Here is a 139083-nt window from a genome sequence, read left to right on the forward strand (position 1 = left end):
CTGTAGGTGACATGCTGCCAGATTAATAACATTGAAAACAAAGGCTCTGATGAACAACATAGTCTCATACACTTTGCCATGAGAGTGGAGTTTCCTATCCAACCTAGTAAGGATAATTGTATTGCCTGTGGAACATGATACAGTGAATCTGTCTGTGTAAATTGGTGCAGACCAACTTGTCACATAAGAAAAGGTAATTTAGTTTAGCAGCATCCTTAGAAAAATTTTCCTAGCAAACCCTGTAGTACAGCTGGATTTGGCTGAACAGTTGGTCTCTAACCTTCTTCCAACCTCCTTGAGAAGTGAGGATCTGATTTTCATAGGGGTGTATGAATTCCTGAGAGGAGGAGATGGAGACTGGAGCCTACCTGCCTGGCAGACCACCAGTCAAGTGCACTCTGTGAGTGCGAGGAGAGAGACCTGACTATCGAGAGCAGGATGATGAGCCCTTTTAAATTAATTCACAGTGTTCCAGATAACATTAACAGAGGTGTTTCAGCCCCCAAACTTCTTGCTACTTAATGCCAAAAGGATCGAAAGGACCAGCAAACTTGAAGAGCACTCAGAGTCCAAAGAGTCACTCGTATTGAGATGGCATTAGCCCAAATATGAGACATAAGGACAGAGGAAGGGTGTAATGGAATAGCAGTGAGGTTCAAAAGAAATACATCAATTAAGATGTCTCCTTTCCTAATAGGACCAATGGGGGTGAATTTTCTTTTTCTTGAAGATGCAGCTTTCCAAAATCTGTGACACACTCTTAACAGTTGGACTGGATGCTCTTAGAGGTCCCTTCCAACTTAGACAATTCTAAGATTCTTAGGCTGTGACTTTTTAGGACTGTTTCTTTTTCCTTCCATCTGTCATGCAGGCATCAGATGAAAGTGTAGTTGCTGTGAGCTTGAAAGTGAAGATTCCTTTACCTTTAAAAGTACTATTTCTCACTCCCCTTGCCACTTTTTGAATCACTGCAACACACAAAACTGCTAACCTTAACTCTCCTCCTCCTAATTAGGCAACAGCATTAAAACTCTTTATTAATGCCACCCCTCCCAGGTGGCTGCAGATATATATACTTTCACAGAGTAATTGCTTTCTGGCCCTCATTTTAATTGGAGTCCGTGGGGGGCCTGCGGAATTCCGCTGCCTTCATCTCCCACTGGCTCATTGTGCCCATGACACAAATTTAGGCACAGGGAACTACTTTCCAGATCTACATCTGAAAGAAAATCTCCATGAGGGGAAAAATACCCAACACTATAGCTGAGATGTAAGAGGAATTAGACTGGAAGAAAACTAAGTCTTTCACTTTGGTTCCTTGTTTTACTGGGAGAAAAAAAGCAAAAACCAAATTAATGAAAAAGCTTTCCAACATTTCTGTTGTCTAACTTGTAACTAGGTTAACCAGACCCTGAAGGAACTTAAACATCATTTAAGGCTAGGCTTAAATAACACCTATTTTGCAGATATGACAGTTTTGTGGGTCCTTGGAGTCTCAGACAAAGAGTGCAACCCAAATATGAAAGGAACTGCATCTCCCAATTCAGATTTTGTCAACTTTAGCTTCAGAAAATTTAGTTTTATTGAAAGTTCATAATTAGTTGTAAAGAGACCCTTTTAAAGGAGCCAGAAGAGACCATTTGCCAGAAGAAAACATTTCAGTCAGAGGAACTCCAACGAACCAACTTGTTGAAAGAAGCATATCTGTTCAAGCTTGATTACACAGAATATAGTTAGGAGGGTTTTATGCTTAGAGAGAGTGCTTGGTTTTATGCTTAGAGTTTTTGAGATATGTGCTTTAGCTAGATATTTCAAATTAAATGAATAGTAGTAAAATGGTAATAGTATTGTTTTTATATGCCTTCAGAGTTAATATATGCTAAGGTGGATGAACTAATTCATATGCATCCAAGCTATTGTTTCAGGCAGTAACTGCAGACACTTCTGCTCTGTATAGTGTTCCAATTAACATTTTCTAAATTATAGTCATAATCATAAGGACTGGAAACTGTAATTTTTCAAAAAAGTGTGCAGATACAACAGCATGAAAAGAAATTCTGTCTCATTTTGACATTTTAAAGTAAGTTCTATTAAATTCTTTTTGTATTAAAACAGAAACAACTTCATAAAATTGCAGGTATATAATTGACTTTTTGGAGCTTTTTTCAACATCTCACAGTTTTGACAGTTTTCAGTTAATTCCTCCAAAACTGAATATCCATCCTTAATTTTTCTTATTCTTTTTTCTTGGTAAGTCTAGATACTGGAGCAGAGTTTCACCGCAACCTAAAAATTCCCCAGTGCCGTACAAACACAGATAGAAAAGGCTCTGCCCCTGAGTGTCAGTCCGTGGTAATTGTGGCACTAATGTTTTGCTTCTTGTGTCAGACAAAAGGCTGATTACTGTTGCCAGCTCTGAGCACAGTTGGGTGTTTGTAGAGAGGACAGTAGCTCCTCATCACATCTGTCTAATTAGGCTGATTGATTCACAGTGATGAGACTACTGGATTGAGAGGTGTGCCTGGCTCAGTGTCCTTATTTCTAACTGCTTTTGCTTTGTGTTAAATGAGCCTTCGCTGAGGCCGTTTGTGAGCCACTCTTCCAGACAGAAGCAAAGATGCATGACCAATGTAATACCAAAGAAGTAAAACCTGTCCTGCTGACATGCTGTGGATAAGCTATGCCACAAATATACTGAGGTCTTACTTTTACCTTGTGGCTGCACTGAGAGAAAGAAAAGGTCACGGAGTTCACAGATCAAGGATTTGGACAGACCTTCACATAATAGTGATCTAAACATGGAGATTAGTGCAGGTTGATTAAGCTCATTGTCCATGTAAATGTAGTTTGGACATCCCAGATTGCTTTAAATCTGTATCGTAGAAGGTATAAAAAAAAAAAGCAGAACTTGTTTCAGAGGCTGTGAGCCTACAGCAGATGTAGTTTTAGGCCCCAGTTCTTGCAGCCCTTTTGTAACTCAGTGATCCCATTCAATTCTCCTCCAGGGACTGAGACATTTTCTTAAGACCATTGACCTCAGAAATGCAGCATTCAGAGTTGCATGAAAAATAGATATTTGTAGTAGAAGCAGCATGAAAACATGAGGAGGGTGATGATGAGCTACACTGGAGCAGCAAGAAGGATGAGACAGCGTTGTGCCTGGAACGAGCTGTCTAGCTTCTGGGCTAAAAGATCAAGAGGAGAACAGGAGAGAGAAGGAGGTTGCATGGTGTGAACCAAAATTCAGATGTTGGTTGGTCTTTTACATCTGAAATTTAGAGATGCTTAGATTAATGAGATTTATTCACTCTACAGAGGTGGCCCAGGAGCTAATTCTCTGCTGGTTGTAATTTTTGTAATCAAAACAATTATTTCAGCACACCATGCCTAGAAAAACATTTGCACATTCATATATATACATGTTTGTGTGTGTGTGCATATTTGTATATATGTAAAATTGAATTTTGAACTCTCTGCTAAATGTGCAATTGCTCTACTCTCAAAGAAACCATAACTTTTACATTACAGCCTTCAAATTATGCATTGAATTTTACAGTGGCAGCAGTCACGGGAATGCTGCGATATTTAATATGGGCTGTGAATTTAATATGGGCAAATTTTTGGGTTTTTTTGACCCTTGTAAGGAAAGTGTCTCTAAGTGTCTGGAAACTTCAAACTATCAGGCGCACTACTGGGTTCAATTTCTGTTACAGTTAAATAACGGTTAATGTCAAGCGCATCAAAATTTGCAGAAATCGTGTTCCTCTAAAACAGATGAACCACCTGACAGATTTACATCAAAATCACAGACACTTTCTGCGGCTTCATTTGATTGCATGTGAGAGTGTTTCATAATCTGATGTTCTGCTGTGCAAATTTAGTTGCTGCCACTAGCTTTGAAAGCATTGTAGTAAATCCACCATCCGTGTATCTGACCCAGCAAAACTAACCCCCACATTCCTTGTCAAGATCTGAGTTCTTAATATTCTGGTTTTTTACCTTTCTTTGTTCATAAGGGATAAAAAAAAATCAAATTGTTTCATTTTGAAAGACAAGGAAGATGTTACAGCTGCAGCATTGTGCAACATTTGATCCATTTTCCATTTCAAATATGCACCGGTATGTACAGCTGACATTCAAGAAAAATTTTACATTCAGAATTAAAAGCTCATTTAAACACAGTATATTCAGTGCATTCCCTGTAGAAAGACCACTACTTATGAGTAGTCGTCTAGAAAAAGTCTTACTTCAGACACAATAGATAAGAAAGCAAAGCATTTCCACAAACACACTCCTTCCTCCTTTCATATATACTCATGACTGGATCAAGTCGTAATGACTCACAGGTTTGAAAGGCTTTGTCCCCATCACAAATGATAAACACTAGAGAGATTTGTCTGAAGAGATGAGATAGACTGTGCACAACCATTGCAGTCAAAGGCCAAGGTAGAGTGTGGGTGGGAAAGGATAGTTTGCACTGATCTAAGAGTGAAGGAGTTAGGAGAAACGTTTGGTGTTTCAATGAGTAATACAGGTATAAGCCTTCAGAGTGTATTACCTAATGTCTTCATGCCTACATGACTTAAGGCATTACAACTGAAAAGCTGGGCTTAGTAAAGGCTCAACAGTCTTTGATAGGATACTTTTCATTGTTGAATTAGAATTTCAGGGAGTAAAAAGCTACTTGTTTCTCTTCAGTTTGAATAACAGACCTTCAGGCCAAAACAGCCAATGAGTCTTTGGTGGATAGGTGTTCATTTCTAATAAACAGGAAGCAGTTTTTCCTCTCACCTCCATCAGCTATTCACTGGCCAAACCCCAGCTTTCTCCTAAACAGGTTCTGAAATCTGCTTGCAGTCTATTCCTGAGTCCCCATGATGTGAACACAGGCACACAGGTTTTGTGCAGACAAATCACCCTATAACTCTATGCACTTTCCTTCCCCACCTGGGGAACAACGGAAGATCCTCTGGCCATAGCTCAAAGGAGCATGTTCACATACATTCAGAACCTGTCTCCCAAGAAGCCTTACTGCTGATGACTCTCTTCCAGATCTGCAATGAGTCTTTAATAAAGGCCAAGGCACAAGCAGTGCTCTCGCTGAGCAGCAATTCACCTCCTCCACACTGGGAAAACTTATCCAGCTGGTTACAATACTACCTAAACTGGCAACCATGGTTATTTGTATCTGTCAATAAATTCCAATAGAGATTATAGTGTTGTAGTATAATCTGACTGAAAAAAATATTAGGTTAAATTTGTTGAAGAGTCCTGAAAAATCATTTGTTAGATAAGGTTCCCAATATCAAAGCTACTCTTATGGGGAACATATAAACCATTTACATGGGACTGATAGTGGAATAAGAGCTGATAACTAAGGTGACAAATTAAATCAGAAAATCCTTGTTCCCTGAATTAACATATAACATTTGAAGGAAATTAATAGGAATCCCTGAGGCTGAAATAGGGACATGGCTTTTAAACTGTGCTGAAATGCATTGGAATAGTTACAGTTCTTTATGAGACAGACTATACAGAAAAATACAGAAAATAGGAATGTGTGTGCTAAAAACAGGGACTGTCCTTTGTGCATCGGAATGTCTGACAGCTAAGACGAAAAGGTTCAGCTTTGTCGTTTAAAATAGTGACTGATATTTTGTCAAGTTGTTCCCTCATGGGTAGAGTCTTACAAAATGAGAGCGATGATTCCATTAATTTGTGTCTGCTCTGTGGTCCCAGGTGATGTGGTTAATATAGTTTCTGTAATGTCAAGTTAATACTTGTTCCTCCTTTTGGTGAATTCTCTATAAACTTGCCCTCAGCTCATATTATACCTTCTGGTAGCAGAGAAGTTGAAGGTTGGGAAAAGAGACTTTAGACTTGATCAAAAAAAAAGTTATAAGATCTACAAAATGAAACTTCCACATTTGTCTTCAGATGCAACTTGAGTTATGGCTCATTTGCTTTCCAATGGGGACCAACACAATATCTTGGTTCACAGAATTTTCCCTCTTCTTCCATTCACAGTTGTTTTCACCTTCTGTGTGGAGAGCACAGTCCCACAGCATCTCAACTCAAGAGGATGACAAGATATTTCAACTGGAAACAGTGGGACAAAGTTGTCAAATGCAAATGTGCTGTTGATTTGGACAGTGCTTCCCAAGAGGCCTGGTCCTCAGTCCAGGGAACCTCTAGGTGGAAGATGGAAAGAAACCTTTTAATATTGCTCATCAGAATTTTTTGAATTAGATGAAACAAGCTGGACATGTACGCAGAGAAAACATTTTCAGGAAGAAATTTCACTTAAAATTTAATTTCTGTTTTAAATATTAATCACAATTGATAAGCTTAACTAGTCAACAGAGCAGTTATTTATATTCTTCCATGCCTTATGGAATTTGTGAGTCATATTCTCAAAGTTAAAATGAATACTGGTGTAAAACTCTATTTCACAAAATAATTTTGTATGTTTCCAGGGGTGCTTCCCTCATAGTGACCAAAAGATAAAATAATCAGGGTAATTTGGTACAGTCAGATGGTGCAAAAAGTACTGGAAAAAGGTAAAGACTTGAAAGTAATAAATCCAAGGATTATTTTTTTCTATTTTTTTAATTCCACTTGGAAAAAATCCCAAAACAATGTTAAAACTATGTTAAAACATAGTAAGAATTGATGCTTATGTCTCCAGCTAACATTTCAATGAGTGAAAACTTCAGGGAAGTTTGGCTGTATTCCAGTTTTTTTCAGCTCTGTGCTCTTTTAGGAATTTTAATTTTTTCTTGGATAATTAGATCTCTGACATTAGATGCATATAATTAACAGGGAAAATGGCTTGCATGCTGACTATAATAGGACTGTCTGATCTGTTTGCCAGATAACTGTTACGACCTGGATTTTTGGAATCATTTTATTCCCACAGATAGCAGCCTAACTGGTTTGCAGGGATGAAATTCTGGGACTTTTCACTGATTTCAATGCTCCCAGGATTCTGCATGCATCCTCAAAATTTCCCTTTAAGATAGTCCTCTTTCAAAATATTTATTCTTTTGATAGTTGAATATGAATGATTCCACCTTGTCAATGGAATAACAGGACCAAAACTTCATGTGCAAAGCTATATTGTTCAGAGAAATGTTTCTTAGAATTGGCAGAGAAGCTTTTACTGTAATTTTAAAAATGTGCCTCTCTGGGTGGGAGGAAGATGTGTTCTCTTTAAACTAAAATACTAGCTTTATCTGTCTGTTGTCAACCAAAGTTCAACATTTGGGTGTCATTCATGTCTTTTGGAAAATTGTCCCCAAGTCTTTCTTGATAGCCTGTTTACCAGCTGCTAAGCAAACACCACCTAACAATAAAGGACCAGAAAAAATTGTTTGCAGCTGCTTGCTATCATGATTTTATGCTACTTACAACTTACTTTTTACATTTAGATCTCAGATAATATTTTGGTTCACTGAAAAACACTTTCAATCCTGATTTTTTAAAGAGTAAGAAATATGTACATGAGGTGACTGAAGCTAGTACCATATTACTTCTTATTTTTGTTTCTGAGCATGGGGTCCAGAAGTAATTTTTGGGTGCCTAATGATAATTAAAAAATAGCATCATAAAATAATAATAATAATAAAAAAAAGGAAAATAGAACTAAACTTTTTTGACCAAAGTTGTGTTAGGATTTTCAGCTAAGTGCTTGAGTATGGTCCAAGTTTTTGGTCCAGGTCAAAGAAAGGCAGCTTTCACATCTGTAGCAGAAGAGAAAGGTCCATTAAGCACTTCTGAAAAACCCCATGATTATCTTGGAACAGTGTATTACTGTTCATGGAGAAATGGCTTTTAAGACATATTGCAAGCATCCTTAAAATTTCACTGGGTGAAACGGATTAAAAAAATAGATCCCAAAGAAGTGAAAACCTTTACCAACTATCTGCAGTTAAAGCGTATCATCCACAGCTCTCCACATTCTTTGCTTTTCTGTGTGGAAGATAAAAATAGATTTCCTACACAAAGCTCACATTATAGGGTCACTCAAATACACAGCAGACATTTTTATCTAAATCGGAACATTCTCTACACTACTACTTTTGATGCATGGTGTCCTTCCTGCAGTGATTTTTCCCCTATCTTTTCTGAGTGTTACTCCCTATCATTGGCTATCATTCATCATGGCTATGATACATGAAGCCATTACTGTGCTAAATATGCAGCGTATGAACATGTGTGTATGTGCGTGTATACATAACTACTGTTTACATTCCACCTTTTTATTTCAGTGTCTTTGCTTAGGCTTTCAGTGTTGAAAGCCACCATGTGACCTTACCATTGTACCTTTTTTTTTAAAAAAAAAATGGTTTTATACTTCCTCCAGTTTCTACTAATCAGTGCATAACAGCATTCTGTTTATCATGACGGAACGATAGGAGTGGAGCAGCAAAGGGAAAATTTTCATGATGAAATTTTTGAACACAGTCAAATATTGCACACATTAGATTTACAGTGCCACTGGGATTGAGTAGACACATATTCACTGTTTAAAATGATGGTTTGTTTTACTGTAATACCTAAGACCAAACAGAATCCCAACCTATCGCTAAATCCTGTGCAAACTCAAAATAGAAAACCAATAACTAGCTCAAAGAGCTCACAATTCGCATACCAATTTTCTGTGTTTGCAGGAGTTCATATCAGAGGGTTGATCACAGTCCTTTGTGAAGACAACCTCCTCTGTATTCCAGCTTGATTACTAGTGGTTTCCTTTTCATATTTTCCTGTGAATCAAAGCCTTTTTCTGACCGAAGTTATCTTTTCCTAATGTCTCATCTCTTGAATATTGAATGATTGTGTGGATTGCAAAGTCTGCTGGATTTCCTTGTGTTTGGCCTTCCAGAGGGATGCCCTAGTTTGAAACAATCCCTTACATTAGGAGATGATGGCTATACCTTCTGCTATAAACTTCTGCTGTCTTTAATTTTTGGTCTGTTGAGTTTACATATGGCCAACTACCTGTGCTCAGTTCTGTTAGTTCTGGTTTTGGCTAAATTTTAACCATCGTGATGTTCATTGCTCAGTAGTCTTTTCTTTCCTCATGGTCCAGGTAAAGAGGTTAATAAGATACAGAACTATTATGGACTACAAAATGAAAACACAATTTTGAAACTACAGAGAGATATATTAGCTAAATCACCATTCATGTAACTTTGAGTATCTCGGTTATTTTATCAATATCAATGGATTTACATAAATCTACAGCATACTTCACTATTCTCCTTATTCAAAGTCTGAAATCATAGAGCTCAGTTATTAGGCATGTGAATTTGAGATAACCCTTTCCATGGAAACAGCAGGAGAGATCCAGCTCTTACTGGGTCTGGTGTGCAATCCCATTCTGCCTGAACACTTCAGACAGTCTGAGACATCAGAATGACAATTATTGAGTGGTATTACAGCAGGTGGTATGACTAACAAACATAAGGAAACCTTGAGTGATTTTTTTTCTTGATTCCAATGAAGAACATAAATAGTTATGGACGTGGAAGGTAAAGACACTCATACTTCAGACAATTCTCCCTCATTCTCCTTTTATTTCTCCCTTTTCTGACATTTGTACTTCTAAAATCTTGACTATCTTTGCTAGTGAAATCATTTGTTCTTGCAGCTGAACTTGACTCCTTTGAATAATAAGAGGATGTGATATGTAATTACCAAAAGAAGCAGTGACTCCAGGATGCTCTGTGTTGAGATTTCAAATGGATGTAAGTGCTTTAAGCAATGATATAAAACAACTGTATGTAATGGAGCACAATAAAAAGTAAGTGTTATTTCTCTGAAGAAATAGGTTTTCAAGGTTCTTAACTACAATGCTTAGTGGATTAAACACTGCTTGTAGAGTTAATAGTAAAACCTGATTTTTTTCTATGTAAATTGACCTGAATACTTTAAAAATGGTATATTTCATAGGCTCATGGGATAGTGATAATCTTGTCTTTACCAAGAAGGCAAATTTATCTTCCTATTATCATTTTGCACTGAACTCTAAGACTTTCTATTGCTTTAAATAAAACAACACAAGTCATTACAGATAACCTGTTGTAGTGTTTTTACAGTTTACTTTTTGCTCAATTAAAATTTTATTTCCACTTCTATTTTGAATTGGTAACTGTGTAGAGGCAGCTGTGTACAGACAGTAACAACTCAGATACCATCAGTATCTTTCAAATTTTGCCTTTTATCAATATTTCAGAAACAAACCCAATATATTTGGTCTGCAAGGTAGTCACTTTCTCATCAGATTTATAACAGGCTGAACATTTACTTTCTTTATTCTTGTTTGAGAGCTGTGATAGATCATTATACTAAGTTACATAATTGTGGGCAACCCTCATATATACACTTCTATTCCAGTTGACACATGCACTAATCTGATAGAGTGAAATCTTAATCTTGATAATAATAATTTCTGCTATTTCTACAAAGCCTTTCATCCTATAGTGTCCAAAGGCATTTAAAAGATTTGCTGTACATTATTGAATTCTACCAAAAGCCCCCTTTCCTGAACAAGGTCATTAGTACACTGAGAAATCCTTTTGTCTTCCAATGCAAAATATGTCACTATAACAGTTGCAGGTTTGCAGTAGACAGTGAGGTTCATTTTGCATTCAACATGCATGTTTGTACCCAAATATTACAGTGACAAGCATGCTGTAACCACCTAAGACAGGAAATACTGTGCATGCACAGCCTTTTAAAAATTGTTGCATACCCAAAGGATATCTGCAGCAACCCCCCCCATATATATATATATACAGACATATATATATATACATATATATGTATATGCACTTGTGTTCACCACCAGCTGTGGTGGGAATGTTTGCCAGATCTTATTTTGAATTCTATTTACAGTCTAAGCAAAACATTTCTCTCAATGCATTTTCCCTGACATTAGTTAAGAAATAGCTCATGATGACGGTATTCAATACCAGAGTAAATGGAAAAAACAGGAACCTGAAACAAATCCAATAAAGCTCTGCAAGCTGTAATACCCAACTCACGCCTGGACAGGCTATCAACCAGACAAAGGAATTTAATTGGCAATTCAGGTCAAGGAAGGTCTTGGGCAGAAAGAAGTGATTGAAGCCCCCTTCTACCAAAAACCTTTCAGAAAAAAACAAATAAGCCCAAGACCCAGATTATTTACCCTGTGGGGGATTCCTCCCACCACATCCTGGAAAATGCTGGGGATAGACCTGACTGAGATGGTGTGATTATATGAGACCCTTCTGAGTGGTACTAAAAGTGACAAGGAAGACTCTTAACAACTATGCAAGGAAACAGAAGTGAGCAAAGCAGAGTCTAGAAAGAGTAGAGGAGATTATGTTAATTATCGTAACTGTATTATTTCTTTAAATATTTGCTGATGGATATCCTGAAAGGATTTAGTACATGGCTAAGTCACCATGCCAGCAACCCACTGAACCAGTTCAGGTCATTCCTGTTACAGTCATATTGGACCAAATCAAAAAATGGCTATTAAAAGGCAGGAATTTCTAGGAGCATCTGTGAGTCGCAGGAAATGGTGCTTCTGGTTCTATGGGCCTCTTCTTTTTATATCTCATTCCTATAAAAAGTGAGAAGGAATCTTATTGCCAGTAGAGATGTAAAATCAGGTCAGGACTGTCACTGGTTATTTAAAGATATTGCAATGCTTTTTGTAAGACTGAACATATTACATGCTCTATCTTGGCTAAATTCCATCTTTTATAATTACATCCTCTTCTCCCCTTCTCAAACATTTCTTGCTGTCACAAGAGGATGTAGCATTCTTCTTTTTCCTAGTCTAGATATCTGTGTAACAGTATTTCAGTCTCATGATCTCTCTGAAAGACAGATTCAAGTTGCCCAAGATGCAGCGTGATCTCTGCATCATTCCCTGTGGCATTGTTGCGGATAGAGGGAAAGACGGTTTTGAAATTAATACTCAGGCAGAGGTTATGGTTTCTTCCCCACTTACAAGCACAAATCTGATGGTCTGGCTCCCTCCATGGTTACTCATTTGCTACGCTCCCTGAAGCAGTGGGAGGCTTAATACTTTAACTCTAAAAAGTACTTCAACATAATTTTAGTCAAAATGCAAAACACCAGTATTCCCTCAGTTCTGGGAATGCTTTCAGAGCATTGATCAGCTTGTGCTTCCAGTTTCATGCTTGATGAGCTGATGATTGTGGCCCTTAGATGGCATTTAGATAAGCAGAATCCACAGAGGTTTGTTAGTGTGTTAGCTGCTCAATGGACTGCCAAGACTGTACTGAAAGCAAACAAGGGATGTGTGACTATAAACAAAAAAACCCAGCCACCTGATACTATTTTAATATAATTTTCTCTGCGGGTACAATGTTTGCTGGAGAGAAGAGCCCACATGCCTGTCACTTGGAAACACAGAAGAATACTCTACTACAGCAATGGTCCTTATATCCTAGTAGCCAGCTGTGGGTGAAGCAGATATTTGAGAGAAAACCCCAGTGAAGACATCCACCACACCAAAAGTAAAAGTCCCATCACAGATGGCACTAAGTACATATCCTATTGCCAGTTTGCACAATGGCAAAATCTAGTCAACAAAGAAACACAAAACTAATTCTCACCTGGAACACTCACAAACTGGGCTGAGGGACTTGGGGTGAGGTTGATCAAGTTTTGCTGCAAGTGGCAGAACTGCAACCTTTTCTCTGTGTCTAACAGTTATCTATGGCTCTCAGTCTGCATCCTCTTAGTAGTTGGACTCTGTTGACTTAATCCCTCTTTCCTTCAAGATTCTGCTTTAGAGGTAACCAAGCTGCAGCAACCAGACTGATTCCTCACTGCTTTGTACGTTTCTAGAGAATAATACATAGTAATTTAAACCAGTGTCATCTCACAGCAGTGTCATCTCTATACGTACCCTTACACCCTCTTTGCTCAGGAGCATGCTCATATGAGCAGTGAATAATGATACCTATATCTTCCTTTTTCCTTTTGACTTTTTATTTTTGCTCTAGTAAATGTGTGGGAGTCTAAACAGGAATAACATATTTGATAAGTACTGATTTCATATGTTTCCTTTAGTGAAATTCTACCCTATGCATGTACATCTTTGGTGCAAAGGTGTTCAAATATTTCAGAGGAATGTCTGTACCAAAAAAAAAACAAAAACAAAACCAACAACAAAAACCACACACACACACAAAAAAAAACCCAACCAAACAAACAAACAAAAAACCCCAAAACAAACAAAAAAACCAACCAAACAACAACAAAAAAAACCACAAAAGGAAGTAAAAAACATGGCATGAGTCAGATCCCCCACATCAGCTTAATCTTGCCACTGTGGAGCTCTAGAGCAGGTAGGTCTGGGCAGTACAGCAAGTGTGTATTTGTGTATTTATATATTTCTATCGTCAGGAGCGTCTGGGATGCTCTTATGATGCTGGCTTCAGCCAGAGTTCAGGAAGAACTGCTGGAGTGCCAGCACAGAGGGCTGCTCTATACCACACCCCATTACCTTTGTGTGTGGGACCTGAGAGCGGGAGGGAAGGAGGGCAAACAAGGCATGGAACCTGTGCAGTCAGCATCAGACCACCCAGCAGTGTAATGCTTGGCACTGACTCCAACCAATATACAAGTGCCTTTACAGAGTGAAACAATTTCAGCTGGGGGCTGAGAATCAGCGCTCATGTTTTATTCATCCAAATTGCTTTTCCCCACTCCAGAAATCTACACTCATCTCTACACTACAGAAGCTGTTCAATTTCCTCTTGTTTAGCACTGTGCTGGAGTGCTCACATTTCCACCGAGTACCTTCACTTAGAGACTGATCAGCAGTAATCACAAGTCCAACTTCTCAGGAGTGAAGCGTGGGAGAGAGTTGTAGGCTCATCTAATTTGATCAGTCTGTTTTGTTATACTGAATCGTTGATCTTCAACAGCCAGCTCCCGTGGAAGGAAATAAAAATATGAGAAAGTCAGTTTCTTTTTCTTTTTGCTTTTTTGGTAAAATTTTAGGTTTGAGTCATCTTTCCCAGGCTAATTGTCAAGAAACTGACAGATCCGTTGTGGTTGACAAGTGAGTAATGGGGAGAAGAGAGGGAGTGCAGCAGGTGTCAGTACTAATTTGGTAAAACAACTAAAAAAAAATGAGTAAAGGGTGGCATGATAGTCACTTACATAGTCATGACGTTACAAGCTCTTTGTACACAATGTGTGCAGAATTTTACAACACTTAGAACATTAACTATTAACCAGCCATTCCACGTTCCATTTCAAAGGTAACCTACAAGTTCACCATAAGAAGATGTTTTTGAGCCTCTTAACAGGAAAGACAGGTTCACAGCATTGCTGGGGGACCAAACAGAATGTAGTTTCATGATTCTCATCTGTCAGATTGCTGGGAACACAGAACAGTCCTTGCAGGGGACAGACCCCATGTTCAGGCCATGGCTTGGCTCTTCCAGGCTGGACTGTCAGGGAAAGATACCCCTGCCAGACCTGGAGCATTTAATCGTTGTTGCCCTGCCAAGATCTCCATTGCCCACAGCTGCCCTAATTCTCCCAAACTGTGATTCTGATCAATCCCTGCTCATTGTTAAGGGGATGATTTTACAGCAAAGCCCAAATCTTACTTGCTGAGTGGAAGAAATGAGCTTTGCTCCAGGATAACTCCTCTGGCTCTGAAGAGAATACTCTAAGACTGCTGTATTTTAGAAAGCAAACCCTTGGAAATACATTCTTTTACTTACCTGCCAAATCTGCCCCTCTGAGCTCTGTATTTCCTTGCTTCAATCTCAGTTGTCACTGCCACTGCATCAATAAGCAAGTAGTGTTCTCGTTTTGATCCCTGTAATGGTGTTAGTGACTACAGGCCAAATAATAGGTACTGCTGGCAGACCCCTAGGACACTCTTTTGCTCTGAAGTAGCTGTACAAATAGCATTGCAGAATTTCATCTTTATTGTCTGCTAAAGAATTTGGTATCTTATATGCTCTGTTTCAAAAACATAAAGATTTTTCCACATCTAAGTATCAGTCCTGAATATTCACCGAGTATTCAAAGAAAAGCTGATTTTTTTTTCCTGGCTTCTGAATAGTTATTAAGAATACAGAGGCTGCAGGGCAATTTCTACTCTGGCTTTCATCTGTATAACCCCCACTATCTTGTAAACTTGCCTTCACTTTCACACACATTATTTGAGTTGGAGGGGTCTGCAAGGCAGCTCAAAGCAGTAGTTGTGTTTCTAGGGGGTGGGGCTGGAAGGGAGTCTGGTGTCCTCTCCCAGAGCTACAAGGTAATAAAGCTCATTTCTAACTCAGATCTCAGCAAATCAGCTCCCAACATCTGTACAGATTAACTAAGCAATTATTTTTTTCTTCTCACTTTCCAGGATGAAAGTATTGCTATTAGAAACATATTTGAGTTGGTTTTTTCTGTTTTCTTTAAATGAAGGAGTCATCTCCACCAGCCATATGGAATGGCTCCTGCTCAGCAAAGCATATCTGGTAGGAAGAAGATCCACTCAACCTTTCACAATACAGACCCCAATTCAGCAAGGAAGAGAGCTGACAGGCACCTTTGCAGCAGATTTAAATCAGAAGAAAAACCTCAAGCAACATAAGCAATCTGAGCCAGCCAGCAAAGTCATACTGACCTTCTGCTGGTAGTACCGCAGACCCAACCGTGACTTCAGGTGCTGCATCCTTGGGAATGACAGCGCTGTGGGAAGCCACAGGCTCTTCCCAATGGCTGCCTCTGCTCTGTTGCTGCCTGATGGAGTATTATCACTATGACAACCTACAGGTATAGGATGTGTGAGATAGTGGGAGCTCCAGATGACCCAGATTGCATGTGCATGGCTCAGAGCTGGGCTTCCCTGCCTGGGAGAGGAGCAAGGAACATGTGGATCCACAGGTAACTCTCCCCTGACTCTGTCCTGTCATTTTCTAGCAAGTTTGGAATGTAAGGCAAGGTGAGAGCTTTAGAGACACTGGATATCTAGAATTTTAAATAAACTTCACTGGGGCAAGGAAAGGGAAGATTCATTTTTCTCCTCTGTTTCTAGAGCCCTTCTTTTTCTTCAGGAAAAGACTTGTAAGAATATAACAGTGCCCTTCAACTCTATCTTCTCCAGCCTGTTAAAAGGTAAAATGCTTTAAAACCTCATATACATTGCCTGTTTGTGTGTGTGTGTGTGTGTGTGTGTGTGTATGTGCATGCCTGCATTACTTTCTTTCACTACTATGACAGCACATGCTCCTCCAAAGCTATTCACAGCATTAGAAATACAACTCCTCCCTCCAGTGCCCCGTGTGTGTGTGTGTGCGTGGCTTGGGCTTTCTGCTTCAAATCACTCCCTTCCGATTGTGGGGCTGACGGTCACGACTCTGCTCCACACCTCCAGGCTTCCTATGGAGGGGAGGAGTATCGGGGAAAAGCAGGCACTTAACTGACCTACAGAGCCATCGATAACTTACTCCCTCGCAGCAGAATTACATAGGAAAGGGGAGGGAGGAAGGAGGGGGAGGAGGAGGAGAAGGAAAAAAGAGAAAATCCAGAGAATTCTAGTCTTGCAAATATAGTGAAACCAAGCAGTTGGAGTTCATTTGCTCTAGAAAAGCAGAGAAGGAAGGGGACGTTAAATGAAAAACAGCAAGAACAGTCTGTAGCTTTTTTTCCTTATAGTGACAGTGTTTTAGAGGTAAAATGATTCCTCCGAGCAGCACGACTGAAGTCAGCATGGACAGTGTGGAGAAAGAGAATGAAGTGGAGAGCCCAGAGCAACCCCCCTCTCCAGCATCAACTACCAGCCAGGAATCAAAGGTACTCAGAATATGAGATTTTATTTTTTTTTCACTCTTTCTTTGTTTTGAAAAGAGATGTGTTGCTTTGATTTTTATTTGGAGCCTATGCCAGCCCTGCCCAGCAGTAGAGGTGCTATGAGCCACCTCTGAGTGCAGTGCCTGCTCTGACACTCCTACTTCTGAATTCTCCCTGTCACCTCAGGAATCTGAACTGGGAAAATAGCTGCCTTTTGACATGTTTGGGTTTGGGGACTTTTGCTTGTGTTTCCTCCTCCTTATTACAGTAAGGTCCTGGAGTAACGATGGGGCTCAGGGAGGTGATCACTGCCAATGGATGTTGTTAGCTGTTTTCACACCAAGCATCAGATCACTTAAAGGGTTTGGTTGGAAAAATTGATTTTCTCAAAGGTTCAGAGAAGAGATTTTTTTCTGAGGGCTTGGAGTATTTCACCTGACTTACCTTCTCTGGCAGACCCATCAATGAACTTTCACTGTTTAATGAGGCAGCAGTTGAAACAGTATGTAAGTGACAGTTTTATCACAATGAACCTTATGTACACTTCCCAGAAAAGGATTTTTTTTTTCACAGCCTTTTTTTGGTTTATGAATATCTTAATGTGGTTCAATTTACCTTATTGAAAACCAACTTTCAGCTCAAATGGCATGGCCTCTGAATTTTTAATCGACTTTTATATTAAAAGTTTTTCTGACTGCCAGTATGTTACTTGGAAGATGGAGAGGTAAAGGGTAAAGTAGTAACCTTACATAATGAAAGTTCTTTGCAGCTTACTTGGATGATATGCTTTTGTTGATCCTCTATTACTAACTTATGATTGATACCATGGTAGCACCTGACAGGTCTTTCTGTGAACCTCACAGTGATGCTGTGTGCTGTGTAAACATGTAAAAATAGGGAGGTCTTTGTAACTAACAGCTTACAGGTGGGTAGAGCTTTAGGAGGTACTGTGAGAGCAAAACAGCTGCTTCACAGGAAAGGTTTGTGCTGGCCAGAATATAAAAGCAGTGGCTGACTGCGTCTAACATAGAAAGATTGCTACATTATTCTGTAATTATAGCTAGATTTCTGGAGAGTGAATCAAAATTATCTGTCTGTGTGGGCAGAGTTCTGATATGGGCTTTGGACTTTTTTTTTTAATGTATTTATTTAGATGCTATACTTCAAGGAAAGAGCTGAGGCATTCCCTATGTAATACAACCTCTTTAAAAGAAAAGAGCTCTTCCAGTAGCAATAGCATACAATATTCACTATACACATTCAGCACTACTGAGACAATGCTGGAGTCTTCCTGGTTAATGGGAAATGAAAATTAAATGGGTAATTGGTTTAACCACAAGCTCCAAAAGGATATGGTTGATCTGTGCATAAATCCCACCCCCTGCGACCACTTCTCTGGAATTGCTGAATTGTTATTTGAGCAGTGGGAAGCTCAGCCCCCAGTGAGGTCCCAAAAGTAACTGCAGCCTTCACTGCACTGCCAGCACCAGCTCACCAAGTGTGCTGGGCTGTGCACAGGGCCTGGTGGGCTGTGTGCTCGATATGTTCCCAGCTATGGTCCTCTCTCAGTGCCGGAATGGTTAAGGAGCTCCATGTGCCACTTGATAACAGTGATGCTGGAGGGACTTTCCCACTGGATCACAGAATGCTGTTCCCAAAACAAACTGACCGGCATGGATCCAAACCTGAGAGAAAGTGAAGAGCTGCACTGAGGGTTTCTTCTTGCCATTTGTGCACCTATGTGTTTCCAAGGTTGACAACAGGATTAAGGCACATCTGGCCAGAGAACAAATAGGCTACAAAACAGCTTATAAACAAACATTATTATCATTAATTTTTTCAATCTTGTGAGCATTGGAAGTGGTACACTGGAAGAGGCAAAATCTATGACCATGCAGTTGATGCCATTACTTGTACACAGATATTTTTAGTAAACAAATAATCTGTGTATTCACATTTTAGAGCTGCAGATATGGTCAGATAACATGCTGTATTGTCATTTCAGTAGACGGAGTCAATAGAATCTTCTGATCACTGAGGTAATAAGATTTCTTTCTTTGGTCCTACTAAATAGCAGGATGGAAAAATTCTGTGATTTCATTTTTTATTTTTTTAAGAGAATTGATGTACTTCAAAAACTAGAGCTTGACAGAGGCATAAGTCAGTGCTTTTATTCTGTGGTGTCCCCTGCTGAGAGAGTTATCCTGTCATTCACAGAAAACTAAGCTTTTCTCAGGTACTCTCTGCTACCTAGGTTAACAAGTTCATGCCTGCTGCATTTATTGCAGAACAGTTTGTGCAGTATTTAATTACCTCACAATGACTTGTTTCTGTAGCACAACACTATTATGCCTCCAAATATGGGAACAGAAACAACATGGATAATAACAACCTTCAAAATGCATTTGAAAACACTTCAGCAGAAAAGCAATTTTGAAAAAATAATGTAGAACTAAGAGCAACAAGCTTGCTTCCAGTCCAATGTAATCACAGACAACTGTGGCAGATAGTCCCATGTAGTACCAAACTCCCGAAAAGAGTTTTATCTAGCACCCTCTAGACTGTACTAAGAAGATGACAGGAAGGAGATACAGCAAATTCTGACTAACGTGAGTTTGAGACACAGAATTTCTGACTGCTACCAAGTTGCTGAAATTTGGAAGGATGACTCTCATGTGTTAGTCACATACCTCTGTCACAGGAAAGCAGCTCACTCTTTAACATACACTAAAACCTCCCACCACCTTTTCCTATGGATTAAGAAATAATTGCAGGTGAGCACACCTGGCTGCTGAAAGCTGAAGGACTGTACTCTGCTGCATGTCCTCCTCCTCACGAGCACCATAACACCTGAATAACTGCTTAGAATGGGGAAATTCAAATATAGTTTCAATTCACCAAATTTCCTGGGTCATAAAAGCAAACCGATTTGCATATTCTAAGTATATGTTTACCTTATAGTATAGATATTGCTACATAACGTGATTGAGTCTTTTGGATTGTATGCCCTCAGGTACTTTACATATAATACCTCCAATGTACTGTCTCACTGTTCAAATAGGTGTCTGAAGAGTAGCAGACATGCTGTAACTGAGCCATCCTGTAGCAATATGTATACTGCTACTGTGCTAAAAACCCTTCAGCTTGAATAGTTAAGGATGTTGCAAAACTAATACTTAATTTATTAAATTAATTTATTGGCTCTTGAAAACATTTACTTCACACTTAAGTGTGACTTGAGTGGGTACTTAAAGTTTACTAAGAGAATAACTTTAGGGGGTACCATTCAAATACATATAATTGCTAATTTTATTACATTCGTATGTTTGTAGTTATGGCTCCCACCTGTTTGGGTCCTTTGCATCTTATTTCCAAGAAAGCAAATTACCAGTTTGCCAGAGATTTTTGTAGATTTACAGCTCAGCAAGGGAGGCAGTCATTAGTTAATAAATCCCAAGGGAAAATTTCTTCATGATGGTAGCAAAGACACACTGAACACTTGTTCAACCACTGAGTTAGCAATATAAGCAGAAATCTAGTGGCAGCAATCAGAGGTCATATTTCTGATGTCTCTTATGTAAATATACCTTGGAACTTGGTAAAAAAACCTAAAATTTTTGTCTAAAACTAAATTTGTGTCTAAAACTAAAATTTGTGTCTAAAACTAAAATATATGTCTAAAGAAGAGTCCTACGCATGACATTATTTCTTTATGTTTTGACAGAGTTGGCACATAACTCTGTTAACTTTACCCTTCTTTTATTTAATTGACATTTCTATGTGAAGAGGAAAAAGCCCATCTGTTGGTTTCTTTAGGTGTGAGTCAAGTCTTTATTGCTCCACTGTGAATAGTGGCTGGGGTTATTCATAGCCAATAGAGTATATCTGAAAATTCCCTTACCATTTTTAAGTTTTAGGGGAGGCTTGAGCATCTATTATGTTTGAACTAGGATCAGTAGAGTTTATTAGCACTGCTGATCTTCAAGGTATTAGTGCTCCATGTCAAGTATGTTAAACATTTTTCAGGCTTTCTCATACACCCCAAAAGGGCTGTCAAGTCCTGCCCCTGCCGTTGTAGGCAATCTGTCATGTTAAAAGTTACTTTTTTGTAGACAGTAGTGGATTTCTGTGAAAAGCAAATTTTTTTCCACAGCTCTGCCCATGTCCATCTATTTTATTTTATAAAATCTGACTATAATTGTGATGTACTGCAGTCATGCATCTTTGGAGTGATTCAGAATTTTCCCCTGAACCACAAATTGTTGATAAATTGTTTACAGTGAGGTGAGTTAGGTAAGTTGAATAGCTAAAAAATAAAGGAAAAAAGATAAATTGGATTTCCAAATAAATATGGCCTCTGGACTATGTATTTCACAAAATAAATGAGTCAGTCTCAGTCTGACACTTTTGTACACTGACTATCTAGTGGCTGATATTCAGGGAAATGCAGACCATTATCTTCAAATTCAGGTATGGCAATACAGGAGATGTAGCATGATTGTTCAAATATGAGCTAACCTGGTATGCAATACATAAAATGGAAGTTGCTAGAGTAGCAAACCAATAAAAGGATTAAGCATTGAAGTTCAAGATGTAGACTTCATTTATGAATATTCCTCTATCAGTCAAGGTTGAACTTATATTCCTGTCCTGCTAGACCAATAGACCAATACTGTTTCCATGAGGCTTCAAAACCAGGTGTTAATATTAGATATTGAACTAATAGTAACACCTTGAAACTCTTTGGATTTTAACAGGATTGTGTGGGATTTAAATCTTGTAGGATTTGTGCTATGCTGCTCAGCAGATATCTTCCCCATTTAAAGAGTTAATACTTTATGAGGCTCCATAGATGGTTACTAATCAATTAATATTTTAAAAGGGCAGGGACTATGGTGTACAGTTAGTGTTTCACCCTCCACACCAGTGATAAATATCCAGTACATAAACTACTGCTGTAGTCTTCAAAGGAATACCAAACAGCTTAAAAACATCCCATGAAAGAGGAAGAAAAAATCAGTTCTCCTTCTTAATCTTACCTCCATGCCCCTGTGTGAAATGGTGAGTACATGCCATGAAGGTAAGATAAAGGGAAAGAAATTAGACTAAGTATTTTTATGCGCTTTGATTAAGTGTTGTAGCAAAATATATAGAGGAAGATTTTATTAAAGCAGGAAAGTAATACTCTACCCTATCAATAATTTCTTTAGCAGACTCATTCTTATGCTTACATTTATTTTGACTTCTCTCCCTTTCTTACTCTTGTTCTGATTAAAACACTGGTATTGTTTTCACTTTGATATATATGTCAGATCAGTTCCCAGGCACATCAAAATATCTAAGGCAAAATAGAAATGTGATCACTTCATTCTCTTCTATCCACACTTTCAATAGCATCAAAATGAAGAAGACATCTATTACCTTTCAGCTACTAAAGATGACTTGACTGAACTCTGGTGTGGCAAAAAAATGAATTTACTAAAAAGTGCAAATTTTCACTGAAGCAAAACAAGTTGTTTTAACGGCTGGAAGAGAGGCCAGTTGTACTATCCCTGTCTCTTATGTTGTATTCTTTTTCGTAAAGTAATTCTGTTGAATTCAGGTTTTACCACTACTTTTAGAAACTCTTCCAACATCTGTATGCTCTAATGGTTAAGAGATGCTATCTACCCTTCACCCTCTTCTAATTCCAGTGGAAGTTTAATTTTTGCTAGCTTGTGTGGAATTGTAATTTCAAAAATGTTACTTTAGCTTAGACATCTCTTTTCCATTCTTGGTGCCTGTTTCCATCATGTAAGAATAGACTTTTATGTCTGTTACCAGCATTTTATTTTCTATACCAAATAATCCTGACTGACATAAGATAAACTCTCCGTTCTTCACCTCATTCTAGTAGTAGATCCATGAATCTGTTTCGGTATTGAATAATCCTTCTTGAAAAAGGATGACTGAATTTTTTGCATGGTATTCTATCTGAGATCTCGTACAGTATCACTATTGCTTTACTAACTTTCCTGGAAACCTTGGTGTTTGTGTCTCCTAGTTAGCCCTTCGTGAACCAGACGTCTCCATTCTATTATTCTGTAATTTCCTGTGGATCCAGGATGCATTTGTCTGTCCTCATCTAGAGTGCTTTGAATCAGGTCTCAGGTACACAAGCTTGCACTTCCACGGCTGAACTTCATCACATTTCCCTAAGTCCATCCCTCAAGGTCCAGGCCTCTTCATACGTGGCAATGCCTCCCACAGAATGTTGTTAAAGAAACTTTCTTACCTGACCATCCAGAAGCCACTCTGGTTGTCACTCTCGTACCACTCGAGCTGGGGCCGAGGCCCCTTCGCCACTGTACACACTCACATAGTCAGACCAGGTTTCCTTACCGGCTCAGCCTCAGGTTTCTCAAAGCAGAGTCTCAGGTGTCTTGATCCTTAAATCACTTTAATCATGGTACAATAACAAAATAACAGCTTGAGCTGGGTGCCTCCAAGGAGGAACCCCAAAGAAGGGAAACCCTGGGATTTTATACCCTCACAGTCTCAGGGTGCAAAAGTCTGAAGTCCTCGTCCTCACCTGGCTGGACCAGAGGACCCTGTGCCCTTTGTTGTGCAAAGCATCTGCAGTTCACAGCCTCTTGCCTGATGTCCCACCACCCAGAGCTCAATATGCAGCTGCACACCAAGCTGTCTGCACTAGATGTATGTCAAGAATGTCGGAGGGAAATGGTCTTATGACATGCACAGTCTTTGCATCCTATCCAGTAATAAAAGTAGAGAGCAATATTGACCCTAAGACTAGGTTGGTGTTGTTCTTTGATGAACTCCACCAACGATCAACCCTCAACTTCTCCTTTCAACAGTAACCATTTCCCATAGAACTTTCCATAAAACTTATTTACAACTTTCCCTCTTTTCTATCTTGGCTAGCAGATTCCCTTTCAGTAACATATTCAGTAATTTTAACAAAATCCAAATAGACACAATCTACCTTTGACCTAAAACATTTTCTGTGTCTAGAAAATTGTTCATGATTACAACTGGTCTAGGGGGATTTAACTTTTTTGGGGTTGTTTTGCTGTTTTTCAGATTCTCTTGAGGTCAGATCTACACATCTGTGTTTGCTGGGATCACATTTCCTGCTTCTTGACAGAGACCTCTATTTCACTTTGTATCATTTCTGTCTTGACAAAGCTTGTTAAGAAAACTTGCTTCTAGACTTCCAAAGTAAAATTTTATAATAGAATTTAAATGCTTTCTTTTCTCCCTTTCACCTCAACAGACACATTAATCTGCTTTTTTGATGTAATACCATAAATTTCTGCAACTTCTTTCCTATTATTCCTATTATTTTTCCCCAGGATCATGGTTCTGGGAAGAAAATAAGCTGAAGTATTTGCTGAAGTTCTGAGCCAGCCTTTTATCCCATCCTGACTGTACCACAGCCTTTTTCTTTCCCTACCTTGAATCAATCCATTGACATTCAATATTTTTTGGAAGGATTTATTCAGCTTTTCTTGCAATTAATATCCTTAGACCTAAGGATAGTGCTTGAAAGATCCAATTTTATTTGCATACAATTTTTTTCCTTTTTTTTCTTTCTCTTGTTCTCCTCCCCACCATTCTATGTGGACTCTGCTTATTCCAAATTTCTTTTTTGAAGTAACTGTTTTCATGCAGTTTTCCAGGTCTACAAAGGCCAAGGCTGTTGCATAACAAGTGGTCATCTGGGTTCACCAGCACTCAGTACTTGCCGAGAGCCAGCACTTTTTATCAGATGCAGTGGCCTGTTTACACAGCTCTGCTGCTTTCCAGACCACTGCTAAAACATCCATACCTTCATAGAGATACTAGTTCAGGTCCTTCTGCGTCACACTCCAAAGCGTGATGTGGTCTAAAATATATCCCTAGTTATCTGAGAGTGCCAAAGGCTTGGAATTTCTTCAAGAGAATGGAGCACGTTAAGGGCTATACTTTTGAAATCCAAAATATGTCTTGGAGGTTCTTTTTTCCCATGCCCCTTGTTTAATTTAAATGAAAGTAAAACATAATCACTTGATAGAAAACTATAATTCTTTGTATGACAAACATTTCTCCTATTGCCTACCCAAGCCACTGCTGGATACTCCCAATGGGTAGAAGATTGCATATTTGATAAATTTATTCTCATGTTTTCCAGGTAGAGGATTAGTCTTTCAGAGGTGAGCATGAGTTGTGTATTCTTAACACAGTACTCAGTCCTGCACAACTTCCAGTTGCATAGGCAAGTAGTCATTCAATGTTAAATGAGCACTGCCTTTCTCAGGCAAGTGCTGAAGCATAAGCAAATTTTGCATGTTCATTAACAAAGAGGACCATCTGTGAAAATGAGAGGTCTGTGTGTGAATGACTGAAATAATTTGATTTTGTTTTCCTTCAGCATATGCCTCTACTTGAGGAAACACCCTTGATTCAGTAGATCAAATGATAAAATAAATGCTTCTTGTCAGGGAATTAGACTCATGGACCCTGGAAAACGTATTTACAGTAGATATCTGAAAAGCAGACTTCTCATGTCTTTGACATCAGGAGTTAAATATGACATATGGCTTGCATATCTTCTTATTTATTAAAACAAAATTTAGTTTCATGTCTGTAGTCTCACATAAATGTGCTAGAGGCTCATGGAATTTTCTCGTTAACAGGTCAACATTTCTTAGCTGACTTGTTTTTTAGTGATGAGAGTAGTTTGCTAAGCACTGTCAAATGGAAGCCTTATGGTTTTAGGGGCTGCAGCAGTGTTAAAAATATCACGGCATGAATAATTGCAAGAGAGAGGTATTTCCCAGCCACAGGAGGCTGTAAGTTCAATATGAAATTGCAGTCCTCTGTGAGGAACAGTGAAAATTTCAATGCTTTTCTTTTCTGTAGACATAATATGCTCCAATTCTGAGTGCCATTTAAAAGCTTGATTAAAATGCCACACATGCAATGTTTTATTAATAAAGATCATTTTAACAGTCTAATGTTCTGAATAGAAAAGGAAAATACAGCTGATCTATAGTAACTGATGATTAGGCTTAATTAAGAAAGGAGCAAAATACTATAAACTGGTATTCACAGAGCTATTAAAATCTGCACTTAAAATATTTCTTTTTAGCTTATTCATCAGAGTAAGACAAAGAAATGTCTACTTTGGAGGCACACCTCAGGTGAAAGAATGAATTCAACCTGACAGGATGTTATAGCAAATACTGTTGAATATTATCTTAGAGACAGACTTACATCACCATCATCCTAGTATTTAACTTCTTTTTTTTTTTTTTTTACAAAAGTTGCTTATTCATAGTGAAGGGAGACATCAGCTTTTGTTGGCCAAGGGTCAGTTTCCTGGTATGATGCAAAAAAGTCACTTCCCAAAACACCACTAATATAGGTGTACCATTCATCTTTATTTACTGGTGTTTTCCCTGCCAGTTTAAATGCTGTGGTAGATTTTCAAAATCAAAATACCTTGAGATTGAAATGAGAGGCTAAAAGCCTTGACCCAGCCTCAATTGCCTTTGTGCATACCCAGGCTGAGAAATGGTCTTGGACTAGTCACCTCTATCCTCACAAGTAAACAAAACATGCTAGGTAAAATTCAACATGGTAAACTTGTCAGACTGTCCATGACTTTTGCACAGCTAAACTAAGAATCCAGTTGTTAAAATGTTTCGGGTTCATATGGGGTTTTAAAATGCACCTACTCTTAAGTTATCAACCAGTATGAGTCAACCCAAGGATCCAGCATATACAATTTTTGTTGTACATCTTAGTGTACTTACTTATATTATTTATAAGATTAGCTCATTTCTCATATCTGTTCACACATCCTCTTTTAATTTAAATCATCTAATTAAGGAGTTATTTACAAATAAAACGTAAGGTGACTTAAATGATCTGCCAGACATCTCTGATAATGAGCCTTCCAGTGAAATATGTGCTTGTTGAGTGCTTTGTTTTGCTTATTTTTCAGTGTCAAAACATTTGGTTATGAGGAATTGATTGTGTAAACTTTTGTCAGGGAGATTTCCTTGGTTGCAGGTGAAATTTACAATCAAAAGAGGAGAAAAAAATGCATCCTAGATACATATATAGCCCCATTTGTGTTTAGAGAGCAACTGTGAGCAGATAAGTTAGTTGTTCAGACCCCCTGTATTATAAAATGGAACACAGACCTAAGCTGTTTTGTCAAACATTTATTTAGAGGAAAAGCCTGCTTTATGTGGTCTAAATTAGCTTCTCTGAGGAGAAATCTCTTTCCACTGACCATAGTAGGCAGCTACAGCTGAGTTAAAAGTTCAAATTTAAGTAAGGTGAACACCACTTTGATTCTGTCAAAGTGAGGTCTTGAACCTTGCCTACAAAGACTGGTCAGCATCTGTTCCCCTGGCTGGCTAGTCTGTCTGATTTTCCACTTTTCTGCCCTCAGCTCTCTCAAGGACATTCTGAGAACCTGCAGCTCTTTTTTATGCCAACGTGGAACAAAATCATTCAAACTTTGAAAATTTTTGCTAAGTGGAACTGCTGTTTTCCAGCCGGTCCTATAATGGAAAGTTATGCACCTATGACAAAAAGGGAGTGAAATGTGAGACTATCCAGGCTTCAAAACGTGAAGTGCTGCTATTAAACTGCAGCCGCAAGATGAATCATGTACCTGTTTCATGAAGTATGGGCACATAGGAGTCTTTGGCAGGTTCACAGCAGTTAGATCTGTCTCCTGTAGTTAGTCATAATGACAAATGGACTGCATCCTCCTCACCGTTAAGGATCCAGGCAAACAGTTAACTTTTTTGCTAGCTTACCCACTCGCTCTCTGCCTTTCAGTGTTTTTCTCTTTCTTTCCTCTCTGTTCCTATTCTCACACAAATGCTTTAATCTACAACCAGGCTCTCTGATACAATGAGTCTTTGCAGGAAAAATTCCCAGGTTTCCAAGCTTAGCCAAGTTTAAAGATTCCTGTTAAGAAAATAGATGGTGGTTCTTCAGTTAGGGAGAGGGACCTTTTATAAACACTGTGTGGATGCTGGTGCACATGCCATAAGAACACTTGAAAAAAAGCAAACCCAACAGTTTGCACTTTCCCTTTCACCTATACCCAAGCCACACCTGCTTTATTAACAAATAAATTACTTAAGTTTCATTTAATTTCCTCATACTATCTGGTTACGTGGTCTGTTCCTTGTATGTGGATGCCTAATTATCTCTCGATGTAACCTTATGATGTCTTTATATGTATATGCAGAAAACTATATATAAATTTATAACCTAGGCAATGAAGTAATAGAAAACATTCTTTATGGAGAGGAAATGAGGCTGACTTCCTAGTCTTCCGATCTTGTCCCCTCCTTTCTGGGTAGGTAGCTGAAGGCCAATTCAACTCAGAAGATCAGTTTTCAACTGCACTTCCAGTGGAGGGCTTTTTAGCTCCTGCCTCCCCCCAGCAGCTTAGGCTTTCACAGACTTCCCCAGGCTGCAGTTCTGCGCTTCAACAGCACTGACTTTTTTAGCAGTTCCTGCCTGGCATCCAAGAAAAATGCTCTGGGCATCTTCCTTAGAGATTATCAAAGCTAAAATGAATGCCAACAGCTGTGATAGACCTATGTGAATCCTGCTAGAATGTAGACAAATTAAAAGCTTTTTACAAAGGTAAAAAAAAAAAAAAAGAGACAGTCAAACCTTACACCAAATATCTTAACAGAGTGATTTTCGTCTGAGGAGAATGTAGCTATGACTAGATGCTGGCCATAAGAACTAGCCACTCAGTCTGGTAAAAAAAATATCAGTCCTTTTTTAAACAGAAAGCTAGCCTACTTTTTTTCTGGCACTATAGGAAATACACTGTAATAAATACAATATTCCCACAGTAGCAATAGAGGTAATGTCATTTGGCCTTTACTACCATCTGCTGAATTCCAGAAAAGAACCTCTCCTTTCCTTAAGTTAACATCTCTCCAGTACAGTCACACTCACAGCCACTGCTTCATGTAAAAAAAAAAAAGAAAAACAAACTGATGGGAGAAAATTGATATATATCTCAGAAGTTAGCATTGTGTTTGCTCTTTAGTACAGCAGTAGACAGTAGCTGTTTCTGCTATAATATTTCACATGTCTTCTAGACCAGTGCTATTTGGCTGATATCACAACTTGCACCTTCTCTGACAGGAGAATAGACTAGACAAAGCGAAGCTCTTCATGGAAATCCCCCCTCTTACACAAGATTCATATTCATATTCTTTAAAGCTCTCTCTGTTCTAACTTGACTTTCCTTTCCTCTTCCTTCTATTTCTCTGCTTTCCTGTCTGCCTGAATCCCTCATGCAGCCCCATGCAATATGTTGTTCCTGTTGAAGTCACTGATAATATTTTTTCAGATGAGGCTTCGCAGTTTTACTGGTTCAAGATCCCTGACTTCCCTACCGAATCAGTAACACCTATTAAATCTGTTGGTAACTTATGTCAATGCCAACAGCTCTTTTCTCTCTCAACACCAAAATTATGAAGCTTCATTTATTAGGTGAGCACAACATCATGACAGCATTATAGGCTTTTTTTTTTTTCAAAATCATTATTACTATTATTAGATGTTCATGTGCAGGATTTCAATAGCAACAGTTTAGAGAATTCTGAGGAATTTAAAAAAAATTCTTAATATTCAGAAAAAAAATTTAGTTCTTCAGAAAGAGTTATAAATTCTCTACCATACTATTTGTGGCATTCTCTGTGAACTATCTTCTTACACAAAACCAGCTATCTCAGTATCAAACCATATTTTTGCAGTTCAAACAGTCATAATCTTGAAATTTGATAGAGGTAATTTGAGAAGGAAAGTTGTGCAGCTGGTGAGGATAAAAATAAAATGTTTTTGTTTTGCAGGGTTGATCTTGGAACAATAGCTGGCTAAAGATATGTTCAGCAGCTTGGAGGTTTAGGAAAAAACATAAATGAAATGGATTAGCCTGTGGCAAAAGATATATGATAGATATCATGCGTAACAGCTCTTGTTAGTTAATATCTCCAAATATATGTATTTACACTGTCAACTTCTTGAAGCAATGTTTAGGCCTTCAAGCATCCCAATAAAGTGCCAAGTAACTGTGTGCCATATATATGACAATATCATCATCAAATTAAACAGATTTTCTATGTGGAGAGTTGGCCTATCCTTTATGTAGGACATTGAATGACTTTTTGCTGGGCATGACTAACGAGTAATAACAAGAAGACTAAAGACAGACTGAGATAGAAACTTTCTGTACCAGTAACAGATTCCTTGGAAACTGTATTACAAGGATGATTTTTAAAAAAAAATTTGGAAATACTTTTTGAAAATTAGAAAGCTACTAGAGTAGATGTGTTGAAAAGGATAAATGCATGTCATAAGTTACACTTTGAGAAGAGCCTTAATGGAAAATGTACCAGATCTGGACTGCATCTGGAAATAAACAGACCTTTGTCATGGTAGACAGTAAGATAACTGGATGCACAACAAATAACAAGGGAGATGTTATCAAGGTAGGAAAAAATTTTAATCGGCACGGCATTTGTTATGTATGTGGTAGCTTCTATAGGACTTTAGAACTGAAAATACGACATGAAGGAAACTCTGTGGATACCCAGGTGAAGCCTTGAGAAGCCCAGAAGATTTAACTAGCCTTGCTCTACCTGTGCTGTCAGCTCTTCCTCCAGATCAAGGTTTTCACGCCAGAGTGGTGCCAGGGCAGCGATGTGCATCAGAACCATATGGGTCCTGTTAGACTTGTGGTGTTAGAACAGGGGTGGCTACATGCCCTGGCCTCCAGAGTAGCTGGCAAGAAGCAGTGTTCACATGACAGGACAGTGTTAGTTTTCAGGAGGGATAAGAGGAAGATGAAAGGCAGCAAATTTGCTACCAGATTGCAAAAATATGCACAAGAAGAGGAAGGGAACCATGAAAAAGGAAAAACTGGAAGGGAACCAACAAACACTGCTAGTATTCTGTAAGGCATAAGTTCGTATGCCATCTCCCACTGAGAATTATTTGAAATGGAAACATGGAAACGAGCTGTAAAATTTGGATCTGAATCTCTGTTTGTGGACAGGCAGCAAAAAAGGAAGTGCAGAAACCTGTGGAATCAAGTAAGCCAAAATATCTGTGTGGGGGCTTCTTTTAAGCCGATAGGCCATACAACACACAAATTGTGCCCTCATTTTCTCTTTGAAAAACGAAGTAATATCATCTCAAAGCATACTAGCTAAACAAGAATTGGACAGAATTAATTCACACAAAGTATGAGTTGAAACAAGTGTCTAGGAAAGACAAAAGAAGCAGGAGCATATGTGTCCACTGGATCTATCTATATTTGGTTGTGGAGGAGCAGAGATTGAAAAAGATGGTTTAAGAAAAAGAGAAGGGAATTAAAAAGTGGAATAAAATTGGCCATGTAACAGAATATCCAATGTGGCCAGGTGTTTTTTCAAGCTCTGCATTCAGAAAGCCTTTGTTTTTAATGCACAGTGTAAAACACTGAAAAAAATTTATTTTGAAAACATACAAACAAAAAACCTCAACGACCCAGGCAAACCCTGAGCTTCACTCTGGAAACATGCTCCCTGGAGTCAGCGGGAGTTAGAAGTAAGCAAAGACTTTAGGATTTGGCCCAATGACAACAACTTTGTTGTAGAGCTGAGCGCTTACATGTTTTCATTGCAAAGCATTTTAACAGTGTAAGTTTCGAACCCCAGAAGTAAGAGTGGAAACACTGACAGAATATTAACTATAACAACTCCTGGTAGATCTCAGTCTTCCTTTTTGTTTTAAGATGATACAAATGTGATAATACAGTATGTGGGTTGTGGCGTTCATGTTAATTTGCCCTGAGTTAGTATCAGCCTCCCTGCCAGATGTATTTCCATATTTGCTTCAAGAGACATACTACCATTTAAAGTATTATAAAAGAGCTAAGCTTAAAAAAAAAAAATAAAAGAAGGGGAAAAAAAGAAAAAAAAAAGGAAAGAACAACAAATTGGTAAAATAAATTAGTAGAAACTATTGCTATAGGTAACCCAGCATTTTTAAGCAGAACATTGTTGTGTTTGGTCTTTTTTAAAGGTCAAGTGTGTTATATTAAGCCATAAGATCAATAGTGGAGATGCACACTTCATAGATGGACAGATATGAGATACGGTCAAGGATGGTTAATCTTACATTCACAATCACCTTCGTTCCAGATTATTCATGAGAAGGAAAAGAAGCAAAACTCAGGTCCTACTATTATCACTTTTGAAGGCTCTCAGCAGGCATACGCCAGTGCAGCTTCTTTCACCTCAGCAGGGCCTCCTGGATTTACATCACTCTGAACCCTAGCCTTTTAACCTCCAAATTTCATCATGCCACTTCCACAACAGCAAAGATTAATAAATGACTGAATCGGGAGTTAGCAAAGGGAAATTGGTGTTCCATTCAGAAGCTGATATGGAAAAGAGCTGTTCAAAAAGAGCTGCAAAATGTGGGATTCCCAGAAGTGATCTCAGAGATAACACTCCAAATGCCTTCTACATCAAGAAGTAAGAGATAACAACATCGTGATGGGGACAAAGTATAGACATGATCGGCTGCCTAGCAACCAGGTGCCTGAGGTGAACCCCAAAGTACAAAACAAGATGTTGTAAACACCTACTTGTCTTGAAATTGAAAGTACAGGCTGATTTAAAAAAAAAATGGAAGGACTGTTCTTAAATATCTCTTGTTTCCTTCATGAGCTTTCCTTTTGATTTCAGGAGAAATGACTGGAGGCAGCTCAATTGTCAGATCATGAAAGGGAGACACGAGGCACACAGAGGTCTACACCAGACACATTTCATAACCTGAATTATAAAGGACCTCCTGCAGCTGGTGCCACCCATTTTGGAATAGTTATTTAGCAGCAGGGAGAATATAATCCTGGATATAGATAGAGGATTTGTGATCTTTCTCTCTGTTCCTGGCAAAAGCAGCTCTTTTTTTACTAGGTGAAGCAGGAGAGGAGATGAAAGGGATAAAACATTTCGCAACCCCGATATAAAACAAGCAGCAGGCTTTTGTTACGTCTGAACCGTTCCTTTGTTCAATTTGTAAAGTGTTTTTATTTATGCACATGTTGGCAAAGAAGGAAGAATTGATGATCTTTCAGCTCAACACAGTGAACCCAGTAGATCTTACTTTGGGACTGTTAATCTGATCTTCATTACTCAGATTATAAACTTTGGAAAGCTACAGTACAGCTTCTCTGAAAGATATTGTGAGTTGTTAGCTTGAAACACTGCAAAACTGAGAAAGATTCTCTGCAGAAGCAGGCTGAACATGAGCCATGGTTAAGTGATATTGCAAGCATTTTCCCCAAAATAAGCTTGAATCAAACCTGCTAGGAAGTTTGAAGAAATATTGATAGAGAACAGATCTCTCAGGAAGATGATGTAATACACACTCTTTTCTTTCTAGATTACCCTTTCTAATACAGTGTGATTAAAAGAAATCAAAGGAATACACCAAAATAGGGCTGTTCAAAAACAGAGCAGCAAAAATGCTGTTAGGTACAAAATTTGAGAGTTTATGTGTGGATTTTACTTAGATTTTTGATAAAAAAGCCTTACATTTTTCTGCATTTTCATTCATACAAGTATCATTGCATTTATTTTATGTTTCATCCTTTTTATAAGCTGTTTTAAACTGTTTAAATTACTGTGAGACTTTTGAAGTTACTATGAAAATATAATTTAACAGGGAAGTTAATGTGAGCTCTGCAAGTCACAGTTGCAGAATATCTACTAGAGTGTTTACTCTTTTTACGCCTTAGGACTAAGTAGAATGTTCTGAACACAACAGAGACAGAAAAGGAGTTCCCTGAGATTTGATGGTAATTGGTCTAGTTAATAAATTCTGTTTCCTCAAACCTATTACTCCCTGGACTGCATTAGTTTATCCTGTCACATCTTATGCTGAATTTGAAGGAATATATGAAGGAATTTGGAGCACAAAGGAGAATTTTTAATATTTTCAGGCCTTAAAACTTTCAGCACTTTATTTCACATTTCTCTCATATATTTGCTAATTCTGGTTTCTTGCAATATTAGAAGACTACTCACCCTAAAACGTAGGATAAATTCCAAACAACTGCAGGAGCAATTATTGAGAACTAGATGAATTTTTCAGCTTGGTTCAAACCAAACCAGGAAGCCATACAGAATGAACAGGTCTACTAAGCAAACACGCTGTTTGGCTACACGTGCAAGCTGACCTCTTGATAATTTAGAGTTCTGCTAATTAGAGATGCATACACACAGCTGGCAAGGATGTAGTACATCAGGAAAGGGCTGAGGATATGGGATTCACAGTGATACCTGAGCATCCCTTCAGACTTCATGCTTTCAAACCCAGAACCTCTTTCAAGGATTTTTGCTGCTATGGTCTGGCATGTCAATCAGAGAATTTCATTGTAGTTTAGGACTCCATGAGTGAAATAAAAGCATAGAAAGAGCCCTGTCTGAAAAGGATCATATCCTAAATCAGTTTGAGAATCAGTGAGTGGATTTAAAAAATAATGTAGGACAGGGAAGAGAAGCTGAGGATGATGATCAGAGCAGCAAGAACCAGCCAGAGTAGTTGTAGGTACTCAATGAATCACTAACAATATTATTGTTAGGTATTATGAAAAATGTCTCCTCTTTGACAGTTTCGATACAATATTAAAGCAGACAGTTTGATTTGTTTACTTTTTACAATGATAACAAATATATTTGTTCTAACTCCAGCTATGCAATCTGTTTGAGAAAACACACAAATATAGTACGTAGCAGACTATGCAATAATAAACACTCCGTCTTTGTCTATGGTGGATTAAAAGGATACAGATTCCAAGGAAGCTGGCTAGAGCAGACACAACTACATGGCAGGGCCAGATTCTCAGACTGTATAAATCAGCTACAATTGAAGTCAATTTAGCTAATTCAGATTGTCCTAGTAGGGTATTTGGACTATTTATTATTTAGAAAGAAGAATGTAGAAAAGGAATCAGCTTTGCTTACAAAATTTATCATGGGTGCTTTGGAAATAAACAATACCAACTCCTTAAGTATTAAAAATATCCTTTCATCTTGGTAATGCTATAAGACATGGTACTTCTCTCATCAGCAGGCAAATATATATATTTTTTATGAAATTGCATACTGCCTTTAGGTATGTTATAATCTTATTTTTGCCCATTAAAATGCCAAGGCAACGGATTTTCAGATCAAATCCGGTAAAAAAACACGCCCTTGTCTGTCCTCAAAAATCACTTACTTTTGTATCCTCAGTTTTAAGAAGAAAATCATTAGCCCGTGAATCAGCAGGGCTAGCAGAAGCTTAGCAATGCTGCCTGGCTAGCTTACACCCTGGTAACATCCAACCCTTCAACAAAGCTAGTAAACAACTGAAGTATATTCTGAGAGCTGCTAATACAAATTGAATGTTCCTTGACCCAGAAAATAGACTGTACTCAGTAGAGGAGATACCATTCATCAAGACTTTTGTTCTCTCCCTTATTTGAAAGGCTTTTGGTCTGCATCCATTTTGGTAATAGCCTGGGTACCTGACGTGCTCTCTAGCAAATCTACACAACATCATCTGAGCTTTCTGTGTTGAAGTCCTTCTTTTATAACAAAGTGAGAGTCAAATAATCTGCAAATTTGCTCTAAAAAACTGCAAGGAAGAAGTGGTTCCTTACAGAAGGGGGATGTTTATCTCAAAGCAGAGTGAAATCTGCTGACAGAGCATTTTTAGTCTGCATACTAAAAAAAATAGCTATGTTTTATAAGAACTGCAAGATTCAAACTGGCTTGATGGTTCATTCCAACTCTGTTAATACCCTGTATTACTTGTAATGGATCTAATGATATTGTTAACAGCAGTGTAAAGAAAGGGATAGAGAAGAGCAAGCAATATTTTTTGTTTATTGCTAGCGCAGTAACAATACAACAGACAACTGATGTCTGAAAATGAGGGCTTGGTTGTATGGTCAGTCAGTAAAGTTCAGTTGATGTGTGACTCATTTGTTCATTTCTCCTGGAAGATAGTTAACAGTGGAAATGTATAAAAATAATCTCCTCATTGGTCCATGCTTCACAGGAGCCTCTGCTGCTGGCAGGGATGTTAGCAGTTCTTGAGAAGGCAACAAGATCAAGCATGCTGGGAAATAAGCTGATGTGGGCAGATCCCACAAAGGTTGCCCTGAATGCCAAAGCTCATGGCCCAAGCAAACATAATAATATAAAGTAATGCAATATACACTTTGACCTCCTAGTAACCATCATTCACTGAGATCACTAGGGACAGAGTTTCAGGAAGGGGAACGAAGCATTTGTGCGTAGGATGTGGTGGGAGTGAGGCTTTCTCTGAGTTTTGAATGATGAGAAGGTGTGACGAAGAAGTTGCGTTGAGAAACGGTGAAGGCACAAGGGACACCCATCGTATCATTTTAGTTTGATTTGGGAGTGTGTTTTCAAAGTAAATCTCCCAGTGCTGAGATTGTTGCTACTCACCTCACTGTGGTTCTTGTGCTCTATGCACAGGCTGCATCACTTGGAGGTTTGCTTGTGCTCCAGGTGTGCACAGAATGCATGCCAGTACTGATGGGCTGGGATGGTTCAGAGCAGAGTACTCTGTGTCCTGAAATGAATACAGTGGGCATGCTGGGTCCTCAACAGTCCCTGTTTCTTTCTCCAATCTGCTTCTACAGAGCCACACTGACTGTCAATGTAAACAAGCTGGAGAATCAAAGGAAAAAAAGTTTCTAGATATCAGGGAGCAATTAAGAGCCTGAACAAAGAACTCTGCAGGGTGGACAAATATCCTTGTAACTGCAAAGCTATAAACCCGCTCAAATCATTGGCATCTTTCCAACTTCAGTGGGAATTTCTTAAATGAAAATTGTAGAAAAGCGTTGCATGCTTCTAACTATTACATAAAATGAAGTCTCAGTGAGCTCAAGTGCAATGCCCATTCACAGCAAAAGCAGTTGGCACCTAGCTAATACTAGGAATGAATTTGAATAGCTGTTCTTTTGCTACCTCCTCTTTTCTGCTTATAACAGCTAAAGAGTTGTAGTATAGGGGAATTAGGAACAGAGGAGGTGCTGATAAGCTGTGGTTTGTCAGAGTTTCCTGATCCCTTGAAGCTTGAACATTCAGGGACTCAGAAAATTTGAGATTTTGCTGCAAGATACAGAAAAAAAAAGCTTAATTAAGCTCTGAGGCTGAGCTACTGCACTTATCTTACCTTACCTGTGGGGTTAGTATGTGCAGTCACTGGGAGCCTGTGTGACTGATAAAAAGCTTTTAACTAGACACAAACTTTTTTCCTTTACTGTAATTTCAAACTACAGGAACATCCTGGACTTAATGGCAAGGGTTCATGTTTCTGAAATCTCAAAGTTGTGAAGTCTTCTGATGCTACCCCAAGTCTAGAAAAACTCCTGTGCTTCTGGGAATTTTATTTTTATTTAAATGAAAACTAATTTGTAGCCTTACTTGCAGAGGAGAAAATGTGAAAGGATTAGGAGACTTATTTCAAATACATTTCTTAGACCTGTTTTGTGCTTGGTTTAAGGTTTTATTTAATTCTGAGTACATGATTTTTCACTTAAGTGTTGAAGTAAGTACTGAGTGTAGAACAACCCTAGCCACAGGTTTTTTCAAAAGTTTGGTAGCGATTCTTCCTAAGATTTGACTTTGAACTCATTCACTCTGCAGAAAGAAAGTAAAAATAATAAAATTTGCATACATTCGTCTCTACTGAGAGATTTGAGTCCTACCTCAGGTGAACACTATAGCAGCTCTATTAGAAGCTGGTGGCATTACAAGTGCTTTAAATCAGTTTACAGCAGACCAAAATCAGGCATATATTACATGCCTGTCTTTAATTACTTTTGAAATCTTGCAATAAAAGAACAGCAAATTTTGAAATAAGGGGATTGCGATGTTTAAGTAAGGGAAGCAATGCTCACTTGACTGTGGCATAATAATCACTTAAGCTTTTATGGTTTCATAGTTTATTCTAACTGTATAACAACCTGCCCTTGTCCTTGCTTGAGCCAACTTTTCCTGAGTAAACAATCACATACCAGTACCCTATTTCAAATTCTCTCATGAGCCTAATATGAGAAAGGAAAATTGGATCTAATTTTAAAACCTGATGCCAATCTTCTATTGCTCTGTATACTTTCGCTCATGCGTGAGGGTTATAAAACACACTGATCTGAGGGGTACTTTTTAACAGTAGTGATGAAAGTGTATAATTCAGTGTGCAAAATGCTAAACGTTGCCAACGTTCTTCGTTCTTGCATAGTCACTTCTGTACACATATAACCTATTTGGGATATAATAGTCCCAGACTTCCACTGGTGTTTTAGGTAGGCAATGTAAGCCAAACATATAGGTGTCTTCCAGTCTAAATGCAAATGAGAATAAAATCTGTATTTGGCTACTGACAAAGATGCCCATCTTGTCTGGGAATTATTTAAGCACATGAACACAGTCCAGTGCTCAGGGAACCTCAGAGAGGACTATTAGCTTGTGCAGAGATATCTGTCAAATCTGTGAAGGTAACTTGGTCCAACTCATTCTTCAATACGCATCCTCTGAACATTCTGGATGGGGATGCATGGAGTATACACAGTTTCATGCTCACCTTACTGTATTTGTATTTCTTTGGGCATGCATAGCCTGAAAGCTGGACTACCCTCCTTTGGAAAATTGTTGACTTTTCTGCCTGGGGGAGGAAAGGCCATTGGTACATCCCTTGACTGGTAAATGGCTGCACACAGCAGAATAAAATAAGGATAGTAAATGCAGAGCTTCTTCAAATATACTGCCTACATTGTCCAAACTAGCAGGACAGTTGTTTCATTATAAAACCAATACTGTATTGCACAGCTTAGTTTACTTTCTCTGGCAGAAGCAGTGTTTTGAAATTTAATTAGCTTCATGTGGCACTGTAGAAATGGATGGCAAATCGATAATGGATGCCATTTCAGTCACCTTGTGGTGTTGTAATTCTCTGTGTTTTGCTACGCTAATTAGGTCTGACTTCAGTGAGAAGTGTTTCAGGAGCAAGGGGGTGAATTATTGCTGAGTTCCTGGCTGTCACTGGGGAGATGAAGTAATCTCAGAACAGAATAACCTCGGTGATTTCAAGAGGCGGTAACTTAACATTCAAGAAGAAGAGAGAAGATCTCACATTCTGATGGTGCAGTTGTACAGTGATTTTTGGGCTCAGTCAGCCCATAGCTTAGGCTTCAGCTAAAGGAGCTTCAGAAACCATAAACAGGATTTAACTCATAGTTGGCATCTAATGACTTAATTGCTCTTATTTTCATATCCCCCTAGAGACTGAGAGTTTCTTGCAAATAGGTATTTCCTTCATTTGAACCCAGGGCTCCTCCTCTGAAACCTGAGTGAGTTGTGGGTGAGAACTGTACATCTGGGATGGGCCCCAGGTTCTGACCCCTCACTACTCCCAAAGTCACTGTGGAGGAACAGTTCAGGAAGCAGAATGCAGTTTGCTTCTGTGTAGCAAACACAAACACTGTTAACTGGAGGCGATGGCTGCTCCTTGTCCATTCATCTGACTCAGGGAGTTTATTGGGGCACACTGGGAAGAAAGCTGGTGTCTCCCTCTCCAGGAACAAGCTGTTTTTGAAGGTGGAAGAGAGGCATCCTCCCAGGATATCTTGCCTCTCCTCTCCAACAGCATGCTTTCAGCTGCATCATAAAGAAAATGGGTAGAACGGGAATAGAATTTAGGGAGAGCAAGTGCTCTGAGGCCAGTAAGTCAGTGTGACGGACCAGAGCCATGCTTTTTTGGGAAAGCATGTGAACTCCTTCTCTTTATATTAGTGTGAATTATGGTTCCCAATCATCATTGCTTCTAACATAAACAGTTTCTAATATAAACCATTCCGGCTCCTTACCACAGACAGCCTGAGCAACATGGAAAATTTCAGTTGTTACCTCACAGTCACCCAGAGAATAGCAGCAGTGATTAAAATTATTTTGCAGTGGTTAGAATAATGCTGAGTGAAACGTGATACAGGGTTATTGCACTTCGGAGAAGGTAAATATGAAGTAGATGCAGAACTGGCTTTCCTTTTACCTGGCCTCTACTTGTGGGCTCTTGGAGTTGTCAAACCCATAAATTTGTGTGGCTGACAGCTCAATAGCTTCTGTGCCTCACCTAGTGCCCTTCTCAGCCTTATATAAAATTGGGAGATGGAGGGGACGGTTGAAGGATGAGAGGTTTGCTGATATGGCACAAGACAGCAGTCAAAACTGCATATAAACTCTTTTTCTGCCAAATTCGAGAAATTTAAGTATATTAAGTATATTTACTGAGTTCATTAGTCTTGTACTGCCATTTAACAGCTGTTCCTGTAATGGCTTTACAGGCTGCTTAAATACTATTAGAGTATGAATAATACTCTAAGTTCCCTCATGCTTGAATACAAAGGATATATTCTCCAATGCATACAACTTTCAACAGCACATCTATGCTGTCATACCTGAAAGTGAAGACCAATAGAAGCATTCATTAGGGCTATCAAGTTTATTGTCTGTCAGAAACCATCTGTAGTGTAGTTTGTTTTCTGGTTGGGATCTGCTTTCTTTGCTCAAAAATTGCCATTTAAACACTAAAGTCAATTTTATTGTTCAGGTGGTTCAAGGTCTGCCAGTGGCTTCCAGGTTCACTTGGCAGCAGCACACCCCAAAACCAGGAGCCTTGCATCATTTTTTAAGTAGAAAAAGTAGTAATTATAGCTGGCTTATTTATTGCAGCTGCAGAAACTGAAGCGATCACTCTCCTTCAAGACGAAAAGCCTGCGGAGTAAAAGTGCAGACAATTTCTTCCAGAGGACTAATAGTGATGTGAAACTGCAAGTAGACTTGATGCCCGAGGTGAGCACAAGCACTGGACAGCTCCCCAACTCAGAGAGCCAAGCATCTTCTCCCACCAGAGCCCAGCAGCTGCCAGAAAACAACAAGACTCACATCTTCCAGGAGCACATCTTCAAAAAACCCACCTTCTGCGATGTCTGCAACCATATGATTGTTGGTAAGAAAAAATATTTTAAATCTGTGTGGGTGTCCATGCTAGAACTTGCAGGATGACCTTTCCATAGCTTCTGTGAGCCCAGATGTCTACTTGAGAATATTCATGCATAGAGACTTATGTCACATCTGCCACAGGTTAACACAAGTTCTATATTTGTTGACAGATGTCTTGCCTTGTAGACACATACTGTTGTCACAAATTACAGGTGAGGGATTGAACTGCAGTCAAATTCCTCTGTCATTCAGGTTATATTGAGTACCAAGCACAAGCTCTCTTGTGTGTTACACTAGAAGCAGCAGAAATCCATCTTGCAAATTTGTGTCTGCTATCCTCATTTTTTTCCACAGCAGTAATTCTAACTCTCCTAATCCTTGTGTCTGCTGTATTGCCCCCAGTTCCCTTTCACTGTGGTGACCATGCCTACCTCCTCCAGCTATCTCACTGTCATCTAACTGACAAGAAGTAGCATCTGCTGGGTGAGAGGCTTTGATCTGCTTGTGTGTGTGTGTGTTGGCTGTCTAGGACACGTGTTTTGGGAGACCAGGTCAGCAGAACAAATATAACAGCTGAATTTACACTGCAGACTTTCTTGGGATCCTTCTGCCTGATACTTGTGCACAAAATCTCACACTAACTTTATACCTTTGAAAGATAGGCCTGTCTGCTCTCTGAAACTGTCCACGAGTATGTAAGTTCCTGCCAGGGACTGACTAAGTGACACAGAGGAACTAATTTTATTATTCTCTCTAGTGTGCAGAGAAAAACTCCATACTGCGCCCTGCTTGTAAGGTAATTTTCAGTGCAGTGTGAAGACTTAAAAAGCCAGCTTCATTCAGTTCATCTGTGAGGTTGTACAAGGACAGATCAGGAAAGAAGTGCAAGTGGCTGGAGGTGTAGAACATGCATGGTCACCACTGTGGGAAGCTGCAGGAGTTGCTAATCAGAAATCTGATCCTAGAAATTCACATCCTTGTGGCTAGGGTGTTGTGCATATGGTTTGGTTTCCTTACCTACTTATTATCTAGTTGTCCCAGAACAGTAGATCAGGAATGAATTCAGTGGCAGTTTACACATGTGAAAGTGACTGACACAATTTCCAAGTTTTAAGGCAGGACAAGAAGTTAAAAACTGGTTTAGTTTCATGTAGAAGCAGTGTAGATCTTTTAGTACAAAATATTGTCTGTAATTTGCCTAGCTTACTGTAAGAAATTTATATCCCTTGGCATGGAAGTCACTGCCTTTCAGCTAACAGTATGGTAAGTTCTTGAAAGATGCTGATGGGACTGCTCAACATTTTTCAGATGAGGGTGCTCAGTGGAACACTCCCCATTTTGTGTGAGGAACTTGTGTTCTTTGGAAAAGGCAGCTGTCTGCAGAACATTAAATCTGATGCAAGACAATCATGCTTCCATAAATTAAATCATATCCTCTCTGCACCACAGCTCTACTAAATCCAAGGAAATTGAGGAATTTTCATCTTAAGTTTTTGGTATTATTTTCCAGTCTTTTAAGTTTTTTTCTACTTGAAGTGGTAAAATAAATAAAAGAGAGAAGGAGTAAAGCATCGGTATCAGGGAACTTCACAGTCCAGAGATTGAAAGAAAGTCTGGAAGACTAGTTACTTGAAATAACTTTACAAGTGGAAACATGCCCAGAACTTGTCTCCTGTTGTAATGTGGATGGATGTTCTATCAAAGCTTAGTTTCACAAATACATACTGCAAATATAAGTTCTTTGCATTTCTGGCAGCTTCTTGTGAAGTTGTATGGAGATTAGTATCGTCACAAATCTGCACAACTCAGCAATAGTGTTTCAAAATACTTCTGCTCAAGATGGATTATTACTGGCAGCAAACTTTGCAGGGAGTAAATCCAGTTCATAAACACCCATGCCCCTCTCCTTTGCTGGGCAATCTGTGTCCGCCTGGAATAGGAAAGTCCTGAAGCATAGCTCCAAGCTTCAAAACATCAGCTTTAACCCCACCTGCCTTCTGAACTTTTTCTTCTATCCTCTGAGGGTTTTGTTTTTCTGTTCTGTATCTCAGCCACTTCATTAGCTAAAGAAGCCTTTTATAATTGCTGAAGAAGCTAATGCGACCTATTTTGTATGATGGCAGTCTGAGTCAGGTGAATTGTTCTGACCTCCTCCAGCTCATCTTTGCTTGGAGGTAAGGCAGGAAAGATGTTAGGAGTTTTACCTTATAACGCCTTAAAGTCTAGATGCCCTGATTCTCATAGACAAACATCTTCTCTATTCCTGTGCTCTTCTCTTTGATCCTTACTGCAGTCATGCCTGGTTTTGTTGTATTGTATGTTAAACAGCATGGGAGATCTAGATGTTACTGTTTGCAGTTCAATTAATCCATATAAGTTACGTAGTTGTTGGTTATGGGAAGGTGAAGCAAAGCAGGCAGCTTTTCAGGAAACCCTGTCAAAGCATGCTCCCAAAGGCAGACTGAAAAAACTTCACTTCTGTTCTGGGACTCTGAATTTACACTTGTAACATGGAGCCTCTCTGTGTGCATTTTTCGTGGGCAGCGACATTTAAGAGTAATGAGTCTATGGCTTTAAATTCCTTATTGATGAGAATAAAGGCAAAGACAGACACATGTTTTGAAGACTGGAGGAAAGAGTCCAGGAAAATCCAGTTTTGACTTTAGATGGTTTTAATTTTGCCACCAAGAATGATGCCAGGTTCACCTTAAATGGCTCTCTGATCTATGAACTAAGCAGCTCTGGTACAGGGCAGCGTGATGAACTGTGCATAGCATGAACTTGCGGTGCACGCTTCAATCTCACTCACATGGCAGAATCTGTCTGTAGCTTCAGAGTGAACAGGACACTGGGAGCAGAGGCAGCAGGCTCCCCATGCTACTCTTTTCACAGTGAAATTGAAGTCAGTGAAGCTTTATCTTCCTACAAAACAATATGTTCATCATCTCTCCTTGACTGTTGGGTAGTATGAGCAAATATTGCCTTTGGGATGCAGCCCGTATGCCTGTTTGTTCATTTGACAGAAGTACAGTCAGAAGATAAAGGCCAAATATATGTAATTGTTTTCAGCATTCAGAAGATGATGTTTACTATGATCAGTATAATGTAAACCTGCTCTTTCAAACGTTTTTTATGCATCCCAGAGTGCAGTGCAACATATTCAAAAGAAACCCTGTTTATTGATTTGATTTCAGAAAGAAAGAAACAGTATTAATAGTATGCTTCATACCTCATGTTGAAGGCAGGAGTCAAAGTGTAACTACTATCTGTACAAGACTGGGACTCAATTTCCACTTGAAAAATTTGCTACAGAAGCAGTAATTTTCTCTCAAATGAAATAAGGAAGGAAACTTCAAATTCAAGAGATGTTTGAAGAGTGCACAAAGGATCCATTTTACGATAGTGGGGGCTTCTTACAGTGTCAAATACTCCAACAAAATCATCAGTTCTAATAATTAATTCAACAGTAATAATTCACGTAATTTCAGAAGCAAATCAATAGTGTCTTGGAGCAGACTCTGTACTCCTTTCTCCCACTCATTTTTACTGCTGTGAGTGCTTAGTGTTCATTAGTTTAGGACTGAGGTTTCAGCTCCATGGTGGATTACATACTTTCCTAAACATATCCACCCTTGAACATCCTCTCACAGCATGTTTCTTAGAAAACTATTAATTTACTGTTTCTAGTAGTAATATTTATTACTATTTTAATATCTAACCTCAGCAAGGGAAAATTTTGAAAATGAAAGGGCCTATGGAATGTATCACTAGGTCATCATTTAGAAGACACTCTTTTTTTGTTGTTTTTTTTCTTATTTTACATCACAGTGAAAAGAAAATCAAGTCAGAATACCTCTGAGTTGATTCATGTTTCTGCCATTTTCTGTGTTTAGCAAGAATGTGGTAAGTTTTGGCAGTGGCAAATAAAGGGAGGCAAAACTGCCTAGCACCAGCAAAGGTAGATACTATTAAATTAATGTTGCATCAGATTATAGTCTAAAACTATGCTGATCAGAAGTAAGTTCTTAGTTGTCTTCAGTCTCTGATGTGTCATCAAGCATCTCTGTGATACTTTACTATTGAACAAAATATGATGTCAGTACTCTACAGTTGAAAAACATTGTGTTTTTTTTAAAAAAACCTCCATCTGTAGACTTCTCAACATTTTACTCATTTGCAGATCATTTCCTGTGCTGATTCACATGGAAAAAATGTTATTTTCCACACATTCCAAGCATATGACATGAAATTAATGTATTCCCATCTAAGTCAAATATAAGTAATGCAGCAAAAAAATAAGGCACTTTGCTTTTGAAAATAGATTACTTTAAAGTCAATCCTTTAAAGTTGTGTTTTAAAGGAATAGCTGCTCATTTATGACAACATCATTGTATGTTTATTTGTGTGTCAAAAGTGTACTTAGCTATTTCATTCCATTCTTAACCTTAGCTCTGGCACAGGATTTTATCCAAACACCTGTTTTATTGACACCTGTTAGACTATGTTTGACTTGAAAGACATACTAGGGGGCCACAAACTTTCAGAAAGACCAGACAAAATTGTGTTCTGCAGTATCCAATAATTGTCAAAAACAGGTCCTTCTGGATCATGCCATCACTGGCTTAGGTACCTGAGATGTATGCACTTACAGATGCTCTCAGGACAACCAGTTTTCTGGTTTGGATGCAGATTCTCTAGACCTTTGCAACTTTGGAGGTAAATAGCTCAGTAGCTGTCTTCTCAAGGAACCAACCAGGTTAGTTAGAGAAACCTATAGAAAATAAACAAGCAAGTAAAAAAATAAAACCAAAATATAACTCTAGCATAGACTTTCAGTCTATTAATCAATAGACTTAAGCAGTGAAATTGTGCTATCCCTTCATCATTGACTCACTCCTACCACCGTCTGTTCTGGTTTAGCCAGTCATTCTGGAGTTTCAAACAACCAAAGAAGTGCCATGAATAATTCTTTTTCAGCACGTCTTTTAAAAGCAGCCTGTATTTCTTTATTTCACTGTGCAGTTGTGGCTACTAGAACTTTCAACCACTTTTATCCCCAAAACTATGCTGGAACATCCTCCATAAAATTAAGCTCAAGGCTGATAATTTCGCCCAGCTTTTCAAATGCTGGAATAAAGGAAAAAAAGAGGTCTAGATTGGAGCCTTGGTCCCCCTTTTTCATTAGTTGCTGTATCCGAACCTCTCCTCTTAGACTATCAGTAAGTGTGACTAATAAGTACTGGAAAAACTCCATGGTTTGAGGAAGTGTTTATATAACTGTAATTTATGTGGATGTTTATTAAATATAGCAAAATTTCACAGGAACTATGACACAGTACTTTCTGCCTCCAGTCTGATCAGCTCCCTCATAAAGAATATGCTTGACTTTTTTTAAGCTTGCTGCCTCACTTCATTAAGTAGGAATTCTGTTTTGATCCAAGCCTGCCTTTATTCAGTATTACCCAGGTAGACAAAGATGCCATAAACATTCACAGATTGATCACCACTGCTTGGCAGCTAGACAGTGTAGAAACACTCTTAGAAGCATGGCTATAACTGAAGCTGTTTTTCCAAGGCTATGGTAGTTTGGAGGACTCTTTGGACAGAGCACTTAAAAAAAAAGCAAAACAAAAACCAAAACCGAAATAAATGCATTTTTATTGATCTTGGAGGATGAAGGACAAAAATAATGTTGTTCATTCAGTCTTCACCCTGCCCTCCACTCTTCACAGTCTCTCTAGCATGTTCCAACCCACATGACCTTGGGGGAAGAGACTTGTGTTGCCACTGCATCAGTATGGGAGTTGTCCCCTCTAGAGAAGGGTAAAGAGCCACCAGTGAGGAGGAGATACCCGTGGAGCAGCTTGTGGCAGCAGCTTCATGTCCATCTCTCCAATGGGCTTGTGCAGTCACAGCTGAGCCTTTCCACATCTATTTTCCAGATGATACGCTGTTACTATTACGGTATAAAATTGTGAGTCTGAATGTTGTTTATTATTAAGAGTTTCCCTATGAAGAGAAGTTTTCCAAAGCAGCTGAATCCAACTTCCTTTTGTTTTGATTGTGAGGAAAAATCATGAAATCATGCCCAACCAATCTAAAGCCTTCTACTCTGGCTGAGTAGGTGAGGGGAGAGCAGTGAATGTTTTCTACCTTGACTTCAGCAAGGCTTTTGACACTGTCTCCCATAACATCCTCATAGGCAAACTCGAGAAGTATGGGTTAGATGAGTGGATGTTGATATGGATCTAGAGCTGGCTGAATGGCAGGTCTCAGAGGGTTGTGATCAGTGACACAGAGTCTAGATGGAGGCACATAGCTAGCAGTGTTCTCCAGAGATGGGTACTAGGTCCAGTCTTGTGCAACTTATTCATCAGTGACCTAGATGAAGGGACAGAATGCATCCTCAGCAAGATAGCTGACAATACAAACCTAGGAGGAATGGCTGATACCCTAGAGTGCTGTGCTGCCATCCAGAGAGTCCTGGACAGGCTGAAGACTTGTGTGGAGGGGGGGCTCATGACATTGAACAAAGGCAAGTGCAGGGAAAGAATAACTCCCTACACCAGTACAGACTGGGGGCTGATCTGATGGAAAGCAGCTCTGCGGAGAAGGACCTGGGGGTCCTGGTGGACAACAAACCATCCATGAGCCAGCAGTGTGCCCCTGTGGCCAAGAAGGCCAGTGGTATCCTGGGGTGCATTAGGAAGAGCACTGCCAGCAGGTTGAGGGATATGATCCTGCCTCTCTATTCAGACCTGATGAGGCCTCACCTGGAGTGCTGTGTCCAGTTCTGGGCTCCTGGGGACAAGAGAGACATGGAGCTCCTGGAGTGGGACCAGCAGAGGGCAAAAAGGTGACTAAGGAACTGGAGCATTTCCTTTACAAGGAAAGGCAGAGAGAGCTGTTAAGCCTGGATAAGAGATGACAGAGGACACAACATCAATCTATGGGAGTATCTGGAGTGAGATTTTCAAGAAGATGAAGCCAGGCCCAGTGAAATTACAAGGGCCAATGGGCATAAACTGAAACATAGAAAGATCTATCTGCAGACAAGAAAGAACTTCTTTACTGTGAGGTTGACAGCACTGTAACAGTTGCCCAGAGAAGATGTGGAGCTTCATCTTATGAAGGTATTCAAAGCCCATCTGGCCATAATCCTGTGCAACCTGCTCTAGGCGAACCTACTTTACCAGGGGATTGGACTAGATTATCTCCAGATGTCCCTGCCAATCCCAGTCATTCTGATTCTTCAAAAAAGGGCTGTTGTGTAAACTTTTCAATGACAGGTACCAGTATATATTACTAAGTGATCCATAGTCTCTGTTTCTCCCTCCTCCTTTCCTTCACTAAATTTACTCATGAATTTAGGAGACTTAGGTTCTTGCTTCAGTTGATGATGACAAACGGCTCTGGTACCTAAATTTTCTAGGACTTTTGAGAATCAGTGTAAGAATTGCTTAAGTCATCTCTGACCTGCTGTTCTATGGTGTAGGGCAAGCAAAAACATTATATTTTGTTAATATACATCTGCAAAAAATTGGTGCAAAATAATAATTTTACCTTATTAGCTTGAAATTGAACTTGGCTTCTCCTACAATATATTTCCTGATTTAATAAATCTCCCTAAGTGTCAACCTCCCCACTTTTGAGGGAAACCCTGTAAGAAGGTAGCAAAAGGCTTCTGGAAACATGAATTTAAGTTCACCAAACTGTACAGTGTGCAGTAAACCATTAGTTATAGACTAGTCAGGTATAGGTAATGTCATCTGGACTCTCCAAAATTTCCAAACTGATGAACAGATGGAAAGAGGTAGAAACACGTATGGTATATGCAGTATAGGTGTGCTCCATCTGCTGATACTCCTATTTTTGATAAACATGACAAAAAGTATCCAATTCATACTGCCCCATATTTCTAGAGAAGCTACAGAGTGCCACACATTATCCTTTCTTTACATTATTATTTTTCTTTGGTAACAAAGAGTTAAACATACTTTAAAGCAAATATTGAAAAGTAAATGTTTAGTTTGTTTACCCTCTGGGAGGGCTTCCTCCTCTGAGATGAGGCAAGAATGTTATCAGTAAATTGGATAATCAGGAACTGCTTAGCTGAGAAAAGAGGATGGAAATATATTTTAAATTCTAATTTGTCCTTGAACAGCATCAAACATGTTTCACACTTGTTACTAGATAATTTTCAAGCTTACTGTAATTTTGGGGAAATTGCTATTAATATGATACTGCAATTAATCCTCAGTCAAAAGAGACTTTAAAAATGTTGACCAACATTTGCTGTTTAATTAGATGAAAAACAATAAAAATTTCCAGCACATCTACAATCAGTAATTTACTGTGATGTTAGCCATGATGATTTTTAACCAAAAACTACATGAAAACCCACTAAATACTCTAGTAGTGGCCATCACTCTTGAAATCAGCCCTAGTGAAGAAAATAATTGTAAGCTTAAGGTTTTTTTGAAGGCCTCTGGATGAAGCAGAATACAGGGGTTTTTTATGTCCTTCTACATACTTTTCCTGAGCTCATATGGGACATCAGGTGTTTACAGATAAGTAAATCAAATGCATCTTCATTAAAGCTGACCTTCTTGTAAAAACATTATTTTTCTATTTAGAGTCTTTGTCTACCAGAGTGCCACTGTTATATGTATAATTACGTTGCCACATAGTGACAAAAGCACTAACTGGTAGCAAAATTACTAGAAGCTTCACCTTACAGTGAGTTGCAGAAGCCTTAAAATGAGGCAATTAGCAGAAATGCTTTTGCAAGAAATAGAGCACTGCCATCATGTAGAGTAAAATGCCTACCCACAGTTGCTTGGTGCTGTCCTTAATATAGAAGGATGTTTCATAGAGCAATGATCCTGGTGGCTCACATGGAGCATCGTGTGTTTTTCTGCTTTGGTAATAGGAATGTAAGTAACTGCAACTTCACGAATTACCTTCTCTAAACTGCCAAATTTTTAGTTTTCCAGGTATACATAACCTATAACTGTTTTGCTCTTTGACATAAGTTTATCTTACATACTGAAGGATGCTGTAGACACCTGGATCCTGACTTCTAATTCTGAAGACTTGCTCAGTTGAAAATTACATTGTGATGGTTTGCATGCAATTACATGCAATTGAAAATTGTGATTACATTGCAGTTTCCTTTATAACAAGGAGGGAGTGATCTTGAAAATCTTGGAATAGTTTGTTTTGACCACTAGATTATTTCCTGTTTAATAGAAGGGTTGGAAGCAAGAAAGAAAGAGGGGGGTGAGGGGGAGGGAAGAAAAAAAAGAGTAGTTATGTCTTCCCTCCACTTCCTGCAACAATTTCATTTTCACAGCCAAGAGAGGAAGTGGCATACAGGTGGTATAATCACTGAGCCAACACGAACTACAGCATCATAGTCAGTATGTTCCTATTTGGCTTCCTGGAAATCACAAAAGAAAGGCTATAGATTTAATGCACACAGGACAATCCCTCCAAATGACGATTGGGTGTATTTATGGGGGGACTTTTATTTGCAGTGCTAATATTGCCTGTTTTTCTAGCTGCACCTCTCAGAAGTGTAGCAATCTTTCATATCCTAAGATCTGTGGCATATCAAACTCTCCAGACAGAGTTTATTCTGTCCCAGGTCTTTTTTTTTTTTTTTTGTGTGTGAAGCATGGGGAAGAATTCTTAACACTGCTGATTGCTTACAGTGCCCCATCATCAATGACCTTGACTAGGCTGCTTAGGGGTGTTCTCCAAGGGCAACAAACTCTTCGTTAGCTGAAAAAAACACTTAAGACATTGATGGGATTTGAACGTGTCTATCACAGATGCTATTTCGAAATACCCCATCTGAAAATTTGGACTGATTCTTAATCAAAGAATCCAAAATTACGTTGAGCTCTTGCCGAGGGAGAGACAACATAAAATCCAGTGTACAGAGGATCTGGATACCATATTTTATTGAAGAAACAATGACAATACAGATTTTATCCTGTTTAATTTTTCTCACACTCCCTCTCTCCCCACCAGCATTTCATTCCTGAAGTCTCCTTTTCCCTGCAGAGGGGTCACTACTAGCCTATGCAAGTTGGGCAGGAGGGTGTTGTTCCTGCTGTGATGCTCCTTGCAATTACTCTTCTCAGGTACCACTGGCCAGAGTCCCTGGCTTTGATGTCCATGGCTTCCTTATCTCCAGGGTCTTCCCCCGTTTCCCAGACCTCACCCCAGGGCAGGTTCTTCAACTTCTTTCTGGGCCCCCTTCTGCTTTCTGGGACTACTTCTTCCTTTCAAGAACTCACCTCTTGGCACCAGTTCTTCTTTCTGGAAACCATGTTCCCAGTTCCTAAAGTCTAAATAATGTATGTGCATAAGAACAGGACATGACCAAGCTTTTAACAAGTGGGTTGGTCTCCTGTCTCTCTATTAATTGGAGACTTTGGGATGCATCACTTTTGTTTAGTCCAAGTGTTATCAACATTTCCAAGCAGCCAATAGTGGTTGCAGCTTGCAGGTAGCAGTCTCCTGCCTCAGAGTTTGGGAGTTCAATTTCACCCATGCAGTTATACACAATTATCTGCTGCCTGTTTGTGTTCATAATTTCAGCTCTTTTTCACCTGTGACAGCTCCTAAATCTTAGTATCTGTTAGTAACATACAGCTGTGTGCCAGTACCTTCAGACACATTAATCTGGTTTTTTTCTCTTCTCCCCTCCAAATCATGCCTTTAGACATCCCAACAACAGCTCCTCTTGCACTGGAAGCAATTTTACTGAAAGCAAGGTTGTCTCATGGGTTTTGCTGGACTTTTGTTATATGTTATATCATTATACACAGTACAACAGATAGATATAGCTGCTAAACCTTTACTACCCCTTATTGGTTTACTTATCTCTGATAGTGGTAGCACATTTATGATCAATGTTAATTAAGGTTTTTGGACAGCAAAAAACATAATCATGCTGGTGCAAACCACATGTGTAGATGAGAAAAGCTATGACTTGAATTGGCTTTGCTTGTTCCTACTAGAATCGAGGGTGAAGTCAGATTATGCAAATACTTTCTAACCACGGACAATTTATGAGTTATGCATTGAATTATTCCTGTTGATAGATAAAATCTTAGAAAGCAAATTTTTCATGGGTTTGATTTAATGATTTAAATATTTAGAAATAGATATTCCAGCTTAATATCTGCATTTTTTCGCTCCTCAGATTGATCCTGAGGTAGATAATGTTCTTTTTGCTTTGCTGAACTACATAAACTTCTGTACAACAATTTGACAGAAGTTTTCATATTCATTTCAACAATAATTGGTGGCCCATGGAAATGTATCTGTAGGTGCTTTCTAAACTGCTATGTGTCAAATAATGAATTCTCCCAGGCTGTAACAGTGAAGGCTGAGATCACCTCTTTGAGCAGATGACAATAGTAAATAAAGCATTTTTACTGCCCAGCCTCTATGATTTCACTGGGGGAAAAAATTAAAACAAACCAAAAAGAAACGTACCTGCATTTGGTGAGAAAGGTTTAATTTGAATGTTTTTCCATTGGTTGGACATTAGGAAGAATTTCTTCACAGAAACAGTGATTAGATATTGGAATGGGCTGACCAGGGAAGTTGTGGGTGGAGTCACTATGCCTGGAGGTGTTTAAGGAAAGACCGGATGTGGCACTTAGTGCCATGGTCGAGTTAACAAAGTGGTGTTCAGTCTTGGGTTGAACTCAAAGATCTTAGAGGTCTTTTCCAACCTAATTAATTCTATGATTCTATGATTCCGTATTTCCCATGTGGAAAAGAAACTGAAACACACTTTGTTATAAAATGCAATCGTAAAATTCTGAAAGGAAAAAACACATTGTGACTTAATGTAGAAATAAATTCTCTGAAAACTGATTCCAACAAACTGTTATAACTACCCAGTTACTTATGATGAATTATCTCTAGTTCAAGCAAATCAAGGTGTCAATTACCCTGTAGCTTCTGATGAAATCCTCCTCAGCTATGTGTGATCCAAGGTAAGAAATGGCTTTGGAGTAGAAACCTCTGTGTGTGGCCAGATCCTGACAAGCCACTAGATTTAGGTGGAAGCTCCAATTCCCATCTCCATCACTAGTTACTGTGAAATGGGCAAAAGAGGGAGAGAGAGGAATTATGGTCACGATAAGTCACACTTCAGCGTTCCGTGTGCAAGGCCCATCGCCACAGGCACTGCCAGTCAGTTTGTGCTAACACAGACCGGGAACAACACTGAGGCACTGCGCTGATGAAGGAGTGTTTTTGGTGCAGGAAGGAAGAGCCAAAACCCTCAGTAAGCTTGAAACAGCAAAGACCAGAGAGCAATGGGTATTTATATATCAGGGGTACTTTTTTTTTCTGTTTGTTTCTTTTTTCTTTTTTTTTTTTTAACTAAACCTTTCATAGTTCTAATTGATTGTTCTGATCTTCTGGCAAATAGAAGCCTCTCATTTCAAGCCCACTGATGATGATGAAGCCATGTAAGCAACAGGCAATGTTAAAAATCCATTAAGAGACCACTGAGGATATTAAATCCCTTTGTTGAGGACAGACTGTTCTTTTGTTTGCTGTGTAATTCTTTTCCCATATTTTCAGCAAGCTCATAGCCCTGCTCTTCATTTCACATCATAATTTTTGTTCAGATATTGGGTTTGTGTTTTCCAGCTCCTCTATAATGGTACAAGGCCCTTGAAAGACAAAAGTTTTGGCATATATAAGTGGCCCTACAAAATTCAACTGCTCTTTCAAACCATTTCAAAACACAGAAAAAAATGTCTGCACCTGGATGACTTTGCATTTCAACATATGTAAGAACACAGGTGCAAATAACCTGAGCCTGCCAACAGACATAATTTAAAATCTTTCATCATCTTCATCTCAAGAGTTTACTAATATTACTGAGATCAAGTAATATTGGTCTGGTTTACTAATATTACTGACACCAAGCCATTGATCTCTGCTTGTCCTCAACTGGGACAACACACCAAGTTTAATTTCTCCATGTTCCCTTGTCCTGTTCAACTCTGCTACCATCATCATCTCTGAAGCAGTTCAGCATCACCTCCCATAGGCAAGTCTATGCCCAACTGTTCTAAGCTATTTGCCTTCTCATCAAAGCAACCCAGTGCAAAGACCTACAAGCACAGGCTCATTGGTCCAGAAAATTGTCCAGGAAAGTAGGCATTGGTATACCAGTGCCAGTTTGTTCAGAGCAGAGAAGGTTAGATAAGACTGATCATGATCAGTGTCTGGAGAACTGGGACTTTTTCTTTCAGTAATAGCTGTTAGTTTATTTACCATGGCGTTCCAGCATCTTAATTAACATTTAGATGATCAAAAACCTGAGATGATATTTTAAGAAGTATGGAGGTGGATATTTCCTTTCAGGGACAGACTTTTATAGCAAAGCTGCTGAATATGTGAAAAGTGCTTTGCAAAGAAAAAACCTCTTGTGGCCAAATTTTTAAAAGACTTTATTTTAGCAGGGATATTTTTCATCTCTATAACAGTCTTGCAGAAAAACCTGCCTATTACTGCCTCATTTTTTTCTCAGCATGTCATTTCTAAAGAAAACTATGTCACTAGGAAGTCAGTTCTAATTTTATGCACTGTTTTGTTGCCTGCCTACATGCAAGGCAACTTTTATTGCTATTTGAACATTGGATATTGTTATGGAGAAACTGGGGTAGGCATTCAAATGGACCCGTACCTCTCAGTGACATATAATCTAAAATTTATTAATTTGAAAGGATAGGTGCCATGGTTGGATATCAAGTCCTGTTCTACAGAACATAAATATATAGGTTCCAGCTTCTCTCTACACCCCATTTGGTTTAGATTGACATAAGGTGGACTCAGGGGAACAGGACACTTCAGCCAATCAAGGTATCAGGTTCAGACCTGGCAGCTTGGTCCCAAATGCAGGTGTTCCGCCTCTAGTTCCAACATGTTGTTGGAGATCCCTGGACAGTGTACTCCCATCCCAAGAAACTATTGACTTAACCCACCCAAAACTCTGTACATTTTAAACTGGCACATTTAACTGTAAAAAAACCCCAAACCCACAACCTAATTAAAAAAAAAATCCATTACTAAACAGTAAAACCTTTGAAGACAATCCCATGCTGCTATTATTTATTAAACATTGCTTAAGTAAGATTTTTGCCTAGTTTTCTCTTTGTTTTTTTAAATATTTTTGTTCTATACATCTGTTATTCATGCATAGAGTGCCTTTGCCATAGTGTTCGAATGAGATAAGACTATCTAGTCAGGTCAAAAGAGAAGAGTACTCGTAAGTTCAATTTCATCTTCTTACAAAAGAAAAATTAATACTTTTGGATAGTCAAAATGACAATGCCAAGAACTGCCATAATATATTTTCTGTGGCTCAGTTAGGAACAATATGCAGCAGACCAAAAAATTATTATGTCCTCTTTTTGTTGCTTTTTTAAACAATCCATCTAGTCCTGTATTTAACAGTGGAAAGTGCAATGGTAGGATTGTTAATAGTACTGGTAATTTTATGTGAGATGAATATTTGTGTGTAAGTCAATGTAGCTGGCAACTCTGTGCCCATCAGTTTGAATTATCAGTCCAGCATCAGACAGCTGTAACTTCCAGCGCTCAGCCACCTAGGCTGCAGGAATCTGGTTTTGGGCTTTGGTCTATAGCTCACCTGATGACCAGATGAGGGTCTGTGCCTCTGTCCTCTCCACAATGTCATCTGTGGCAAGTGATGGGGCAGCATCAAAAAGAAAAAGAAGCAGAAGGGTGCCAGGTATTAGGACAGAGAAAAGGGGTAGTTCCCAAGGTGGCAGGAGGCACTCAGGGAGGCTAAAGGAAGAAAGGTGTTACCCAGCTCATCCTTATAAACCTAATGATTTGGGGGAATTAGGTTCAAGATTTTCAACTTTAAAGATGCGGATGTCCTGTGTAGAAAATGCCATTCTCTCATCTACTCACAGTTCTTGACTGAGAGAGAACAGGGGAAGGAGGAGGGCAAGCGTTTGTCCAGCAGCAGCCAGCCACAGGGGCAGGAAGTAGCCATAGAGGAATTTTTAAAAATAGTCATCCCTTTCAGCATCAGAGCTTTTACAAAAAAACAATTAATTAAAAATGGAGAAGGGGGCATGAGAGGAGGGTGCACAAAGGCTTAGAGATGACCGCAGGGGCACCAGTGCCATTTCAGGGATTTCCTCCTTCTAAGGTGACATTCTAAACTCTTCACTGCTACAAGACTGGCTCAGCTTGCTTAAAATTCTCCATTTCACATAAATTTTGGCATGGATGCAGCTTCCTGGTGACAGTTGTAAATACATTTGGGGAGAAAGGGGCAAGGCACTCATTATTTTTATCATTCTCCCACAGCAGAAGTTGAAGTATTATGGAAAATATGTAATTTTAAATGTATTTATTTTTGTAAGTTTTAAATAAAAACAATTTCTGACTGGCATGTTCTTCTCAGCTGGAATGATAAAAAATAATGGTTGGGTCATAGCTAGATTAGCTGGAGGTGACAGTCTCTCTGTGTCTTTTTCCCTTCCTCTTTATAGACCTGAATCTTTTTATGCTCTCTTTTTTTTTCTCCACTTTAACATAAGTGTCTAGTATAGTTACCTTTATACAGTCAGCGTAACATCACGTTGTTACTGACATATGCAGTTTTCTTTGAAATTTCTCCAGACTGTAGAGCTTGTTCTCCCTCTCTACCTATTAATCCTATGTTGAGTCTTGGAACAACAGGCAAAAAGCATCAGCCAGCAGTGATGTGACCATAGCTGTGCTGACCCAAAGGATGATACAGGTCGGCTTCACATGTGCGTGACAAGCAAATTCTCATTTGCATTCCTTGGAATAAATGTCACTTTCCTGAAACCCACAATAGTTATAGGAGACACAAAGAGTTGGAATCAAAATCTGCCCTGTTTCCTCTGCCCGTCTCTGCCTCCAAATATTTCCATTCAGGCTGACTCCAAAAAAGGCTTAGATTTAGAAAAGTGATGCAGCGTGTCCTTTTAGTTGTATTTAAGGTCATATTATCAGAACAGTTTAAGTTTCAGTTTTCCATGACTGTTCTGGAAAACCTAGCCACTGGTTTAGCTATTCAAATGGGAGCTGACCCAGTCATAGAATATTTCTATCAAGGTGTTATTAAACATGACCTGATTCTGAAAACGCATTCTCAAAATGCATCCTTCCAGTGCTACCTGCCTGGACACATTAGCTGGTGTCTGAGGAAAATGACTCATTGTAAGTTTATTTAAGAGCTACTCAAGTATTCTGACATGAAATTTCCTCATTTACTTTACGTGAAATATAGTTTCTTTTGTCAGTTTTGGGTTTTTTTGGTTTGCAAAAGGAATACCAGCCTTTACAGACCATGAGATAATTGATACATTAATTAATAGGACACAGAGGACATTTGTGCAAATGTCTTTGTATTTTTTCCCTATATGACTTTCACGACTACATTTACAGTTATGTTCATGGACACTGTAAGCCAGCTAAACATATGTAGTACTTTCCATTCTAAACCCCCAGTTTTAGAGTTTGCAATTTTTACAACTTAAACATCATCATCTGGACCAAAACAGTATTTGTGAAACCTCTGACAGTTTTACTCCTTAGTCTCTCAAATGAGAGACTTCCCATACAAGTTGTGGCAACAGACAAAGACAGTGAGCCCATTGGAAAGCTCGTGGGGCTAATAATCACTTTGCATTTGGAATAAGGCTAGTGTGGTACTCAGGAGATGTTGCTTATGGAAAGTATACTGACCAAGGAAAGTAAAAAAGAAATATTGAATAGAGTTGCCTATTCATCAAGTGTTGTCTGCCCTGTTCAGTGAATGAAATAGTGTTCCTTGAATAAAAATAGTGGCAACCACATCCCTAGATTGTAATCAAAAAGTGACTGAGCAGAACTTTGTTCTAGCCTGCTCCGTATTTAACAATTGCCTTAAGTCACCTCAGCAGGGGTCTTTGGAGAAGAGGGTAGGAGGAATGATTACTTTTTGAAGGTAATAGCAAAGAATCCATCAAGGCTCTTAGCCTACTTCCCCTTTGAATGAAAACCAGAGAAAAAGTAGCTAGGTTGCTCCAAGTTTATTTAATTGCTAAGCCTTTACTTCCTGTATTTCTGATCCACCACAAACTAAAATTATTCCAGGTGGGCTAAGACATATCAGTGAGTACTATACCAGTATCTTCCAGCTTTGCTTTAAGGTTGGCATAGGGGAATATCTGCTGCTTGGAATAAACAATAGGCTGCAATCAAGCTGTCAGCTGTTTAGGGGGGCAGGAGTCAAACTAGAGATTGATGGTCAGGCTTGGAGGTCACCAGAGTGTGTTCAGCCGAAGTCCCTGAGGAGACTGTTTTAGTATCCTAGACTTCACTAGCTGGAACACTGCACCTTCCAGACATTGCTGTAACCATCTCAAATGTGAATTCTCTCCTTATGCTTCCCCTTCCCCATGCTTCAATCTACAGAAAGATTAAACCAGTGGGGATAAGCACACCACAGAGAGGTTTTCGACTGGTACCCTATGGCAGTGCAGTGAAATAGTATAACTTCTCCTTAAATAGTCTGCTGTATTGTGTTGTTGTTGCTATTGCTATAATTATTACTATCTTTGTCAGTGTCAAAATTTTTTTACTTTTATGAGTCATAAATACCAGTTATTTTCTACTATTTAATGTATGTTCAGGCAAAATTCCTAACTTTCTTATTCTCTCTGGGGGAGTTTATTGGCAAATAATGTTTCAACATATTGCTATATCCTATGCCACTACTTTAGGCATAATGAAATAACTCTCTTATACTGGTGCATGACCATAGAACTCTCACTGTACTTACTCAGCTTTAAATAACTTCCTTGCAAAATCCATGTTCTGCCTTCTTTTTCACTATTTCAAACTACCAGGATGCCTTCCAAAACCAGCCCTATTCAGGCTTGTGCAAAGCCAACAAGCTTGCTTAAATGGGAGGCCAGAAATAGATGCAACAGATCAAACCCTGGTCTCATTTGCACCTATATCAAATATGACCTCTTCTCCTAGATGTGAGCTGCGATTGTGCCTCAGTTCTGAAGCTCAGGAACTTTTGGATCAGATACACTACTAATATATATCTGTCTAATCCCTGGTATGCAGTTTTGAAATAGCTTGGCCATAGTTCTCTGATGTGGTTTGATTTAGTGTAATGGGGATAAAACTGAAGAAGAAAGAATTATCATGTAGAAAAAAAGATGTGTCTTGTAAAAATGTCATTTTCAGAGCTTGAGATATGGTGGTTAAGCATAAGTACAGAATAAATGACTCTATGCCCCTTAGTTATTCCTTAGTGGCAGGCAGGGAGATACATGAAAATTCTTTTCCAAGCTAGTCGCACAGCAATCCAAGAAGTTAGAAATGAGAATTAGTTGAAGATGAAAATTTTGGTAGTTATAGGCAATTTCATTTTGATTTACAAAGACTTCTTCTAGACATAAGTGTGTGACTGAAATGCTTTTCCTCTCTTTGAAGCCACTACCTAGCTACCCACATGTAAAATATGGCATTCAACAACAGAGATATAGTGTCGTTCTTTTGTAATCGTCTTACAGAGTTTTACATGACCACCAATTTCTGTTCTGGAAAATGTTGGGGGTTGATTTTTGAAAGCAGCACAGATATTTTACATTCATTTTGCACATCATTTGGGTGCACAATTGTATTGACAAATGTGTATCTTCTCTGATCACATGGTTATAACATGTAAGGAGCAATATCCACCCTGTAATATTAACACTAAAATGGCTAGAAGAGCATAACAGGAGAAAGAACTGTCTGCCTTTTCACAGTTGAATCTTAGGAGTAACTTGGTAGAGCAGGCAAGAGATATGCCAGTATAGACCAGTGTGAGAGGAGAATTAGATCCAGTGTAAGCACTGATGTGTTGCTAGGCAAATATGATGTCATTTTTCTTTTTTCATTCTGCCTTATAAATATAATAAAAAAATGTGGAGGAAGAACTGTTTCCTCAATGCCAATTTTTGATCATCAGGAAGGATGATTCAGCATTTCATCATCAGTAATAAAAGCACAAAGCTGCTGAAGTCAATATTGGTTTGAGCATGTGTAATTGAGAAGAAACTATAACTGAAAAAGTCCCCCCAGCACACTAATCCAAGTGCAACCACACAGGAAAAAGAAACAAAACAAACAGGGATGTGTTCTTCTAGTAAATTCTGTGTTTGCTAGGAAAAAAGACCCCAGAAAAGAGGCTAGATGTCTGCATGTACCATGAGAGGGCTAAAAGGGACCAGGTAGGCAAGAAGCAGGGAGCAGTCAGTGACCCCACTCCACGGAAGTCCCTGGGGCACACCCTACACTCAACCCCATTCACTCTCCATCTCTCCAGTAGTCTCAATAAGAAGGTGGGGAGGTTCCCTATCCTAGAAGAAGCACAGAAGTGAAACATCTGAGCCTGGCTCACTGCAACCACCCACAGCTACTTCAGCCTGCCTTATCTGGCTTGGAAGTGCTTCAGGCACCTCTTCCCCTGAAAGTGGTCCTGTCAAACCTGGGATTTTGTCACCAACTTGATGAAACCTTCCCTGAAGTGCTTCTTTCAGACATAGTGTTTCACCGGGTGAATCCAGCAACATGTACACAGCACTGACTACTCAAATAACAAAGAGCTACATGAGTACTTTCAGATGTAGGATCCTTCTGACTAATATTCCTATCATGTCTGACTAATGAAGGCTGGTTAAAATGTCAAGAGTTTTTTAGGGGTTTTTTTACTACCTTATTTCTTACTCACTCCCACAGTGGATGATAATGAACTGACATGTTGTTTATTCATTTCATTTATACAGTCCTATGGGGATAAAAGAGTTGCTGCAGCATCACTTCTTCTGCATAGTTTAGGAAGTGTTACGGTTGTATGAATAAGAGTGACTGTTCCTGCCTGGAAGCAAACAGACTTGGGTCTGTCATTTAAGAGTAGGTTCACACTGAAGATAATGCAGAAATACTGTTGGTCAAGTAGGAGAAGTCTGCTTCTGTCAGGCAAAATTTCTCCTGTAACTCCCCTACCTGTAACACAGAACTTTTCCGCTGCCAGTGAAGGAGAGCAGGATCAGACTCGTGGCATCCTCACTGCTCCACTTAGGGACACAAAAGGAGCCCTTTCTGCACCTCCTGAGCACTGGCCCAGGATGGTGAAAGTAACAATCCCTGGGCACAATTGTCAATATTGGTTTGAGCACCTGTAATTGTAAAGAAACTGTAATCAAAAAAATCCTCACAGTGCACTAATCCAAGTGCAACCATGCAGGAAAAAGAAACCAAACAAACAGGGATATGTTTGCCCATGGGTGGACAATGGCAAAGGAGCTGGTTTAGCCCTTGCTGCCCCTGGAGATACCTCTCACCCATGAAACCTGGCCTCCACTGATGGCCAAACTCCCCAGGGCAGCTCCAGAGCCTGGGTGCTCCACAGGAGCACAGCCTTGCACAACTCTCATATCAAGCCCTTTCAAATTAGCAAAGGGATTTTGCTTGATGTTCACGAGGCAGAGACATTACTGATAAGACTATCATATGGCAGAGCATGATCCAACATATGTGTCTGAAGACAGTAATAGCATGGGAAAGAACCTGGGGGGAAAATGCCTAAAATGGAGAGGCTGTAAAGAAAATGTGTATATAAATGGGAATTTTAAAAAGTAGGTAAGGCAAAGAAAACTGTCAATATTTGCTCTACAGCAACTGACCCCATCAGTTCTTTCAGGTCATTTGTTTAAATGCATGGAAACTATTGATTGTGTCTAATTAAATCATTTCCATGCATTTCACAGGGATAAATGCTAAGCATGGATTGCGCTGTAAGGCTTGTAAGATGAGCATCCATCACAAGTGTGCAGACAGTATTGGACAGCAACGCTGCATGGGAAAGCTGGTAAGTGAGCAGCTCAAGGCAGAAAGAGAAGTGGAAGGCACCAGCTTGTGCTGGAGCCACTTACTTTGTGTGCCTGACCCCCAGCTGGCATTTGGCTGGTGCCTTAACAGAACTGACACCAGATCACTTTACTGAGGTGGGAAACATAAAGTCAATTTATCAATTTGGTCAGTTGCTACTACTCAAGAACCCAAACAAAACCAAAACACAAATCTGGTCTGCTTTGTGGATGTGAAAATGCAGTTATAGAATCCAAACTTAGCTAAATAACAGAATTGATTGCTTTGATTTAAACTGCGCTTGCTGCAGTGTAAATTTCTCAAGGTATACTATAAATTAATCAAAATATTTCAATGGAGTTTAACAAATGAAAAATCCTTCAAATTACTTTTTATTGCTTTTTCCACTGTTAGGACTTGAAGAAAAAATATAATTCATCTAAAAAGTAAACCAAAGGGTTTGAAGCAATCTCTAAGCTGGCGGCTGAGAAGAGCAGGAGCCTGCCTCTGTATGGGCACAGCACCTTAGTTCCTGGGTTATCTTCTGAGCAGCAAAATCTCATGACTGACAATGGCAGTACACTGTGTCTGAGACAATTCTAACTCATCTGATTGACTTTTATGGGAATATGGGTCTTTTGGTCACTATTGGAAAAAAGACCATTTGGAATATGAAAACTGAATACATATATTCATGTTTCAGATGTTCTCGGATTTGTTGCAACTGGAAGGCACTTGGGCAAATATGAGCTAAAAGCAAACAGTTTCACTGCATTAAATGATGGAAAAAATGCAAGCATTGACTTGAAAAGGGCTACAAAACCCACCTTTCACTGGAAAAATCTTTGCTCTCCAAGAGTGTTCAGTGAAAGCTATTGTTGTTTATATCCCTGAGGCAAGTCTTTATGTATTTAAACCATAATCATAGTTCTAGCATGAGGCATTCTGGTACTGGAAGCTGATCTGTGAAGAGCTGAACGACCTCATTGCAAGCCTTGGACAAGCCGAATATTACATCAAGTTAATTGATTCATGCATTTCTTGATTCTGGCCTCAGATCTTGTGGTCACTAGTTTACAAAAACAGAAAAATAAAGACCGAATTTATTGGTCAGGAAGTTGTCAGCAAAGTCATAGGAGTTTTGTGAGCTCATGCTGCATCTGAATCTAGCTTGGAGGTAAACCAAGGCTGAAGAATCTGGAATGTATTCCTCTAAGAAACCAAGTTTGGCAGTCCACTCACTCCTTCTCAGCCTATACTGCAGCTCATTAGCTGAAGAACTAGTTGTCTGTCAGGTTTTGATGTATACTGAACATGGGATATGGAAAATATGCATATCTCTGTTAATCTTTTCCACTTTTCACTGTGACTAGAAATTCTCACAGCCTGGAGACATTAGAAACCTAAGAGATCATTTGTGAATCTTTAATGCCTTGAAAGGCATTTGCAAAGATGCTAGCACCTTCATTTTGAGTACTAATCAAATGATTAGTACTGAGTTAAGATATTAAATAGAGAGTCAACAGGAAATGTTTAACCTTCTAAGAATGTTTTTTAGAGTGGTATAGGGCACCATTATTTGCCATATTGTGGTATTCTTTAATGGTATAGCTTGAATTGTTATAGTACATTTCTCTAAAAGTGTACATTGAGGGGATATCTGGTGACAACTTGGAGAGTTTTTTGAACTTACAAGACAAAAAAAAGCAGTGAAAGCTGCAGACACTATGCAGCAAAATTTAGAAAAACCTATAGAAAGGCTCTAAATTTTTTGGGTTTCACAAGTGTATATATGAGAGCATGAGGATTTGGAGGTAGGGTGGGGAAGGGTAGTCAGATGTATAACAAATACAAAACAATGCCAATTCATGTTATATAAGAAGATAGGGAGAGGAAAACTTCCCAGAACCCCTGATGATTCAGCACTTCTGCTGCAATTGATTAGTGCTGCTTTTGTGTAAGACAAAAAAAAAGGGGAGCTGAAAATTAGCCCTCCTTCCACATAAATACAGAAAATTGTTTTTTTCCAGGAGAAAAATCAAATAGACCCCTATCTCTAAACCCTACACTGACTGAACGACAGGAGGCAAATTTCCAGGCTCGTCACACTGTTACACAAAAGCTGAGGCTATTTCTATTAAATCAATCAAAGCAGCAATGCCCTTCACTTGTTTTTGCTTTTTCTCCCTCCAGCCAAAGGGATTTCGACGGTACTACAGCTCACCACTACTCATTCATGAACAGTTTGGCTGCATCAAAGAAGTGATGCCGATTGGTAGGTTTTGATTGCTTTTCCATTCAGTCTTCCTTTGGCAGTGCTCTGCAACAGCAGCGGCAGATTTCCGGCCATGGTATTTACCCTCAGCAGCCTTCCAGCTCCTTTCGGTGACTGCATGTCCTTCTGCCATCTCAGGAAAGGACCACTTCAAAGATACAAAGCTGGAAGAGGAGAGGGTGTGTTTGTTGTGTGTTTCACTCAATATATATACCCCATATACATACCTCTTAGCAATTACCCTGTTTATAGTAATAACTACCTGAGATCAAGGTAGGAACTTAGAAGTGAAGAAACACTTGAATACAGAGGTGAAGGTCTGAGCTAGGAAGAAATAGAGAAAAGACAGAGATCAAGACAGCAGGAGACATTCAAATTACTGGTTTGTCTTTTGAGGGATGTCACTAGGTTACTGTCTTTTTTCATGCACACTTCTTGCTTTCCTCATATTTTTCCTTATTGATCATCTCTACAGATTTTATGAGTATTTAAAAGACCATTTTCTGCTCACTGTAATACCATATTCCCAAAAAAAAAAATCGAAATGGAGAAGTTAAATTTATTCAGGAAAATATTTTTCCCTGCTGGTACTCTAACCAGGCAAATCTGGAAGCGCAAAAAAATGAAAACCAAAAGTAGGCAGTCAGTTTAAAATTACTTGTCTGAGGACATCTGCATTGTTATTTTCAGCAGTTAAAAAAAATGAGTTGCAAGGATTTCATCAAAGCTTCTCTTTCCAAAAAATATTCATTATTTTTATCAGAAGAAACATTTTGAACAAACTCTAACTAACAAATGAGAAGCACTTTGCTCTACTCAAAATCCAAAATATTTTGTATTTTCTCAGTTCTTTGGCTAAAATTTCCCTCCTTCTGCATAATGCTTCCAATGTACTGTATTTTACATGTCTACTACCTTGTATCACAAGGGAGGTTGAGGGCTAATAATGCAGTACGTAAAAGAGAGTCTGAACTGAGATTGCTTCTGCCCATTGAAGACATCCATTTTTTTCCATGGGAAATGACTTTTGTGGCCAGCTATGAGGAAGAATGGGAGTGAGAACTGAACAGATATATGTCAGTGGGGTGCTGGCCTTTCTGGCAACACCTAGACTGAGCTGAAAAACCTGCAGCACACCCTCAAAATCAGGTATCTTCTCATGCCTGCCTCCAGAGCCCATAAAGCTCCACAGTGGGGATGTCAGGACCTTTCAGGGAAGGTCCAGACCATCCTGTTTACATGCAATAGCCAAGCAGGAGCACTGGGAGGGTAGATGGATAAAGACAACAACCCACTCATACGACAAGGATGCTCAGGTACAATACAGAGCTTTTTCCTTCAAGCTTCTACTGTTGAGAGCAACACAAGAGGTCAATGGTAGAAATAAACATGAACTCAAAACTCCCGGTACTTTGTCTTCCTTACCTCAGCATAGGCAGCACCAGTGATGACTAGAGAAGAATGGCAGATGAAGAGAGACAAGACAATGGCCAAGAACTGAAAAGCCTGTATGAGGGGAGAATAATCTTTTTGGGAGTAGAGAGGCAGCAGAAAATTGCTAGGAAAGGCCAGTTCCATTAAGTTTATCAAACACTTTTTATCAGGATAGTCTTTCAACTTGTGTCTAAGCACACATCCCAACATGCTGGTAGAGGCAGATGTTCCTCCAAGTGAAGCAGGAACATGATCAGAAATATCTTCAAGGTACTGATGCATGTTTTGCTCCTTCTGTTGCAGCCTGTGGAAATAAGGTTGACCCTGTGTATGAAACTCTCCGTTTTGGGACTTCTTTAGCCCAGAAAACCAAAAAGGGAAGTTCTGGGAGCGGGTCTGACTCTCCCAACAGAAACTCTGTAAGTATACCACATCTTTCTTCTATTATCGTTCAGAGGAACAACAGACATTCATTCACGTGAGCTCGTATCAGAGCTCCCAAAACTTTCAGAGTTTCAATATTTCAAACTGAACTAAAAATACTGTAAAAAAAAATTTTAAAACTCTTACTCTCCGCTTCCAAATTGAGACCAGAAAATACATTATTTTTGCAAACTCGAATTTTAAGAATCTTTTAGATGAATCTTGAGAAAAAGAGAAAAATAATAATTAAATGAATAAACAATTTTTATTGGATTGGAAAAGGAAATATTATTCTTTTTATTTTGCAAATCCATGTAGATGTGTAACAGACATATTTAACTGTCATGCTGGAGTAGATGCATACTGCCTTTTGCTGATGGTGGGCATTTACCCTTCATACAGGTGAAAACAATGGGTTGAAGTCCTCAGAATATAGATTTAAAAGTGCAAGATCCAGAGAACAAGTTTTTCCCACATTACCTGACAATCTCTTCTGCATTCACCTAAGAATAAAAATCACCAGGCACAGAGACAGGATAAGACTTTGTCTCCAGGCCTTAAAACATACTTATATGTTTAATTCCAAGTTGTGCTAATATCTGTATATGTTTGGTACACAACATTTCCATGGCATTTAAATGTATGCTAACTTATATGGCTGAGCTGTAAGGTCGTAAAAGTGGACTCTAAACAGACATCAATTCATGTCAGATGGGAAAGAAGACAGAAAAATTTAAGCAAGAACTAAGTGAAGTCTGCAAGGGATGTATTAAGGGACATGTCCTCTATCTACTTCTGTTTATGCCTTAAAAGAAATTTGGTAATTTCCGCTCATTTTTAAAACCCAAAGTGACTCTACCACCTGTCGCATTGTGATCACATTTCTTTCTTTCATTTATTTAATTTACTTTGAAATAGTAGTTCTACAAATGTAATTATTGCTTTCTAAATCAATAAGCATTATGTTGAATTATAAATGACAGCTCAAGCATAGAAACCATGAATGCTGTGTCAGCTTACCCGAGGGAGCTGATCATAACTAGGTGGGGTGTGGGTGTAGAATGAGGAATGCAAGTTCATTACAGGAATTTCCCCAGGGTATTGAAGCTGAGAGAGAATATAACATGTGTCAGCATACAGGAAGTAGAAAACGTTAGAGAATTGAATAAACAGATTTTGGAAACCATAAATTTTGCCAACGCAAGCCTGTGGATTGAGACAAGAATAAAACCAGGGCAGACACAACCCTGAAACAAATGATGGGGCCATGGAGCTTTAAAACTGATGGTGACCTGAGAGTAGGCACTGACCAGTGAGTGACCGGAACAGGGATGTGACACAGAGCCCTTAGAAGCACTTGTCTAGTTAATAAAACACAGTGACTAAGATCTTTCACAAGTGATTCTCACTTCTGTGCTGCTCTGCTCCTCTCAATGCAGCTGTGAGGCACACAGCAGCAACGGGGCTCTGCAGCTATGCCATGTCCCAGCCCTGGGAGCTGGAATGTACTTCAGGGTTTTGCCATGTCACCAAACTAGGGATCATGGTGACACCTAGGATACTACTTTGCCTCACAGGTGATGTCCAAGCTGTTAAAGGTCTAACTCTAGGTCAGTGTAGCACAGCTGCTCCTGCTGAAGGTAGTTAAAAGCAAAGGTGACTAGCCTAGGATCTGTGCCTTGCCCCTACAGCCATGAAGCTTCCAGACTGCATGGAATTCATGTCTCTGCACAGAGTAGAGATAATCATCTTCCTCTGAACTAGCCAAGGTATTTTTAACATGACTGAGCAGTGTGGACGTACCCACTGTGATTTTTCAGCCCAGATTCTGCATCCCCCATAAAAGAAAAGGGCCATATGCTCCAGATTTACTACCTACTGCTTGCTTCAAAACTCTGCTTCTGCGACCCACATTTATACAGAAAGGCACTTGAGGTAATGTAAATGTGAATCCGGTTCTTGTTATTTTTTTGTACGTCAGCTCCTATCAAAAGCAGCTTTGTAGCTCTACCATTTCTATTAGAGCATTTGTCATGTAACTCTTGATTAAAAAATAATTAAAGGTAACTGAGGTTACTTCAGGAAGTTTTGGATGAGGTATATCCTGAAGGAACAGTCACTACACATCCCATATGCAGTAAGTACCCAACAAAATATGAAGCTAATCAGCAATTATGAAGCTAGTTACGAAGACTGAGGAACGTTATAGCAATGAGCTGAAAAATATCTGGGACTTACTATTTCAACAAAGCCAGTCTTTCTTTTCTCCATCCAGCAACTAGAAATCCATAGATATGCTCTATACTGACTCCATGTTAACATTGCTATAGCAGTACATTCTCATCCTTGGAAGACCCATTTGGGCAGGCAAGCATGACCTGCTGCAAAAAGCTGAGTCTAAAAAAAAAGGAGTAATAGAGCAGTAAAGCAGAAGGTTCTTAAAATAGCAAGCGAAACAAGATAGCCACAAGATACCTGTGGCACAAATCTACTTTCAACCTCTTTGTTCATTTGTTTCCTGGAATGGAGAAGTATCTAGGAAAATAGTAGATAGGAGAAATAAAATGGTGAAAGTACTTTCTAAAAAAAGCTTTGTTGTCAACACTAGTAAAAGCAAAAAAACCCAACATATAAAATCTATAATGCAATTCAGATTGTGCTCCCTGAACGAAAGCGGTGAATGTTCCTTGTCTTGCTTTTCTTTCTGTGATGCAGGCAAAGGTCTGCAAAGCAATAGAGAGAGCTATGTGCACAGTACAATTGTAAAATGTCATGGAATAATGAAGTTAAATCCTTCATGTGTCTTAAAATCCTGTTAACAAGAAATAAATAAAGCTTAGGACCATGTCAGGATTTATAGTTATTCAGATTAGAGCAAGCACCTGACTCAAGTTCAACGTTTGGGTTTTTTATGGTTATCAAAGATGTGGAGAGTTCAGTAACAGGTTTCGTTAAGGTCAGATTCGGGTAGAGCTGTTTGGAGCAGCTCTTGGCTCCTGTTGGGCTATACAGGGATAAGCTGACTGCCCCACCAAGGAATTTGGTGCCTTATGCAGAGTATACTTCTGAGGCTTAAGATTATGTCATCCCATGTTTTTCTACACCCTAGAACATTGGGTCCCTAATCATGATTGACATTAATGTGGTACAAGTAAGAAATCATAGTAATTCTAACAACAACATTTGGGTTTCATTTTTCCCTAACCATACCAGCCAGATAACTGTTTAAAAAGAAAGTGAGGGCAGATATTTAAAGACCGAATTCATCAACTCCATGGCACTCCAGCCCTTTCTCTTACAGGATTTTAACGGAATTTAAACCACCCTTATATTACAGTTATTTTACTGAATAATATATTCAGGGCTAATATATTAATAGTCAGTAGTTTCAACTAATGTCCAGTCTCCTTGGTAGACAACTATTTAGTATACCTTCAGAATCTGCAAATTCCCTCAAGCCCTTTCTATTTTACACAGAGAACCACATTGCTTAACACAATCCTTTGTTCCTTAACTTTCACTTCATTTTATACTGCAGAAATCTTTTGTACTCCAGATTGCAAATTTGGTCTGGAGTTTTTTTCTGGGCTTTTACTGCTCCCTGTGAAGTAGATATGTGTTGTGCATCACCAGATCCAATGTTTTCTGTGATCCCTTTAGACTAACTTGCTCTGCTCTGATAGCAGCCAAGTAGTGCATTTCCCAAAGACTCTTGCTGTGATTTTATTTCACTTCATTGGTCACTTTTTCTGGCTCATCCCATCTCATTTGCTCTTTCTGTCCCTGCAGACAGCTGACCTGGTAGAAGTTCCGGAGGAAGGCAATAGCTCTGCAGGCACCCTTGACATAAGCAGGAAACGCAGCAACAGTGGTGAGTGCAACCAGACCAGGACAACATCTCCTGGTTTATAGGCCTTTGTACAAACTATTTCAGATGGGAGATTGTGGCATATCCATGTTTTAGCAGCATTCAGGTTTTCAAAGCAGGAGCTGAGTTGATGCAAGTATTTGGGGAATGCTTTTTGCCATTGAGATGAAATTCAAGGCCCAGTTTTCTCAATTTGGTGTGTCCAGAGCTGAAACTGAACAAGGTTCAGTCCCTATTTTCTATTTTCACTTCATGAACATGACTGTAGACTAACCACTTAGCATGCTTCAGTTCCACATTGGCAAACTGGAACAAAAATAATATTTTCTTTCTTTTCCATATATTTGATTTTTCTACATGATTTTGTATACCATAACCTCTTTGGGACAGAAAATTAATCATAAAATATCCATATGTCCATATGTTGTAAAATATGCAACACCATTAATTTTGATTATAATTGCAACTTCTCCGTACAACTATAGTGTGTGCCCACTAATATTAATGGCCCAATTCCTTTGTTTGACTTGAAGTACAGAAGTAATGTTTTTACAACCTTAGCATGATGGGATTTAAAGACCATCATAGCAATCGAGAGCTTAGTAACGAAATCTTAGCCACCAGAAACTGGTGGTTTTGATCCCATTCTTGAATTTGGTCATGGTGAGGGAAGTCATAAACACAAAGGGTTATTGCTAAGTAAAACTTCAAGCCCAAACCATCAGAGTAACTTCTCTAGCAGCAGCTGAAGTCTGTTTTGTTGAATCTCACAAGATGTACACTACATAAACAAGTCACAGTGAGTATAGCTTTTTCTTCATAGCACCCCCCGTGCTACTTACATGCGGCTACCAGTTGATGTAGGTGAAATGCCAGCTTCAGCTGTCCATTCCCATATTATGCTACCTCCTTATTCCTTTCCTCCCTTCTTGGTCCTATCACCTCTTCTCACTGTGTTCAGTTATTTCCTTCCTCTCATTTTGTGAACACCTCCTCTATGTTATCTGATTTCTCCTGAGAAATTTTTTCTCTCTTGCAACTGCAAGTTGACCTAACCTGGTTAAAGATAAAGAATTCAGTCTCCATCACATTGTTTAATCTTGCCCACCTGAGATTAAATTGACCCTGTTTGAGTTTTCAGAAAAATTTTTATTTCTCTGTTAGTCAGTAGTTTCATTTCTGAAACCCAAAGAAACTTTTTTTTCTCTGAGATCTGTATTCACTGAATGCACTGAAAGGCATTCAAGGAACTTACTTAAAGAGATTAGTTTAAAAACTCAGCATGTGTCAAATCTCCAAATAACTTCCGCGGCACATTAACGATTCCTTTGATCAGCACTGCCTTTTTTACAATCCATCCTTCAGAGGCTCAGGGTATAAATTATGCATCAGTCACTCCAAAAATTTCCTCATGGTAGATTTTTAATAAACTGCCTGCACTGTTTGCACAAGCTATGGAAATGGTAAAATCCTTTTCAGAATGTAAAAAACCCTGGTTTTTTTCTTTTTTTTGTCTGCTGCTGCTAGGGCAAACAAATATGAAAATAGATGGATTTCTGTTGTGTGGAGATATGAACTACATGCCTCTATGGCTTTCAGATTCGAGTGCCTCTTATTAATATCCAGAGATCATGAGCTAAACATAGATTAAAAATTTAACAGACTAAATTCAAAATGCTGTTACAGGGTGATTCATGACTCCTTTTCTCTCAGTTGTCCACTGCCTCTTTATCAGGCAGTTCCACATTAACGTCTTGATGACTCAGGTCAATTCCAGTTGGGTTTTTCTGTGTTGGGTTTTTTTTGGTTGGGTTTTTCCCCTCCCCAATTAAAATACTGTCCTCTACAAATATGTATTTAGAAAAATGTACATTTGATACCCTTTGGTAAAAGGAAACAGCAGAAGAGATGCAGCCTGCAGAAGGGTGAAAGGACCCAGTATACGTGCGGCCATGTAATCGCTCCCGTAGACTCCCATGACAACAGCTTCAAGGGGAGATTCTTTCCTTTGGGACCTGGCATACATCCTATGAAGCAAAGCTTCCCAGTTTACAACTGTGAGATGGCATACCTAATTTCTAGCCCTTCAGCCTCCTCTAAGCCAGTTACACTCTTTCACTGCGATGAATTGCCATCTGTAACAGAAGCCTCACAAGCCAAAATGTATTTTAGGTGACATTTATGAGCCTGTGATCAACAGGGATTTGAGCACTTTCCCCTTGAGTCAAAGGGTTTGCCCCTCCTGCAAACCCAGTTTTGGTGAGCATGAGCACTTCTCAACAAGCACAATGATACAGTTCAGCTCCTTCCCCACCTGTTGGGTCAGCTCCACAGTTCACAAGGCTGTCCATAAGTAACTTGCCTTTATTTTCTGTCACTAAGCAGAAATTACTCCAATTACATCCAATTACAATGCTGAAATACTTCCACTTAATTTCCTCCAGTCCAAAATGCTGCTAGTTACCCAACTCAGTATTCATCAGAACACCTTTAATTTGCCTCCCTAACTCCCTTTCCTTTGGATGTGATAAACAAAGCACAGTAATTTGAGAAGGATTTAAATACTGCCAAATTGTAACAGAAGAAGTTTACACCCCTCCATACAGATGTCAGACATACATATACCCCTATATTAAAGATAGAGGAAATTAGGTTTGTTTGTAAGGTTTTCCTCTGGTATTTGTGACAGTCTGCAGGATCAGAGTGCCTTTGCAATAGGACTTGGTGAGAAGCATATTGAGACCCAGCTCAGCTGCAGTCAGGCCACCTGGACACAACTTGTGGCATTTTCAGATTAAATGTGTCAGGTATCAGCTCACATGCTGTCTTCATATTCATGCATTGGACTTTATGATTACAACATTGTCTTACATTTTATCAGAGAATATGTGCTTCTGTGTGCTCATGGATGCATGTCACTCGGTACAAAATATTTCTTATGCATGCTGTGGCTGCCATTTTACTCATCTTCAATCTATTACAAGAACACTGTCTTGTTTGTCAATGTTGAAGTACAACTCTCTACTATCAAAGAACCCTACTGTTTCCCTCATAAAGCTTCTTCACAGAATCTCTGTTAGGTTGTCACAGTGTAGAATAGTCACAGAAATATGTGTTCATAGAAGAAAGGGTGAGCAAGTGAAAGAGCAGAGGAGAAGAATTCAGTGGTTTGGTGTCCCTTGGACCTTCTTTTCCCTGGATGCGTGCAACTGTATGACAGAGAAACAAAAAGAAAATGTGCTCAGTTAGCCTGATACTTATTACCACTTTGGTTATTTTTTCCAAATTGTTGGAGACTATAAAATGGTGGGAGAAGACACTGGCGGTTCTAGATGCTCAAAAACTCCAGCTAGTAAAGTCATATTCAGACTTTATGCAGAAGCAAGAAACACCAGGCAGTTCTTGAAATGTGAAGGTGGAATTCAGTCAATATGATAAAGACACTGTGGTTTTTCTAGCGAGATAACTGAGCACAGCTCATGAATCAATTACAATAGAGAGTAACTGATTAGATATGAGGTATGTTAGGTGCTGTGACTGTTACCTTATTCTAAGAGATTCTGGTTTAGAAACTTAGAAGAAAATTTTCACATGTACAGGTCTGTGTTTCAGTTTACACTTCCTGATCTGAAAACAAATCAGGTACCTCCTGTAAAATCAGAGAGATGCAGCATATCCAGTGTAGCCCAGGCATAGACTACTGGAGAGAGGGATTGAAGAAGACGATCAAATATTTAGAGAAAGAGGACAAAGACGGGAAAGAAAGAGTTTTGCATACAAACCTACCTCAATACTACTCATATATGATCATCAGGTTTTGTAGGTGCTTTTAAATAGAAATACTGGTTATCTGATAATGGAAATGCAGTATTCAATGCGAGAAAAAGGCTGTTGGACTTTAAATAGTAATGCACTTATAGTACCAAGCTTCTATTCCTGGTGCTGTACTTGTGTATATTCATCTGATCAAAATGGTTTATTTGTTACAATTATAAATTCTTGAGGACATTGTGTCATATGCCAGCAAGATACGTGGTTTTGTTCGGAGTGTAGAAGGGTTCAGAGGAGAGCACAAAGAATCAAAGAAAATAAGGGAGAAAGCAAAGAGATCAAAAAAATCAAGGTGATACTGTTTAGGTGAAGAGTCTGAAACTACTCCTAATATGTCATGTGTTTGCTTTATTTCAGTGTTTACATACTCTGAAAATGGCACAGAACACTTTGGAGAAGAACCAAAAAGTATACATTCCCCGGTACGAGCATAAATTTTGTGCAAATGCAATGGGAATGGGAAGTCATAAAGAAGTCTTGGTTTTATAGGTGTCTAAGGACTTTGAGTAGGTCCGATGGGGCACTGATATCTTACTGTCATGTTCTTATACCAATTCTGGGCCACTGGCCACAGCTGGAAGCAATACACAGTACTGGATGGCTTTTCAGTTTACCCTTTGTGGTCGCTTTCATGTTTTCCTGTTTATTGCAAGCTGATATTGTGAATACAAAAGATCCAGCATGTAGGCTGTGTAATTACAATAGAACTGATGTAACATAAAAACCACGGATTTGATTTTGAAAATTATTAGTGTTTATTTTAGCTACCTTTTTTTTTTCCCCCACCAGATTAACAATGGAAAAAGTGAGCAGAAAGAGTAGCCTGTCTTCTCTGTGGAAAGCCCAGCACAGAGAGCTTTCACACATTAAAACCACTTTAAGGAAGTGATTTTTATACCCTGACTTTTGGATCTGTATACTGTATGATTCTAGCTCCATCTTTAATGAGAACTGTATAATAGACACCTTATGTAATGCCAATAATACACTATTGGGCTCATAAGAGTCATACACTACGGAGAGCAAAAGGCAGAGTCGTTTTTAAGATCTCACCCCAGAGACCCACTTGTGCAGATTTTTGCTTATGTTCTTTGGAAGCCTGGAATTTGATCTTGGGGTTCAAATAATCTTATTTCTAAATGAAGATTTTTACTGCCTTAATGGCCTGCAATGTATCTGCTCTATAGTCCTCCATGCTGTGAAAGGAGTGAGATGGTTGTGGCTAATTTATTGTAAGATCAGGTCTTGGTTCCTCTGTGTCTAACAAAGTGAATCAAACTCCTGTACAGAACAGATATTTAAATTTTCTCTTTCTCTTTTTTCTTGAAGGGACCATTTTATAAAAGCACGTTACAAATGAACACCTATGTTGCCTTGTACAAATTTGTACCACAAGAAAATGAAGACTTGGAGATGAGGTAAACCCCAAAATACTTGTTTGTTGATTTGACCCATGAAAACTCATGGTCATATGGTTACATATTACTTTGGGGAAGGAAGGGTTTGTTCTGATATTTTTAATAAACATTTTTATAGAGGTATCCACTTGTAGATATAAAGATATTCTCACCTTTAGAAAAACTGGTGACCAACTGTTTTGGCAAGGACTTAAAACACTGATGTCGCCTCAGGAGCAATATGACTTTCAGATGTAAAATGCTCTGGTTTCTGTTGCTTTGTTTTTCAATCAGAAGTTTTCAAATAGGAATTCCTCATCACTTCTCATGCTAATGCTGACACATTTTACCAGTCCTGTTTGATGCTCCCTCACATTCAGGTTATGTCTGAGAAAAGGGAATGATGTCCAGCTGCTGAACGGCAGTGTTTTCACACAAGGAAGATGTATTCTGAGCTTAGTAAAATAACCTTGTTTATTTTTATTTTTAGCACTTTGTTTCTCAGTTCTGCATCAGTTGCTAGCATTACAAGATCTAATCCAAGCCCATTGAAAGGAAGGGACATCTTTTTTTTTAATGAAATTAGTTTGCTTATGCTACTCACGTTTTGCGTGGTCTTACTAGAGATCTTGTCATGAAACATGTCAGCTCTCTTCAATGCATACACTATATCAAAATAATGATGCACATGCCAGAGAACTTTGGGAATTGCCAGACAAATGCCCCTCGTCAGCATCTCCTTCACTGAAAGCCTTTTTCCTGTTCCCAGCTCTGCCTTCTAATCACTCTAGAATTAAGTGTGGGATGTAGGGAAGAAATTACCAGCTTTTCTATTATTCTGCTTTGCTGGCATTTCCTGCTTGTTAGTTTAGGAATGTTGGCTCTTCAAGAAATAACCACAGTGTACGGTAACCTTTAGTGCAACTTGACAGCTATTCTGCTTGAGGGATTCCACTTTGCATCCTGCTCCTTTAGGAGCGTATTCTAGCTTACGCGTTTCTTCCAAGAAGTAGAACACCACTTGGACAACCCTGCACTGGACTACCATCCTCATCCAGACACAGAAATCCAGAAAACACATCATCCTTGAAAATTCTCCTGTCCCTCATTTTAGGAGAAAAAGGAACCTGTGGTCTGCAGCCTGGACTGTTGCAACTAACAGGCTATGTCTAGAGACACCAGCCAGATTTTAGACTAGCGTTACTCAGCTACAGCAGCATGGTTTGTACCACGGTCAGAAATTCAGAAATTCATGTGTTAACACTGTTTCACAAGGAATGCCAAATACCTGGTAGTGTTGTTTGGTTTTTGCTAAGCCAGGCAGGATTCATCTCAATTGCATGAATTTCCATTTGTCAAACACAGTTGAGGTGCTGGAAGTGGATTTGGCATAGGAATCTTGTCAAGACTGACCAGCACTGTTCTGCGAACCCAGCTCAGTAACCAGCCAGGTACTGATCAGCCCTAACACAACAAAGGCAAGTAGCAGGGGAAGGACCTGAGATGGGAAGAAGAGTTGGGACAGATTTCTGGAGAGCCCAGCTCTGAGGGGATGCAATGAGTGGCAGATTACCACAGTGGAGATGTGAAGCCCAGACTTCAGTAGCAATAAGTACTTACCACAACCCTGATTTCTTCCTCAACATAAGGAGCACCCATTAAGGCTTTCCAGTTCTCTGGAATAAGTATAGTGGGACATTGCAGTAATACACTTGTAGAACAGGACAGAATAGAATAGAATAGAATAGAATAGAATAGAATAGAATAGAATAGAATAGAATAGAATAGAATAGAATAGAATAGAATAGAATAGTTGGAAGGAACCTACATGACAGCCTATCTTGCCACCTCCTGAAATATAGATCACTGAGGTAGAGTAGATAACTTATCCAGGGTTGTAATTTACAGAAGAAAAAGATGAGACCTGAGGGTGATTTCAACCCGTAGTAAGCACCAAGCAGGTTACCCCCTTTCAGGGACTAGCAGCCTAAATCTAGGCAGCAACAGTAATATAGGTCCAGCTGGGATTTCTATTTTGAATCCTTTTTTGGAGTTTAGAGACATCTACATTAACTCTCTCCTAAAAAAAAGCTGGAAAGCAAAATCAGCAGGTCTGCAATCTAAAAATCTCGGTGCTCAGACCAGTGACATGGAGAGATTTTAGGTTCAGTTGCCATCTTTCTCTGACAGTCAAATATCTTCATATTTTCTAGGTCATTTTTCTAACAACCAGGCTGAAGAGTACTGGGTGGATGGGGCTCTCTAAATCTTAAATGTGTTCTTCCTTGCAGTGTAAGAGCTCCAATGGTGTTACAGTCTATTCACTTTGAAGTCATGGGTTCCCTTAAAACTTTTTTGAGTGTTTTGTATTAAATATTAACTGTGATAAAAGATTCATGTCCTTTCCCATGGCAAAAAAAAATTTCACCATTGGGATACCAAGTTATCCATTTTCCCTAACTTCCTTTCTCACCTCAACAACATTTAATTGTTCCAAACACATTGAAACAGGTTCTCGAAGAGGGCTTGAGGAAAATCTTCAAGTACCTTTTGGTGAAAGTTGAAAAACTCTGTTTCAGATTGCACAGTGTTAGAATACTAAATGCCCACTTCTCCAGTTGTAGCAGCAATGATAACCCCTTGGGAAGCAGATCAAAGAGGCCCACCACTGACCCCACCTCCAGCTGCATTCTGGACAGATCCACATTTTCTACACATGCTCTGAAATAACCTGTTAAATTGGACCTGTTACCCATCATATGCTCCAGATGTGTTTGCAGGCTCTCGTGCTGATACCTCAACAATACAGTGAGCCTAAGAGGGAATGCAAGGAGGGCTGAATAATTAGGGGTCAATCATTATTTTATTAAAATCAAAGAAGTTATCAGGCAGACAGAGTGTTCTGAGGTTAATCCATTTGGAATAGAGCTGCCACTTTCTTTCTACAACACATCGCTATTATAATTACATAATAACGATGAAGTTCCACCAATGGGGGGAAAGAGGTCAAATAACTGTTCAACTACCTGCACAAAGTCAGCTCAGCACATTTCGCTATTAGCATTTCCAGTCAAATTATTCTTCTAGATCTGCTTTGGAACTAGTCAGCTGGATGCTGATACTTAGCAATTACGACCCAGCACCACACATTATAAAGGTAAATATGTCCCATTCAAACCAAAAAGACATTCTTGGGCAGAATTATATCCCTGCTGACTAATTGCCTTTGTCAGCTAAATAGAACTATTTTCCTGCTGCCTTCCTTCTGCAATCACAGCTTGAAAACACAGATGATGAAGTAGTGTGTCCCAACAAATGTCTTAAAGTAAAAAGATAATGCCTGTAACAAATAGGGAGAGTTTTTTATTAAACAGGAAGCAAAACTTCCAGTTCACAGATGTTGTCTCAAAACAGATCTAGCCCCAAAATAGAGACTCTTATTCTACATTACCATGTACGACTGAAGAAAACCTTACCACCTCATTGAGTCTACCTGCAATGAATGCTCAGAAAAAATAACCATTAAAGGACTACCTTCCTATTAGAAGGGAATTGTGAAAGCTGATTCAACATGACAATTAAGAGTCAACTACTATTCCTCTTCTAATTACAGGCCAGGGGACATGATCACTCTTCTGGAAGACTCTAATGAAGACTGGTGGAAGGTATGTGCTAATTATTAAATATCTGTTTTCTTTCCAAAGGCAAAAATATCTTCTTTTCAATTGTGAACTTGCATTAAAGCTGCTAGTGTTAACAATCTTCTTCTATTACGTTTTCTCCATAGGGGAGAATTGATGACAGAACTGGATTTTTTCCTGCTAACTTTGTTCAAAGAGTGCAGCAAAATGAGAAGATTTACAGGTGTATCAGGACATTCATTGGCTGCAAGGAACAGGGACAGATAACTCTGAAAGAAAACCAGGTAAGATCCCCTTTGCTGGACCCTCAGTGAACTAGAGCATCCAGCAGTCTTACTAATGACTGGAGGAATAATTGTGCAAGATGAGGACAGGCAGATTCTTTTCACTGCAGTTTTACTGGTAGAGTTATTATTTGCATGGCAATCGGGTCTAGTAACCAGTTAAGAGCAGTGTTTGCCTTGTGCAAACACATACTCCCTGCCTAACGTAGCCTAAATTTTCAGTCTCACAAACATTCATATTGACACTTTGTGTATTGTGCACTCTCTTACTGACTTCAGAGCGACAGCTTGACAAGCACACAGTCTTAGTGGTAGGCCTTGTGCACCTGAAAAATGCTCTGTTTTTCTCCTCATTATTGGAGCTAATCTAATAAAAGACAGGGGCTCCCTCCCCAGGCTTTAACTTACCTAAAAATCTAAACACAGCTCATGGTTTTGGCTTCGGCAGGAACAGAATTAAGACAGCACCACACAAGCCCATGAATCTTAAATTTAACTCTTGTTCGCCAGCTCCAAACTCTATTTAATCATTAATTTTTTGTGTCACCACTTACATACCCTCTCTACAGGCCATAGTATATTCTAAACTATAAGTGCTGCTATGAGCTACCCCACATACAGTGAGGTCTTGCAGGGTCCATTCAGCCTGATGTACTTTCAGCTGCTCCTTCTACTTTGTGTCCTTCAGGTGGGTTCACTAGCCAAAAGCCATGACCCAAAATCTGCATTAGACAGGTTTGTTGCATAAGCTCATGTAAATAGGAGGATGGTTGACTAAGGGTGACACACAGCTCAGGTTCTTTGACACCTGGATGTAATAAAAAGCTAGATTTTTCTCACTGCACCTTGTGAAACCTAACGTTCTTCCACCTCATTGAGTCTTTCTTTTCCTTTGGCAACTGATGTCACCTCACCAGTAATTGTTTGCCTGATTTTAATAAAGTAGAGCAGGAATCAGAATCTGTGTGGACTTCAGGGCCATAGATTTTCCATGAAGAACTTCTGTACTACTTCGCTCCACTGGTAGATAAGATTAACTTATATCTTTGCTGCTGCTGTCTTGTGGCATAGCAAAACATACAGGTGCTAACAATCCTTGGATTTACACAGCTTTTTAAGGAAGGTGCAGCAATGCAGTGACCAGAACACATTTTAACTGCATAGTACTTTGCTATGCATAACTATATGCATAGTACTTTGGTCAGCCCTGAAGCTGCTAGAAAGAGAGAAAGTTCTTAAATTCTTTTTACCCAAAATCTCTTTTGATGTATATGTATATATATATATGCACACAGACAAAAAACCCCAAATATTACCAAATCAGAACAAGAGCTTCTGCAGGCTTTGTGCTCTAGAATAAGCAATACAGAAGGGTAAAGCTTAGGGAAATGGTAGTGTTGGAATATGGCATGTCAACGTGAGGGAATGGTCAAGATCTGTGTCCCTTCTTGTTAGTGGGCACACTAGATCATCTCTGTTAGTGTGGCTGCTGCTGCAAGCAGTGAGAGTCCAGTTTCTTTCCTCAGTTGTCACAAAATCACAGTTTCCAAGTAGCAAGTCTGACAGCTTCATCTAAACACAAGGACCTTTCTATTGTCCCTATTTCGTAATAGGCTCACAAGGGAGCTCGAGGTCAGGGGTGCCTCATCATCTCTGGCAGGGCAGGAGGTAAAGAAAGGGGTGAATCCATCTTGTCTGTCTACTACCTTCTCATTTGTTGTAAACTTTTTCAGCTCTATTGCAAGCCCAAACAAATTCTGAGGTTGAACGTGCATATTGTCAGGTGCTCTCTCCAAATGAGAGAGGTTTCAGAGGAAACTCTGTTGTGAAATATAGGGCAGAGATCAGACTGCACAAACACATGAATGCAGGGACATGAGAGGAAAGGAATGAAGCAAACTAATTCCTCTCCACTCTCACACAACTTATGCAAAACGGATACATTTAAGTAGCTTGAAAGCCATTTTGAGTAATTTCCAGGCAGGATAGTCACAGCGAGGCCACAGGCACTCATCTGCTTCCTGCTGGCCCTCAACACAGTGTATGATTTTTGTCTTTTTTTTTTTTTTTTAACAGAGCAATTCTGCCTTCACTGTGGAAAAACTCTTATTGTGAAAAACATTTTTAATTGTTACTGGGAATTTTTTACTTTAAAAATTTATTTTATATTTCCAAAGTCAAATTTCCTTTCTTCTTTCTTCAGTCATTTTTCTTATTTTCTGTCTTTTATTTCTCCATGTGAAGTAGAGATAAAAGTGCAATAGGGGAAGGTAAAACTTTGGAAAAATTTTTTTTGTTCATTTTTGTTCTATTGAGAATTTCTATGGGATGTCATCATCCATTTTACCTGACTCTGTGCGGAGTCCAGAGTGCTATGAATGCAATATATCTACTATGCACAAAGCACCAACTTCTTCCAGATTAGCAAGAAGGGGAGATTTATTCGTTGCTACTAATTCCTGTCAAGTCTCACTTTACCTAGAAAAACTCATTAAGTGGTCTAATAAATTCTTGTAACTAGAGTATGGCAAATTGTCCCAATTTTATTGTTAATTAATTGAGTCAATTTGTATGTGGTTTAAAAGTCTCTAGAGCCATTCTGACAACAAAGGCAAGGAGGATATGCCAACAGAAAAAATTATCCAGAGAAAATAACGTGAATTTTTGTTATATTGCTTGATACCTTCCATGGTTTATACTGCAGGTCTCTATTCCCTTTTACCTTATATGAACATTTCCAGATACACAGTCTATTCTTGTTAGGCTAAAGCAATATATTCACATCAACAAAGCCACATGACTACCTTAAGAAAAGCTATTTTAGGCAAGTAGAGATATTTTCAAAGTTTGAGGCACAGTGAAACTTTCTCTGAAATCACTTAGCAGTTTCCTACCTTGGAAATAAAATTTTGAATTTCAGCTTCATACAAACCTTTTTGGCAAAGCCAATACTCAGTGGAGGACTAAAGAAAAAACACAATTTACTCACCTATCTTGAGCAATATGCACAAGCTAGTCTTCACAAAGGATCCCTTGAAAATTTCACTATGAAATATGAGAAAAAGTACTGCTTCAGAGACCCCAATATCTTGGATTTCAGGATTCACTGACAGATTTGTGAGTTCTAAAATCAATTCAGAAGATGACTGGACACCACAGGGCTCAATAAGTAATCTGTGGGAGGGAGGTAGACATAGCCCCTGACATCATTAAAGCAAGACTATTAACAGGGAAACCAAATCCAGCCAATTTCTGTGGCTCTCCACTCTTTTAAGCTGTCTCACAAACACAATATCCAATATATCATCAATGCTTGGAAAAGCACCTCTTAAAATATTTTTAACATTTTGGTCATCCTTATTTGTAATGAAGTGAAAATAATCTACTGTTTGAATGTCTGCTTTTACTTCTCTTATCCTACTTAAAGAAAGGAAATAATCTTTCAAAAAAACCTACTCACACCCTTTTCTGGCTGCCTCTGACACCTACAGCCACACTAATACAAACGACTTTAGAGTTGGGCTTTTTGTGATTAAATAACACAGCTGATTTTAATTTGCACGAGTGATCTTGCGCAATAGAAATTACCCCAAATTGTAACGTTTGTAACGAGACTGAGAATCAGAAACTCTTTGCTTCATCCAGGTGTGCACTGTGAGTTTACATAAAAGTCAGTGCAACAGACCCATTTTCTGATGGATATTTATAAATGTCACTGATGTAAACTAGTCCTGCTGGTGAAAGCATGTCCCAGCCAGTTTCTGCAGTGACACCAAACAGGCCACTACTCTTGTGATGGCTACAATCTCCAAACCAGGCCTGTCAGTCTTGCTGTCCCCTTGGCACCACAGTTCAGGGGGCAAACTTCCCTCCTACCCCACCACCTCAACACAGGAATTTCAGAAAGAGTGCTTTTAGGCACATTTATATTAGCAACTATGTGCAGATAGGATGCAGCCACCAGAAGAGCCTGGGAATTGGCTTAAACATACCCACAAGGCTAAGCTTAACAAGGCAGGATTCCAGGCCGGGTCTACAGACCTGGGGAAAAAGCCTGGATGCTTTCTTGCTACCTGGCTTTTCACCTCATTGTCTAGCAGGTACTTTATGTACCCACATTCTTGGGATATTCTAATAGAAGCTGAACTTCTAAGAGCATGAGTCAGCTGCCTCTGAAAATCAGTTTCATCACAGTGACTTATGCATTAGGCTTAAATTACTTAAACTTGGCACTGAAAGTGATGTTGCAGTTCTCTGTGTGCTCCCCAGCTGTAACTGCTGCACTTCAAAGCTAGGCTAAAAGGGAACAGGATCTTTTTCCAGCTGTCTATGATTTCCATTGACATCAGCCTTGCTGGCAGGGATGGGTGTTCCCACTCATTCTGAGATACTGAGTGGCACACAAAATTTGCAAGAGTTAAAACAAGTGCACAGGCCATTATGCATCTGGTTTAGTCCTGGTCTTCTTTAAAAACAAAGTCTAATGAAACATGTCATTAAAGTCTAATAAAACCTGTCATCATCATTTACACTAGGACTGAATGGGTATGAAAACTGAACTGTTTATCATTTCCATCCACAAAGCTCATATGGGCAAGAACTTCAGTGCACTGGCAGAAGTAGATGTAGAAACTCACATTGTCCCTGTGCCATCATTCTCACAAAGAGAAGACTTGAGCTTACAAATGTCTTGATCTGGTACTTTTTGTAGGCTGCAGGACAGCTCTTGAAATTGTACTGTCCTCATAATCAAGTTCCTACTTCATCAGAACCAGTCTATGGCTGACAGATAGCTTAAGTATATGGAAGAAAGAAGAGAAGACAGCTGCAGAAAATTAGGGCAAGTTCAAAATTACCCCTAGACAAAGAGAACTGGCCACTTGAGCCCAAATTCAAAACACAGACCTTAAAAGAACAGGAAAGTATTAATGACCATGCAACTTAAAGAATCATTTCTTAATTTTTCATGTGCCCCACCTGCTCAGGCTCACTGACTGATAAAAAATTCTCAGGACAGACATTGAAAAGTTCAGACAACAGTCATGATCTGAACAGTTGTTTTGTTTGTTTTGAGTGTTTTAGGTATTTTTTAAGCAAAATGAGATGAAAGAATGGGGAAGTGACTTTATAATATTAGATCCCACTTTCAAATAGTTCCAAAGATCACTTATTGAGTGAGAAATAGGCGGCCGAGCTCTAGTTTCTTACCCTGTGGCTTATTCCACTACTAATCTCTTGAGCCAGAGTTCAACAGTTTGTCTCCATTTGTGTTCCTACTAAATTCACTGGAGAGTGGTTGCTCTGGCTCACTTTTCTTGTCAGGCTAGCAGCCTTCCCCCCAAAACATGTCAGCCTGAGTAGGTCCCATTTTAAGCAGTTTCCAATTTTATGCAGAAAACCATGGTCACCTGACAGTAGCTGTGGTACCTCGTGCCTTCACAACCATCATCTTTGCCATCTGTCATCGGGGCTAATCCTCAGCCATCAGGGCTGGTTCATCATGTGGAATCCAAAACTCTGGATACTACCAGGCACTTATCTGGGGTTATGTTACCCATATAAGAAAGTCAAGAGGCAGATCCCCAGGCTACAACTTGAGAGTGAAATCCTTGGCAGCATTTATAAACGAGGATGAGAGCAAAAGCAGTCAAAGATGGTGTTGTGTTCACTCTTTTCTGAAACTGCAGAATTCGGAGCAGGTCCAGGTCTTTGCAAAGCTCCAGCAGCTGTCACAGGCCCAGGAGACCTCCTGAGCTGCACAGGATTATGACAGTGTGGAATATTATGTCCAAACTCACTCTGCCCCTGAAACTTCCCCTTCCTTGGAAAGTAGTGGGAAAAAACTCTGCCATCTGGGGTCTGGCACATACAGAGGTTAGTATCTTAGTGTGAGAGAATTTCATCTGGTATTTGGGAGAATTCAGATCTATGTATTAGTATGTAGAGTGAGAGAAGTTCTTACAGAAAGGCATTGTACTCCTCATGCCCAGTGAAGATCTAAAGTTTTTGCTGTAGCAGAACACTCTTACTGATATCAAGGAACTCTCAAACCAGCAGCAGAACAAGGGGGAAAAAAAGAATGAAAAAAAAAAAAAAGGAATAAAAACCACTGGAAAAAGAATGAATCTGCCATATTTTTTCACTGCAAAAATACAAAAATAAAGAAAATCAGTGTTTGGAAAGATCAGCACTCTGTCCTTGCAATATGTTCTGCACAGCACAAGAGGTTAAACAAGAAAATGCAGCGTGGTTAGTGAGCACTGTAGACCTTCTGGAGATGTGATTATTTTGGGAATTCTAGAAAAAAGCTAGATGTCTTTCAGACATTTTCAATTAGGAGAAAAGAACAATGATGGAGTGAGTTATTTCTTTTTACCAGTCAGATCTAGTTATGGAGAAGTTGCAAAAGCTCACAGCGGTAGGGATCAGCTGAGAGGGGCATCTTTCAACTAATGCTCTTTCCCACACTTGGATAGTCTGCCATACTTGACCATCCTTAGTCTTGTGCTTCTTTGCCAGCTTTTTCTCTCATTGTTGCAGTTTTCATAGTCTTTCTCAGAGACAGAGAACAATACACAGCAGGAATCAGAAACTCCTTTTTGTGTTCATGTGCTTTACACCTCTGCTTTGAATGGCAATGTGACTCCAAGGGAAGCAGATGCTATGCTGGGGATTCATGACATAAATAAGCTTTGCTGTTTTGAAACAGAACCTAAACTAAACAGCATCCATTCTATACCTCTCCCACGCTTTCCATGTGATTTAGCCCAAACAACAGTACATTATTCTTTTTAATTGCATGTCAGCCCTGTTGGTGTGCTCAGTCATTCTGCCCCAGGGACCTAATTCAGCTAGTGTTGAGTAGGCAGATTAAGTAAGAAAATTAATGAGTCCATTTATTTTCCAGAATTTTGTTTGCAGGTACAGAGATGCACCTCACTATTTCCAAATACTGGAGGTGGCAATTATGAAGCAGCTTCACCTCCTTCTTATGACCTTTCATTTCTCTCTAGCAGCATCAGTGTTGTTAATAAATTTTATGTACGTAACAACAGGACAACCTGGCCCAGAGTTCAAATGAGGTATTTAGGTGTCACCCATAGCAGTCATGCTGAAATGGATTTACCCAGGAACATTTCAGAGCTACTTTTGTTAATTTCATGCCCTCTGAATTATTCTAAATAAACACTGTAAATATTTACCAGACAGAGACCAGTGGTCATCCAGATAGAGAGGTGACACTGACATCATGAGAAATCATTGAGTTGAGCAGTCTCAACAGGACCATTGGTTTTCTAATTATATTTTAACCTTGTTTGACTAGTAGGAAATATATAGTTATTTGGCACAGATGTTTGAAAACAACTCTTTATTTTGTGTGGCACTGTGTTCAAGTCTCCAGTTTAAAGTACCTGTGCCACTAGGCTTTCAAACGGCTTGGCCATTACCAGATGTCTCAGGAAGGGCATTAAGGTGGAAATGCCTTCAGAAAATGAAAACCTTTACCACAATGTAATATTCGTGCTATTGGAAAGACCACATGATTTAGTAACAACTGCCTTCATTTGGAGTGGGTGTCATACAAACACGCTCACAGAGCTGGATTTGGGTCACACATTTTGGTATCCAGAACAGGCATCTGTAAGTGCAAGGCCTGAATAAGTAACATTATCCACTGCTCATCTGAGAAGTACCTGGGCTTCTTAAACTTGCAAAAGGAGAATATGTTTGCATTCAGGTCAGTTGCTACAAGTGACCCACCTTGGTATCATGATTACTTGTCACCACCAATCCCTCTCCCATCACCCATTCCTCTCTTACACAGACAACTGAAGCAGAAGGATTACAGTAGGCTGAAGTCATAATTCAAGTTTCAAAATCTTTTATCAACCACAAGTTCTTAATGATATTAATGTCTCTGATATATATGTGCGCTTCAGGGAGACGGGAGAAAGTTAACTCTCTAAATATATGAGTCTGAGATTCTTATCAAAGCAAAGTCCAAAAGGGATTGTTCTGCTTATAGAAGTAACTAGCGGGATGTCTAACCTACCTCATAAATACCCTGGAATAATTTGCCTTTTTGATCACAGCAAAGAGTTTAATATTTTCATACCTTCTTTGTATTCAGATTTGTGTGACTTCTGAAAAGGAACAGGATGGCTTTATCAAAGTATACAGCGGGAAGAAGAAAGGCTTTGTCCCCATAGATGTCTTAGAAAACATCTGATTTCAGCAGCCTACTCACTGCAGTAGGAGCCCTTTGTTGGCAATGCCTGTCTGCCTCATCTCACACTGTGTCAACCCAGCTGGGCTGTCTTGCAGATGTTCAGGGAAATAGTGACAAAAATGCAACAACAAGAAGAAAAAGACATTAGACTGCAACAGCAACACTAAGAAATAGAAAAGTTGAATGTTTGAAAGAAAATATAGTCAGAAACCACCATGGAAATGAGAGGTCCTTGGATACTAACAGAAGTAAGGTAACGAAAAAAAAAAGCCCGGGCTGATTTCTGGTGCAAGATGGCTGCTACAACCCTGATGGAGACAGACAGCTTGTTCTGAAGGACTAAACTTGTGTCCTGTTCTTGTGTCTTAGAAAATTTTTGGACTGCTTTCTTGTTTGAAGTGTGTATTTTTGGGAGGGGGGGGAAGTACCATTCAAACTGTCCTCATACTACAGTCCAATGCTTGTAGTAAAGTGTGGCTGTAGTTCTACAGTTTTGTCCCCAGTATCAATTAATGAGTTTAAGCGTTTAGTCCTGGTATTCAGTCTCGCAACCAATCAGTTTGGAGACACCATGTGAATGTCAGTTCAAGAAATGCACTGTGCCCTGGAAGTTGGCAATTTTCTCTTTCTGTGCAATCTTCCTATATGAAAGAGTAGCGAATCTGTGTGTCCTTTGTTTTCTCTGTATATGAACAAAAGCTCTCAGCTTATGTTGGGTGTGGTGGCTGCTCTCATAGCTCACAAAAATAGCCAGTCCTCCAATTCACAAGCCTGCTTGGAAGCATCCCTCTGTGTTTCCTTCATCTGGTGACGTGAGTAAAATGCTGGGAGAGAGCCACAGGCTTGAAACATTTTATATTTTTCTGAGTTTATTGCACTTAAAAAGATTTTATATATTAATCCTATTTATAAAAAATAAAACACTTAACTAACCCCTGGAAGACTGAAAGTGCTAGTAAAAGGACAGGCTGCACATAAGAGTGAAGTCTGTAATTATCAAAACGCAGAACTCGTGACAGAAAGGCACTGAGTATCTTAGTTGTGTTCACACACTAAAGCTGTCCTCTTTATTTGCTAAACAGAAGGTTTGCAAATTCATCAGTAAACAGACTGACATGAATTTCTCCTTGGCATAAACCACTGTGACCATCCCATGAGTCTTCTCCATCCTAGTGAGACTGTGCAGACATCTCTGTTTTGTCCATATAAACGTCCATCTTGAAACACATTTTGGGCACATGAACCTTTTGGTACCTGGATAGCAGTCTGTGAGACCTGTGGGTCTTGACTGAGTTCCACAAGTCAGTCAGTGCCAATCCTGTTGTAGAGCAGGGGTCCCATGATGTTTGAAGACAGGGAACCTAATTTCCAACTACTTAATTGGATGTAATTGCACCAAACACACTTAAGCAGCTTAGCATGTATTATGCTGTAGAGATTAAGTCCTATCCTAAAGCTCCCTGCTGAATTCATGCCTTCTTTGACTAGCTTGAAACTGAATGCCTGTCTTTTCTGTGATTAATCCCAAATTGACGTCCTAAATCCTGATACTGTAAGCCAGGCTAGTATAGGCCTTTGCAAAGTCAACACTATTTCTAAAAAGTAAGTTACTAGTCCTACTCCCATACATTGAGGCAGTTTGAATCTGTGATGCACAGCCCAGGTCTCAGTGGCTGAGTTGCCCTATTTGAATAGTTGATCTTTCTCTAAGCCTCATGAAATCCAGGACAACTCTACACTTGGCCAGAATTTCACAGAGCAGTTCAGTCTTCAGCCTTTCGCAGATATATTTTGGAGCTCCTATGTACCATTTAATTGCAGAGGAGAAAGTTGCAAGGCTGCTGACTGGGGAAACATGGCCCTTTGTAATGTAAGCGGTCCATACTGATTAGTAACAACCTACTGGTTGATCAAAAGTATCTGATTCCATATCTCCTGTGGGAATATTAGCAACTTTTTTTTCATTTCAAACAACATTCACTCAGCTCATTTTCCTAAGTAACCAATAAACTCAGTGGGAGAAGATTCTGATAAGCCTTAAAGATCAAGAGAAAAAGCAGTAGAGACACATTAATCCACTCTGATTTATAAGATTTTCTTTTATATTCACCCTTTCAAAGGAAAAATTCAAGTGTTTGTTACAATTACAATATTTGCTACTTTTGATTAGGCCTGTCAAGTGCACAAAAGGAAATCTGTATTAATCTGTACATATGTGCTATTGTTTACATGATTGCATCATACTGTGATTCCCTCCTATTTTGGTCTTTTATGACTTTGATTTATCCCTACAATGTGCATCATACTATTCAAAGAATTATATGAATAATACTTACAAATCACAATGGCCTTTAATCAGTGTCAATTTGATTCCTTTTGATACTGAGCAATAAATAATAAAGTGACTGAGTAAAAACAAAACAAGCCTTATGTGGACTGCATTACATCTGAGAAACTATTGCTTCTGAACCAAAGCTTTCATGGTTATCTTTAATTCGTGAAGGTGTTTTTGTTTTTCTGATTTTTTTTTTGGTTGGTTGGGGTTTTTTCCTTTGTTTTGTCTTTTTACGGGGCTTTTGTTGCCATTTGATATGTAGATGTAATTTATACCTAATTTAGCAAGAAGCACATACCATACATGAGTCTTACTTTAAGCATGTGATTCATTGTCTACTTGCATGCTTGAAGATGAAACATTTGGTTGAATTAAAGTCATTTTACTCAAATTTATTTTGGATGCCTTACTCTGAGTCCAGAAAAGTATCTGATCTTTTTTTTTCCTACCATATGCAGTTGCAATAGGTATTGCTTTAGCAAGCAGTTAAAAATCAGACAGAAGATGGAATGGACTTTATCTGACATATGCTCAGAAATTTGAATTTTAGGAGATAAATGCTGTTCATATTTAATTTAATATTCTGCTTAATAAAGACTATGTGATGGTTGAAAGGAGAATAGATGTGTATGTTTCTTGTATTCTTTGTATCAGATTATATAAATTTTCAGGTATCCACCTTCAAGAACAGTCACTAAACCCATCAGCCACAGGTGTTACTGAGCATTCCATTTAAAATCTACAGCACTTGCATTTGCCACGATTAGCAAAGCATTTCTAAAGTAGTTCTTTTGTGATGTATGTAGCATGTGTAGACTCAGAGTGAAGTTTAGTTGTCGGGCATCCTGAACATTTGTTTACAAGAGATCAGAATGTCTTTTCGGCCATTCAGCCTCTAATCACAGCATAAAACTGGCTGCAGAATGTTTCCATAAGTGCTAGGAGCAGTTGCTCAACGTAAGTTGAGTACAAGCTGCATGAATCATGATCTCCTCCCAATGGTAAATAACACAGCATCCCAGTTTACCACCATCTTTTTCTACACTTGCCCATTTTGACTCAGTGACTTCTTCTGGAGATGGGTGCTGAAGTGCGACACACAGTCATCTGTGGATTCATTGCCCCAGGGGAACTAACACACTTATTCCTACAAACATTGTATATGTTTAGAATTGTTTACAGGCCTTTTTTTCTAATTATTTGTTGAGATTCAATTGACTAAATATATCACTCAGTGCCATCAGAGAAACCTGCACCAGGTCAGCAGACAGTGACATGAGAGATTTAGAAGAGCTGTGACCTTCTAAAGAAGACACTGGAGACCATGTAAGTTGTCTAAAATGGAACTAGACAGATATCTTTGGAAAATGAACCCAGTTCATTTAGTTTAAATATGTGCAGACAAGTCTGATTTATTGAGCACTTAAATTACATCTTTCCATAAAGGATGCTGAATAAATGCAATATGGCATATCAATCTTATCCCATTTAAATACACAGTAAAAGGCATCCTTGACTGCCACAGGGACTAGAGGTCATTATCCTGCAAAAGGCTAGTCAGTGTTACTGTTCTCCCAAAAACCTATGATGTAATTTGTCTGATCTAACTGTAAATGTCTACAATTAAACGAGTAAATTAATTTGCTTTCTCCTTTCCCTGGAAAAGAGAGTAACAGGTACTTCAATACTATGGTTCATCTGACTGACTGAAGTCTTCTGCTTTTGCATGAGCTAGATTGTGCCTCACAAATGTCTGTTTCTACCCATCAACAACCATGGTAGCGTTGGATAGCTGGGACAGATGTAGACCTTCACACACATAACATCTGTATCACGGCAGAAGAATTCCTAGCCCTACTTTCTGGATATGTTGGTGTAACATATATATATATATATATATATGTGTGTGTGTGTATGTATCAGATACACCTGACTACCATGTATCTTGCACTTTTTACACTGTCTGTGAAATTACTGGTTATGGTTATTATTAGAAATGAGAAAAGAGGTGCATTTGTTTCTATTTTTCTTTTTATAGAATTTTCTTTACTGGTTGGTGGGTAGGGGTGACTTCCTAAATAGAACATTTGAAATATAAGGAGGGAGGAGTGTGAATGATATTCCCATGCATATTCCTTCTGTATTTTGCTTTACTACAAATAGGATCAGACCAACACTAGTGTTTAATTTCATATTTGAGACATTTCATAATAAATGTAGTCCCAAATTATCATCCAGATTTTGCACACTACATTTTGTAAAGCAAGGAGAATAAACATTTCTCCCAGTGGGAATATATGTCACCACAACGTTGAGTTTTCCATGGCTAAATAGAGCATCTGGATCTAAGAAGTACACGAGAGCTATTTTTAAAACCATTCTTTATATAGAAACCTGTTATGTGCCTGGAGAATGAACACTTGGCAGGGTATGTAAAAAAGAGGCCCAGAAAAGCTATAGTAGAACTGCTGCAGGTCAGCATGTATGTCCAACTCCCGAGTGGCCCAAGGAGCTCTATGAAGCACTTACCTAAATTAATGTCATTTGTTCAATCAAATAAGCTTAAATTAATTTCTTATTTTATTCATGTACATACAAGCAACACATAAACATATGCAAATATGTAGGTATATTTTACATTCATCAACACCCACCCAATTGCAAGAGCACATCTTATCTTATTGTGCTCATAACCTCGTTACGGTTGTAATTGGTGCCCAATATGTACTGAGATAGGAGCCTACATGGACAAAGTAGTCTAGAAGTTTTATCTGTGTTAGACATCACCATGGCTAGGCTTCACGAACGAAGATGTTAGACAATGGATATAACATATAAAGCCAGAGTGAAAGCAGTTGAACTGGAGATAATGCAATACATTGAGCACAGTCAAAATGCTCACTGCTCTGAAATGCACGTCACTCATCAGGCAAAGATAGAACGTCATGCCACATACAAAGTGGCAGCCTGAAAGCATTGTCAGAACATCATGTAAATCACACGGCTTTGACCTGGGTGCCTCACAATAACGAGATATGGAAAACAAAGAACAGCTTATCCTGAGAGACCTGAAAGAGAAGAAGCCAAGGGGCTTTAAAAAATGCTAGTCAGTTCCACATGCACACCATGAGAAAGGCACATAAATTTACCTTCAATTTAAGGAAGTAAATCAACATCTGAGTAATTACTATGCTACCAGTGGTTTGCCAGCTGACAGGGTCGGGGACTGACAACACAAAACTGAAAGACCATGAGACTTGTTTCAGCTTTACATCATGAACATTAAAAAATGACAGATAGCAGTGGATAAAATTCACTGTTTAAAAGAAGCAGTGTGCTGTGGCACTGAAGCAAACATTTTAATGTGTGCTGTCTGTTCCATGTAGCCCTCTGTCCTTGGCAAGGCCAGTCTGGGTGGCCATGGCAGCAGGTCCAACACCATGCTCTCTTCCGAAAGTGGCACTGCAGGTGCATGGGCACAATTGCAAAGCAGACCTCTGGGGTCTTCCCAGACTGCCAACCCTATGCCAGCAGAGCCCCTTTCCAGATGCTCTTCCTTCCAGGAGTCACATCGCTTTGGTTGCTGGCTGGCAACTGCTTGCCCTTGTGAGCGGCAGAAGAAAATAACCAAAATAATCCCAAGCAAACGGCAGCTGAACAAAGCAGCCAGTGTGTCAGCAGCAGTCCCCAAAACCTTGGAGTTGAGTCTAGCTGTCCTGCACACCCCTATGGCATTACAAACTGCACTGTGAAAAGTGGTGGGGTTTTGTGCCTCCTTTGCTCCTGGTCCTTCTCTGATTAGGCAGGTTGCAGCACCTTTCTCACCAGCTATCCTTGTTTTACACTCACTGAGTCCCACGCTCTGTCCTGCCAGGAAAAACCTTTCAGGCCCATCCAATGCAGTAACCCTGTTAAATGTTTGCTGTCAAGCTGTTGCCCCAAAAAAGGCAAGGTTGGCATTGACTCCGGCTCAGCAGCCTTCCCACATGGACATCTATGTACTGTTCGGAAAAACCTCTTTCAAAGGTATATGAGGCTGCTGTGAGCCACATCCCCACCAGCACTGGGGATGGAGAGGGTCCACTCCCACATGATCAAGGATGGAAGGGGAAAACTACTTTATTTCGAGCCTATGGAAGAAGTCTGTGTATCTAAGGCCGTAGTATTACATAAATCATATTAAACATGGGAGAACAACTTTTGGCTTTAGCTCACTCACATTATTCATAACCCCATGTCTCCATATTTTGGCTAAAGAAATGCCAAATGAATGCAAATCTCTCCTGCTTTCTCTTTCACTCCACATCCTAATCAGCTGCTGCCATGTATCTTTATGCTCAGCCTTACAAAGGTCTCCCCTCCCTGGTTTTATTCCTCCTGCCACAGGCAATGCTTCCTGTATATATTATCCAAAGTACAGTCAGAAATTCGCCCCTGCAGGATGTTGTAGCCAGACTTTTTCAATGTTAACAGTGTTCCCTGGTAAACAGCAGTTCCCTGCAGACACCCTTCTTCATGCCATGGACACCAACACCCAAGCAGAAGGAAGAGAGGGAGGACAAAGGTCTTCATTAGCGTTTTTGTGGAATGACTTACACGTAAAAACCCTGATCTCCAGCTGGACAGCATCCAGCCCCATTGGTGTACCCGTACCTCTGTCAGAACCAAAGGTAGACAGCACAGCCATCAGGTTTGCAATTCATCCTGCTGCAAGGAAGCATAGGGTCATGTGTTTTTTTAAAAATCCTTAGTAGACCACTTAACCAGAAGTCACTAACCCCAGATTGGTACTGGGAAGCTGAATTATTTGATTAGTGGGATTGAATGTGATAAGGCTCCTAGTCAACCACAGCAAACTTGCTTGCCACTCTTCCCTGCTTGCAGGTAGGGGTAAAGTACATCATCCTTCTTTAGTAGGCACAGGGGAGACTAAGCTGACAGTACATGTGATATGTATTACTGAAATAATACATATCACATTGGCTTAATTGACTAAGCCATTTGAAGTTCAGTTCTTCCAGGAATGAGGTATCAGCTGCACAGGCAAGAAGCTCAGACCACTATGGTTACCCCATAAAAATAGTACCCAGATCCCATATGTTCAGTTTCTTGCTTTACCATGGACAAAGTAATTAATCTAATGGAAATGGAGCTACAATGATAGCTAATACTGTGATGGGACAGTGTAGAAAAGCCTACTGGAGCAAATACATGGGGTTTTTTGTATTTATATAGTTTGCAGCATTTTATCATGTAAATAAAATGGTAAATACACACAAATAATCCAAGACAAAAATAATAGCTTATTCTTAACCTTCATCTTATACATGCAGCTTTTAAACTGCTGTAGTTTTCCTGTAGAGGTGTGAACAGTCCTGTGACTTCTAGAAGTTATGTAATACAGATTATTAGTACAAATGGCAGGCAAATCTGCTTTACTGACATCCTGAAACTAACTCACAGGTGCTTTCTGGAAGGAACAGAAAATCAGTTTAATTCCTATACATAAATGTTCATTGGACATTGAGGCATTTCCTACATTTCCTTAGAAGAGCAAAAGCTCCCACATGGCCAGACTGGAAGAAACAGATTTCTTCCTGAAGACTGTAGCACCAAGACCATTGCTATCCTCCACATTGCTTGCAAGGCACTGTCCTTTGAAGACCCCAGAGACACCACAAAGAACCTGTTCTGACCCTCCATCTGAGTACCAGGAGTGTGATGGGACATGCAAGCCTTCATGCAGTGTTAACTGGGACAATTTCTGTATCCTGAACACTTATATGGGTTTTGTGCAAATAACAGGTGGCAGGTGGGGCATCCCTGTACCTACAACACACTTCATGAAGACATAATGATGTCTTGTTTGTAAGTTAGGTCTCAGATGCCCTGCAGCAGGGGTGGTGAATGCTACCTGTACAGAAAGCACCACTTCCCAGTCTGAGGTCAGGCAGTATCTGCCCAGGGGTGACCATACTGCATTCACAGGTCATGATGCTCTAGCTTGGTTTCTCAAAAATCCCAGTGGCCTGTACTTTGGCTCATGTGACATTAGTAGAAGTTGTAAAAATGAAGTCCACTTCTCTGGATAATGCACACCCTCCCAGTACACAAACCCAATTACCATAGTGCATCAGCTGAGACATCAGATGCTGGAGCAGATATACAGTTCTTCATCTGTCTGCACTGTACTCACTCCTCAGAATTCAGTTACGCAAAGTCTGCTAACTGAGAAGGAAGCTCCTTAATTTCTTGAGTTTTAAGAGCTCTTTAAGAAGTCTTCCTGCTTCAGTGCCCCAATTAAGCCCCTCATAGATTTAGCTCACTAGTCGCATTTAATGCTAGCAATTAATGAAACAATCTGCAGTAGGCCATAGGCATCAAAGGAGCCTCTTGCCTGAAGTACTATCTCTAAGACTGAACTCCTCTGCCTGCCAGATCAATGCAGCACTGGGTGGTGAAGGTAATAGGAATGATCACTTTTTCTCTCGTTCCTGTAAGATTATTCCACTTCCAGACTAAACCGTATCATCTCGAGCCCCAAAGAGTCCTTTTTGCAGGTAGGCATCACAAGATAGTGATCTTGGCATGTTTTAACTAAAAAATCAGTATGACTTGCAGAGTAATACCATTTTCATAGCCAAGTTTCAAAGATGTTGCCCTCTTATAAGTAAGATTTCACACTCTTTTAAGCAACATCACCACAGCTTTAGTCTCAGACCAGTCAAGGAAAGACCTGAAAAGTGGATGTAGGCAGCATCTAATGTAATGATGTAGTCTCTGAGTCTCTCCATAAAAAGACGAAGATTCAGCACCCACTGAGTGGAAATCCAAGCACAGATGGGGTAAGCACCATCCCCTCCACTGTCTTGGGAGCAAAGGAAGGAAGAGCTGCCAGTGCTAATGAGATATATAACAGGCGATGTAATTATTATCTGAAAGCCTGAGTGGGATGAGACAGATGTTACTTTTAGGGTTCATTGCTTTATTAGTGACACTCGCTAACCAGCTTATGTGATACCCCCATAGGCACACCAGATTCAGACTCATATTAAATGAACTGGTTTGAGTAAAATCAAAACAGCATAGCTGATATCAAAGCCATACTCTAGGCTGCCCTATAACAGTGGGAGTCCCCGCAGGAATTGAAAACAGGGACATAAATTACACTTAAATAAAGTAAATATGCCATTTCTGCTTCTTTAGAATCTGTCTCTAATCTTTTACAACACCACAAGTCCCTTGTTGCTGAAACAGGATCATCAGCTTTGCACAAAGTTGTAGAGGAATGGGGACTCTCTACTCAGCTGCAGGCTGAGGAATAAGCTAGTTAACTCAAATCATGGTTTAAGTTTACTCTAGGAAGGAGGGCCCAGCTAACATTCACCCAGCCAGATCCAAGCAGTGCTGAGGAATGGAGACGGGTCTCGCCATAGTGGGAATGGCACAAGGAGACTTGGAGTTCGTAAAAGCCACGGTTGCATGTCAAATTTTAGTCAAGCACTTGCAATAATGCCAAGCATGACAGATCATCACTCAAACAGGCAGGATGTGTTTGGGAACTCTATTTTACCCTAGGGAAGATGAAGGGAAGCAAGAAGCTTTTACGGATCAGTTTAAACCACTGCATCCCTCCCAAGTGAAATATCTCAACAACAGTTGTATTCTGTTGATACTTGGTGATACTTGGATCTGTGTTCACCCATGCTGCTGAGGGCTGAGAACAAGTGGACAAGGGTGATAAAAACCCATTAAACACGGGACAAGGTAAGTGAGTAAAGACTGTAAAGTGCTTTGAATCTTGTACCCCTAGAGCCCAAAGTGTTACCATAAGAGAGATATTGGGCAGCAACAAGTGCTCTGTAAATCACTATAGACTGAATTAGATTAACTCCAAGGGCACACAGGAGTAGGTCTAAAATTTCACTCACAAAATGTGTTGCTCTTGTTCTTAGGCTTGTCTGGATTGTGGGGAGCAACATAAGCGCTTAAAGGGAAATTGTGTTAACAGTGTCAGCAGGCACAGAAGAAATGTATTTTGTGCCACCCATCCAATGTGACCAGAGAAAAGGACTTTTTCTTTGTAAGTTGTGTTCCGTCATTTAAATATTTTTCAGGTAATTAACACTGGGCACCAACAGAACTGATGTTCCTTGAAGAAGAGTGAAACATTTATTACCCTTCTTGTCTTCCTTCCTGAAATGATTGAGGTGAAAGAAAGGTTAGAAAAGAGTCTTTTCTCAGTTGTCTTATTTCTCTTTTGTCTTTCACATTGGTTCCAGGAATGGAAAGTCATTAATCACCTATCAAGACGATAGATAAGAGTTGCCTTGGGGTTAGGGAGGATTGTAGAAGATCATTTAAGCATGGCAATTAAGTGAAATGAGTAAGATTTCAGACCCTTTATTCAAAAGCGAGTAGCAGGTGATAGGCAACAGATTTGGGCTGGTATTAAGAAAAATTGAGTCAGGAATCTTAGCTGACAAAGAGAGAAAGTGGAAAATGAGTTATAAGGTAAAAAGAAAAAGCAGTAAAAGAATGGAGAAAAAGGTTTAAAGTGATAATCCCAATTTATTTATTGTTTTAAGTTATTCAGCTGGAAACCTCTGACTCAGCCAGTCTTCCTAATTATATTAGCCATGTCAGTACTACACAGATAAAGCAGTGAGAGCCTAACAGCAGCCACCCTTGAGGCTCCAGAAGAAGAATGCTTCAGGTAGTGATTGCATTATGCACCTCTGTGACAAAGTTTTCTCTCCCAGTTAGACTCTGGGGAGACACCAAGGATATATCCTGGAATGCTGCAGCCACTGAGTTGCATGAGCTCTCATTTTATCTTTTGCTGGTTTTATGCATCCTGTGCTTTTAGCATAGCCACAACAAATTCTGCCATCCTTCTCCTGACACAAGTTTTCCTCTATGTGAAGGATTTACTAGGAGGCTCCTGGTGACCACTCACCTCTCTCAGATTTGCCTCAGACTCTCAGTGTTTTTGTTTTTTTTAATGGGACAGACAATATGATTGAAACATCCGCTGCTTATACTTCCTTTCTGAAGGAGGTGCCAAAAATTGAGGAAATAGCCTACTTTGAAGAGCCACACAACTCAATAAAAACAGCCCACAACCTAAAAATACTGAAAAGATTTAGAGGCCTTTCCTTTGAAAAGTCTTACACTAAGAACAACTGCGGATGAAATGGTTTTTACTGTGTTCAGCAGTAAAAAGACTGCATTCATAAAAGTCTGGGAGATATGATTTGACCAACATACAATCATTTAACAACAATCAGTTTTCACATTGGTTACTTTCACCTCTTTATCAAGCTCAATATGTTCCCTACTAAATGAATTTGGTGTCTCATACCCATGCAAAAAATTTTCTGATAGCATATGCAGAGCTGGAATCTCAAAAATACCAATTTAAGTGTCAAGAAATTGCCATTTCTACAGGAAAAGGTAACTAGAAAAAAGTTTAACATAGTCATGGGTACTGCTTTTTAGATGCTGTAAAGATGTAGTAGGGCTACTGGGTTATGTGGTGTCTATTTGCAGGGTCTGCTACTCTTGCTTGTTGAGACTACTTGGTTTTTTAGCCAAGGTCTGGTGCAACACAGTGAAAACACACAAGGGAGTAGGTAGAATCCCAATTTGCCATTGGAGCAGCTACCAAAAGAAAGCTTCGGTCTCAGAAGATACTTGAGAAAGGGAAAGGTTTCCAGGAGGAAAAATTAATTAAATTCACTGATATTTCCAGCTGGCTACAAATTGTTACTATCTAGAAGAAAGGAGGAAACAGGACTGCAATTGTGTTCAGAAGTAAAAATTTTTCTCCTGGTTTTCACTGAGTAACTCACAGTCCTTAAACTGAGGCAGAAGCAACCAAGACTTAAGTTTTCAGCTTCTCTCTGCCCAGAATGTCCATTTCACAGTGAACCCTTACAAGTAACCACCAAAGGTGAGGGTCTCTTTTGTTCTGGAGTGGTGGTTTCCAGATAAATTAGCAGCCTCTTAGTCATCACCCTCCCTTTCTCCTTCATTTACCAAAAAAAAAAAAAAAAAAAACCAAACAAAACCCAAACAAAACCCAAACAAAACAAAACCAACAAAACAAAACAAAATAACAAAAAAAAAAAAGCAACAAAACCAAAACACCTGAAAGGGTACCTTTTGAGTTGTGAGTTGAGATGGATGGCAAAAAGAAAGGCAACCACCTCTTGGAACTGACAACTGATGTGTGAAGAATCCACTTATGACTTCTTATTTCCTGCTGAATAAAAGACCAGTATTAATAAATAATTGATTCCTTCTATTCAAACTTCAATATTTGATGCAATAATATTTTTTTTGCATAAATATCCTGTTCAGCTGCTAGGCTGGAGCACACAGAGCCAGGTTGATCTAAAGCATCAATCTTAAGGAAATTGGAGAAGTTCATAATAAGCTCTCAGTCATACTTGCAATACAAAGATAAACACTGTTTCTGCATGACTTGGCTCAGGCTAAGTCCGGAAAGACTGATAATACCTAGGGCAGCTGTGACTGAAGTTCACACACTGGACTGTCACTTAGTGGACATTATACTAATTACAGTCCTGTTGGCTTCACAGAAGAATTGTTCTGCTATCTTTTAAAAAGTTTTTAAGGCTGCCGTAATCACATGTAGTGAAAATAAATCTCAAAGAACTAAAAATAGACCTAAAAAAAAGTTCGGGTAGCAACTTCATTAACATTGCGAACTTGAAACTAGCTTTGATGCAACATGGCAGATTCCACTTTCTAAAAATTAAGGGGTTTTTAGATATGTTGACTGGTACAATTCTCTTTGCATGCACTATTACTGCTCAGTATATGGGGCATGACTCATGATACATCACAACACAGAATGATAGCTAGAGAAAATTGGGCTTCTGCAAAGTGAGATTAAAGGGGAAGAGCCACAGGAATAAATAATAAACTAGACAGATAGCGCTGGAGCATACAAATGAGATGTCTCAGAATAAGTTTTGGCCTGTTGCCCAGACCCTCCAGTGGGCTGTGGACATGCTTTATCTTTCTAGCATCCAAAGGAAGAGTCATATAATTATAAATGAAGCACGAGGCCACCTGCTACCCAGAACAGGTATGCTGGCACTTGATGGTCCTTTTGACTTGTCCTTTTTTCAGCATCCATTTGTTTTCAGTCTTCTGATAAACAGTCCTAGACCACGAGCCAGCTCTGCCCACCTGCATCCTGCAAGGATGGACACCTGCAGCAACTCCCCTGTGGTTCAGATCCCAACACTACAGCCCATTCCCACTCAGCAAACCACCCACTTGCCCTGGATGCAGTGCATCCAAACACAGCCACACACCTTCCCTTGGGAGGAAAGCTTCACTCTAGCTTTGCTCCCTCAGCAGAGACATCTGTGGTACAAGGGTAAGTAAGTACCACAATTTTTTATGTTTGGGGTTTTTGGTTGGTTGGTTTTGCTGTTTTTTGGTTGGGGTTTTTTGTTTGTTTGTTTGAACTTTTTTTTTTTTTTTACTTAATAACCTGACTTGAAAAGTTGTCTTGCAGTTCTTCCTGTGAATTTCATATTTGTCAGGTGGGGTCTTGTATGGTGTTATATGAGTTAAAGCACTGCTTATAACTAGGAAATCTTTGTGCAAACTTTGCCTTAGTTTAATGGAAAAGACTTTGTGTTCCTTTCCAGTATTTCATACTTCTCCATACCTGCAAATGCACACACAGAGCATAGTGCATGGGTTGAGTAGAGCACCCCTTACCACCTCTGCTGCTTCCTTTTGGGAACAGAAGAGATGGCAAGTTTGGCAACTGGAAAGAAAACAAAGAGAGGATGGAGAGAGATCAGAGAGCAAAGAGAAGGAACAGTCCTCTCAAATCTCTTGCTGCTATACAGGCTTTGCAGATAAACACAAACGTAAGTTAATTATCGGGCCTTTTTTTCCCCAAATGACTGTCTCTCAGTAGTAAGATGCAGAGGCTGACCTTGTAATGATGATGGTTTTAAATTAAATAAAAAGATGATAACTTCATAATGGCTTTTCCAGAACATAAGTGTCCTTCCTCCGAAAAAAATAATAGGATGTTATTGTAAGAGCTGATAAGCTTTCACACCCAAATTGCCACAATATTGAAAACTAAATCCAGGCAACTCATGTATTATTTGTTATCCTTAGCTGCATATGCCATTTACTGGACATGCCATCTGCCCTTTTTTTCTGCCTTGTTTTCCATACTCAGAAATGAGCTGCTGAAACTCCTCTCAAAAATGCTAGGATATACATGCCTAGGAAAAACATCTTGTGTTGGCCCACCCACTCACCCTTCTACCTGACAGACAACTTTTGTTAAATTGATATCAAAGAAAAGCCAATAGAAAAGATCACACCCTCCTTTGTGCGAGTGCATAGACCATTTCAGCATTGACCACCTTCAAAACAACTGGGAGCAAAACAACTCCAATAATGGTCTCTATTTTTCCGAGGAAAACAGTGGAACCCCAGAAGGGTAAATGAAATATCTATGCTCCATCCCTACTTTTAAATGATGGCCTTCATCCCCAGCGAGTCAAATCCCAAAGATGCCAGAGGGATTTTGTGTAAGTAAAAGTTTTAACTGTCAAGAACTCAAGGTTCAAACTAAACAGATTCTAATCCTACTTCCAATGAAGTCAGTTGAACGACTTTCATGGACAGTATGATCTGACCTCTCATTGCCTGTGTTTATCATTAGAGAGAATTAAAGAGCAGATTAAACAAGATGGATTAAGAATTTATTATTTTAAAACAGGTGTGATGGAAGAGGGAGAGAATGAAGAGATGGAGATTGATTGATGCATTTGGGAAAAAGCTTAGAATTTCAAGAAGACAGGAGATACATTAATGAAACATCATCATTAATAATTAGAATGTTTAAGGTGAATGCCTCCATATGTACTCCTTAAAGAAAAACATACTATCCAGTGAAGTTCATGTATATCCACCTAAGTAGATGTTACAGCTGAGAAGGTGAGGGTGGTGTTGTACAGACTGTCAGTAGAGGAGAATGAGTTTCCGAGTCACTTCTGTTTGAGACGAATCATTCTGGTGAAAAAGGATGTTAGCACAAAGATACCATTCCTGTCTCTGTCTATGGAGGAACTCTAGTGTAACAAGGTAAAGACAATCCTTTGCTAAACACATTCTCTGATTCTCCAATAAAGGATGTACTTGCTGATATTAAAAACATGGAAAAAGTATAAACCGTAGAAATCAACATGGAACAAATTGCAACACATAAAAATGGATTTTAGATTTCTCCTTAGTGTCTTTAATTTTCATTTTTTTTATGTTCTACACATAAAAACTTTACACTGAAAATTCCAGTGAAAGATCTGGGACTGTCAGAACAGGGAGAAAGGAGTTTTCAGATCAACAGAAATTGTATTAAGAACTGTCAATGTTGATGCTGAAGTTCCAGTTCAGCAATGGGCAAATACAGCTCAGATATTTTTGGAAAGTCAGGGTAAAAAATATTCACAAAGAGCTGAATCACCCGTAATGATGACTCATTCAAAACCTGCTGTGTCCTGGTGCCCACAGACTCAAGATCTCTCCCAGACAGATGAAGAGAGACATCTTTTATCTAAGACAGAGAAACTACAGACCTTCTGATCAGGCCTGTCACATCCTGAAACTCACTGAAAAGAATATAAACTCTACAGGTTTCCCATTCAGCACAAAAGAACCTTCAGCATGATGCTGCAGGGATTTTACAAAAGATCCTAAGGCAAAAAACAAGTATGTGACCTGCTGTAAGGGTGATGGTGTTATCTGTGCAGGCAACACAGATAAGTTGAACACCAGCTACAGAACTAGTTGCAACTTAAGTTCTGAAAAACCAAGTGCTGGAAAAGGCATAAAAAATTATGCCAGACACATCAAAAATTACATTCAGCCAGATAGTCATTCAGAAGCTCGTCAAAACGATGGTTTCTGATTAATTTGTTCACCTGGTGTTATTGCTTTCAGAGAGCAAGGCTAAGGCCGTTGACAACTTTTTTCATCCAAGAAAGACATTAAAAGCACCAAGGTCTCAAAGATGAATGAAAAAAATTCAGACCCATGTTTTGAGGAGCAAGGGTAGCTGACTGGTTGGACAAGATGCCAGAAGAATGGCAGAGTCACAGTTAGAGATGACTTGGAAAACATTCTTCATCTACTAGCCTCAAGAAAGCAGTAACACTGCAAGACCAGGAATAAACCTGGAAATATGGGAGATAGTGTAAGGGTCACATCAGAACTTAACCTCTCTGAACTACTGTTGAAAATTATTGTTATTAATCTGAAACATAAAATGGGAATGAATCACTGAAAGTCTCTGAGAGGTGTTTCATTATAAGTATCCTTGCACTAAGTTATTCTTCAAAGAAACAAAAAGGAACAATTCTCCTATCCAGGAACAAGGAATGAAAATGATTTTAAGGGTTAAAAATGGCACTTACTTTTTCCAGAAGTGCTGCTCAATGTTTTCAGCATTAGCCAGAGTTTTCAATTCTCTAATCACAGGTAATCTCAGCCTTGAATCTGGTTAATAGTCAGACAGTCACTGAGAAGGGTAGGGGATGAGGGGAAAGGTTTGATGTCACACAGGTGTTAGTGCAGAGCAACCCTAATGAAGCCAGAGAAATCACAATAATGTAAAACATATCTAATGTAAAACACACATATATTGTAAAATACACATATACTAACTCTGGGGATTGCACCCATGCCAACGTGACCGGCACATGAGTGAGCAGCACTGAGAAGCAGCCCTGTGTGCCAAAAGACACCCACTCAGCCAGTCCTGTAATATGAAAAATTTTTCTTCCCCAAAACCCCCTCTCCTAGCTGGTGAATGGCAGTGAGCACTTGCAAGACCAGCATTGAAGGAAAGTACCAGAAACTAATCCAACAGCCACTTGTGCTCTCCTGTATCCTGAGGCACTGGTTTTATGGAGGAAAAGATGGTGGGGTCAGGCAGGTTCCCTTGGTGACCAGACCTGGCGCATAGTGATTGGCCATATGAGTTTATATGTCCCTGGTGTGAGCAAGAGACATGGTGGTGTGTGTCTGCTGGAAATGAATCAGAAAAATTCCTCATTAGCGCTTTGAAATCAGCTTTTCTCCTGCTTTACATAACTGTGTAATCTTTTAATATGGTCCTAGGAACTATCCTTTTTCCAGTACCCCATTTGACTTTGTTGTTGATGTCATGGAAAAAAAGCAGTCAGTTGTTTACCAGAGCATTTGATTTCTTATCAGCAGATCTGGCTATGAATAATTATATCAGATATTAATACCATAGTAAGCCAACTAATGGGCTACAGACGCCTAACAAATAACAGGATGAGAGAAGAAAGGGCAGATTGGCAGGAGGTTGTTTGCCTTTGCGAGGGTTGAATTATAGAACTGGCTGGGCTTCAAAACTATGAATCATTAAGAACATGCACACAGCAGTTTTACATCAGTGAGGTCTATTGACTGTAGAGGAGCTAATATTGATCTACTAAACATATGGGAGTAGGGAAGCAGGTCCCACACAGTTAAAAACGTATTTTAATGTCTGTCCTTTGGATTGTCTTGGTTCCTTGAAGGACTCACACATTTCTAACATCATGACCAGACCTCTATCCAAAGCCTTTGAAAGGATAGATGTTTCCTTTCAGGTGCACAGTGACAGAAATCTTTGAAACCTGACTGGAAACAAGATCATTGTGAGTTACCGTGTTTATCATGTCTTGTATCTCCCTCATCACATTAACCCAGTTTGCAGCACCTACACTGATGTTTCAGGTAATGGAGATGTTTCTAAATACATAAAAAAAATATAATTACATAATTGACTTGTCTTTTCTTAGTAGTTTGGATTTATCTTCATTTGTGCAAATGGGGTAAAAATTTTGCTTCGCTAGTCTGCAGACATAACTGTTGTGAACTATGACATCAGCAAGGAGTCTCCCTGCTGAACAACAGATAGCACTCTGTTCTTCACTCCTGAAAGGAGGGAAGAATGAATGTTTTAGACAATGAAACCGTGACGACCCCAGGGAAGGGAAGTCAGACTATGACTGCTTTTCTACCCATAAATACACTTCATTGTCCTTTATAGGAGACAGCACAAATTAACCCACTGCTATCAGAGGCTATTTCATGGGGCAACAAAAAAAATTAAGCAGAAATTATATTTAGTCTGCTTTATTCACAGGACTTAAAGACCCTGGACTAACATCAATTAGACCATGATCATATGGGCTTCCACCTGTGTGTTCTATCAAATGTGTGCATACAAATGACATATAAACATTTAGCATGCTGGCAGGCAAACAGTGAATTTGGGAACTTACATAAACATTTGAATTTTCTTTATGTTCTCAGTTCATGCCACTGGTGGTACATGGATCTTTAACAGATATTTGCATCTCTCATCAAATCGTAACATTTGCTTGAATTTGTTCATAAAACCTCTCAGCAGCATGGTCTTCCATCCCTAGTGACCTGTTGCTGACACCCTCTTACTTTATTATTCCGAATATCACATCCCTGTCACCATGAGCCATAACACAAGGCTAAAAAAAATAGAAGCTGAATATGGTCCTCTTCTTTCATTCTGACAAGAAGGTGCACATCCATGAACACTTAACTGTCTTGGCAGCCTTCAGTAATAATAATCAGCCCTGCACCCTGTTGAAATACAGAGAAGAATCTCTCTGCAAGGTAGGGTTACCTGAAATACAAGACATTCTTCAATTCAAATGCTAATTTTCCATCTCTCCACTGTAAAGAAGTAGCCAGTGTGTCATATGCATCATTTTCAAGGCAAAGCTGTTTGCAACATGACCTCCAAACACTGTGTCCTATGCACCGACAAACACACTAAGCATGATGGAAACCTTTCAGGTTCGGCTATTGAAAATCAAGAATATGTGTGATTTAATTTTCAGCTGTTTACAAAGGGCACAGAGCTTTTTCATTTCTCCTGTTAATCCAACCCACCTCACTGAGAAACTGAGCCATAGCCCTTTGTGACCCATTTCGTTCGCTTTTATATAAAAGAAAGAGAGGGAGACTAGAGGAAATTAAAAAAGCAAGGGAGATAAAGTGATGTCTCAAATGACCAGGACACTGAAAAAAATTCAAAACCAGCAACTCACCTTAACATTTCCCAGTCTCCAGTTTCCCAGACCCTCTCTGGAAGCCAAACTTCATACCTTGCTCTGGAGCACAACACAATTGGCCTCTTCTTCAGAGAAAGTACGCAAGTTTTTAGACGACGAAGAAAAAAGAAATATTTGCTCTAAGATTAATCTTGCCATGCAAAGTCTCAGGGAAGGACTAATTTTGGGCTGATTGGCCACTTCCTTTGAACAGATGATTGGTATTGTAAAATTTGAACACTTGAAGTCACTCAGTCACAATCAAACTCTAGGTCCAATTGCATCCCTATTTTCCCTAAAATACTTTTGGAAACAAGTGAGATCACTGAAAATATAAGTTAATGCAGAATATATTAGACATTTACAGTCTATGTGGGGTCAAGAAATTATTTCACCACAACAGAGAGGAGAGTGTAAGCTAATGGAAAAACTGACTGGGCATGGTAGAAGTTTCCATTTAATATCAAGTGCATTTAATACAACTATTTTATACCTCTGAATAAAATGCAGTCTTTTTGACTGCAGTAGACTATCGTCTGCAGAAATGAGAAGAAATTCTGGCTTACAGAGCAAGTGATAAAAAAAAAGATGGAAACCTTTATTTCCCTGAAATAAGATATGAATACACTTAAGGAAACTGAGCAGCTTCCAAGAACTGGAAGTTATTTATGGTACTTATACAATGATCAGATTCACACCTTTTGCTATATGATATATTTTTAAACATAGTTTTAAACATAGTTTAAGCAGTTTGATTAAAAAACAATCTTTTTTATAGTGTCAATTCATTTATTTTGCACAGGGTTTCTAGTATTTCTAATTATTGTTGTAATGCTACTAAAACCTATTAACTGCCCTCCCTTTCAATTTCACATTCTTGAGCTCAGACAAAATCCTGGTAAAACTTTCACATCAGCTCTTCTCAAGCATTGTGGCTGTTGGATTTAAACCACTGCATTGCATTGAACATCCTCAGTTTAACAGGTGTTGCATCTGATGGACCTTGAGCTATGTCTACAGAGGAAGCCAAGCAAGTCCAGCAGGAAAGGGAAACTTGAAACCTGCTCTGCCTGAGACTGTGAGATACCTTCTGCCACAGTGCAGCCACTTGGCTTGCTGAAAGGGAAGAACTGACCAGGAATGGTGGGCAGAAACCAGAAGATACTAGACCTTTCTGTTTTGCAACACAAGGCAATGCAGCCCTTCAATAACCACAGGGAAAAGACTCACTTTAAAAGGGATAACAGAATTTTGTCTGAAAGAAGAACCAAGAACTTGAGTGATCATGAAGAAGTGAAAGAAAACAAGGCAAGATTCTTGCTCTGCTCCATCTGAGCTCTGGAGACCATGAAGGTACACCAATTTCAGTCCTGTGTTTCTCACGATCAGTCCATTTATTCAATGTCTGAAGTAATACACTCCAGAGAAATAATATATCCTCACTGCTCCTTTTCACACTGATCCTGCACTCTGCTTAGAGCTTGGATTTCAAAGTTTCATATTCATTCCCTGTACATAAAGCTAATTACCTTGGCCAGACAACAGACCACATTACTTGCAGAGTGACACTGGCAAACCCAGCAAATTAACTGAGGATCACATAACTTCACAAATCCCGTTTGAATGAAGTCTTAAAGTGAAAACTCTGAAAAGAGTCGTCATTCTCTGGCCCTTCTCCACCTCCCAAAAGAATTCTGTCCAAGAAGGGAGCTGCAGAATGGAGATTGCTATCAATAAAATCAAATTTGCAAAAGAAAGGGCTATAATGCCAGCTTCTTGATGTGAGGCTTTGGTTACCTGCGCTGTTCATTTGGGGGGTTTAATAGCGATAAGTATGCGGGATTGGAATAGAGATTTGATCATACGAAGTAAAATGAAAATAGGAGCCCATATACAGTAAGCATTCATGTGGCATTATTCATAATAGAAGCAGAGATCCTGCTGCTATTTCAATTAATGACCATTAATGGCCAAGAAAACCTGAAACTGATCCCCCAAGGAAAAGGATGTGCAATGCTGTCTCTTCCTGCCCTGATTTTAAGACTCAAACTGGTTCACACTGTTAATGGGATAAATATTCAGCATTTTTCTCTCCTCTACCATCTGCCTCTCCTATTTTTACCTTGGTAGGGATCATTACCATAATATAGTCTCGTTATGTTATGCATTGGACCCAGTTTTGAATGTTTAATAAGACATCCTGCCTTGTCCTGTTGAACCCAAAGGGACTATTTGTGGGGTGATTATTTACATAATTAAGGATTGTGCTGCAAGATGTGGAGTTGACTTAGCAATATATACTGTGTATTTAATAATTTCTCTTAATATACTTATTAACCAAGTAAATATATTGAAGTGTAACAAAACTGTTATCATTTCACTGTCTTAAAATAAGTGAGGGATGCAGAAGGGAGGGGGAGAGAATCCTACACTTACAGTAAGCACAAGGCAGGTCTCAGAAAAATGGAAGGAAGGAAAGGAAAGAAGACACCAGGTAAATGGGATACTGAGGAGGATAGACCCAAAGAGACACAAAAAAATTGTATGAAAGAGGGCTAAAGGACAACTATGATATTCAACAATTTTGCATAACGTCTAATACCATTTCACAAAATCCATTGTCAAAGCTAGTTCAAGTTGCTTTGGATGTGAACCTGGACAGAAATTTGATCAACCAGCTATGAGTTCAGGGTGACAACAGTATGCAGCAACATGTAGCTAAGAGATCACAGAGTCAGAATCATTAAGGTTGGAAAAGACCCCTAAGACCATTGAGTCCAACCATTAACACAGCACTGCCAAGTCCACCACTAAAACGTGTCCCTAAGTGCCACATTTAGACATTTTTTGACACTTTCAAGGATGGTGATTCTACCATTTCCCTGGGCAGCTTGTTCCAATGCCTGACCACCTTTTCAGTGAAGAAATTTTTCCTAATATCCAATCTCAGTCTGGTACAACTTGAGTCATTTCCTCAAATTCCATGTTCTGTTGTCCTGTTGATTGTTACTTGGAAGAACAGACAGACCTTCACCTCACTACAACTCTTTCAAGTATTTTCAGAGAGCAATAAGGTCCCCCTTGAGCCTACTTTTCTCCAGGCTAAACAACCTCAGCTCCCTCAGCTGCAACTCATCACACCTTTTCTCCTTCCCCAGCTTTGTTGCCCTTCTCTGGACACACTCCAGCACCTCAATGCTGGGCCCCTCTTGTAGAGAGGGGCCCAGAACTGGATACAGTATTCAAGGTGTGCCAAGTACAAGGGAACAATCACTGCCCTGGTCCTGCCGTCCTTTTCTGCTGTGCAGCTTTCCAGCCACAATGAAGTATATGGTCAGATTCTGCCCATATCTGAAGATTTAGGAGCCAGGACACTGTGGCAGTGTACTATAGAAATGGATTTAGAAGACTGATTGAAAAAACTGAATGGTAATGACAGACTTAGAAGAAAGGGAAAAGGGTTGAAACAGAGTAAATATTACTCAAGGAAAAATACACACACTGGTCAGAAGGAAAGCACATGGATTTAGAGCTGTTATAGTGTGTTTACCAGTGGGTATTTTAGTTCTGATAGTATGACATCATTACACCTTATTTAGTTCTGTAATTGGAAAAATCAAGATTGATGTGCAAAAAAAGTATTTTAGTACACATTTTAGCAAAATAACCTTTGCAAAGGGTAAATGGTCTAACATCAAGAGTAGCAAGGAAACAGGTTTCTTAACCAGATTGTCTAACTACCTTTCCATAGTCTCATGGGGAACCACCTCAGACCCCAAAACCACGCAGACACACTTTGGTGGCAGGAGTTTGTGTCTGCATCCTACCCTGGGTCTGTGCTCACAGGGGCATCTCTTTCCTTTGCAGATCAGTGTCACAGCTTTCTGCCATGCCTCACTGACATGTTTCTTGCCACCTCTGCTGTGCCTTCCCTCTTCATCACCAGAGGTCATGAGGATTGTGTCAGTGCAGGAAAGTTCACCCTCCTCCTTGCCGCAGGATATGCTTGTTGTAGGATGGGGGACAGGGGATGTTGATGAGAGCAGGAGTGCCCCTTTTCCAGCTTCAGTTACTTCCCGTGAAATTGGAAGAAATACCCCTGGCTGGCTCCTTTCACACCTCCCCACTGGAATGTCAAAGAAAGGAAACAGAGACAAAGGAGAAATTAATTCCAGCTTGACTTCAGCGCACTTGTTAGGACTGCTCCCTGCCTGCCAAATTAAGCACCATGGTAACAGCAACAAGCAAATTAGTGAATTAGAGAACACTGATCTTTGCAAATTGTAGCTGTAGCCACAAAGTTCCTTACAAGGAAAAAACACACAAATTCAGGGGCATGTGACACAGATCTCATACAACTGCAGAGTTCCCTTGCCCAGTCAGAGAAGGATACCAAATCACAGCTAAATGCAGGGGTCTGAAGGACTGATTTCAAATGGGCGACTGGTGTTTTGTCCACTCTGATTTTGTACTTTTCTTGCCATCAGACTCTTGCCATGGGAGATCTTTGGGGGAAGAATTAATTCTCTTGTTCTGAATTTATAGTAAAAATCATCGGACTGTTCTCCATTACAAATCACGCCTGCTTGTACTAGTGCCAGCTTCTTGCTCCAATAGCAATACAAGCAAATTTCAGAAAAAAATCTGAATAATTTGAGCCTCAGCTTAGGAAAGCAAGCACAAGTAACTTTAGGTATTCATGAGGTTCTTGCCTTTTTTGAGAGATTTTTTGGCCTCTCAGTAGAAGTGAGTTCTATTGGGAGATTCAACAGAAAAATAAAGATCACTTTTCTGGATGCTTAAGGAATATCTCTCAAATGTGAAGAACCAAAGGAAAAGCAGAAACTTCAAAATGTTTGGAAAATACAAGGAATGGGCAACCTAGCAAACAGCAGAGCTGCCCCAAAAGAGGGAGAGATTGTTGATTAACAGCTAAGAGTTGTGATGAAGGATGAACAGTTGAGTTTTAGCTGTCTTGAACTGGGGCTGGGGATGACACATCGAGAGGAAGTGTCGGGTAGAGAGGATGAAATTTTGTTTGGACAGAAGCAGATGGGTCTGGAACAGAGAGATTGATCTGAGGCTTATCCATATAAAGACAGTAATTAACTTTGTACTTACAGATGAGTCAGGTACATGAGAAAAAAGAAGAAAACCACAGGTGGACTGCTATACAAGACTCAAAATATGAGCTAATATTTTCCTTCCCTGTTTCCATGCCCTTGAAATAATGTGTTCACTTTCACATCACTTGCTTCGGTGATTTCTTAAATACAGAAATCAGATTTTCCAAGCCCTGAGCCTTCAGAGGCATCTTGCAGTACTAAAATAGGGTACTGGAAAGAGCATACATTTTCAGAAAAACAAGATGTATTTCAGTTTGGGGAATCTAAAGGGTTACTGACATATGTACAAACAGTAAGTTATGTATTAAATATTGCACATGAGTGAGAAACATTTTGTATGACACTTTGAGAAGAGTAAAGTAAGTCTTACTGGTGTAACTTATTGAGAAACCTGAAGACTGAAGCTACTGATCTTCCTTTTCACTGACCAGATGTGGACTTCAAGTTATTTCTAGAGCCTAACAAGAGGGCATCAGGCTGGTTTAGGTGACAGAGGATAATTTCAACACAGGTCTTGTGTGGAAGTTCTTTGACTCCTGTAGATGCTCAGGAAACAAGCATCCATCACAAGACAGGGTCTGAAGTACTCTGTGGTCAACTCATCTTCACAGAAATGCAGTTACTTCAATGTAGTTCCCAATGGACACAAAAGCTGTGGGATGACCCTTCGTAGTAGCAGTAGGAAACCTTGACTGCTACTTGAGCAAAAACCAACAATCTATTTAGTAATGTTTCAACACCTCACACTTGCCTCAAAATTAGTCCTGCAGAAGACTTTCTTGGAGGGTTTGTTTTTAGAGTGGTGCTTGGAAATGCAGTCCAGTTACAATACCTCTAAAAATCTGTATTCTGTCAGAAACAGGCACATCCATGCTGACTCCCATTATCACAATAAGCATCTGTCTGCCTCATGCTTTTGCCAAAGCCCCAGTGTCCACCAACATGTAGCAGCCCTCAGCTGACTTTGGCAGCTGCAGTCCTCAATAGACACCAGCTCATCACCAGCAATGAATAATCTCATTGCTGTGAATTTCTGCACATCCCCTTTGGTGCCTCTTCTACCTGCAACATCTTCAGGTGAAGGCAATGCTGGTGCCCAGACCCCTGTGAAGATGTGCACAACACACATGCACTGGTTGTTCTCCAGGAAGCACCAGAGCAGCCAAAATGGCTAATGGCTGTATGACACTTGAAAGAGAGACTCTGTTGCATGTGACTTTTTCATTGCAGGCCTGTATCTTTTGAATAAACATCAGGTTTACTAGATCCAAATTAAACATATATTGCTAATTTAGTTTTGCCATTAAGCATATTTTACAGTATTCTTTATTAGACCTCTCTTGGCTAAATGTAACTATTTTCACTCAAGTACCAGAAGTTTCCTCAGCTTCTTTGTCTACCCTTTTCTCTTCAGGTCATTTGATGATTGACAGCTCAATGTCCAGCAGGAACATTGGAGGCTAAGAGATAACTGTGTGCTGCAGTCAGAAGGTCCATGCTGCATAAAAATGTATTCTCCTCATTATTACCTACTTGACAAAGATTTAAGAGGGTTTTGCAGCTAAGAGCCACATATAAAAAGACTACAGATCATTTTCAAAAGACAAATTACAAAAAGTCTGGCTAATTTACAGTGAGATATACTAACCTACATTAAGGAATGCATGAAAGCACATCTGCGGGGTACACCACCACATCACAGAAAGGAAATTGGAAATAGCAAACAGCAGCACAGCTGGATGAAAATTCTAGGAATTACATATGCTTCCACTGGAAAATGGGAATTTGTTGAACTGGGAAACAGTAAAATCCCCGATATTTGTTTGTTTCTCTGTTTGTTTTACAATTAGCAAAAGGAAAGGAACAGATTGTGTCTGCAGGTGTGTGAAAAGGAAAATCTGCTGTTGTTGAGGTGCTACAGAGCACTGCTGGAGTCACAGTTCATTTCCCCATTGCTATCACTTTTCCCATGGATATTGAGCCCCAGCTGGATCAGATATTCCTGGAGCCACATCAGCCTTCTCAGAGACACTGCTGAGCAGCACCCACTACACTGCATCTCCCCAGCAAGGCAAGGGAGAAAATGTGTCATTGAAGGCACAGCACGTCTACCATTGGTGCCAAGAGTGAAACACAACCTTCTGTCCTGCTCTTCTCCTCTGTCCTCACCTTAATATCCTGGTGCTGGGCCCAAGTGTTTGTAATTTCATGGCAGACATAATCCCACATGGTACAGCCTGAGAATCAGTGCTTGGTCAGAGAGCAGAAGTACAGCAGGGAGGAGGGCCAGGGATTTGAAGGTCCCATGAGGGTAGCTCAGGTAGATGGATAAACTAATGGCAAACCATAATGCACAAAGCACAAAAGCACTCAAAGAGAAAGCTAGTTTTACATTCTTGTATTGATGCCTTAAGCCCCTAATGTTTTTTTTTTATTTTTCTAATATTTGTAAGACTGGTAAGAATTGCAGGTTTTAAAAAACAGAAACCCCTTTCTCCCTTGTTCCTTTCCCTTGTTTACACATTCCCCAACCCTTTTATCCCATTCTATGCCTTCTATATCAAACCTACCCCTGAATTCAGTAGCAGTGTTTAGTCTTTTGTCAAGGCAAAGGCCCAGACTGTTTGGAGAACAGCATATCAGGGCCTAAACCACAGAATACGGTCAAAAATTGGGTAGCTATGTGCCCTTTGTGCTCTGAAGATGGTGAAGATGAGGAAGTAGGTGGTCCCAAAAAGACCCCAGACCCAATTCTCAGGGGGAAAGCCCGGGGTGGACCAGAGGAAGGGCCAAAGGGTGGACACATCTGGGATTGGATGGATAATGTTATAAAATGTAACCTCTCAGGCACGGCCTGCGTGCACGTCTATATCACCTACTGCCTTGGCAAATAAACCCTTTCTTATCTCACCCCTAATTAACTGCTCCAGAGATTTTTTTCAGCACCAAAATACACAGGCAACAGCATGTTGATACAGACTATGGAAACCCACATTAATCTCCTATTTAATGTGTGACTTCTCTGTAGGACCAGCCATCAGAACCTCGTATGCTCCCTGGTTCATCTGTATAATCTAAAGGTGATAATCTAAAAGCGAACTTTGATGACCTGAGATGTCAGAGGGATGCAGTCAATGCAGTAAATCACCTTATATTTTACAGAAAAACTAAAATTGGTGAACGGTCAGATGACAGATGCAATTAAGGGCTACTGACAAGCTTTTTAATTCAAGTTGATCCCAGTGACATCTTAGCGAGCTTCTTTGTAGACCTGCTGTATTTAGATAAAAGATGCCAAACACAGCTTGAATGCTCCATTAAACCAAACTTCCCTTTGCAAGGAGCTGTGCAAGGGCTATATTACTTTAGCCCATGCTTGCTTTGCTTTTAGTGTTTGGTTTTGAACTGAAAATGTGTGTTTTCCTCTTTGCCACTTTGAAACACCAAAACAAAAATAACTACTATAAATAATACTTTAAATAAACGCAGAAGAAAATAAGCATGTCATTAGTAAATTCCCCCTCTTGCGTAAATGGCAATGATTCCACACTAGAAGTAATTCCCATGAACAGTGTTTCCAGTATCTCTTTACCTTAGTGACTCACTGATATCTGGGTAGCACAAGCTTACTGCCTCTCCTCTGTGGATGCACTGTTCTCCTCCACATAGGTACTTTCATAAACCTTGCAGGACATTTTGATCTTTGAGACAAATACGCCTGTGTCAGATATGTCTGATGTTGGCAGAGAATTTGTAGGTAGAAGGACACATCCTCCAAGAGTGTGTTCACACAACCTTATTACCATAGGGACCAAATTGAAAAGGATAAATCCTTGTGCTGGGAGGCACTTGCAGCCAGGCTGTGATGTGATGCCATCCCATCAACCTAGATACCTGAAGAAGGTGGGCTACTTGGGGAACCTACAAAATATGCAGTAAAGGGGCAGAAGAGCTGAGAAGACAGGATGAGCAATGATTCAATTGTTTGCTTTGGCACATGCAAGAAAATCCACAGACCTCCTTATTCACAGCAATCCCAGTGCCTGTACCAACAACACATTTGCCTCCTAGACCTTAGCTAACCTATATTCACCTCAAGGCAGAAAAAGGAACTTTTTTAGATGGGCTGCCTGATCCCATATGCCAGCTTTCCGCATTGTCCTGGCTGGCCAGACTCTGTACAGAAGAAGGTCAGCAGATAACTGTCAGAGATGACAACACTTCTCTCCCTCCCTGCTTTGCCATGCTGGTGACCTTTCCCAGCCACAGCTAACAAACTGGAAAGAGAACATCTGTTGGGGGACTGGTGGTGAGAGTGGGGCCAATGCAGCACAGCTGTGAGGCCACTAAACAGCAGGGAGGACAAGCGTGACAAGCAAAACGGGCTGTCAGAGGGCAGCTGAGCAGATGGCACAGCCATCAGCTCCAGGAGTAGCATGGCAGGCTGGTGTGCAGGTACTGCCTTGCACATAGATTTGTGCAAGAGTTTCACTTGCCTGGGACCTCATGTTGTTCTTCTGTTCATCTCTAATTCCAAAAAAGGAAAACACATGAAGAAAGAAAGAGACAGGGAAAGAAGAGCATTTCTAGTGCAAAGCTCTCACTGAGTAACTTGTGAGGCTACATCCTAAAACAGAGGATCCATTTCAGCTCCCTCTCAAGCCACAGGAAAGGCATTCATACTCTGATCCATTTCTCCTTGCTCAGCAAGCTACAGCTCTACAACTGGTTCCAGCTATTTCCATTCTTCAGTTTTTAGAAAATTATCATCTTGGAGTAAAGTCATTAGGAGAAATGTATTTTCAAACCCTCTAGAAGTGTTACCTCACAACCCTGTGGTCTTAGGACAGACAAACATCTATAGGGTCCACTAAGCTGGTTTCTGTCTTTCTCATGTGGTCTGTGTACCTCTGCCTAAGAACGCAATCCTATCCTGCCCTTCCCCTTCCCAAATAGGTTCAAGTAGACAAAAACAGAGTAGTTGTTTTGTCAGTAGGAAGAACACACATTTTTTCTGTGAGTCACCAAAACAAATGAAATTGTACAAAAAGTCCCAACAACTCTAAATTTACTAAGTGTCTGAGCATTGCTTATACATTGCTCAGGGGATGGATGGGGTGCTGAGAGCAAACCAGACGTCAATGCCACTCTGAATACCATCGGCTGAATAAACTACTCATGTCATCAACATCAATAGGCAGCTGAATTAATAGCAGCACCTTGCCTTGCTTAAATCAAGGCCAAGCTTTAGTCAAGCAAGGACAGTAAGGGAAACTACAGCCTGTAACTGCTACAGCTTGGAGCCAGAGCCCAATTCAATGGCCTTACAGTGTAAGGAAGCAGCATGATGCTAATCTCTTAATTTCATCCCAGGTTCAGTACATCTATGCCCAGATCAAAATCAAAATTATATGATCCTGAGTTGATCTTGGCAGGACTATTTCATACAGGCAAAGGACCACACTAATGCAGCTGTATTTGCTCCATTATTGGAGCATACAATAAATGTTTTGTAGAAAACAGTCTTGAGTACTCACTGGAACATAAGGAAATCTGGAGTTTTCTCCACACTGACATTACTGTTTCTTCTTTTGTATTAACATAGAGTTTGGGAACAGAAAGTAGAAAGACAAGAAATATGGAAACTTATCTTTTATCCTTCCTTCTCCACCATCTTTGCTGGATTTGGTTCCATGGAGCTCTGTGGTCACATTTTCTTAATGGTTCCTCAGGATGGCCCTTGTTCTGTGCCGCTGGTACCCCAGGTTGGTCTCCCAAGGGTTTCAAATGCTTTTGCATTTGAGAGAAATACATCTAACTTTGGATCTCTGGTAGGAATAAGTGAAACTGAAATGCTATGTAAGTCCACACAGTCAGGCTGGAGGGGTGAAACAGAGTCTCAGGTGTTGTTAGAGCAACAATGTCCTGTCTGAGTTGCTGCACATTGTCATTTACTCATCTGGTTCTACAGCCCAGTCATCCAAGTGGTTTTTGCTATCATTACAAAACAAAAGGGAATCTTGAACTTTAGACTTCGCCAGTGAATAAGAATAAAATCAACCAACACTAAAGAGGAGTCCTACTGACAATCTCAACAGAGGGTGGAGAGTAGGAATTCAAGTCAGTCAAGCAGTGAATTAGGATGCACTGGTGGGAAAGCATAAGCTGTTCACAATACCACAAGACATGTTGATGGTACTAAAACAGTATGTGCTTGACCCGAGATCCATTTCTGGTGTTTTCCTGGAGTGCTCCATTCATATATAAAAAATAAAAAAAAAAGATTGAGGTTTTGGAATAAGATTCCACTTAGGAGAGGAACAAAGAATACAAACACTATCAGAGCAGTGCTCTCCATTGCCTAGAAGACAGAAAAGTTTTGAGGAGTTTTAAAATTATGTCAGTGACTGTGAATGTCCTGTTCTGTTTGTTAGAAGCCTTCAAGTCTCATCGGGAAACAGTTCATTAGAAATTCCTCTGCAGCTAGTACAAAATGTCTGCTACAAATGACTCGAATATTCTTTAACCTTGTTGAAAAGCTCCAATATAAGCAGGGTGTGCCTAGAGTTGCAGTGGCAGACATTATAATAGTTATTAAAGTGTATGTATGATCACCTTCATTACAAGTATTGTAATTTTAGTAATTAACTGAAGTGCTACTAGTAATGCAGTTCAGACAATGTGATAGTTTTCAGTTCAGTATTTCTAGAGAACAATTTATCCTACTTTTTAATAGACATCTAGGATACCACCAACAAAACAATATACTCGTTGTGAGTTAAATGGTTGTTGTTTTTAATTTTCTTTCTCTTGGTACCAGCATCAAATTCTATCATTCAAGTCTTTGACACTACAAACCAGATCTTAACCTGGTTTGTTATCCAGTGGAAGGAAGCGGACAGTGTCTAGCAGGCAGTTAAATAGTCCACATTCCCAAACACAGGAATGTCAGGCACGTACACTGTACACCAGGAAATCTACTTTTCCAGCTCATCCTTTCATCCTCTTTCCATCCAGCTGTAAAGGGGAATCCAAGTTTCACTGTCTAACATCCTGGTATCCTCCTCCACAGAGTAGCTTTATTCCCCTCTTTTACTCCACTGGAATCTCCCAGATGCCTCTGCTAGTGGTAAGCAATCTTTGTGACTGGCACAACTGCAAACTTGTACACCTTTGACCTTCCTAGATAGTGCAGAAGAACAGATATCTATTTCTTATTTGTCCTTGGACAGTGAAAGAGGTAGCAGTAACTTTTCACAGGATGTCATTGATTTAATGCTTCTCCAGATTAACTTCAGCCTTATATCACTTTTGAGTTTTCGTTTTCATCTTTGTTTTTGCTTTTTTTCCCAGTAAAATCAGTGGAAGGACTCACATGCAGATATCTTCATGCATTAGAGCTTACAAAATCAGATCCTGTTGTCATTCATTTTATCTTTCCGTTTCAACCGGAAAATGTAAGCAGTAACCAGCTGTGGGTAAGGGTAGAATGGACTGCTGTTCCTTGTAAATAGCACTTTTTACACTATATTTGGAATTCTGGTGGCTGCAATTTCATTAAGTTTTGTAAATACCTGTGTTTCCAATGGAGGTTCATCTCATCCATCACCAGAAAATTAAATACATACTTACTACTCAAAGATACAGGTCATAAAGTCAAATATCTTATTTGCTCTAGCTAATGGTCTGACAATCAGGAGCCATAGCATCAAATTTGGGACTAACACTTTTCGCATACCTCAAACACTCAATGTTTATTTCCTCCCTGTAGACAGGCAATAACAAGATCACACTCTGAGCAGCTTTCATGCACCCCAGAGTTTCAATGAGCTCCTGGAACAGACTGATGCCTATGCAGTGAGGCATCAGACATCTACATTTTTTCTTTTTTGGAAGTGTATTCATCCTCCATTACAAATTATCTCTAAGATATGAACATTGCATATTTTACTTTCATCACTCAACATAAGCCAATTAGATTATAGGACAGGGGTATATCAAACATCATTCCTGTAGTGTCTATGGACACCACTGGGTAAGTTTTGCTCCTAGATGTAAATATTACCACACCCAGCACTGGAAAATCCAGGAAATAAAATAAAACTCCTGTGAACGACAGCTACATGACAGCTATTTAGACCAAGACATGCCGAGAAAATTGGATACAGATGAAGCTCCAAGGAACATTAAATATGGATGGGATAACTTGAAAGAGAAAAGATAAGATGATGTGTCACAATCTTAAAAAATGCACTAGGTTGAAAAGTCCAGTACAATCAGAGATCTGCTGCATTACCTTGTGAAACATACCTTGACAGTCTTTTGACATATTTCAGGCGAGACCTATTCATCTGAAAGGGTGACTCCAAAAAGAGGAGAAAAGAGAAAAAAAAAACCTACCTGGAGATCTTTTTTTAGTGCTTGTATTTCAGAATGATGACAGCTAATTATAGCAACTGCTCTCATTATGGGTGACCTCTGCTCACAGTGTGTGGTACCTTGTTACTGGAGCAAGCCAGGGAATGAATTCAATCACTTCAGTGTAAGTCCTCAAAACCCCAAAGCACAGTAGAATCTGGCCCCCGGTTAGCTATGCAGCTGCCCTGTCCCCCAAAATCTCCACTGGAAAGGACTTACTGCTGTAACAGAAAACACTGAATCAGTACATCTCTGTGTGGGCTATCTGAGCCTAGAAAGCTATGAAAGAAACTGTAACAAAAGGGTGGGGGTAAATCAACAAACCTCAGGTCTTACTTCGTGTTACTGTCAGGGATACACTCATGACTGATTTTCTGATAACGCACTAACGCTTAAAAGAACGTCTGTATTCCTGACTTGTTTTTGTCTCCATGAGGAAATCCATGTCACAGACTCGTCACGGCTCTGTTAGCTGGCTACTCACAGACATCAAAGGAGATGTGAAACTTTGAAGGGAGGGACTGAGACATCACTGTGGAAGGTGTGCAAGAGATATTTCCCTTGCATATTTGCTAAATGGTCACAGGAATAAAATTAAACCAAGTTATCTCTTTTCTGGACAGATAAGGAAAGTTGTTCCTACCTTTCACTGAGCTAAGGAATCAGAACCTTTCTATCATGACACTGTTTGAGTACTCAAGCACTTCATAAGAAAAAAATCCTTCTAAACTCCAAAATATATTTTTTCTTTGAGAAATATTGAAAAGGTTATTTAGACAATGTGATGTTTCTTTCTTGATTTTTTTTCCAAATTGAATGTTTTCATCTCTGTTACAATTTTGTTACAGTCCAGTTTGGCTTCCATCTTCATTCCATATGAATCTCCATTGACCTCCAGGCTTTACTTTCTCACTCTAAGTCAAATTAATTGAATCATGTTGCAGACCTGTAACTTTTCTTCACTATGGTGAAAGAACTATGATAAAGTTAAAGCAATTTGAATGTCATGTTACTGTACACCAAATTACTTTGTAGCAGAAAGTGGAGTTCAAAGGCTGTACAAATACAGACTCCTTTTTCTTTTTTTTTTTACGATATGTGAAAAAGCTAAAAAGCTTAATGCAATGTTCAATATGTGTATTCAGTGGTAAAATACTCAAATATGATAATGCACATATGGACTTCAAAAGTAGTTTTGAAGCTTTGATGGAGCACTTAAAAGACTTCGCACACAAGCAATGCAAAGGGTTAAAAACTACCAATTTGACCTAAAAGAGGAACAAATATGCTTTTGTATTTATTGTGCTGCACAAGAAAGCAACCTCTTCTCTTAAGGCTGGTACTAATGTGTTCAGAAAACATTAGCAATACTATCAACCCAAAAGGTTAAGAGAAGGATTTACTTATCTGTAATGATTTATTGAACTGACAAGACAGTGTACAAATAGGGCTGGAAATGAATGGGCAGAAAATCTTAGAAGGAAATCATTGTGTCAGGGCACTGAGCAGATAGATCCTTTCAGTAATGAAACAAGTATTCTAATTCATAAATCATGTTTGTCAGGAATAAATAAAAACAGAATCAGAGTTGGTACCTTCTGTCTTTAACACGCATTAAGCAAAAAGGTTCTCTCCCTGGAGCATAACAAAGAAGGAAGCATTACTACTCCAACAAGGCACGTCTGTGTGACATTTTCCACCTTTCCTATCGTGTTTGTGCTGTACATTACCAATATTGGTTGCTGATGCCGAGGTCTCAGTTGTCACCTAAGTCCCGCTGCTGTGACTTGGATTTTAAGCAGCAAATTGTCAATGTCCCTCCAAGAGATGGACACTGCAGTAAAACCTGTCATTTATTTTAATGGCCCAGATGTCAGAGAGAAGTTTTTTCATGGCAGATGAAGCTGTTTTTTAATCCTCCCCCTCCACACTGAGACGGATGGGATTGCATGCTTACCCATCCAGCAAAGCTCCCCACGTAAATTAGCCCAAGCAATTTCCCAAAAGGTAATAAACAAGTATCAACCTCTCAGTAGATGGCATTACAGATGAGATATATCCAAGGACACATTATTTTGGTTCAGCAAATTTAAACCTTGGGGCAAGAGCAATATTTGACACGATGCAAGAACTGACCAGAAATACTTCCCAGATCCACCCAGGATAATTGTAAGTTCACTTACAATGGTACACTTTTTATTATTGTATATTAAAGCATTGATACAGCTTAGACCTTGGACCAGCGCTGGATCTTCACCTGCCATTAAAACTGAGCAGCTGACAAATGTCACTGCAAAAAGGAATCTTCTTGGGTTTATGATTTAAAATTTAGACACCTATGTTAAGGCAGCGGTCTGGTCACCCTCCATAGCTGACAGTCATCTCCATATTGCAGTTCATGCCACTTCTTTTATGTATTCCTGCCAGAGTGTTCTTCAAAAGTGCATCCCTTTTACTTTTAAAGAGGAAAGAAATTCACCTATTCTGTTTGAGGCGATTTAATACAAAAATGCAACTGTGCACTTGAGCAATAGACACATTTTATTTGTCCAAGACTGCTCACACTCTGGAAGTCTTCTTCAAACAAGAAGTGCAAACAACTATGTTGAAGCTATTTAAAGCAGAAGAACAAAGATACTGGGTCAGACCAAAAGTCTAGCTAACATAATACCCTGAATCTAAAAATGCCCTGAGGAGATGGTCAGGGACACATACACACGCACACACAAAAAAAAAAAAAAAACAAACCAGGGCATAGTTTCATATTTCCCTGAATTGTCTAGCCACCATTTAGCATAATTTTATTCTCAGCACAATCTTACTTCTTCAGGTACCCTTTGTGTCACCAGAATTAAACTAGTGAAGTTTTAACCAAAGCATGTGCAGATTTTCTGTATATCTAATTCATCAATAGTACAATTTCTTGTCTATATATGCACTAGATCCTCAGTGCAGTTACACATTCACGTAGATTTAAATGGTGTGAGGACATTTCTAAAAGTCCTTCTTTATAGAAGATGTTTTTATTAATCTCCAAGTCCTGACACAAAGCAAAGGTTAAAAAGACTACCTACACACCAGACTACAGGGTAGTATCTTGACCTCCATATATTCAGCATAACCAGTCAGTGTGAAAATGGGAAACCAGATCTGATAAAAAATGCTCAAAAATTCAACTATCCTGCAACAGATCTTGGTTTAGAGGAAATGTATTCAAAAGTTAAGTTGTTCACTGTATGTCACTGTCTCAGATGGGCTCAGTTAATAGAGAGAATGAAAAAAACAAGTCATTCAAAGTGAATCTCAATTTCCAAATGGTAAAAAAAATTGCATATCATATGAGCCATAAGTAACAGGGGAGAGAGAGGATTGTGCCATTAAGAATAACCCTTTTATGTGAACCTTCTCCCTTTGTCAGACCTGCCTCTCCTAATAGGAATATGCCCTTAAAACCATAACTTTTCAGGTTTGGGGCTCTATTTCATACATTGCCTTGTGAGACAAGACTGAGAAAACTGAGTCGTTTCCCTTCATTGAAGAGAAACTTCACAATGACTCTTGTTGCTTTGGAACAGATCTGACAGAGGAGCCACAGAAAACACTGTGAGCACATACAGATGTAGACACAGCTTGAGCTGAAGGCATTGGTGCATTCTGTCTTTGCTCAGGACATGGATATGTAGAAAAAGGTCACGAGGTTTGCTGCATCACAGGGATAGCAACAAATGTCAGGATCTGAACAATGAGAGCTACTAAGCACTGGCACTTTTACAGGCAAGAGACATTAGACTGAAGAGAAACCACCTCCTTGTAGAGGTGTCCTTGGCCCAGACAGGAGATGTTTGCAAATCAGGGCACTGTCTGCATGCTGTTTCAGCTTTATTTCTCCAGTACTAGCAAACCAGTTCACAGATCCCCAATGATATTCCCACAGATGATTTACTGAGTTGTTGACAGGGAGTATGAAAGCGCACACACTACACTTGTCGGTGCAGAGCCATTACAGAGTATCTGTCACCCTCCTGCAAGGCACAGAGCCACGTTCAGCATTTGGGTGAGCAGATGAGGCAAGTGAGGCTTTTATTCCTTTCCCTCTCTACCTCATGAACTTCCACTATTTAGCAAAGTCTGTGAAAACTGACCAGGACCAGTGCTAGGAAGCAGAAGTGCTTTTGGATGACAGTGTTCAGGGATGTTCTCTGTTAGTCCTGTCACTAATGTGCCACTTCCATTCATTTCAGCCAAGAAATAATGAGCCAAAATACTTTTTGACTATTTTAAAAAGCTTTCCTTTCCCCAGAGGCACCAACCACGCATTAGTCCATACCACACATCACTGTTTCTTGCTGGTCACTCTATTCCAAAGAAAACAAGCCAATTGCAAGGGTGACTTAGCCTAGTTAAAAACTTTACTTGGGCTTAAAGCTAACAGAATACTACATATTCTGTTGGCATTTTAGAGCAAAGCAAATTGATAGATTTGGAGAAAGAAAGACTTCACTGAAGTACCATAGTGTTTTTCTACTTTACTTATATCTCCTGCAACCCTCTGTGTGTAGAGAACTCAAACTGTTTTTCAGATATTAACAAATTATCTTTATTCATCCTATATAACATATCTTTCCCGATTTTGCAGAGGCATGAAAACATCACATGAGTTTATCTGATTTCCACTCCTGAAAGAGCTAAGAACAAACTTGGACTACCCCAATTCTCAGTCCCATCCTTGGGCCACATGGAACTATTTTTCAAGCAGAGTACCATACAGGGTCAACTCCCCTATATTACAACAGATCAAAATGAATCCTTCCCTGCATGTGAGGAGTAGGCTGGAAGATTGCTTTGTTCCTTCTTATCTATCTCACATAAATAGTTGAAGGAAGGATAGAAATTGCTCTGTCTAACCTCAAGAAAATATTTCCAGTTCCTCAGGTTTAACTGTGCTCTGACAAAAGTAGAGACAAGAAATTCCCTACATCTAAGATATTTGTTATATTTCCCCAATTTTTCTCTTATCCATTTACATGTTACATACACAAGCAGAGAGGGGAAAAAAGGGAACAAAACAGCAAAAAGAAAAAAACCCTTCTTTTTAAGACTTGAAAATTTTAGAATTCAGTTCATAATTCTCAGCTTACAGTGGTTCTCAGTGTAGGCATGGTGGTTCATCCAGTTCTAATCCTGTTTTGTGGACAAACAGTGGCAGAACTTCCTAGCTTTCCATCAGTGCAAAGGGGGAATCAAAATAACAGCTAGCAGTTTGCATCTTATATGCAAACTTGTTCAGGTATTTTATGCTTGAACAATTCTAAAAATATAATTTTTATGCACAGTTTCTCATAGAAAAACAATTTCTTTATTTGCTTGCTCCCAAACTAATTGAAGAATTACTTTTTCAATTAAAAATCCAGTCCTCAAAAATGCAAAAAAGTACAGACTGCAAAAACACTAAGATGTCTCCAAACCTCCTGTTTTGGCAAGTGGGTGGGGAGCTTCTTCCTTCTGTAGAGCTTTCTGGAGCCTTCACTACAGAAAAATATATTGAATCAAGCTGGAAGATAATCATTGCCCGCTTTTTCCTAGTATCTGCAAAGTACTACAAACATGTTTTTATGGCTTAATTAAGGTAGTTCTCCACTAGTACCTCCATATACAACCACACTCATAGAGATGAGATAAAACAACAAACCCACTAACAAAAAAAAATTAAAAGCTCAAACAAACAAAACATAACAAAAAAACACACAAACCACAAAAACCTCCACCAAGCTAAAAAAGGTCCCTCAGAATGTAAAAAACAAATATGTCATACTATTTACATCTCTTCATGAACAGGTCTAAAAAATGATAGTTTGTCCATTTCAAAGTTCACATAAATCTGGTATTATTGCAAAACACTAAGAAAACTATTGTTTCTGTCAGAGATTCAGTTACCCCACTTACAACCAGATGACTTTATGCTTTTGTGTGTGATTTCACTTCCCAACCTGCTGGGACTAGTCACTAATTGACTCTGTCTATCATTGAACTTAATAGTCAATAATATGACTTTGCCTAATTAAATAGGGCAAATGTTCAAAGGATACATACCCTTCAAAAAACCTCACAGTAGTAAGTACCTTGAGAGCTGTTTTTATAGATTATCCTCAGAGACAAATCCTTTAAATATTTCTTTAATCAAATATATTTCAACACCCATCTCCTCTAAGAACTTGCTCTCTCACTTTGGTACCCTTCACTGGCAAACCCACAAAAAGGAAAGAGAGAAGGTAAAGTGAGCAGCCAAACTAAACCTTGAAGACCCATTGTTCTGATTGGTGATGCACACATGTTGACAAAAATACAGCTGGAAGATGAATAACCTCTATGAGAACTGCTAGAGCAGGGAAGGTACATGTCAGCAGCTGCCTGGGACAGCTATTTGGGAAGCCCAAGTGACTGCCACAGCACCAAGGCAAGCACCTCATCCTGGAAATTAAAAGATCCCTGTGCACCAACCTCCTATAGCCTCACAGTCCCACAGAGGCTTGATTGCAAGCAAGGTGTGTATGTAATCCATACGTGTGTCAATCCCCAAGCCAAAGGTGAAATACATGAGGTACTCAGCCATCGTGTCGGACTGTTGCTTGGGGATTCTCCACCTCCTGAAACCCTCCTGTTCACCAGCTGTAACTGCAGCACCTCCTCAGCAATCCTCACTGTTTTAAAGAGTTTGCTAGTGCCAGGACTAGGGGAGGTTGGGATTTAACCCTTCACATCATCAGTTGTAAGCTGAGCTCCTGACATCTTGCACTGAAGCAACCTTGCTCATCAACGTTACCGTGACTTTCACCTTCTTCCCACACAGGGAATCCCAGACCAGAGATTTGGAAAGTGTTGGGTTGTGTGGAAGGGGCAAGTTTCCACTATAAGAAAATGTTAAAAAAGTATTCATGTCGAGGTTAGGGAGCATTTGGTTTTGTGGTTTTTTAAACCACTAGCTGAAATGCCACATGATGCACAGGAGAAGTTTTGGTTTGGATGCCTTGCATTTTTATTTTCTGTCAGAGTCTGTGCTGGCTGGATCAAGCTACAGCTCCCAAGGTTCCCTACAGTATCTCTTGCTGGTCTAGAGGGACTTGAGATTATAGCAATTACAAAGCAGCTTTGGGAGACAGAGAACCACTGTGGTGCTGGAGAGGAGTTTGGAGCTATGACAGCTCAAATGTAGCAAAGAGAAATATTCCAGAAATGCTTTGAGTTTAGGCTGAAACATTTCAGTCTGGAAAAAAGAAGTGCATGTGCATGATTTTAGCTTTCAGTTGCTCCATTTTTTGAGTAAATAAAAGGCACTGAAAGACATACATGGAACATTTCAATCCATCAAGGAGAAAAATGTACAACAGATCTCTATTTTTTAATAATGTACTTTCAATAATCGCTGTTCTGTCATAAAAAAAAAAAAAAAAAGAAGAAAAAAAGCAGAAGAGATGGCAGGGTAGGGCTGCTTTACAGAATCCTTTCACAAAGTGGGTTGTGCCCTTTCTCCTCCCCACTGCATCCCATTGCATCAGGAAAGTACAATTGCTGTCAAAGTGACACAACTATCATGCTTAAGAAGGCAAAAGAGGAAGGTATTTTCTTGAACCTGATCCCTTCAGAGCTACTGCCATGCCTGAGCAAACACCCAGTGCTCCCACGGTTAATCTCCGGGAACATTAATCCTGTCTGTGAAGTTTTACCCAGGGAGTTTGTCGATAGGTGACAGTGCCCTTTCATTGCAGCTGGATGGGTAGTCCCATCACACTCTGCCCTCCACGCAGCCCACTGCCTCCATCCAACTCCAAGGAACCCCCGGGCTTATTTCTGGAGTACCACTCCTCATCATTCGAGAAAGAACCACACGCTGCCAACCTTAAGCATCACTGATACATGGGTGCAATTACCTTGTTTGGTGTTTACATGACAGATCAGTGGTACATCTGGTATTAAAACCCCAGAGTCCTGATTCCTTGGCTCCCAGATGCCTGCAGTAATTCATTCCGAGTGCCAAGCACACCCTTCAAACGAGACAATACTATTCCCCATAGTTTTCATGACACAGAATGCAGTCAGATTACATTTAACACCAAGTTTCCATTCATAAATTGTTAAAGTCATCTGCAGATCTTCTAAGGGGCTACTGTATCAGTAACATTTATCTGTTATCATTGCACAGTTTTAAGGTAATTTTACAAGCAACACATTGAATAACTAATTTTCATGCCAAACTCTGATTAAACTCTCAGTTACAGACACTTTAGCAATAGAGTTTTCTATGAAGTTATAAAAATAACCTGCTGGACATAATGTTTATCTGAGAAAATTCTGGAAATTCTGGTTTTGGAAAAATGATGTTACCATCCTGAGGCTTCAGGACTCAAAAATAATATTTTCAAGGAATATTTCATTAAAATTGAGTTTACTATAGACAATGGCCCTTCTGACCTTCCAATCTGTGAATCAGGACTGATACTAACTGAGAAAATCATTGGAAAGGAAGAGGAAATATTTCACATGAATGAAATTGTGCAGCAGTTTAGAAACTACTATCCTCAATTAAGGTTTTGAACAGTGATGCCGTCGTCTCACATTTTTCTAACTGGCTAGGACACTAATGTTTCAAAATATTCCTAACCATTAATATCCACAGCAAAATTAAAACTAAACTGTCAGGAAATATCCAGGACACACTAGAGAACACTGTGTTTGAAGCAAGTTGCTGTGTTCTCCCTGAGGTTCCTGTGAGGGAACAGGAAAGCGGCCCAGCTCAGATTTAACAGAGCAGAATCTTGCTGAATGCAGATATTACAAGTAGAGCAAATCATCCTTCTTTAGCGGGTTATGGCTTTTTGGCCATGGGTAGCATCACTGCACCAGTCTTCAACCTCAAGAACTTTGCATATACCTTGCTGCACCCAGGGCAGTGGGGGACTGCACCTGAGGCTGCAGCACATTCAATTACCAAAGCTACTTTACTCTTCTTGCTTGACACATTTTTCCTCCCCTCTTGTCTCTTCTGTCTCTGGTTAGTGCCTTTTCACTCCCCACTACAGACTGCAGGGCTGTGCCAGCTCCTTCCTCAGAGTTTTTTGGGGGATAACACATCATCACTGCCTTCCACAGGGCAAACTTTTACTGCTGGGGCTGGAGAGCAAGAAAGAGAGAAACTACAGAAACTATACACACATTGGAACAGGCCTTGGACCTGCCCAGTGGTTTAACTGTGTTAGTTTGTTAAGAGTTGTGCCTGGCAGAGGCAGGAGCAGCCAAGGAAAACAATGACTAAAGATTTTTTCTAAACATCAGTAAAAATGCATTGGCTTCTTAAACAAGTATTTAGGGAGATTTTGTTGCTCTGCAGCTCATGTGGTAAATATAATTTTGCTGTATAATGCACACATAGACAGCTTGCTGAGAACAGCACCTCTTTTACTGGACATGAATTAGATCCTTCCAGAATTTTTCTTTGTAAGGTTTTGTGTTCATTTGAATAATTAAAAAGGTTATAGCCTTTGTAATAATTATCTCAAATAGAGACATTCATGAATCATTCACCAAGTGAAAGGGAGCAAGTGTTATATAAAATGCTTTAGAAAATTTGCCTTTGTTCTAGTAATTTAGCAGCTGGCAGCTACCTCATCTTCACTCACTAACACACACATACACACACAGGGATTAAAACAAAAAGAGAAAAATTGGGTTCAAATCTACCAGAGACAAAGGCTAGAGGGTAAAATTTTCAAAAGAGCCTGTGTGGTTTACACACTCACATCCTATCCAAGAGCACAACTTTTGAATTTGCATGACGCTTCTCTTGCAAAACCATTCTGCAGAAATCAAGTTCCCCTGTTGGCACTGCAGCCCCAAGGCACAAAGGCAATGGGGACATCCCCACCCACAACCATATTATGCTGGTCCAGAAGTCTGGGCTCTTCTCAGAGATGGATCTGTATAGAGATAGACCAGTGTGAGCAGAACAAAAGCACCAACACTCCATGCCCACTGCCGTTTCTCCAGGCTGAATGTGAGAGCTCTCTCTGGCACATTTCAATCCAATACTGGAACTGAAATGCTTCTTCTGCCAAAGGGTCAAATTTGTCCACTTGCACAGTCATATTTCCTTGCTTCATACCTGTGCTTTATCATCGTTAGCTGCTTAAACAGAAGGCAGATGGTTGACATTGTGCTAGGCTGGGGATTTTTCCACTTCTCTCCTTAGCATGATGGGTAGCATGTTATTGAATAAACAGACAAGACAGATCCTGGGAAAGGTCAGGATTCATTATGAGTAAGAGGAAACAACTTATCCCCCACATGCATATAATTGGGCCTGACTTCCATTAACACGAGGCAAGCAGGCAGTTTCCGACTGGGTACCTCGAGGGAGTGTTATAAAAATAGCTGCAGGCTCAATCAAGCTTTATCCAGATGGGAGTGAAGGCTAGCACAATAGCTAGCAGGGAGCCATAGAGGAGATCAGGAAGAGGTGCAAAGCAGACTGCAGGTGATTGCTTGCACCCCAGACAAGTGTTTGTTAAGACCCCCATTCATAGTTAAGACCCCAAAGTTATTCTGGAAGGAACAAAACATGTAATCTTTCAAATTATTTTTGCCGCATCTTTTGTGAAGGTCTGATACTAAAGCAGTACTGCTTTTTCTTGCTAATACTCACATGTTTTTGACATTATTCTTTCCCTACTATTAGTTTTTGGCCAGACAGAGTAGTCAATAACTCAGAAGGACTGGCTGGTCAGATGCCTGTCGGCTTTAGGAAGACAAAGGCAGCGGCACGATTGATGCTACAACCAATCTTCCACTTTGGTTGGATAAAGGCAATTGTAACCAGCGCTCCAAAAAATTAGCTGAAGTTTTTTGATGACCCTGGAGAAGATAGGCAATAGCAGTGTTTCACCAGCATGTTTCTGCTTTAAACTGAGACAAAAGAGATAGAAACTTAGGCACAGTCTGCCACAGAGAGTCCGAATCAATATGCCCAAATCCAGCACAGATCAGGCTAATTGCACTGTTGTAACTCCCAGGATAAACAGCTGCACCTGTTTAAGCTGCTTTAATTTAAGTTTGCTCAGCAGATGTTTCAAAACAGTGCAAGCACTTGGTATAGTCAGCACAGCCTGGCTTTGTACCAACACATCAGAACCGGTCTTACTGAGAAAATTATTCATGAGAGGACAGGGCAACTCAGTGTCAAAGGTCTTGGCTTTTCCTGGCATCCTCAAAAGCTTATATGCCTCTCCACGGACTTAATTTTGATAAGGACAAAAGCAGAAAACTGGATTTTACTCTGCACAGGTCAGAGGGACTGCAGCTATTGTGGTGTGATATTGTGGGAGTTGCAGGTACTCTGAGCTCACACACTTCCCTGGGCATAGAAGTGACATCAATGGAAAGTGGACACACTAATCAATTGGCAAGGCTGGTAAATGGGTGATAAAATTATAGGAGTGAAGAACATCACTAGCATGACTAAAACTTGTAAGCTACTGTGGGTAAGGTCCTCTGAAATGATGGTGGCTATGACTAGTGTGGTTTGGACAGGGAGGAAACACCATTTGCTCCTGCCAATTTAGCAGAGAAAGGGATTAAAAGGCTGGTTATATCTTTTATGTAGTTTCTTGTGTGTTGCTAATGCTTTCAAATGAACAGGAACAACCCTGAAATGCAGTAAAAGCCCTGACTCCTAGTTTAGTTACTACAGAGAAGATTCTCAACCTTGAGAAATCCAGGTGAGATTTTCCTGCAGGTCTCTAACAACAAAATTGGTAGGAAAATATATATATATACACACACATCTGTCTTACAAATATCATAAGAAATGCAACACAGTATTTTGCCAATGACAATTGATTGGAGACATTGCTCTGCCCTCCAAAACACTTCGGTGGCTTTCCCAAGAGAGACGTGATTTATTTTTTTTAAATCTTTAATGACTCTCTAGTCACACAACAGGCAGTTCATGTAATTCATTAAGCTACATTGCTGCTTGCCTTGCCAGCAGCAAGCAGAAAAACAGAGACTTGCCCTTGCACCATTTTTGTGCCTATTGATTGTATCATTAGGCAAGAAAATTGGTTACCTCACTTCAGATGCGGTGCTAAATTATAGTCACTAAGGTTTGTCATCACCTTAATAGGGTATTGACTGCCACGAAAAGTCTATGTTGAAAATCCCTGTGTCCCAGGAGAAGCAATCATGAAGGAGCATTCCCAGCTCAGATATACTCTCAAAAGTGACACACATTGTAATAAATTGTCATTTATACCAAGGTCAAAATTCAAGTCATTGTATGTGCTGCAAATACTCATTTTAACAGATCAAGTAAGCTACCTGTCACATACAGATTTCCCTAATAGTTGAATTGCTCTGCCAATGGGCAGCATACCAGCCTCCTTGCACACAGAAGAACACACAATGTGTTTGCAACAGCTGAACATCCCAGGAAACAGAGATATGGCAGATTTACAGGAGCCTCCATTGCAAGGATGCTTCTCTGGTCCTGCAGCTCTGACTTCTGGGTTTTATCTCTGGCTCTGCCACTCCCTTTACTGAGGACTTTGGGCTCTGCTTACCTCTGCCCTGGTGAGAAATGGCGATTGTACTACTTTCACCCACCTGCAAAACAGTCCCGATTAAGGGAAAAATTGGTCGAAGTCACTAAATCTCACCAGGCACAGGAGTAGCCTTACCTCAGGTCTGACTCTTCCTATTCACAAAATGCATGCTTTGAGCTAGAAATACAGCCAGCGAATAATCTACTCCAACCTGCTCTCAGACCCACTTTTCACCTCATAGCACCGTTACAATGGGAGTGGTTTTTTGGGGTTTTTGTTCTAGGCAGGTCAACTTAAGATCCTTTAGCAGCCTCAGAAAGATATAGTGAGTCTGGGCTGACAGCACATTCTGACTTCAGCCTCAGGGAAAGCACATTATCACTGCTCTGCAAAATGTCCCAGCCTGCATTAAAGGAACAAAGCCACAAGGCAAACTGTGAAAGCAGAAAGATGGGCAAAGATGGCTCTTGCTCTGGTCAGGAAGATACCAGGCAGCCCAGAGGTAACATCTCTATCCTGCAACACCCCATGCAAACACACACCCTACTTCTGCTGGGCTACCAGTTGGTGAAAAAGTAGATACAATCTTCTCAAAGGATCTCTCTGTTAAGAAAACATTCATCGATTTCCATCAGCTTCTGTATTAGGCTCTTAATTACTATTAACTTCAGCTGGGGGTTGCAAAGCAACTTAGCAGCAAAAAGGCTGGCAAATACCTCAACTGCTCAGTCACTCCACCAAGTCCATGTTCAGGCTCATCTCAAGTTTGGGGTAGACATACAGGTTCTCACCTACTTAATCTAGAGAAAACAGACTGTCTGCTTTCTGGCACATCCATGTAAATTTTTCATGGGTTTTGCTATATAAGAAAGTTAGCCAGTGAGTTGTTTGTATTTTCCAAGAAGCACCGTTAACAGTGTGTGACACCCCTGCCTGCATTGCTGCAATTAAAGTGCACCCCAGAAGGCTGCACAAGCTGGTCACATGCCATGAACCCCACAATGGAAGAAGAGCAAGACGCAGGGGAAAGAGGTGGATGTGAGGACTCTGCACAGATGCAGTGCTAGGGCTGGAGGAAAACCACCCCTTTTCTCTAGGATTTCAGCTTCAATTTACCTAAGAAAGAAGCAAAGCTGTGCATTTCCCTCTGCAATGAGAAAAATTGGTGGAAGACAAAGCACAATTAGCTCCCACCATGGGAGAGGCCACAAGTCCGAGGCAGGATGATAAAATGCTGAGACAGGAGAAGTTTCTCATCCCCTGCAGCTTCCCTCTGAGCTCCAAACAGACATTAGGAGAAACCATCAAGAAAGGACCTTATCTAAATTATATAACCTCTGAGTAGTTTATTGCAGGATAAATATAGCCTTGGCTCTCTGAACCACAGTAACTGGATGATTTTAGTATAGTTTCTTTGTAAAAATATTAAGAAAGCTTATCATCATCGCAGGCATTGAATTCAATGAAAGATTCACTCAAGCACAAACAGAATTCTAAGCAGCTTCAAGAAAAATAGATAACTTAGAAGACCTGAACTGTACCACAGGAATTAAAGAGTTTGAGGCATATTTATTAATGGAACATATACTCCCATTAGAACAATCCAATGTTTATTGAATTGGTGTCTAATAGCTTTATCAATACTGGGTCTATTTAATGGATATCTTTTATGATTTCTCTAGAGCAGAAATATTAGATTTCCAGGCAAGAACCCATGGATACTGTCAGAAAACAATTCTGCATGGCAAGCTGACACATAACTAATGTCCTCATTTCCCTGACATTTGAATTTCAAAGGAGATTAATTTTTTATGCTCCTCATTTTGTTTGTTTCCATATTCCCAAGAAGTTGCAAAGCTCAGTGCTGTTTCTGGCAGGGCATCCTCACCCCAGAGCAAGGAGAGTTTCCTGTATGCTGTCTTGAAATGAAAATGCAAACAAGCACACCTCCACACACAGTCTGCAAACTCTAACTTCTCTCTCAAAAATACAGCAGAAGAGAGTGATTGTTACTGCCCAGGGACCTGATTGTTCCTCCAGGTTCGTTAACACCTGCGTGCCTGAGCACATGGTTTTGTAAGGAAGTCATTTCACTGACAGGTCCTTGCTTCACTGGAAACGGTGCATGGACAGTTAATGCACTAACTGGGCACCAGCACAAGGAATCTATCCCTGCTGGGATGTGGGCCAAGGCTCCCTGTGTCTGTGAGTCATTCTGCCACCCAAAACACAAGAGGTTTACATGAGTCATTGCTTGCAGTGAGGCAGCTCCTTCCCCAGCTCCAGCCACAGGACAATACACGTGGACACTACATCACTCTACTAACCACAAACTAGCAGCATCAGGGGCAGCACTCTGGCCAGAACGAGCTGTTTGTCTTCTGAGGGGAACACACCTCTTTACGCCCCTCTGTAAGATGCTCTAGGATCCCATGCGTAGGATGGATGAATGGTCTTCCAGCTGAGGCTGTAAAACTTGAAACTGCACACTCTGCATGTGTGCTGAAGAGCTCACAGCCTTTTTCACTCAAGGTGCTATTTGCTGGAAGAATCCTCAAAAAAAATCACAGTGAGCAGCTTTTTCAATAGCACCTTGGGATTCTGAGTCCCAGTTTCACCAAGTGACATGATTTGGTTTGTCTAGACCACTTTAGACCACTAGGTGCTTTAAAATCCTCCATCAACAGATCTTTTTTTACTTCCAGTTGTAGGTGGAAGCAGAAATTACAGCAGCATGGAGGTAGCTGCACCCAGATAACAAGGTATGATGTGAGAGGGATGTAGGAGTCAACAGTGCTTGCAAATAAAGTTCTGAGAACTCTGTGCCGAGAGGATGCCTGCCTCAAAATTCACATTACCAGGAGAAAATTAAGAATGCCAGTTTGCCTAAGAAAATGATCAGATTGATCAAATAGAATGGATGGGGAATTCCCAAGAGACTCAAGGAAAAGCATTGGCTTGGAATCAAATTGAAAGACACAGGAAAATATGCAGCAGTGGGGAGAGAATTGATAACAGCAGCAGGCAAAGCTCAGTCCAGCATTGCCAGAAAGTTAGAAAGGTTAGTCATAAGAAGAAATTTAGGCATTTATAGACACTAATTAACATCTTGAAAGTATCTAGACCTATGGTATACCTGTTGTGTTGCTAATACTGATGTTCTCCAATTGTTGGTTTACTAGGTGCCCATAAGTGCTTTGATCCAGATTTGTTTTAAACCATGTGAGTCAAGTAGTTCTTCCCTGCAACACACCAGGAATTTTCCTGACTGTAGGGGAGAACATAAGAGGAGGATCCAGCTTATGGCTCCAAATCCCAAATCCTTTGCTCATCTCTGAAAACATGACTCACCCAGCAGTAATCATCTCTATCATCTGGAAGTTTAGAGCACCATTTCAGTGCTTCGTGGAGTGCCTTGAGAGAAAAGATGCCATATAAAAATATTTTATGTTTAACATTTTGGCATTCCATCTCATAAAGGATAATCAGAGTTATATACAGGATAACACACTACAACATTATCTTATGAATCAACCTCATCAAAATTTAAGTGCTTCTCTAGCAAATAGGACAGAGCAAAAAGCAGAAACCACCCAGATGATTTTTTTAAATGCTATATTTGATTCCTTTTCAAACCTAATTTGTTTTATTATTTTTTAAGAGCTGAAAGAAGTCAGATTAGATATTTAGACTCAGGTGCCTTTCAAATGGGAGCAGATATACTCAGAGATCAAATTTTAAAGCCTACATAAACCTTAGGGGTTTCTGGAGATTCAAGCAGAACCATATTGCCATTTATGTTCTATTCAAGGCAAGATAGATGCAGTCCCAAACCCAAATATGCCTGGATAATACAGACTGCTCTAAGCCAGGCATTTTCCAAACGTGCAATCAGCTGATTCTCTAATAGACACTATTTGGTAGCCTTTTTTTTTCCCCCACAACAGCTTTATATAAAAGAGAATAAATGATCCTATCCTGAAGTTTTGAATTCTTGTAAACTTGTGAGTATTGTTGATAACCCTCATAAATATGTGTTGAGATATTTTTCCTTCAGTAAGTTTGTTATGCTCACTGTTTTTTAGGGTTTGGTTGGTTGGTTGTTTTTCCCAGGGGATTTATAAAGCTAACATTAAAAAAAAAAAAAAAAGGAAGAGATAAATTTGTACACATAGGCTAGTGTATCAATTGAGTATCCACCAAGATTTGAAATACGATGGGAATTAGTAAAATTTGGTGGGGGTTCTATGTAGGAAACAAACTGCAGGAGAAATATAGCTCAAAACAGCATCTGTAGCACAGGGACAGGGAGAGATATTGAAAAGGCAGAGTTGCCTCTGAAGCTTCTCAGTGCTTTCCAAGGATGTAACCAGGCTCCAGGTAAGGGACAGCAACAAAATTTGTTTATTCCCAGGATTCTTTATTAAGCTAAGGTCTAAAGCTCCGCAGTCTTGGATGAATTTGAATTAAAAAAACGTCTCTCCAAAAGGCTTCCCTCCAAAATGTATTCCTCGTAACCAGCTGAATGCTCTGCACAGTCTATAAGGCAGGATATCAAATCCACCTTTCAGTGGTAAACAAAAGGAGTAGACCACCTACCTGCTCACAGGTGACAGACACACACAAATGTTCAACAAATTGCCAAGCTCACTCCAGACACAGGGTCATGGCCTGACACCTGGAAGCTACTAACAAACTTTCAGGTGCTGCAATGACCTACTTTTAAATGAAATCTTCACAGCAGGTGTAGCAAATTCACCCGTATGCTCTTGGCCTGAACGTCCAGACCAGGTACTCATCACCTATAGGACAAATACATATTTTCTTCATAGTTTCATAGAGTTCTGGCCTTTTTTTTGCCTCAAGATGTACACAGCAAATTTTGTTTCATATGTAGCTTTTTTCTTCAAATATGCATGTAAACAGCTTCCATAACTCTTTCAAGAACACCTTGAGAACATAATTTCTTATTAAAAGTACATTCCAGACAGAAAATTTATTTTAGTGCAAACCACTTACCAACAACTCAAATCAGCCCATTTAGTGTCCATGACACCGAACCAGTGCAATTATGATTTTTTCAGTACCCATATATTCTTTTACTTATGCCAGTACTACACTGGGGTATCCCTCACCTGTGAACACACAGGCTCCCAACTCCAGAGGCAGCTTTTAATGTCTAACACAGGATTTCTCAGACCACACCCTGTTTAGACATATCAAGATCTTGTACCTTTTATCAAGAAACAGCCAGCAGTGCCAAATAAAACCAACAAGATGCTGCAGAACTCACAGCAGGGAAGAGAAAGAAAGAAGTGCTAGCCCAGAGAAAAGCCCCCTGCCAGCTCAGTGACCACCTCAGGTGGGAGGTCACCCCAAGGGCCTGGGGTATAAGCACTCCTCAGTGTCAGATGTCCACAGGACTCTATCCTCCAGGCACTGCCAGCACAGGAAGGGCTCCAACTTCCTACAGCTGAGAAAAGAAAATGTAAAGAAAATTAATTTCCATTCTACTTGTTACCTTCAAGAATTTTGTCTTCCCTTGCTTACACCTTATTTTTGAGACAAGCCTTACAGCTCATAGTCCACCTCAGGTCACAAATCGCTGCCTCTGACATCTTCACTCCCACAACAGACCCCTTCTGGTGCAGGGTCTCCATCAGAAATGCTGATGGTTCAGTGTCCTGGGTCCTGCTTTTGGGCACATGCTACAACTAGTAGCAAAGCCCGCAGAAGAGACACACAGAAAGAGCAAGAAGTACATTCACAACTGTTTAAAAACCAAACTAGTTACAACTGCTGCAGAGCCAGCAACACTGGTTTTTTTGGTAGTTCAAGTTTCTGGGAATAAGAAAAATATATAAAATTAATTTTTTTTCATTGAAACTGAACAGTACATTTAAACTCAAGAACTGGAAAGTCTTGATCTACTCTAAGAAGAACGGGATCTAGTAGATCCCATAACTGATTTCTTTCCCAAGTATGATCACTTTAATTTCATTTGATTTTAAAACCAAAAATTCTAACAATATATGTTGCTAAAAGGGATTGTCTACCAAAAAAAAATGGTAAGAGAGGTGTACAACACATATCCTGTCACAGTCTGGCACCATTTCATGTATCAAAAACATTTTT

General features: G+C 39.6%; 1 protein-coding gene across 1 annotated transcript; it reads left to right on the plus strand.

Annotated features, from left to right (window-relative positions):
- The first annotated feature begins 16361 nt into the window (after positions 1 to 16361).
- On the plus strand, positions 16362 to 90233 carry STAC (SH3 and cysteine rich domain). The gene is made up of 11 exons (XM_051768595.1): positions 16362 to 16842; positions 40680 to 40956; positions 61817 to 61917; positions 64110 to 64191; positions 65929 to 66044; positions 69838 to 69919; positions 74105 to 74169; positions 75077 to 75165; positions 78758 to 78809; positions 78932 to 79069; positions 87201 to 90233. Exons 1-11 carry the CDS (start codon positions 16726 to 16728, stop codon positions 87297 to 87299), a joined length of 1218 nt encoding a protein of 405 aa, XP_051624555.1. The 5' UTR covers positions 16362 to 16725; the 3' UTR covers positions 87300 to 90233.
- The last annotated feature ends 48850 nt before the right edge of the window (positions 90234 to 139083 follow it).

Source organism: Manacus candei, unplaced genomic scaffold, assembly GCF_025592945.1.
Source record: "Manacus candei isolate 608988 ecotype Guabito, Panama unplaced genomic scaffold, ASM2559294v1 h1tg000095l, whole genome shotgun sequence".
NCBI classification, from domain to species: domain Eukaryota; kingdom Metazoa; phylum Chordata; class Aves; order Passeriformes; family Pipridae; genus Manacus; species Manacus candei.

Excerpts from the sequence above, each read along its gene's own strand:
- STAC (XM_051768595.1), top strand. The coding sequence starts at position 16,726 with ATGATTCCTCCGAGCAGCACGACTGAAGTCAGCATGGACAGTGTGGAG. Across the intron at positions 40,957-61,816 it reads CTGCAACCATATGATTGTTG|GGATAAATGCTAAGCATGGA; the intron begins GTAAGAAAAAAT and ends TGCATTTCACAG. Across the intron at positions 64,192-65,928 it reads CAAAGAAGTGATGCCGATTG|CCTGTGGAAATAAGGTTGAC; the intron begins GTAGGTTTTGAT and ends CTTCTGTTGCAG.